This window comes from Coturnix japonica, chromosome Z, assembly GCF_054131305.1.
Source record: "Coturnix japonica strain WE chromosome Z, WE-NBRP24, whole genome shotgun sequence".
Classification (NCBI taxonomy): Eukaryota; Metazoa; Chordata; class Aves; order Galliformes; family Phasianidae; genus Coturnix; species Coturnix japonica.
Window position 1 is genome coordinate 11,763,416 of NC_140702.1, and position 144,179 is coordinate 11,907,594.

At 40.9% G+C, this 144,179-nt stretch overlaps 1 protein-coding gene and 2 long non-coding RNA genes across 25 annotated transcripts; 1 reads left to right on the forward strand and 2 right to left on the reverse strand.

The window, feature by feature from the left end:
• Window positions 1–17,000: 17,000 nt before the first annotated feature.
• On the reverse strand, window positions 17,001–30,589 carry LOC107306598 (uncharacterized). The gene is made up of 3 exons (XR_001552195.3): window positions 30,234–30,589; window positions 17,725–18,507; window positions 17,001–17,249 (listed from the first exon to the last, which is right to left on the reverse strand). It is a non-coding gene; the product is annotated as an uncharacterized LOC107306598 (long non-coding RNA).
• A 2,580-nt stretch (window positions 30,590–33,169) lies between these two features.
• ELAVL2 (ELAV like RNA binding protein 2) lies at window positions 33,170–119,424 on the forward strand. Of its 23 annotated transcripts, none has more exons than XM_015849887.3 (10): window positions 33,198–33,219; window positions 33,770–33,885; window positions 34,672–34,730; window positions 64,102–64,192; window positions 66,508–66,748; window positions 92,195–92,298; window positions 110,755–110,908; window positions 113,155–113,380; window positions 116,187–116,225; window positions 116,649–119,424. In XM_015849887.3, the coding sequence occupies exons 4-10, from the start codon at window positions 64,121–64,123 to the stop codon at window positions 116,977–116,979; spliced, it is 1,167 nt and encodes a 388-aa protein (XP_015705373.2). In that variant the 5' UTR covers window positions 33,198–33,219; window positions 33,770–33,885; window positions 34,672–34,730; window positions 64,102–64,120; the 3' UTR covers window positions 116,980–119,424. The 23 variants fall into 23 exon arrangements, with proteins under 23 accessions (XP_085385347.1, XP_032297231.2, XP_015705373.2 ...); XM_032441338.2 differs by having other exon boundaries at window positions 116,652–119,424; XM_032441337.2 differs by having other exon boundaries at window positions 66,511–66,748.
• On the reverse strand, window positions 33,727–34,528 carry LOC146753729 (uncharacterized). The gene is made up of 2 exons (XR_014939489.1): window positions 34,128–34,528; window positions 33,727–33,998 (listed from the first exon to the last, which is right to left on the reverse strand). It is a non-coding gene; the product is annotated as an uncharacterized LOC146753729 (long non-coding RNA).
• Window positions 119,425–144,179: the final 24,755 nt, after the last annotated feature.

A 144,179-nucleotide genomic window follows, 5' to 3' on the forward strand; every position in this document is an offset into this window, starting at 1 on the left:
CATTAACTGAGAAGCTGCAGGATATGAAACTGAGTATGAAGGAGTATGAAGGAGGCATTGGTCTCTCTGAGGGCTCCACTGATGTCTTTACAGCCCCTGCCTATGCTGCTCCCCCCCCACCACGTAGAAATCCTCCATCTTTGCATTGGTCCAGGGTTATTACAGATGTAATACTGGAGGGACAGTGGCAAGCTGAGGTTAATGGGATGAGGTTCAACAAGGCCAAGTGCCGGGTCCTGTACTTTGGCCACAATAACCCCATGCAGCGCTATAGGCTTGGAGCAGAGTGTCTGGATGACTGAGTAGAGGAAAGGGACCTGGGGGTGTTGGTCTATGCTCAGCTGAATAATGAGCCCACAGTGTGCCCAGGTGGCCAAGAAGGCCAACAGCATCCTGGCCTGTATAAGAAAGAGTGTGGCCGGCAGGTGCAAAGAGGTGATCACCCCTCTGTACTCTCGTGAGGCCGCATATTGAGTACTGTGTTCAGTTTTGGGCTCCTCACTACAAGAAAGACATCAAAGCCCTGGAATGTGTTCAGAGGAGGGCAACAAAACTTGTGAGGGGTCTGGAGCACAAGTCTTATGAGGAGCAGCTCAGGGAGCTGGGATTGTTTAGTCTGGAGAAGAGGAGGCTCAGGGGAGACCTCACTGCACTGTACAACTCTACAACCCCTCTATAGCACTGCTCTCTCTATTTGGTAAGATGCTGACTGGCTGCCACTCTGTGGATTGGAAATGGATACTGTAGATTACATCGAAGCCTACGGCATCAGCAATGAAATGGTAAGAGCAGCCATCTCCATCTTGGCTGTTCCTGCACCTCCAGACAGTCCCTCTGGCTCTGCCTTCAGACTGCATGAGGGCTGCTGGCCGGGCAGAGCTGCTGCTGTCCTGCAGCTGTCCTGTGCTGCTCCACACCCCACAACACCTGGTTCCTCTGGCCACCGCTCTCCCCACTCACATTCCTCGGTCTCTCTGTGCTTGCCAGGATCTGTTGCAGAAACTGCAGTTCCTGAACTGCATTTGCTCACTGTGCAGCACTGCTGGACAGAAAGGCTGGACAAAGAGCTTGCCTATCTTCTGCATTGTACAAGATCTGTCACAGAAGATTGAGGTGAGGGGACATGGCACCCAGGTGCCCCAAGTAGCGCAGATTGGGAATAGACATGATTCTCACTTCAGGGATGTAGTTAACAGCAACCATCTGGATCTTGAATTTGATGGATGTTGGGTTGAATTCTGGTTTGCTGAGGTTGTGTTCACATTTCCGACAGCGCAGTGAACGTTTGATCAGGAGGTGCTTATGACGTGGGTAGAGCTGGGAAGCACAGATTGGCTGGAAGTCAGGCTGCAGCAAGCGCTGATGCAGCGTCGTCACTTCAGTCAGATTGATTGGTCTTGTGTAGTAATCCTCAGGAAGGGGTTCTACAGGTTCTACAAGACAGGGGGAGACGGAGGCAGGGAAATCATGCACAGACACCAAAGTGCCCCAGATGGGACTCCAGGTCCTGCTGAGACCTCAGCAGTGGAGGCAGACAGCAGCACCAGTGTGCCAGTGTTTATCATGGGCCACTGGGGAGACTCAGGTCCTACCGGTCAGTGGCAGGTTTGCTGTTGCTGGGTGCTGGCAGCTGCCAGGTGCCATCCTGACTGTGCTTTGCAGGTTCTGTTGTGTGAGGAGCCCAGCGAGCAGCTGAGCACAGCACTCAGATACCACTGTATGAATGCGACTGCTGCCCTAAGGTACCTGCCCAATCCCTGGTTTTGCCAGCACATCCCCCGGGCACGATCCTGGTGGCCCTGACGCAGCCCCCCGCTAAGTCTTGGCCCTTGTCCTAAAGCTGCTGGCATCAGGACTGTCCTCTGACCCAGAGCAGCCCTGTGGGGGAGGAGGCGCCTCCTGGCAGGGCTCCCCATCCCTCTCAGGGAGCTTTGCCCAGGGGAGGACCTGATCCACCCCTGCCTCAGCACCAAGGCACTGCTCCTAGCATCTGTGTCTCTCTGTTTGCAGTGAAGTAAATGCAATTTCGGAGAAATAAATATTACATCTCTTCAGTGTGTGCTGCAGCGTCACCTTCTACGTTCCTCCAACCAGGGACCTGAACATTTGCCTATACAAAAACGTATGTACTGGGCAATGTGCTCTGTTTCCTTCTGTTGCAGCCCTTCATCCAAGCCAGCATTCATCATTCCTAAGAACCTAGTGGCCTTTCTTTAAGGTCTGTTAAGGCCGCTACCTCTGTGTACAAAATAAGACTAACCATGGCAGACACATATGTTGCTTTGAGCAGCATATATATATCATATGTATCACATATATCATAAATATATGATACCTGCTCATTTTGCTGGGCCTGTGACAGATACAAAGCAGGAAAGTAATGTTTCTCCTAGCTTCTTGCAAAGCTGAAGTGCTGGGAAGCAAAGCTCCTGCTTGGTCAGTAGTGCAGTGTGCCTGGGCATGAGTATCATGAGGAACAGGACAAATGAGTTTGTATTTCAACGGGAGAAAAACCCATATTTTCTTGTCCTATATCTTGGAAACCCAGAAATCCAGTCTCACATATTCAGTTTTGTGTTTGCATCTCAAGATATATTCCAAATAAATATGATATTGGAATACAAAGTGACATAATGTAATAAAATAGACTTGGAATGGAGGCCAGTAATCTCAACAAAAACAAGAGAGATTGTCCCAAATTGAAGGCCTTACTCTAAGTGAGGCCGCATCATGGTGAGGTCACATTTTGAGTGTTGTGTTCAGTTTTGGGCTCCTCACTACAAGAAAGACATTGAGGCCCTGGAATGTGTCCAGAGAAGGGCAACAAAACTTGCGAGGGGTCTGGAGCACAAGTGCTATGAGGAGTGGCTCAGGGAGTGGCTAAGTCGTTGACGTTAGAAAACTGCCAATAGGTAACAGGTTCTGTCTTTGTTAATTTCAGCTGCTTTTGACAAAGTGTAGGGAAATGCCTTATTGGACTTTATATTCTAGCTGGCTCAGCCTGAGAAAATATCCATAGACTCCCCAAAACTGAATTCCATTTATACTGAGTTTCTGCAGTAGCAGGCCCAAACCACAAATGACACCACTAGCTAAATCCTATAAGTAGGACACTTTAAATTTCTTCTAGTCAAAGCATTGGAACATCCTGGTTTCAGCATACAGACATTGGGGCCGTTGCTGGGACCATGCCCAAGCCCTGGCAAGGACTCCAGGCCCTGATGGAATCTCAGCTCACTTGTGGGGCAGTAAGTGCATGGTTGTGTGTTGTTATCTGCCTGGCAGGTTCTATCACAACATGGAGAAGGAACAGTTTAAATTACTTAGCAGAAATCTAAGCGACTCTTATGTAAATTCTTACTCTTAAGTAATATGGAGTGAAATGGTTTCACAGGTGGCAGCAGAATCACTTGGTAAAGTAATGAAATTACTTCAGGATCACCTGAGTATCATTTATGTGAAAACCAAATTCAAATCTTATTTCTAGTATTGATGGTAAGCAAGCCTATTTGAAATTTTAAAGTAACATGGGAAGTAAAGTGTAAAATAAAACAAAATCATTATAATTAAAACACATTACTAGTTGTGGGGGAAAAAATAATAATTAAAGCCCTTACTGTGCTATTAGTTCACTCTTTTGACAGTTTTTTAAAGTCTTCTTTAGATTGCTGTAATAACCTTCTACTCCTAATATATTGTCCAGCTCTTGCAAAATGCTCTTGCATTTTGCATGCTCTTGCTTAGAGCATGTCCTTAACGAAACAAAGTTCTGAGTCTGCTTTTGGAACCTGCACACCTTGACAGCCCTCACACATGGTAGCTCACAGTATCACAGCTGGGATCTCAAACCCTCCAGCAACAGCCTCCTTCAATTCTCACCACAATTAAAAAGTGGGACTTCCTACCTTTCTTTCAGATGGTTGGGAGAAGCAGCAGTAAATTACACAACAGTCTTTACCCATCACAGAGGACAGACACAACATCCCTGGTTATCTTTCAGTTTGATTTTGCTAAGTGTACAAAGAGACTATCAGTTTCAGTTTAGGGATATTAGAGAATGTTTGCTTCAGGCTTCTCAAAAAATATACACAGAGGTGCCTATTTTCTCCATGCTCAGGGTTTTTATGTATCTTTCTCACAAGCTGCTTCAGAATAATGCTTATGGTGGTTCATTTCTGCTTTTCATGGATCTCATCTATGGAGATAATAAGGGCATCTTTTTCACATGTGTATGTGGGGGGGAAATTCACAGGATGGTAGCGATCCCATGCAACTACTCATAGTTAGTTCATGTGGAGTCCAATTTCTTCATTCTTATTTTTAATGGGACACCAGACACACAGATATGCCATCCAACTCTGAGAACATGCTCATTTCAGTCAGATAGCTCCAGTCCTTACAATGACTAGCTGGGAAAATGTGATTATAAAAAAGCAGTAACACCTGAAAATAAATACAATAAAATAAAATAAATCCTAGGAGAATTTTAAAGAATGTTACAGCATAGTGCCTGTTAGAAAGATGAGTGCTCAAATTGAAGTCCCACAGAGGGTCTGAAGATGATTGAAACAAATAGAAATTTACTTGTATTTTGATTTTAAGTGTTACCAATGCCCTTATGTATCCTCACCCTTCCTATATTGGAATATCCATAAATGATTAAGAAGCTCCATTTGTTAAAAGCATCAAAACAATAACAAGAAGAAATCATTGTTTTGGAAGTTTCAAACTTAATTCAGAGTGCAGAAGTGTCATTAGGCCGTCGATCTGAGGTGGGAAAGGAACATCTGATCAAGAGGGAACAGTACAGCATTTATTTTTTATAATTGCAAAAATGTGAGTTAGTGAATGGGGCCTCCTGTGTATGCACGGCAAACTCACTGTCTTCCAAATTAAGCTACTTTCCCAACCTGCTGTGAAAAGTGCTTTCTGAGCCAATTATTTGTTAAGCATTTGTCCTTATGAAGAGATTCTTTTAGTCTACAGAGAAATAGGCTTTCTCTCCTTTCTGTTTTACCTGTGAATATGATTTTTGAATTAAATATAATCACAGATTCAGTGGGGGCTGAAGTCAGAGTGGAAATTAATAGCTCTTACTATTGAATCTTCACACTTTGCAACCACTCAGCAGATGATTCGCACATTATTGTCCCTTAAATAAAACCCAGCACCACCTGCCCAGTGCCTTAACCCCTCTGTACTTCCACACAACCTCTTCAAGCTCTCCCTAGTTTACTCAGCCTCAATAACCTGGTCAGCCAGTGCAAAGTATTCTCAAAAGCCTGGCTTAGCAAAGTGCCCTTGGTCAGATCAAGCCACTGAACTAAACTGAGTCACTAATTAATCACAGAATTGTTAGTACATTCGATGGTGTACTAGCACTGTCTGCAGAATGTGATCAGCCTTGAACTCTAGCGGCAATCCCTTATGATTCTACATCATCACAGCCTTCTACATAGTAATGAGAGACACCTCACACATAAATGTCTGCATAGGTATAGCTGCACATAGAGCCTGAGGATTGCCCTCAGCAGGTAGTTCTTGTGCAGTGGACTTAGCCACATTACTGTGGGTGTATACTGTGCACAATGACCAGCCCCACAGAGGCTAAAGGAATTCCAGAAGGTAAGACAATACCATTTGTCAAGCGGCCAGATTAAGAGGAGTAAACACCACACATATCTTTCTCATTAAGATGAAAATCATTCCCATAAGCTCTTTTCTTCTAACTGATGAGGTGTGGAAGGACAAAGAAACTAAGGCAAAGTGCTTTGTGCTCATTACTTCAATAGCCAAAAAATGTAGTCCTTCAGCTTCCACCCAACTTGGGTTTGTAGACAACTTCTCAGCCTCCTACCACAACTCTCAGGTCCATCCATTCACTTTCTGTGTGAAAGAAGAGCTTTTGAGCTCTTTGACTGTCAAGCTATATTTCTGTGTTGTTTCCTGTATTTTTGCATCTAATGGTGTCTGCCCTTCCTCTTTCCTAATTAAAAGCAAAGCCTATGAGGACAACTAATACAGAGCAGCAACTGGAAGGAACAAACTGGAAACTAACAGACTTCTTCCCATTTATGCGCTTCCCACATGAAAATACGAATGAACAACTTTCTGTAAGAGTCACTGGAATTCTTATCCCCTACACTTCATGGAATAGCTAACTCTTGAAGGAGTGGAAGCTCATGACAGTGACAATCATAACACTGTCCTGGGAGGACAGATGAGAAAGTTGGCATTCTTCTAATCACCACGAGGACATGAAGTGGGGTGAGTCACTTACTTTTACAAGTGGGCTTAAAGTGGAAGGAGTGGCAACTAAACGAAGTTGCCTCTATATCATTAAAAACTATAAGTGCACGGTGACAATGACTGATAATGCTGACGCATCATTAGACATGACACAAAAAATGTCACAAAGTAATGGTTTAGTGGCTCTCTGCAGTGCTGTTTGATGACAAGATGCATCTCCTACTGCTAAAGGCTGGGTACTTCTGTGTTCCGAATAAGACAGTACTCTATTAATAGACAACATTTTTCATACTTAATTCTGAATCTACTTTCCAGATGGTACCTAAATATCTCCAGGCCCCAGGGCAGAAGAGAAAATTGGAAACTGCTTATGCAGAATCTCAAAATGAAAAGCAGAAAGAAACAGACCAGTTCCTGTTTTCTTCAGTTAGGATATTCCCATCAATTTTTAGGAGCAGATGTGACCACCACTTAAGGGAGCAATTCAGCTACACTGGGGATGGTAGACCAGTCACCTTTGGTACCGGGAGAAGTATGGCCATCTCAACCTCACAAAAGGCCAAGCCCAAATATTTTATTACTATTTACTTTCCAGAATCCAAAATGAAAACAAAACGTTTTGATCCAAATCGACAGTAGACAATGAAGCCCATATTTGTCTTCATTTTGATAATGCTATGAATGGAATTAAATTCTAGAGTATTTATTTGCAGAACCAATAGATACTCATAAAGTTGTATCTATAAATAAAAAGAAAAATATTAGCCTTCATCCTGGAAGACATAATGAGAAAAAACCTAGCAAACACATTACATTCTGATTATATCTGCGTTGGCTGATTAAAATTTGAGGGCACGACATTTGCCTAGAAGCTAATGAGAAACTAATTGTTCTGTGTTTGTCATGTTACATAAATAACGTCAACCAAAAAACACAGATTGTAAGAGAATAAGATACTCTGAAGTGGTGAAGACAGATATCCCTATAGGAGATGTAATTATATTAAGAAAAATGCAGATTTATTAAAATAATTTTGACTTCAGAATATCTCATGATCAAGCATTGTAATGTCCCAACAGCTGAAACCTCGCATCTGCACCTTACTTGAGCTCATCTACTCAGTCTGCTATAAAATCCCCCAGAAAAGCAGGAAACAAAGAACAGGTTCCAGTATGAAGAATAAAAAAACACTCAGTAATAAAGTTTAGTCATCCATAATAAAGACTATGGTGGTATATTTTCTCATCAATTGTTATTTTCAAGCAAATATCTCAATACACCTGTTGGCTAAGCAAAGGGAAATCTTTATTATACAGTCAGCCTTTTTATGTTCATTGCATTTTTTTTTCTCATTTCAGAAGGACACAGACCTCAGTGTAATGGACTTTTTTCAGAGATGGGGTCACCTAAATCACCGTGAATTCCAGGTAATCTCGAGTAACTTCACTTACTCTCCAAATACTTCCAGTAACTTAAAAGTGAATTAACATAACAAGTAGGACAGAAATACATTGCAGGATCCAAAATGAAGCTAAAGACAAAAAGTTATACGCAGTCCAGTGCCGACTGTATAATATACACGATACCTTTGACTTTTAGCAAGACAAACCATCAAAGAAATAAAGTGCTTTTAAAAGATGGGGAGGAACTAGAGACATTATGAAATAAGCAGAAAATGGTGTGGCTTCCAGGAGTCGTTTCTCTTTGCACGTACTATGAGACTCTTGCTAGGCAGCGTTATGGAACAATCATAAGCACAATATACTTCCAAGTTAGACCCAACTTCCATCACAAGTCATTGTCTCTTCCTTCATCCATCCTTCATGCACAAACACTGAACAACAAGGGCTTTATAACTGCCAAATAATGCCTAAGGGCTTTACTAAGGGGTTTGTCCTGTCTAACATTTCATAACACAATATCATTTCCAGTCATTGTGCAGTGGGTCTCAAAAGAAACCATGATGGACGAGAAGAGCAACATTTCCATATTGTTTAAGCATGGAATAAGCCTAACTCAACACAGATCTCTGTTTTCGCTTGAAATTCATTTTCTGCAGAAGCCAGCATACTGATTTGTGGGTAGAACCTTAAGCCCTGGCAGAAGCACAGTCCCAAACTCAGGTTCTCAGATAAGACTGCCACAGTCAGCCAGTCGTATGTATTTTTATGCATCTGCTATTTTTTAAGCATATACTTTGTTTATATCATTTCAGGAAAGAAAACATCTCAGAATTTTTTGTGCATTCTGCTCTTCCTCTGAGGCACAGAGGAATGCAGTTAATGTGCAGTCTGTCCTTCAATACTCATCAGTAGATACAAGCATCTCAGCAATACTGATAGCAGTTTATTAGTGGCTTTCACCACATGTGGGGAAATGATACAGAGAAGATGAACTAAGGTGAGTAAAGCACCCCTGAGAATTCAAAAATATAAAGAACTGTATACAGCAGCATATGCCCTTTTAGCAGTGCAGCCATACACCTTCAGAACATAAACCCTGGGTTATACTGGGTCCCTAAACACACACACACACACAAAGTTCAGGAAAGTGATTTATCTATATTCCCAGAATAATCCTGAGCTTAGAGACCACACATAGCTTTTGTCCTACATGTACTAACAAGGGTATAGTTATGCTTTCCCTTCTTCCTTTTCTCTCTGCAATCTTTAAGTTCTTACAGCACACTGTCACAAAGAGATAGGCAGTTCCTACACTCAAAGATTTCCAGCCTCCATGAGAATTGGCAGGCCTGCCCTTGAGCATCCCAAGTCTAATAATCAATTCCAAAGTCTTTCCATTTCCTACTCACACTCTCCAATTGGTAAAGCATCGTGTATGAGGTGGGCAGCATCAGCAGCACCAATGCCAGCCCTGCAGCCGCTTGTTGTGAAGGACTGGGTCAAGAAGAGGCTGGATAAGTAATGAGCATGGCTAAAGAGCTGTCTGTCCTCTGCAGAGGGCTGATCAGAATAAGCCTCCAGAGTGCCCAAGGCACCTCTCTGCTGAGTAGCATTAGCCTGAAGGTTTTGGCAGTATTTATATATCTGGAAACATGAATCTATCACTTAGGAATTGTTCATTTCAGACAACAAAGAAAGTGAAGCTGAGCTCCCCCAGGCCACCTCAGAGTAAAGCAGGTTTTAGATGCAGCTTAGAAATTTGCAAACACTGTCTCTGGCATGCCCAGCTCCTTTTCATTTGACTCATCCTATGCGGCTCATAGTGAATTCCTGGAGAAAAACTGCACTGATTGAGTCATTGAAACCAATGATCTAATTGTTGACCCAACACCAAAGCCCTTCCTGAGGCTGTGCAGTCTGGTGGGAAGAACATTGTGCTGGCTGTTATGAGACAAGGTCAGTCTCACCAGCTCTGAATAAACTGAGATGTTGCTAAAATTGGAAAAGAAAAGCAAGAAAATGGAAAGAAAAATCAACAGAATTAAATTCAACAGCTCAGCCACTTTTATTTTTTATTATTATTTTGTAATACAAGCAATAGGTTATTTTGCATAGACAATATTCAGACATTCTATTTAATCATATTCCATCCTTCTTGAGAACTACAAATAAAGCTATTGATTTGCTTTAAGATCTGATGGCCTTCTGGGTTCCCTTCCTGCCTGGGTCCTGTGATTCTTTTTCTCTCTTCAAACTGGTATTGTGATCCAAAGGAACAGAGTACACCATAGTGCCAGGACACGGCTTAACCATGGGAAAGGAGATTAGATTTTTGTTGATCAGCCCTGGGGCATGAAGAGAAATTGCCAAGTGAAATACAAGAAGGAAACAGCAAGAGGGGGAAGGAAGGCTGCAGGAGAGGGCAGATGCCAGCTTCTGGGAAGGAAAGGAGCAGCAGCTTGAGGTGGGAATGCTGCACAGGGCATTCTGCAAACATAAGCCTTCTTGCATGGTTGTTCATGCTGGCCACCAGCACTCCACAGGACACGTGCCGACACGTCCACTCCAATGTGCATAAGCAATTATTGTCTTGGATAGTCACTTTGGGTAAGGTTCACTGAACTGACACTGTTATACCTCCCCACCTCCCACAGCAGGGGCTGAAGCATAAGACCCGTCTGCCGGCGCGGTTTTCCCTTTCTCATTCTATCTTTTCCATTATTACTTTTTTAACAGGCATTTCCTAACGCCGGGTGGCGGCCAGGTCCTCTCCTCTCTCCCCCGCCTCCATCCCACCAATGCTTCCCAGCCGGTTCCGGCTGCGGGCGGAGTGCCGCCCTGTCGGTGCGGTGATTTGGCGATGCACAGCGCCGGCAGTGCCTTCTCACCGCGCTCCCTCCGTGCCCCCAGCGCAGCGGGTCTGAAAACTCATAGACACGTGCGCGTGTGCCTGCCTTTCTCTAAGCCCGTGAGAAACCGCTGGGAGGGCAGAATGGTAAGTAATTTAATAATAATAATAATAATAATAATAATAATAATAATAATAATAATAATAATAATAATAATAATAATAATAATAAATCGCGATTTCTTTTAGAATCAAGAGGAGAACGGTCGGTGGGGCACGGAACCCACAAACCCCGTGTCCAGCTGCGGCTCGAGACGGGTCGGCTCCGGACTGTCCGCTGGGGGTGGGGGGTGGGGGGTGGGCGGAGGGAGGCGTCCCCGGCTCCTCCTCGTCGGGGCGGGGGGCTGAGGGCGGTGTCTGCGGCGTGATCGAGGTCTTGTATGGTCGGGGAGCTCGTCTGCTGATGGCGAGAAGAGCTGGTTCACCAAACCAGCCGTGCAATACATCCGTCGTTATATTTATTTCATTTCATTTCATTCCATTTCATTTCATTTACTGCATTTTATTTCAATCCACTACATATTTTTATCTCATTTTTATTTTACTACATTTAGCTTCATGATAAAATTTTACAATGTTGCTGTATTACTTTATCTTATTTTTTTGCTTTATTGTAACGTGCATGTTCTGTTTCATTCTTCTTTTAATTTTAATTTATTTATTTTAGGAGTTGGACATTTATATCTCCTTTAATCCAACCAGGGGAACAGTAAACTTCCTGACTTTGTGGCTCTGTAGGGTAACTTTCTGATTCTTAGCAATGGGTCTGGTTTTATTTCTATATTTAATATAATAATTAATATTAATATAAATATAATAATATTTAATATTTAAATATTTCTTAAATGTTTGTTTTATTTATGCAATAACTAACCAATGCTTACTCTGTTTTCTGTGGGTATCAGAATCCTTCCTGTAGAAAGCAGCTGTAAGTCAGTATTGCTTAACTTCACCATTAGAGAAGGCTGTTCAGGCCTTCTGTAATGATAAGTCTGTCTTACCACTGTTCAGGTAACACTTCTGGGCTATTGGCTATCACTGAAACTGATTAGATTCCATCTGATCTACAGTATATAAGCAGAAAACATCAAGAACCACCTTAATAAACAGATTTCGTTGGTTTTCTTTTCTTTTCTTTTTTTTTTTTTTTTTTTTTTTTCTGCCCGCCCAAAGGCAGTAACATGCAGGTTAACACTTCCCACAGGTACAGTTGGATGGGCACATGGATGCTTTTGATGAAAGCATGTTTTTGCTGTTAATGGGGTAGAAATAGGAAGGAAAGGAACTACATGTGTTTGTACATGTGTTTATGTACGTATGTAAGTATGCAGTAGATGAAACTTAACCTGAAATGCTGATACAAGGTTTTGGCTACCAAGGAAATGGGAAGATTTGTTGGTGCAAGACTTAGTGGCATTCTCTTGCATGGCAGTGGCTGCAGATGCAGCACTGTGGGTAGCTGGTGGCAGAGGGAAGGCCTTCTGCTCCCTGGTGACTGCAGGCACATGGATAGGAGTTGTGTGCCCTCACCCAAACATATTGTGTGTGTTACCTTGCCAGAGAGCATATGGCTGGGTGTTCTGATGGCAGCGTTACTGCAAACTGAAGCAGAAAACTGTGAGCAGAATGTACACAGATACTGCTGTGTGACATCTCAAGAAGTGGGGTGGGAAGCCCACTTACCGACCTTGCAGCAGGCTGGAAGTAAGGGAGTTTAAATTCTTCTGATCCGTGTGTATGACAGATGTTCTTGTCTCAAAACTGAGCCTTAATGTGCAAAGCAGAGTATCTCCCATATGAGGAAAGGGTGAGGGATCTGGGTCTGTTCAGCTTGGAGAAAAGAAGACTGAGGGGGAAGCTGATAAATGTTTATAAATATCTAAAGGGGGTGGAAGCAAATTGGGGAATCCAGGCTCTTCTCTATGCTGTCTGTCATTAAGACAAGGAGTAATGGCCTAAAACTTGTACATAGAAAGTTCTATACAAACATGTGGCAGATCTTCTATATGGTGTAGGTGACAAATTACTTGGACGAGTTGCCCAGAGGGGTTGTGAAGTCTCCTTCTATGGAGATATTTAAGGCTGGATTCCTGACTGTGCAACCTACTGTAGGGTACCTGCTTTAGCAGATGGGTTGGACTCGATGATCTCTTGAGATTTCTTCCAACCCCTGTGACTCTGTGATTCTGTGAAGTGGGAATCCAGATTAGAGAGCAATACCAAAAGTATCAGGATGGCACGAAATAGTGTGAAGTTTTTCTTGAAAATTGAAATGAAGGGAAATCTGATCATCTCCTGCATTCTGTGGGCTGAATTTTTAAATGATGCTTTGGGATGATTTCTTTAGAACTGTCTGAAAGTCCATGCTGGATGCTAGATATTAAGTACCAAACATGCACAGAGCATGGGATATTTAGTCTGTTAGAAGGAGAAGTCTCACTAAATAAGTTGTTTCACACTGAAGAGACTCAGCAAACACAGCCACAGGTAGCTCTCATTGGAGCACCTTAACACAGTTGTGTTAAAGTGATCAAATAGAGAGATATTCAAATCAAATAAGCACAGTCCAAATGCTTCCCTGTCTGCCAGAATATCTGTATGACTGTTTATGTTTTCCAGAAGGATAATCAAACTGTTCTCTAGTTCAACTAATACATTTCATTAGTAAGTGAACTTAGCTAATAAGTTTCTCCTAACTTGGAAAAGTGCTGAAAATTTTGTGAATCGAGGCTCTAAATGAGACTCCTTTGCCTGCCTCTGCAGAATCCATGGGAAAACAAGATCACAGCTGTTGCAGGGTTTCCATGTTTAAATAATGCAGATCTCGTTTAATCAGAAGTACGAGAAATGTTTAAAAATGTATCTTAGCCTAATTCAGGAAATCATTGCAGCATCTGACAAATTTTAAGCTTAGCTAATTGCGTGCTGAAGACTTTTGATTTACAAGGTTATATTTGTGGAGAAATAGAAACTAAAATAGCCATACTTAGAAACCACCTGTGTCTTTTTGGATAATATTAAGCCCAGTTAACATTCCTGAAATGAACACTAATTATTGAATGGAAGACTGTTGCCTGAAATATTGCACATAGTCATGCATGCCCGTAAAGTTAATAAAGCTTTAGGAATGTTGTTAGGGAAGTATAAATGCCTTTGTTGCTTCCACAATAGCGTTGGTACCCCTTGATTAGCATCAGTTCCTGCAGGTAACTGTCAGGTAATCCTGCACAGGTAAAGCGCCTTGTAGTCATTAAAGACAACTGAACATTTGTGATTTTGCCCTTGAGTTAAATTTAAGTATCATAGAAATGCGCTATATGTCAAAATTCCTAAGTGAAGAATTGCCCCTTAAGCTCCTAAGAGGTCTTTTAAAACCTGAATGCTTAAAACAAATATTCGCTTTCATATATAAGTCCGTGGTACTAAGGTTAGTACCTCAGATTTCACATGCTCAGAGACCTCTGCCCCTTGAAAAAACGTAGCTGCAAAGAAGAACTTGTGCTGAAATCAAATCACTTGGAGTGCAGAGTGCCATTCGTCAGAGCTCTGTTGTTCTTGAAAGTTGGCTTCACAAGTTGTCTGCTTGCCCTGCATGTTGTTTGGTAATTCGGTCATAAAAATGTCAGACCAGTCTACCATGGCAGAAATAGAGCTGCATTTGTTGGAAATTACAGGTATAAAACTGGGGGTTAACATGACCAGGGCGCTGCTCTATTCAGCAGTCAGTCAGTAAGCAGGGTTTACATCTAGACGAGGTGTTGCTATGCGCTGCACAAAGCCTTGCTGGGTTTGTTTTTATTGTGGTGCTGGTCCTTGGCTTCTCTCAAGGTTACGAGAAGATTCTCATCTCTTCTAGAATCACAGAATTCTGTGATTCTGTGACTCTATAGCTGATGCTTGTGTTCAGCCTGAGAGTTAACACTCATTTCTTTTCTCAGAATGAGATTTACAGCAGCCTTCTTTGGCCACAGAAGTGTAAAAAATGGGTATTTAAAACATATATTTAGAGAGAGTAGAAAATCTAAATACTTAATGCCATTAACAGTACCAAAATGTATGGCCACATTCAGCCTGAGTGCAGGGACTAATTTACAAATACTTCACCATTAAGCGCTTTCACCCCTCCAACAGCACAATCTAATGTAAATAAAGTGTTTCCATCCTCACCGAGTTCTTTTTCTACTTCGCTCCTGAGCTGCTGGGGTCAGCACAGAGTGGCCATTCCTTCTGGGCACAGCTCCACACTTTCTTGTTCCTGTAGCCCTGCTGACCCGTCAGACAATCTGCAGAAGTGATAGTTTATAAACAGAGCAGCAGGATCGGAGCACTGAGGTTCACCAAACACAGGAGGCTGAGTTTTAGCAGTTTATCAGTAAGTGAAGGTTTTGACTCCTCTAGGTTATATGATCCTATTGCCTGTTGAGCTTATTTTGTCTCACTAGTTATAACACGTTCGTAGAAGCAGGCTGGGGTACTAAGTGCATATGTTGTAAAGTTTTTGAACATATGTTTTGAAATATAGCATGTAAAATAAAAACTAAAAACAGGGACAAATAAATAATAAAAAAATACCACCCTTCCCCCCCCCCCCCCCCCAAAAAAAAAAAAAAAAAAAAAGAGAAACGGTTATCAGGGGAAATAAGAATTGAGCAAAACTGATTCTCCAAGTAGTGTCTCACTTTCTGTTATGATTTAAAAATGATTGTTTGAGTCCACGTTAAACTTAATGTGCTCTAGTTGGGTTTTACATCCCATGGTGTGCTGTGTTGTTCAGTGCATGCAGAATATGGAACAGATGGCTTGGGAAGGCTGTCAAAAAGACCTGCTGGGCCTTTTCTGGTGTTACCTTCAAGCAAGAGAAGGGATGAGTAAATGTGCTGCATTTTTTGGCCTTAGCACAGCATTCAGTAAGCCGAGTCTTCTGAAAGGATGCTTACTCAATCACAGTAACAGATATCAAAACAAATATCTATTTGGGAGCAATGAAACAATAAAATTATTTTAAATTGAGATGCGTAATGGAAAAAAGAAAAGGGAAAATTGCAGCGGAGGAGTAGGAAAGCGCAGAACGTTTGCTTGAAGGGGCTCATCAGAAGGGCTGAATAATGCAGAAAAATAAATCTATTCAGGAGTCTCACCATCCTTTAGATATTTTAAACACAGTGTAGTAGGAGCTAAATCTTGCAGTCTTTAATTTTGATACATATATTTTTTTAATGATGATTTCAGAGGTCTCCCTATGGAAATAGCAGCTGCGCCCTCAAGACCTGCTTTGTTTTGGCATCAAACACCCAGAGCACGTAGGATCTTCTAGCTACAATCAAACTATGTATTTTGCAGAGAGAATCTTAGGCATGAGAATCAGACCCCAGTGTATAAACCAGAGTTTACAAAATGCTGTGTACTTTTCGGAGATGTTTGATAAACTGAGAATATATGCGTGCACATTTCTGGTGTTAAAAGCAGTACACAACAAAAACTTCTCATTTGCTTGCCCACTGAGATTTGGATCTTGGAATCTCATTCCCACAGCTGCATACCGCCTTTTTAAACTTTGATTGAGTTAAGCAGACATCCTGTTTTAAGACAAATTGACTAAAAGTTCTACATATTAAAAAATGCATTCTGCCTTTAGGTTCCAAGCTTACAGAAATGGAGAAATATGAATGTTGCAGAGTAAGGAATACGGTTTTCTTTGCTGTTTGCTGAATTTCTCTTAACTCTAAAAATGTCCATGCAAAGTGTTCACTGAGAGCTGCATTTCTTGTGTTACGAGAGTGTCATGATTTACAACTTAACTGCTCTTGCTGGATTCCTTTACATGTTATCATTTTTCGCTCATCTGCTAAAGCTGAAATGTGCAGCAGTTATTTCATTTTCCATGGCTTTGCAATGCATTTATCTCAGAGCTCTGGGACATTAATGCCTGTTGAAGATGGTTCTACAGCACCTAAGTTGAAAATACACCTTTATGCTGTCTCCCCCAAGTCTCTGTCTTGGTGCTGGTTTTTCATTACCATGTTTTAGGAAAATCCTATAGATGTTGTCATGTTACCTCTATGGAAAGGAAAAAAAAAAAAGGGGGGGGGGGGGGGGGGGGGGGGGAGGGGAAGAAACATGTAAAATACTGTTGAACTCATTTTGCTTGTGGTTTTGAATAGCTTTCAAATTAGAATGATTTTCCCAGATTTTTTATAGGCTTGCCCAATCCAGCTGTATATTTTATATGCTAATCTGAGTTCTATTTTTGTTCCCCTTGGGATTTAAAGTGATTATAATTGTTGCTCTTCAAAAGCCAAACAGATGATGATTGCTGCTTCAGGAATATACCAAAAGAAACTGGCTTTCATTAAACCTGCTCATCCACTTCATAATTATCTCCATTTGATCTCACTAAGAAGCGGGAAAATGGCAACTACAGTTCACTGAAGCCAGCTCGCTTATTTAAACATCACTTTACTGAGATAACAGGAGGTGTTAAAGCAGGGGGCCTTTTTCTTTTCAGGCACTAAGACATAGACAGCACTATAATAGCATTGCCAGACTCCTCAAGTCAGCTTGAAATGCAGTACCAGAGGCCAGAGATGGCAGGAGATGCCATCTCCAGAGGGTGGCTGGGGCCGCTTCTGGAGGACACACATAAAGTAGGCTGACAGTGATGTTGCAGGGCGTCTGCTTGTCTGACCCCTCTGCAAGAAACAAGAAATCAGAATGAGCTCAAGCATGTGAACAGAGGAAAGGAGGTCAGGGCAGGCGTGTGGGCAGAGGCTGAAGGCAATAAATAGGTGAATGATAGATATTTTCATCAAGGATTCACGCCTAGATCTGGTGTTCACATGAGACCTAGTGGTGTTTGGAGTGGGCTGGGGGGAACAGAAGGTTTCTCCTGAACTTCAGCAGTAAGATTCAGGCTAATTTCATTGTAAGAATGGCACTGAATAAATTTTGCAGTGAATATATAGGTCAGAGAGGAGCAGGTCCATGTGATTTGCACCAAGATGCTGGCAGACCATGAGCACTGGCAGCAGAATACAGAGGTTTCCCAGCACCTGTAAACCTGTTCCCTACTCCACGTAGTCAGCTAAAAAACCTCACGTATTCAAATTTCTGCAAATCTCCGTCTCTTTTCTTTATCTTACAAACAGAAAATGGTTTTGTTTCTACCTGTTCCCTGAAGTGCAGCTCTTGCAGTTAGCTGGAAGAAGTCTGACCATATGCGTTGCCATTTGTCCTCCGTTGCTTGTTTTATGCTGGCAATCAGCGCAGTGCTTTTGCATAAATCACAGCTTACCACTCAAGGGGACCTGTAAAAAACTGGTACCATCAACAGTTTCTTCAAAGAGGGACTGCAGCAGCTGTCTGAAAAGCTGGTTCTTTCATCAGAGAGAGCAAGAGCTTTTCACAGCTTCAGTTTCCTGCACGGCATGTTTATGTCAAGCAGATGACCAGGAAGAAAAAGGACAAGGTAGGCGTACACAGTGAGGCTGATGTAGATTTTCATTTCTTAAATTTAAATGCCTGTATGAGAGCAGCAGATAAACTTTGCTGGGCCATCAGAAGCCTTTCTCTGTCAATCACAGGAGCAAAGCTTTTGTCAGTTGGCATCTTTCTTGCTGGAGCATTGCCAAAGTTTGGCCATAGAGCTGTAAGCAGAGGGACAAAAAATTGCAGGACCTGTAGACTGAAGGAAGAAAAACAGCTGCTCCAAATAGAGAGGATGGCATGGAGACATTTATCAGCTGCAGCGCTGGGGTGGGTTATTCTCCTGCAGACCACTGAGGCTCAGCAGAGAGACCGACCAAGAGATGAATCCCAGAGTGATGGCAACACAGTGCCAGGAACACCCCATGTGCAGTTCCAAGGAACAGTTCATACTGGGTTTTGGCTGCAGCACTCTCCTGGCACTGCATGCTGAATGCAGAACGGCAGCACTGAGGTCAGGCCAATCTGTAGAGCAAGCAAAGGATAGGTGGCAGATGATAAGAGCAGCCAAAGCACTGGTTTGTTAGAGCTATCACCTTCTTCTCATTCATTACCAAGGAAAGATTGATCGTGCATCTTCAGCTGGGAAAATCAGAGCTCTACCCACAGTTAACAGGGGTCAGGATCTCCTGAGATGCAAATCCTGTCTCAAAGTCTTACTTACTTGCTTTCCACCTTCCTTCATCTGATATGAAATTGTACTAAATTATCCTCCAGGAGTATTTAGGGTTCATTTTTTCTGCTTCTGGGAATGCAAATTTCTATCTGGAAAATGTCATGCACTTACTAAGGAAAGGAACAGTAGGTGGCTTTGGGAAAGCAGGTGGTACAAAGAGAATTTTTTAAGTTTTTTTTTGTTTGTTTTGTTTTGTATGTATAAATGGTTTATCAAACAAAATGCTATATTTTGTCCTAAGCTTATTATCTTTCTAAGGTAGCTCTTAGTTGCGTATCTGCTTCCTATTTGTGCTGTGTTTCTGCACCGGTTGGTTTATGGCATAATGATGTGCATTCTGTCATACCAGTCCCAAACCAAAGTCTTTGTAGACCCTGCATTTCCTCACTGGCAAATTGTGCTTTGTGGCCCTTGCTGCAAACTAGCTGTGCTATATACCTTTACTCACACAGAGTTCTCATATTCTACAGCTGGAGAATTGTTTATGCAGTTTCTTCAATCACTTGCTTACATTTACTTCTTCATACACTGTCATTCAGAGTGCAAGGAAGGTACTGAAAACATATGCAGAATTAGTATCAAAAGAAATCTGTCTAAAAGTAGAATGTTCAGTAATGAACTGCAAAATATAATTTGCTGTATTAGCAGTGCTCCACTATAATGGAAAACAACCATAGTTTTTGCTTCCTTTTTATTAGTTTGCAGGTTTTGCTTATTTATATTAGATACCTGACCTTAACTTTATATTTTCTGCTTCTTGTGTAATTACTTTGTTCAGGTCAGAGCTTAAATTTGCAGGGTTAAAAAATATTCTTACAGAATCTGTAAAATGTAATAAATTAGCTGTGGTATTACAAAGAAACCGAGGAAGATGATGCCCCAGTACTTTGAATTATACATGCAGACTGATCTGATATGTTGAGGAGGGATGCTTTTAAAAATATGGCATCTCCGTTCTCAAATATGGGTCCCAAAGTTCTACAAGCTATCAATAAATAAATAAATAAATAAATAAAAAATTAAAAGGAAAGTTCCATTCAGGTAGTGATAATAAAAACACTGCAAGGAAGAAGAAAAGACGTAGCAGAGAAATGCCAGCACAGTAGGATTTAAAGAATATAATACAAGGAGAGATATTTTTTTTCCTCAAAAATCTAAGGTAAGCAAAGTGAGAATAAAAATGGGTGTTTTTCACAGTATGGACTGTCAGAATAATTCATGAAAACATGTTGCTACTCAAACAGTTCAAAAGAGCCTTTATTACATTAGTTTTATGTAGTCTTATTCCCATTAAGGCATTTGATTTAAAATTACTAAAACAGGTCCAACAGAACAATGATAATATTTTATTTCTTGTGTCACAGTGAAGCTGCAAAATGAAGGAGGTAGCATTTTGGTATTCATCCCTGTTATATCTGGTAACAGCTTCTACATAAACTACAAAACCCATTTCCTGCAAAATGATACATGCACAGAGCTAAGAGTTGCAGATTCTTGGCAGTTAAGGAGATGAAGTGTTCTGCAGGCTTTACTTAACACACTGTAAATATTTCCATTGATCTCACAGAGATTACCATAACAAGGAGAGTTAAATATGTGGTGAAGTTTTCACTGTGTGGTGGCTTTACAGAGCTACTCCTAAGCCCTACAGCAAAAGAAATGACAGAAGTCATTCTGTGCAAGAATTGGAAGCAAGAGATGAAGCATTCTGTGCCCTCATTGGGCAAACATTTTCTGGATTGGTATGTTTGTTCTGTCAGGAAAAAGAATAGAAACACTTACAATCCGGTAGTTATTTCTTCCTTCTGTTCAAAGCATTCTGACTACTCAAAACAATACTTGGATATAGTTGAATGTGGAATTATGGGTTAAACTGGGAGGGAAAGTCTGAGAAGCAGAAAAGATGTGAAGAGCAGCCTCAATGCTGCTATTTCAAATAACACAATTTCCCCTTCTCTCAGCATTTCCAAGCACTGTGAAAACCATGGACCTACAGACTTACAAGAGACGTTAGAATTTGAAGAGTAGAACTTGGTCAGCATTCCTGTGTTCTCTGAAGGTGAAAGTTGGGCTGACTCTCCTTTCCTTCTTTGTTAGCTCAAGAATGACATTCCCAGGAAAAATAAAAATAAATAAATAATCAGTTCTTTAGAATGAGGAAGGTATGTTCCAAATAAAGCCTGCACTTCTCCACCTTCTCAGTATAAATCTCTCCCATCCAAAGCAAAAGTAGGGGAGCAGCTTCTAATTCTGCTTTCAGGTGCACAAAGGTAGTCTCTCCCTAAAATAACACATTCTAGCATACTTTCTTCACTTGTTAATCCAGGTGTGCTTTTAAATACTGAGATACACTTAAGAGGCATACTGTATTGAAGCTATGGTAAAACTACCCAAGTACAAGCTCAAAATACTTCATCTCCCTTCCACATCAAAGATGGAAAACTGAGTTATTCTGGGTACAGCGTATTCAGTGAGAATAAAAGACTGTTACATGTTACACAATATATTTCCATGACATAAAATGCTCATGTGCAGAGTTACTACATGGTAGGCTTTTCATATCTGAACCACCAAGTCAAAATAAGAAAATACAACAAAGTTTTTGCCTACTTGATAATGCTAAAGAAACAGAGGGATCTGAACACATACAAAGAAAGACACAAAGAATTAACAAGCTCCCATATGAAGACAAGTAGCTGTCACATATCTGGGAGGTAAGCCATGAAAAGATGGATATAACTTTCAGCATTAGTTACTATATACTTGTTTTGAACGCTCCATGACAGTAATAGGGATATTTTACAAGGATTAATGAGGGTCTTTAGCCAATAAGTATTAAATAATTATTTGTGGAGTGAACTAGCATTTATCTTTTGCTTTACAATAGCATCTAGGAGCAATGATTAAGTGCTAACTGGAATAAATACAGCTAGCTCTTTTCAACCTCAGGATTTGCCATATAGGGAAAACAAAAAACAAAAGCAAGAGGACTAGATAAAAATATTAAGTAAACCTTCTTATAGGACTTGTAGTAATTACATCTTGGGTATTTTAGGTATTTTTCTTCTTTGACCATCTTTTAAGCACACTGGAAACAAGGATCTCATGCCCTTCAGAAGAACGTGTTTTCAGAACATGAAGAAGCCATCCCATAATTCTGTCCCTCTGTTGCCTGTCAAATCAGGCTCTGTATGGTTAATGTAACTTGAAGGTTCAAAGCAGGTCTTAGGGCTGGAGTACAAACTTGAGTATTAAGAAAGATACTTCCGATCATTTGGCTATAAAAGCCAAAAAACAAAACAAAAGCAAAACCAAACCAAACAAACAAACAAAAAAACCACCCAAAAAACAATTTATTCATTCTGGTGGTGAATGGCGTAAAGCCCAAAGGAGCTTCAAGAGATCACAGAATCTGTCCTAGCTCAAAATAAAGTGTATATATAAGTTTGAACGTGTGATCCAGTACTTAATTACCCTTACAGAATATTTCCCAGGTGTTAATCTGGGTTTTACGTGCTGTGAATAAAGCCATTTTCCATTTTCTTCTCACCTTATGGTGCATTTGAAGACTCTTTGATCACAATCTGTCAATAGTGATACAGTCTAATAGATCCTTTGCCATTGTCCCAAATTTTAAACAAATTCGCTCTTAAAATATCTCTTTATCTCCATGTTTTGTACAACCTTGTGGCCTCTCCCCACTTTTCTTAAAGCCTGACTGGGTACAGTGTTCACTTTTGGACTCATCAGTGCCAAACGGGAAATGCATTCAGGTATCTCTCTATTTTCAGCACCACGTTCCCAGGACTCTGTGTGGTGAACCAGTGTCACACACCCTCTTCCTCAGTGCTGTTGTAATTCTGTTTAATTTTTTCACGTTTTATTATGTTCTTTCTTTCCTAATAACCACAGCCACTTGACACTTACCTTGCTGGTCTGTCTCTCTGTTTTGGAGAGATCATTTTGTATTCAGCACTTAAGCACCAAATGTTTATAACCTCCTCTGCTTTTGCTGCAGTTTACCGTTTTTGTACCCACTGTGTGTCCGTCCTTAAATCTCAGAAAGAAGTGCTCACTTTGCCCTGAAAGATATACTATAGTAAGAAGTTATTTGATGAGACCATCCTTTTTCCCAGTGAACTATAACAAAATATCCTCTGGATATATTTTTGTATACTGGCTTTATTGTAATCTAATTAATACTATCTTTTCTTGTTATCCCATGAGAACACAGTGCAGGTTGGCAATTAAAAGCTTTAAAATCAACATATTCTCTTTTATTCTCAATATATTCTCAACATATTCTTCTCTGCCTTGTGCAATGTGCTATGCTTGTAGAAGGAAGTAGGTTTTGTCTAACAATTTGTTCCTGGCACATTGAGTGTTTCTTATTGCTATAATTTTACAATCTTCTTTTGAATTAATAAACAGCACGTTTTGGCATGTTGAAATAAGTCTGAGTGGTGTCCCTTTTCCTGAAGCTCTTTTTACAAAAGGAAACAGCATAGTACCTTTGAATCCATTCTGAAGTGTGTACACATATTAGCTAATGAGCAGATACATGGGAGAATTTTCAGCCGTGGGTAAATATCCTTGTCAACATCAAAATAATTGGCTGTAATCTTATCACACATTTTATTTCAATAAATCATAATACTGCTCTGTACATTGCTATTAGTTGGAATAACCTTTTAGATATTTGCAGCTACATGATCATTTATGGTCTAGGTTTTGCTGATGACTCATATCCAGCAGAATCACAGTAGTAGAAAGCTCTGCAGAAACTGATGCAAGAAACTGAGTTGTATAAGCAGAAGAAACAAAACCTCCACCATTTAAAGGCAAGAAAACTAGGGCAACACTAGTGAAAGACAATAAAGTCATCCACAAGTGAGTAATCCTGATATTAAAGAGAAGATAATGTGATTATTTAGAATATTTTCAGCCTGGCCCATAAAAGTAAAATCTCGATGATCACTGTGAGATGCTCTTTGGAAGTGCGATCGGGTCTTCATAGCTAAGGAGGGCAAGGAGTGTTCAGAAAAGACTAATTCTACTACGTTTGAATATTGAATCACTGCCTTGTAAACTGACTGTAATATAGGTGATTTATATAATATCTGTAAAAGAAGAGTGTAAAGAACTGGGTATAATTTTGTCACAAGCATACAGGAGTACATATGAAGAAGGAGGCTTTTAGTGTAACATTAAGAAAAAGTGTTTCTAATATCCTTTCTCAAGCACGCTGCTCATCTGCTCTCCACCACCAAGCCATTAGAGTAGGTGTGCGCTAAAAAAAAGAGATGAACTCTGTTTGGAGGAGGAGGAAAATGTGCAACCTTCATATATCTTCAGAACCCATACGTGTTAGAGCACTCTGTGTGCAGAAACATAATTGCCAGCTGCTTTCTTATTAGCTTAACTGAAGGAAAAAAAGAAAGGAAGAAACTAAAGCTGATATTTAATATGATATGGAGCTTATTTCAGAATTGCGCTACAAGGTCAAAAAAAAAAATCTGTCTGCTATGCATGTGATCTGATTATCTGAAGATCATCTAATTACATACTGTGGAAACACTCTGGAATTTATTGGGACTTATTCGATAAAATATTGGTAGCAACATCCTCCCCTTTATTCCTCTGTGCTGTCAGCAGGAAATATGCTCGCAGACTAAAAAGCTCTATTTGTGTAATATGTGCTTTTCCCTCAACAAATGAAAACAGATGCATGCTTCCGAAAAAGCAAAATCTATCTCTCCAGTCAATATTGCTGTACCTTACTACCGTAATAGGATATACTAATTACTGTAAGTTTATAACTATGCCTCCCTTTCCTGGAGAAACTTGTTACAGTAGACAACTAATCTAACCGAACTGACAGCATTTGAGATGATTCACAGGAGAATTTAAAAGCACTTTTTATTTTTGGATAACAAACAGCATTAAAAGTATTGATCGCCTTCTTGCTTTCGATTGCCTCTTTTACGCAAGGTTATTTCTCTCCCATCTGCACAGCACTTTGCGGGCAGGGCTGTGACTTCAAGCCCTGGTTACGTACTACAGATTGGCAGAGGCAGGATGGCATTGCTAAAGCTGAGCTATTTCTCTCTGGTTTGTCACCTTCATTAGAATACCTATCTGTTCGTAAGCTACTGCGTTTCATCTGAAGTAAAACCATTTATTTTTGGCTTTTGCCATGGACACTTGATACTAATTTCCCTGTGTTAAGACTGCACAGTCCTCTCAAGTTCTTGTGTGTTTGACCTCTCAAGTTCTTGTGTGTTTGACCTTACCAATACAGTCTGCCACACTGTATTGTTAGAAGGGTCCCGAGATTTCAGAGACAAGCACAGAAATGTTTCCAGCAATCCAGCCTGAGTAACAAGCAGGAGGAACTGGAAACTGTGATGCACTCTGAAAATTATGACATTGTTGCTATCACAGAAACATGGTGGGATGACTCCCACAATTGGGATACTACCATCGATGGCTATAGGCTCTTTAGGAGAGATAGGCGAGGTAGGAAGGGTGGGGGAGTCGCCCTTTATGTCAGAGATTGGATAAACTGTGAGGAGCTCCCCATGAGAAACAGTCAAGAACAGGTTGAGAGCCTGTGGGTTAGGATTAGAGATGGGACTAATAAAGGTCAGCTGGTATTAGGGGTATACTACAGGCCACCTGATCAAGGGGAGGCTGCTGATGAGGCTTTCTTGCTCCAGATGCGTGAGGCGTCTGGCTCACGGGCTCTTGTCCTGGTGGGGGACTTCAACCATCCTGACATCTGTTGGGAAAACCACACGGCGAGCTGCAAGAGCTCCAGAAGGCTCTTGGAATCCATTGATGATAGCTTTCTGGTTCAGGTATTGGACAGACCGACCAGAGGTCAAGCGTTGCTGGACCTGCTGCTCACCAACGCTGAGGAGATCATCAAAGGCGTCAAGGTTGGAGGCTGCCTGGGCTCCAGCGATCATGCCCTGGTTGAGTTTGTGATCTCAAGCGATGTGGGCCTGGCAAAGAGCAGGACCAGGATGCTCAACTTTAGAAGAGCAGACTTCAAGCTACTCAATGGAATGCTGGCCAAGATCCCCTGGCGCGCTGCCCTCAAAGATAAGGACGTTGAGGAGAGCTGGCTACTGTTCAAGGATGCCCTCCTGGCAGCACAAGAGGTCTCCATTCCCCTGATTAAGAAAGTGGGCAGGAGAGGTAGAAAACCGGCATGGCTCAGCAAGGACCTGCTAAGAGAACTGAGGGTGAAGAAAGGGGTGTACAAGCTCTGGAAACAAGGCTGTGTCACCCGGGAAGAATACAGGGATGCCGTCCGAACTTGCAGATGTGGGATCAGGAAAGCCAAGGCGCAGGCAGAACTGAACTTGGCGAGGGATGTGAAAAACAATAAGAAAACCTTCTACAGGTACATTGGCCAGAAGAGACAGGCCAAAATGGGCGTACCTACTCTGGTAAATTCAAAAGGAGAAATGGCTTCAACAGATGAAGAGAAAGCTGAGGTGCTGAATGAGTTCTTCACCTCGGTCTTCACTGGTGGCCAGGATTCTAGTCTTTTTCACGTCCCTAAGTCTTGCACCCCCATCCCTCCATGTGGGGACCAAGGAGGTAAATCCCTCCCCACTGTAAGGGTAGAGCAAGTCCGAGAGTGCCTCCTTAGACTGAATGTGTATAAGTCTATGGGGCCAGATGGCGTGCATCCCAGGGTCCTGAAGGAGCTGGCTGAGGTGGTTGCTGAGCCGCTCTCCATCATATTTGAGAAGTCGTGGCTGTCAGGTGAGGTCCCGGATGATTGGAGGAAGGGTCACGTCACTCCCATTTACAAGAAGGGGAGCAGGGACGACCCGGGTAACTACAGGCCGGTGAGTCTCACCTCTGTGCCTGGGAAGATTATGGAACAGATCCTCCTGGACAACATGCTTGATCACATAAAGAACAAGCATGTGATCCGAGACAGCCAGCACGGCTTCACCAGGGGAAGGTCATGCTTAACTAATCTTGTGGCCTTCTATGATGGAGTGACGGCGTTGGTGGATGAAGGGAAGGCGACCGATGTCATTTACCTGGACCTGAGCAAGGCCTTTGACATGGTCCCCCATCACATCCTCATCTCCAAATTGGAGGGAGGTGGATTTGATGGGTGGACAACTAGATGGATAAGCAATTGGTTGAAAGGCCGCAGACAGAGGGTGGTGGTCAATGGCTCTATGTCCAGGTGGAGGCCGGTAACGAGCGGCGTCCCTCAAGAGTCTGTCTTGGGACCGGTGCTCTTTAACATCTTTATTAATGACATCGATGAGGGAATGGAGTGCACCCTCAGCAAGTTTGCTGATGACACCAAGCTGAGTGGTGCAGTTGATACGGTGGAGGGAACAGATGCCATTCAGAGGGACCTTGACAGGCTGGAAAGCTGGGCTCGGGTGAACCTAATGAGGTTCAACACGGCAAAGTGCAAGGTTTTGCACTTGGGCCGGAAGAACCCCAGGCACCTGTACAGGCTGGGAGGAGTTGTCCTTGAGAGCAGCTCAGCTGAAAAAGACCTAGGGGTCCTGATAGATGAGAAACTTAACATGAGCCAGCAGTGCGCTCTGGCAGCCCAGAAAGCAAATGGGATCCTGGGCTCCATCAGGAGAGGGGTGGTCAGCAGGGATAGGGAGGTGATCGTCCCTCTCTACTCTGCTCTTGTGAGGCCCCATCTGGAGTACTGTGTCCAGGTGTGGAGCCCTCAGTACAAAAAAGATATGGAAATTTTGGAAAGGGTCCAGAGGAGGGCCACAAAGATGATCAGGGGGCTGGAGCACCTCCCCTATGAGGACAGGCTGAGGGAGTTGGGTTTGTTCAGCCTGGAGAAGAGAAGGTTGCGGGGTGACCTCATTGCAGCCTTTCAGTACCTGAAGGGAACTTACATCCAGGAGGGGAGTAAACTCTTCGAAAGGGCTGATAATAGCAGGACTAGGGGAAATGGTTTTAAGTTGAAGGAGGGAAGATTTAGGTTGGATGTTAGGGGTAAGTTCTTTACTAGAAGGGTGGTTAGGTCCTGGAACAGGCTGCCCAGTGAGGTTGTGGATGCCCCGTCCTTGGAGGTGTTCAAGACCAGGTTGGACGGGGCCCTGGGCAACCTGATCTAGTAAATGTGTATGTTTGGTGGCCCTGCTAGGCAGGGGGGTTGGAACTACATGATCCTTGAGGTCCCTTCCAACCCAGGTAATTCTGTGATTCTGTGATTCTGTGAATCTGCAAGATCTCTCTCCCAACCCCTATTTGCTTCCATCTTTGCTGTTGATTCTGGTAATGCTTACAATCCTAAAGCAAGTGAGAAATTAGCAATTTCCTTCGTGATTCCTCCTTGGTAGTCCCCATGTGTCAGATATGTTTAATTGACAGGCAAATGCCAAGTGAATGTGGTTGGATTACTGGGAGGATAGCAGTGGTCTCACCTCTCTGCCCTCCATTTAACAAATCGAAGTGATAAGCATTTATGTTGCTGTTGAAGTTTCAAGTTTCTCTTGGCAGAAGTACCCGGCAACTTGTCTGTTGTTAAGAAGAAAAGCCTACCACAAGTCTTAAATTATTATCCAAAGAAAATGGATAGTTAGCTTTAATGGCTAAAATTAGATAACATAATGGCTTGTAAACCCATCTACTTACTCCAGCTCTTAAGGAATCAATCACAAGGAGTCAAGTGATTGTAGCTATTCCTCCTTCACAACATAATGTTGTTTGACATCAGGTTACATGCTCCATCTACATTCGTTTTAATTGCATTTTCCAGGAAGACCCCTTTAGAAAATAATTAATTAATTAGGGGGAAAAAAAAACAAACCCAAAACAAAACCCAAAGCGGGACTGAAGTCTGTTTACACTGAGTGAAGACACTACTGAAGAAAGGTGGAGCTACAGAAAAGTAATCTGCTGGCATTAGTCAATCAAAGTGCATGGTTTGAAACCAGATTTTCTGCTCCTGTAAGATGTCTCGGCATGAAATTTGGCTGATATTTTTTCAAGGGAATATGTTTAAAAGTGCCTATATATCCTTTACACATCAGCAGTTAGGTTTTGTTGTTGTTTGATTTTTTTTTTTTTTTTTTGCCTGTTGCTGAACTGAGCTTAAATGCTTTAATGTGAGTGTGGCTGTTGTTTATTAAAAATCACATTGCACTTCCTTCTCCTGTAGAGGAAATGGGGAATTGGAATAAAATACTCCATTTCCAGAGTGGGAGATTTTGTTCTTTGGACAGTTTGTGCCATGACTCACAGACGTTTCACAGCACGAAACAATGAGGAGCCCACCCCAGCTCAGGTGCTGCTAGGGTAGCAATTAGGGACGGGGGTGTTAGAGTATTTTATTAAAGCAGCATCAAGTAAGAGAAACCTATTTCTCTTTGCTGAAAACATCCTAATGACAGTTTACTTCAGTGGATTATCAGCAGCATGCTGGCTGTGCCACCTGAATTTCAATTTCTTAATTTACAGCACAGATAAAACTGAATGGAGCTGCATCTCTGCTGCTCTCTACACCGGGCTGGTCTTATCAAGCGTGAAGTTTGGTGCATTGGAAACCTATTCAAGCGATTATCTGTTGAGGACCTCTTGAGCCATCTCCATCTCTGCAGTGTGCTGATAAGACAGCTGTTTCTGTAGCTGCAGTGTCTCTCCGGGCCTCAGTCTTCTTTTGGTGCAAACTACAGCTTTGTCACTGTGCCGCGATGCTGTCACTTTGCCTGTTGTACAAGTGTTTGATCCAAGCACAAAAGAGGTCGATGGAAGTGATTGATTGGCAGCCAACACAGTCTTATTATTTCACAATTGAATGCGTATTACACACTGCTGGAAATAAAAATCCTTAATAAAAGAAGCTGCCTAAGCTGTGGTGTAGCAGAAATCTGCCTCTTGTCCAGTTGCATTGGGAAACAAGCAAAGGTACGGCCGTTTCAATAAATAGCATCTTTCAGGTGTTGTGTTTGAATCAAGGCAACACAGTGTTCTGCAGAACTCCCTGCAGCTGTGATAACCTTGTGTCAAACAGACTTTTGGGGTATCTTCTCAGTTTCAGACAAATAAAACACCTCCATTTCTTTGTGCAAGTGCTAACTCCTATTTGCAAAACAGGTTTTATTCGTATTCAGACACTGGTGCATAATAGGGAAAAGCAGAGCAGAGTCATTTATAGCAAAGTATACAAAAGTATATTCACACAATTCCCATATCTTATGACCACGGAGAGGCTGAGGAAAAAAGGAGGCCGAGCAATCACGCATCTATACCGAATTGCAGCCTCTGTGTGACTTTTGCAGCAGAAAGAGCTGCTCCAAAGCATTCTTCTGAAGCTTTCCAGCCCATTACTGTCCACGTATCGAATTCAGAGCAGTGTGCACTGTAAAAGCGAGCCATGGAGGCCCCAGGGTGTCCCCCCCGTCTACCCTCCCCTCCCCGTGCACGGCTTCACACATGATCACCACCATTTGGCTGAAGTGCCTTCGAGAGGGACCGAGCCCACAGCGACACCACGTACCTTAACCGGAGTAGCTCTGAGGGGAGGAAGGGCGAGATGAGGGTCAGGGTCCCCGTTGGGCGTCACGCTGCATCAGGATCCGAACGCTGCCCACGGCGGCCGAGCCGGGACGCTCCGTCGGGGCGCTGCTGTCCGTGGTGCTGGACCTGCGCCGCCCACCCGCGGCCGCGGCTCCTCTTCGCAACGGAGCGACTCTTCGTTGCTTAATTCCTCTTATTATTCTCTCTTCCCTCTCTCTCGCTCTCTCTCACACACACACACTTTTTGTTGTTGTTGTTGTTGACGTTGTTGTTTAATCTCTTTCCATCCCCCCCCCGCGCACTGCAGCTGCAGCTTTCTTCCCCTCCCTGTCCCAATCCGGGGCTCAGTGTGCCTGAACAAACAGCAGTGAGATCTCCTGCAGTTTTCCCTTGTGCAAAGAACATTTAATAAAGCTGTGCATGTTCTGGCTTTAGGCTGTGCTCAGCCAGGCAACTAACATCGATCTTAAGCACCTCTTTGCAAGACGCATCAACACAGCTTACCCTGAAGAAATGATGCGTCCCCAAGGAAGGACAGAGTTCAGCTTTACTTCTGCCACCACTGCATCCAAGCACTCTGAAAATGCACCAGGGCCAGGAATGGTAAATGACAAGACAGTTCACTTTAGCAGCTATTTTCTGGCTGATTTCATCTTAGCACCATGTATTGACAAACGTGATAAGCATGAGTGCATTATTGGTACAGATATTAAATCCTTAGAAGAAAATGACTCAAATCTGGCTTTTACTGCTACAAGCTGGTCACTAATTACAGGCAGGATATCATTCCCTGTGATGGAGAAGGGAGAGATGCCATTTAAACGCTGAGAATTGGACTTGACAGGGAGGCTGCTTAGAGTGGAGTTCTTTAATTTCCTCAAAGTTCAGAAAAGCCATGGTTCTGGTTTCTAGTGGTATACATTTTGGACTGCTCTTTAAACTAAGTTTCATTTCTCTTGAGAGCAGCTCAGAAGCTGTTTGATCTTAGAATTATTACTAATTTCCTCCCTTCCCTTCCCTTCCCTTCCCTTCCCTTCCCTTCCCTTCCCTTCCCTTCCCTTCCCTTCCCTTCCCTTCCCTTCCCTTCCCTTCCCTTCCCTTCCCTTCCCTTCCCTTCCCTTCCCTTCCCTTCCCTTCCCTCACACACTGCCAAATTTCCACAAAGGAAAGTGGCCATTTGCTAAAGTACAAAGACTAAATCAGTTGAGGAATCAACCAGCAACCAAACTCAGTAGTTCCTATAACCGCAACACAGTGCATTAATTTTATGTTTTCTTTTTGCTCCCTAAACCATGCAAACTAGAAGGAGATATCTGCACCTACAGTGCTAAATGGAGTGAGTTTGCTAATGGTGGCATCACTGGGAACCATTCACAAGCAGGTCTATGGTTCCAAGGTGTGAAAGTTGCCACAGGGAGGCAGAAGTTATCACTGCATGTATCACATGTACTGGGCATACATGACATGTGCTGAACTGCCTGAAATGCAGAATTAGGGCCTGTGCAACACAGAGCTACTGCCACAGAGACAGGATGCAGTGATTGCAAGAAATGACCGGTGAGCATCTTTCGTCCTTTGCATTAATCATTTATAAATGCTCAAGGACACTCACAGCAAACACTCCTTTATGCCTCTGTCTGTAACCGGTGTCTAACTCTGTGCCTTGCTGCACACCAATGCTAGAATATCCTAAACACATGCCCAAAGCATTTCCTTTCTGCAAGTTCTCTGCTCTTTGAAGTACATCACATGCACTTTGTCACTGTGTGAACTTAGATGTTGTGCATCATGGTGAGACCTACGCCCAAGGAGCTCTGCAGGCTGTGGGCAAAGCACAGTGCAGGAACAGCGCAGGAACATGAGACCTTGTGGCCTCACGCAGGTGTCTTCTTCCACACAGCTCCATCTCTTCAAACACAACTCATGGTCCATGGGAGACACAGGAGGCATTTCTTTTTTCCTTCCTGACCGCCTGTCTCTCTTCCTTTCTTTTCCATTCCTTTTTTTCATCATTCTTCCCCCCCCTCCCTTTCTTCCCTCCTCCATTTTGCCAGAAGCTTTATAACAAGGAATCACACTCTTTGCACTGGTTCTGCCCGCAGTCAAAGTGTGAGAACAGCCCTTGGGCAGTGGCATAAACTTTACATACATGCTGCTGACATGTCACTGGCAATAAGTGGTGTGAGGCAGGGGAAAGGAGGAGAGGAGAGGAGAGGAGAGGAGAGGAGAGGAGAGGAGAGGAGAGGAGAGGAGAGGAGAGGAGAGGAGAGGAGAGGAGAGGAGAGGAGAGGAGAGGAGAGGAGAGGAGAGGAGAGGAGAGGAGAGGGAAAGGGAACAAAAAGAAACAAAATAAGGGAAAAAGAAAATAAAAAATAGATAAGTGATAGAAACAGGGAAAATAAGGAAAAATGAAAAAATTGGGGAAAAAAAAAGAAAAAATGAAAAAGAGGGAAATGAATGAATGGGGGAAAGGGGAGGGAGGGGGGGGGGAGAAAAGGAAAATGAGAAAAATTGAGAAAGAGGGCAAAAGAAGAAAAAAAAGATAAGGAAAAAAAAGGGGGGGGGGGTGGACAAAGAGCGGGGGAAGGAAAAAAAGGGAAGCGGGGAAAATGAGGAAAAAAAAAAAAAAAAAGAATAACATGGAATAAGGGTGAAAAAAAAGAATAAAGAAAGAAAGGACGGAAGGAAGGGAAAGGAAGCAGAAGGGTAAAAAGGCGGACACAGAAGCATCGTCCCGGGGCTCCCGGCTGCAGGTGGAACCGCACCCGCTCCCAGCCCCGCGATCCGCACAGCGCCCTTCTCCGCGGCGCCATGGGGCCGGCCCGAGTGGCATCGCGCTGTGCCAATGGGCCGCAGCCGTCCAGCCGGCGGGCGGGCCGAGCGGCGGATGCTGCTCCAATGGCTGCACGCAGCTCCGGTAGCACGCTGCTGTGCGCCGGGCTGCGGGGCGGTGCGGCGGTTGCGGGGTGCGTGTGTGCGCTGGGGAGGGGGGTGCGGACAGCCGCCCCCGCGCCGTGCCGGCGGGCGCGGCACACGCAGCCGCACGCAGCCCGGCGGCGGGCAGGAGCCGGCGGCGCGGCCGCTATAAATCAGCGCGTTGGTCCGCCTCGGGCACGGCGCGGCGCGGCACGCGTCCTCCCCCCCGGCCCCGCACGCAGCCCGCGATGCGGCAGCGGGACCCGAGCCCGGCGGCGCGGTGCTAGGAGCGGAGGCAGCGCATCACATCGCCCCGCATCGCATCGCCCGCTGCTCTTTGTTCGCGGCTCTCTCCCTCCACCCCTTTTTGTGCAGCGGAGCACAGCGCTGTCACTGCCGCGCTGCTGGGTTCTCCCTGCTGATCTTATCATTTTTATTTTTTTTTTTAACCCCCTTTTTTATTTCTCCCCCCCCCCCCATCCTGCTCCCCCACTCCTCCCCCCCCCACCCCCCAGTGTTGGACTGCAGGGAGAGGGAGGGAAAGGATTTATGTCTGCTTGTTTTATTATTTTATTTTTACCCTTTTCCACGCCCTTTCAGAACTACCCGCGATTTCTCTCTTTGCGCCTTGTCCTGAGCAGACGCTGCCTCTGCCCCTCGCTCCTTACCCGGGAGAGCTGCGCCGTCACTTTTTGCTCTCAGACGAGTGGACGGAGGTAAGTCGTGCTTCGCTCCGGCCGTGCACGCACCGCGCCGCGCTCTGCCCGAGGGGGCGGCCCCGGCGGAGCTCAGACTCGGTGTGACCGCTCCGTCCGACTGCGATGCGGAGCTGCGGGAGGAGGGGGGCCAGAAGTTGTGGGCTGGGGGCCGTGCCCTTTTGTCGCCCCATCACGGAGGACCAGAGCCGGCCGCTGCCATTGTTGCTTAATGTATGCCCCGCACGTCGCTCCGCGCCCACCTTTTGCCGTAGGGAAGGTAGCGGCACAGAGCGGTTCCCGGCAACGGAGCGGCATTACGACGCTCTCCGTGTATTTTGCCGGGCGGAGGGGAAACGGAGCCACGCGTGTCCTATCTCGCAGGCACGGAGCCGCCGTCGGGCGTACGGTGCAGGTGTCCGGCGGCCGCCGCCCCGGTACTCCCTCCACAGCGGGGAGTGGGCTACGTGCGGATAGGGAAGGGGGCATCCCGGGGGCGCGGCCCCGCGGGCGCAGGGCTCCTTGAGTGGCCGCCGGTCGTGTCACTCAGGCGGGGGCGGGCGGTGGGTGCTTTTATCGGCCCGACGGCGGGGGTTCGCGCTTGTTCCAGCGGGGTGGTATTAGCGGGTGAGGGCAGCGGTGTTGGAGCTTGAGGGGCGAACGGCTGCGAGGCCCCACGGAGCGCCGCGATGCAACGCGGGTGTTGGGGCGGGGGGCGGCGGGACGGGGAGGGAGGGGGCGGCGGCGGTGCGTGGGCACTGAGCCGCGTGGGGCGGACGGAGACCTCACCCTGCGCTGTCGTCGTAGGTAACCTGCGGTTTTCCGGCAGCTTTGGATCCCTGCACTCCGAACTTGAGAGCTCCCAGGTATTTGCGGCGTGGCAACACGAGGGCTTACGGCCTCTGGCAGCCCATTCCCTGCGGACAGACCGCCCTTCCCCCCCTTCCCCACCCCCCGCCCATCCCTCCCCCCGCCTCGAGGTAGATGTTCTGCGGCGCTCCAGGATTTTTGCGAGCTGGACCCACCCTGTGTGCGGTGCCGACATCGCCCGACGACGGCGTTGTCCTTCTCCCCGCTTCGCTCTCCATCCGTGGCGGAGCTGTTCATTGCTTCGGTGCGCTGCGGGGCCGCGGGTGGGGCCGGGGCGCGGCTGCCGTCGCGGCTCATCTCTATCGCCCTCGCCGGCGCTGTGCGCACCGAAGTAGTATTTTAGGTCGTTTTTTTTCTTGTTGTTAGTTTGTTTTACCATAATTTTTGGCGAGGGTTTCGTCCTAAAGGAGCTTACTAATCAGATCTTTTGGTGCGGGGCTCAACGCGCCGTCTGTGCGCTCCGCGGAGCCGTAGAGCTGCGTTGTTCCACCCCTACCCCTGCGCTCTCAGCGCGGTCCGGGCGGCTCCACGGGCTTTTCTTTACGGGAAGAAAATTCATCTTGTTGTAGTTGTTTTAGTCGGAGTACAGAGCTATAAGGCGTTGCCGCAGTTGGGAGTTGGGAGGACAACTCTTGTTTGATGACTTGATGGAGAATTTGGGTGTCCGGATTTCTTATTAATGGCGTTTGCTACGGATTGTACGCGTCAGTATGTGCAAATGTATATCTCACGAAAGCGAGGTGTGCCGATGTTTGTACTAAAAGCAGCACGTCCGATTCCATTTGCCTTAGACTTCTGACTGCTTTCACTCCTGTGAAAGGGACGTTTGGGGCAGCAGGCAGCGGACATGTGGCTGTAGCGTCGGTTCGGTGCCTTTCCCATTTTCCTGGCTCTGGAAGTGGTGCTCAGCGCCTCTCCTTCCCTGCTGCTCTTCAGGGATTGTTGCACTGGGGGTGGTAGCTGAGCGCTGGACTGTGAATTGGGGTTAAATTACTCATAGATTATTTTTATTTTAAAGCATAGGATCGTCAGTCAGACTAGTTTTCTTTAGAAAGATGCTGTTCTTGAAGCCTTTTGGTGTGGTATATTGAGAGCATTCGTGATGCAGGCAACATACAAATGACCTTGAAAGTGCTGAGGAATCTTATCACGCTCATTAAAATCCAGCCAAGTGCAGCTTTGGTACCACATTAAATGTGTTCCAGCTGTACCTGAGCTCATGTTTTCCCTCAGCAATGCCTTAATTTCATCTCCTTATCTTGGCAGAGTGGCTCAGCCTTCCTGTGTGCAGCAGAGGTATTAATTGCTTGGATTTTAGCAAGCGATACCTCCCCAGCGTGTGTAAATCTCTCCTATTAGTGGCTTAATCACACTGATATGATATTTCTGATGTAAATTCAACTTTCTGTTCTGCTGCAAATACAAACTTCTGCTCATTTTCCTGACTTAGCCATAACGCTGCTCAGCAGGGAGGGGCAGGTCCTTAATGCCCTTCTTGTAATTTGTATCCTTGCTGCTGCTGCACAAACCCTGAGCAGCCACAGCTGAGCTCGGCATCAGGTACAGCGTGCTTAAATTACTCCAAGCAGCTGCTAACTTGGGAGTGTGTGCTTTTAAAAGAGGGCGGGGGGGGTGGGGGGAAGAAAAAAGCTTTTAGGCTATTTCTCAGATTTCTGTGTGGCTGAATGCAACCTGCGCTGGTGCTATGGACTCGTTCCTATTAAAACATTTGCAAATGTAAGAGGTATTTTTGGGAGAGTCAAGGCTAAGCTGCCTTTGTTTAGGGATGCAGCTGAAGATAGATGAGAATGGATCAAGCATTATATTTTTAAAAAGGGATACTTAGCCTTTTTTTGTTTCTTAAAATAAGTCGGTGCCATTGGAGAGGTGGACTGTGCAGTTAAAAATAGCACAGGGATGCATGCTGAGCTCCTTCCTGGTAGCAGTGATGTTAAAATGTGGCTTTTATGGGCAAAGTTCTTGCTGTCCTGCAGCGTAATGACTTCTGGTTCTATTGCTGAGGTTCTTCATGGCAATAAAACAGAATGCTTGCTAATGGAGAAATCCAGTTTGTGATGAATGTGTGTTTTAGTCTTACTTTAAGGCCATCTTTCCTTCTTATCTAATGCTTTCCTAATAAATGGTGCTATCTATAGAGGGCAGCAAATGTTACTGGCTGCCTCTGTGTGTTTAAAAGTAAGAACATAGTGTTATGCACAGTTTTATTGCCCTGCTAGAAATCAGTGCCATCAGCAAGATCAGCTGATGTTGCTTTGGGTTTTGCTGTCTGCATTTGCAGTCTTGAAGGAAGCAACTTTTGATCTCATCTGCTCAAATCTGTCTAGTTTCGCTTACTCAGAAGGATTAGCCTGGTGAAGACAGGATGATGGAGCTTTCAACTGCCCTACCCCTTGGGCTGGAGCAAGGTGTGTTGTTGTACAGCTTCTTGCTGAGTTTGAAGTCATTGTGAGTTTCAAATGGTGGAGTACCACAGAGAGGCAGATGTCTTGATGACTTCAGAAGCTCAGGGGAGGTGTGAGCACTGAGCAAGGGAAGAGCCAGTGCTAAGCAGTCTGCTTTTGCCCAGCAGGTTTGGTGCTGGTTTGTTGTGCTAACCTTGTCAGAGCTTGGTCATCGTTGTACTTAAGTTCTCACAGCTCAGCAGAGACTTTCTGTGCAGAAGGTGCACCTTAGGAGGAAGCCCTCATTGGAACACCAGGGTCTGGTGTGCTGTAGAAAGTTCAGTTCTTTAGTTCTGTAAACTTGGTGAAAGAGTTCTAAGCTTCTTACTTTAGGTATTTGGGGGGGAAAAAAACCAAAACCAAACTAAAACCTTTCTGAGAAGCTCTAGAAATTCTAAATGAACATCAATTTTAAGTCCTTGTTAAAATCTGTTTTTTTTGGGTTTTTTTTTGTTTTTTCCTGGCAAGATATGTGGAGTTTTAGGAACTGTTGGAGATAGGATAACAGGAATTGTAGTAGAAAGTCATTATTCTATATGTTTGAACATGTGAATTGGGAACAAGCCTAAGTGTTCCAGATGGAGCTTAAAATGAGTGTCACACTGTTTTCTGTTCTGTTTGAGCCACTGTTCTTTGTGGCATTCCTATAGTTAAGCATCAGGGGTCTTCATTTGTTTTGATAGTCACAGTGAGCCTGGACATACACAGGCTTGGAAGAAGCTATAGCTTCCTAACAAGAAATCTGCAAGAAGATAAGGAGTCTAAATGTGGCTTGGCACTGCCTTGATATGAAATGCACCAGCTTGGGATCACTGGGAATAATTCTAGAGAGTTCTAGACTTCACTTCATGAAATGTTCTGTGGTATCGCTGCCTTCTACAGCCCTGGGCTCACTGATGACTCAGATGCTGCACATACAAGTGGTTGGGACAGATGAAGATGTTGCAAAAATAATTGAGAATCTTGGTTTGTTGTGGTTAGCAAAAAGGGTGTGTTCTGGTAAAAACTGCAGTAGTTGACCACATGATGCAAGCTAGAAAGCAGTGGAGTGCTGTGGGCTCATGAAAAACCTATAAGGTGCATGGTGCTTTCTCTCTGGTCTTCATCAAGCATGGAGTAGATTGAGATAACATTGAGTTACTGAGCTGCTGGAAGGTGATTGAGAATAATACCCTGGTGTAATTTCTTGAGTGCTTAATAGCAGAGTACTGCTGAGATGAGAGGACGTGTCCATTCGCTTGCTGGTGTATTTATCAAGCAGCCTTTCTGCAGGTCTATGCTAGCTGCATTTGCTTTTGGACTCCTTGTAATGATTGTAATGTAAAGATTTATGGGGTGAAACTGCATTTATGTTCTTCTGCTGGTCAAATTTTAATGATGGCAATAAAATTAGTGGGATTTATTACACAGCACAGGTGAATAAAACTAATATTTGTGGATTTTATGGAAATCTGTAGGTGTCTTGGTTTGCATTCTAAGGAATGGAGATACACCTGTAGACAGGGATAAGTAATATGAATTTGACATTTTAGGGTCTGTTTCTTACATGGTTGATAATGGTTTAGCTTCATTTCTTGTGTAATTTTTTCAAAAGTAGAGTTATAGTCAATAAAGATGTATTTGGGGTCTGCCTCCTTGTGGGCTCTGTGCTCGTCTGTGGCATGCTGACCTGATTCTGAACTGTCTGGCCATGTTGTTGGGGTGAGTGGGGGTTGATGGGGCTGGGGAGGAGGGAGGGAGGGGAGGGTCTGCCAGCTGCACCTGGGCTGCGCGTCCGTACGTGAAGGGGCTTGCAAGGACTGCTCTGACTTCAGTTGGAGGGGAGCAGATGGTGTGCTTGCTAGAAAAAAAAGGTGTGGCTTTGAGTCCTGCAGCAAGAACTGTCTCTAGGACAGGGAAATGCAAAGTATGAATATGAGGTGCAGAGGGCTGCAGGGATTTTTCCTGTGTAACTGCTTAGGAAGCTTAGTATGAGCATGCATTCATATAGATAAAATCACATGTGGATTTCATGGTGATGTGTCATTGCTTTTTTGTTAATGTTGGAACTATGAAGTGGTATCAGGAAATAATTCTGTTGTAAGCTTGCTGTAGGAAATATCTGCAGTGAGAAATGAAGTATATAGGCACCATTAGAAGATCACGGATTTGCCTGTCTGTTGTTTAAACTGAACCTTGTGAATTTGGCCCTCTCTGGCATGCCCTTCCACTTTGAGTGCTGGTGCAGAGCTGTGCTTAACCTCGGTGCTCTGAGTGCACCTGTGAACACTTCCTTGCAGTTATAGTGTTCTCTCAGCAGAAACAGCTGCACCCGATCTGATGCGGTGCAGAAAAGGCTGAATGGTGAAGCAGCTTTTAATAATGTGTGGGGGCCAGTGGGGCAGGAGCAAATGCACTCAGCCACTCTACTGATATTTCTTGCAACTTAAGGTGACCTAGAATTGAGTGCATTTTGGGGAGGAGAAGTCCCTTGGGGCTGTGGTCTAGGAGCTTGTTTCTGATGGGTTTGGGAGGGAAGTAAGAAGGAGAGTGCTTGGACATCTATGTGATTGATTGTTTTATGCTCCAATGGGCAGAGTCATATCTCATAAGTAGGCAACAACTGCTACTCCAAACTGCTGCAATTAGTAGCTCCAGGACCTTCCTCCATGTTTTCTTTTTTGCAGTGGAGTCCTTGTTACTCTGCCCTCCATTTTGTTTGCCCACCTGAAACAGCAAAGATACCTAATGCTGTGACTTGTATTCATCCACTAGCATTGCATTTCATATATTTCAGTGCAGAACAAGATCTTGGAGTTCCTTTTTTCTATCACCCGTTTGTCTGTGGTCTTGAGCCAGCAAACGTAACTAGATAGAGGTATGTAGGAAATACTACTGCACATCAGTAGTTATATGAAGAGCTTTCAAAATCCTAATACCTGCTATAATTGTAATTAAAGGTATTATTTTTATCTCTAGTAACATGGTTACAAATCTTGTCAGACTTCCTACTGCAATTTCTTTCTTCCCAATATGCATTAGAAGCTGTTTTCTGTCTGTTTTCGAAACGGGGACAACTAAAGTCATAACTCTAAAACACCATATGCTTCTCATAACAAACTATGCGTGTACTGCCTGCATACATAGTGAAGTGAGTTTATTAACAAGCATAACTTTTTTTTTTATGTTTGTGCCTTTAGTTATATCCCAAAATACAATTACTGATAAAACAATGGTAATCTTAATCTGGCCTGTGCACCCATTACAGAGGGGACTAGAAAATTGCTGACAAAGTGAACTGCTTAAAATGAAGAGTTTAGAAGCTGCTTTTGCATTCAGATAGCTAAACTGTGAAACTTGGCATAGCAAGTTGTGTTGGAATGCATCCATGGTTGAGAAGTTGGTAGGCAAGATGAGAATTACAGCCTCATTAACCAACTGAGTAGCTGAATTTTTCTTTTCTATAATGATTGAACAAAATGAACTAAAAGTAAAAGGAGTCACACTTGTTTTTTAGTAAAGGCCCTTTTCATAAGGAAGCTCTTGTAGTGAAATTTCTCTGAGCCACTGCAACTCAGTGATAGAAAACTGGTTGTCATGTTGGAGATTAAATGATGGCTGGGAATATCTGTACTGAATTATAACTGAGTGTGGGGTTACTTTTCTTGTGTGAAAGGTTTTTTGCATAGCTAAACTCCTATGACATGGTTGTCTGCTTCCATAGCAAGGAATGTGTAACAAGCTACACGTGCAGAATCTCTGAAGGATTTTTCTGTGCAAGATAGCATGTTAATAAAAGTGTGGATTCTGTTAATACTTTTTAATAGACTGGTGGCTGAGGGCAGAGCAATGGGTAGTCTTCCTTGACTTCAGTAACTGGAGTGCCTGTCCAGTGCAGAAAGCCTGATACAACTGCTTGATCATGGTGGTTGTGCCAGGCCGTATTCCAGAGGTGCTTTCTTAACCATTCAATGCTTCTATAGTACCTCTTTTCATGGCTTTTTCACTTGAGAGGGCTGTGTTGCTTTTTTTCTATATACATCTGGAAAAATATGGCTGTTGGAATGTCAGGAAGGGCTGTAGCTGTATAATTTTTGATCACATTATTTTATTTTTTTTTTACTCTTAATTAAGATAACTGAGTCAAATTGCATTGCAGGTGTGCAAGACTTTGTGTTGAACTACCTAATGTGTGTGTAGCATAGAGGTGAAGAGGCGTTTCATGTTGGGATGGTGGATGACTAGTTTGAGCAGTATCTGACTTATGTTTGAGAGCTTATAAAGGTGGACTCTTGGGATATCTGTTCATATATGCTTGATTCCATCTGCCTTGCTCTGTCAGGAGGCTCTGTGAGGTCACTGTGTAAGTAGATTTGAGAAAGGGGTGAAATGATATGCAGGTGAAAGGAGAAAGGAGTACAAGAATGAGGAGAAAGGAGTGGTGAATAGGCCTGTGTGCACTGAGATCAGAGGATGAGGAGGTGTTCTGGGCCTGCTGTTTTCTCTGCAGCCTGTGGGGAGGCCATGGTGGAGCAGGTAAGCTGTATGATGAAGTACCTGTAAAAACCTGCTTGTCTTCCTCCCCTCATTCTGGGGAGGAGGTGAAGGAAGGGAGTGAATTTGAGCCTGAAAAGATGAGGATAAAAGGTGAGGAGAAACTACTGTTTAAGCCTAGTTCTGTTTAATACTAGCTAAATCTTTCAATTGGAAATACATTAATTTTCCTTAAGGTGAGAAGCCTGGCTTCCAAATGTAATTGTCTGCTCTGATATTTGTGTGCCTCTGAGATATAACTTGTGCATATAGTCTCCTGGCTAAGAAGGAGTAATTGGGCTTTAAAGTGGCCTAGGAATTCAAACTGTTAACTATTTGAAAGCCCTTCTTCCTTTGTAGTTTAGGCTTACAGGTGGGGATGGTTGCTGTGGGTGGGTGTTGTAGATCAACAGGCAGGATATCTTCTTGATACTCCTTTTGCATGAGTACCTGACCTGGTACCAGTTTTTTTGCTTCCAGCTATATTGGTTGGCATTTGGAGTTTTTAAATGTCAGTGGAACATGTGTTCTTGGCAGCCACAGATCCTGTCCTTCTCAAGAGGGAGTAAGGTGTTGGAATCTTTCTCAGTTTTTAGAAGGGAGTGTTTCCAAGGCATATGACTTGCTTCATTCTTTTATTGGTTAAATCAGCTGTCAGATTTGGTTCTATCTGTCTGTGGTTTAGGGAACTTTTCGATTTTGCTAGTGCTCACTGCCATAATTAAAGATTTGTAGTCATCCATCCTGAAAAGTGACAGACCTTAAAACTGCCTATGTCTGGTAGATCTCTGTTCTTTCTTTAGAGTGTGGGGAAAGTGTGAGATATTGGTGTGAGTGTTAGGTGGTGTGCCCAGCTGCATATTAATTGTAACATCGTTCTGTAGGGCAAGAGGGCACTGTCAAATATTTGCTATGTCAGAAAGGTTGGGAAGGTTCCTCCTTGTTGGGGCAAAGTCTTACTGCTGTTATGTGAATGCAGTAAGGGTACCTGAGGAGCCTTAACTGTGTCCATGAGTAACTCACTGATTTGTTGGAGTCATTTCTTTGGAAGTCAAGGAGAATCTGAATTGAAGTACCCAGCATTGATTTACCAAGAGTAAGTTGTGGAGGAATGCGTGTCTTTGAAGTGTAACTCTGTGGCTGAGGAGAGAGTGATAGATGTAATCTGCCTTGTGTCCAGCATGTCTGCAGTTTCCTGCAGAATCCTCATAACAACTTAAGGATGTTCACTTCTAGGTGAAGGGATGGCTAAGGGTGGAGAATTGGTGGGATTCTTGAGTTTAGTTGTTAATACCTCCATGATTTTCCTTACTATGAATGTAGGTCTTGTGTACTGTGTAGCACTGATTATATTTAGTATGGAGGAGCTTTTCTTCATCAGGTTTGTAGGTGGTACCTGTTTGGGTGATGTCATTCATATTCTGCAGGGCAGCTCTGCTTTCCAGAGGTTCTGGAACTGTGGAGAGAAAGGGGCTTTGGAGGACTGCCTTTCAAAGTGAAATCCAGTCTTTTACACTGTTCAATAATTGTAATTCTACTTAAGGTTCTCTGTCGTCTCATCCAGGATCTTGGTATTTGGGATGGCAGTTAGCTAGTATGGTGACGTACTATGTGGGCTGCAGCCATTCTGAGTGTTCTTTACGCTTTAATTATTAGTGAAGCCATGGGATAGTAGAACCAAATGTTTTCTGATCCTTAGGGGCTGCATGATGCAATTTTTTTGAGAGAAGAACTTAGAAGAAGAAAAGAACTTAGTTGTCTCTTCCTCATGTAAGTGACCTAATCAAAAGTAAATACTGCAATCTGAACTTGTTTTCCTGGTGGGGATTAGCTCAGAGGCAAACAGGCTCCACATTTAGATTTTACAGGTCTTCAGAGCACTGTTAAAGCTAAAACGATGTACCTCTTCATGAGATACTCTTGAGAGCAGTGACTGTCAGAAGCCTTTTCTGGAAGTCCCTAAGGGTAGATTTGGGCCACATACGGATCCTTTGACAGCTGGAATGTGAAGGTGTTAGTGCTGCACTGTGGGTAAGAGAACTGAAAGAGCTTACTGGCTGACACTGACACAATTTCTTTGTGATAAGGGGGGAGAGTTCAGAGGGCTCCGAGTTGTTACTTGCATATCAGTTTGCTTGGATTTTGGTTTTTTGTTTGTTTGTTTTCCTGGCATATTGGTACAGGTTTAGATGTAAGATTTTGGGTGTTCTTCTAGGAAGCCGAGTGTCAAAGTTTTGGTGAGGTTCAGGCTCTTTCAGAGGCAAGTCATGAAAAGTCTTCTGGATTAGAGTGTCTTAGTGTGGGCAGTATTTATCCTTCTAACAGTATTGAGCTCACTAAAAAGAATCACAGAATCCTAGAATGGCCTGGGTTGAGAAGGGCCATATTGATCATCTAGCTTCAACCTCTCTACTGTACGTGGTTGTCAACCACTAGACCAGGCTGCCCAGAGTAACATGTAGTTGAGTTACAGGACTGAAGGTATGGTTGTAGTGGTGATCAGGTGAAATCTTGTCATGCAGCAACTTAGTGTGGTTTGTTCTATGCCACATGGGTCTTAAATTTATATTGCTCCCTGACTTTACCATTTAACACATGGAACTGATTGTAATATTGTAAAGCTAACACTTAACTTAAAGGAGGCAAAGATCTAGCTGATCTTCTGTGCTTCTAAACAACAGAGATGCTTTTGTATGGTAAATAAAATACGTAAAAGTTTGGTCTATAGCCATTAATTTTTGACAGTTACGCTGCTGTTGTGTCCTTCTGTTTCTAGTTAGGAGATGGTAATACTGCAGTGGAGGCATGCCCTTCACCAGTATGTGACTGAACTGGTCACAGTCTGTTTGTATTAACATTACCTTACTTGCTCTTCATTTTTATTATACAATACAGGATAATCTAGGAGGATTAGGGCTAGGCACGAAAACCAGATAACTACCTGAAGGATTATGGAAAATTTGAAAACTTGACTGTTCTATGGTAAATGACTAATGGTTGTGTGTCAGCTTCTTAGCCTTGGCCACAGACTCACAGAATCTTTCGAGTTGGAAGGGATCCTTAATGGTTGACCAGTCCAACTCTCGTGCAAAGAATGAGGTCATCAGGTTGCTCAGAACCTGGTACAGCTTGATACTGAATGTCTCCAAAGATGGGGCTTCCATCATCTCCCTGGACAACCTGTGCCTCACTTTATATCCAGTCTAACCATTGAACCATTGACCACCTTTCTCAAGGTACAGTTTCGCAGCCAGTTATTTGTTCATTGAACAGTTGACCGGTCAAATTGGTATCTTTCCAATTTGGAGAGAAGAATATTATGAAAGATTGTGTTGATATTTGTCTTTAATGCCTGCAGACCTTCGAGTGCAGTGCTTACTTCATGTGAATAGATGCTAAAGGCACTTATTGTGGACCCTCAAGTATGCTACTGGTGTGTTCTAATTCACGGTCAGTGATTCCAGTTTTTGGGATTATGCAGATCAAAGCCAAGGTGATAGCTGTCTTCTACAGTTGTGTCACTTCAGAACCAAGAGATCTTGAAAAAGGAGAGAGAAACTGATCTACAGCTGATCATGTCAGACTCTCGGTAGGTAGCTATTGTGTTGAAATGTATTGTCTTTTGTTTCGAGTTTGGATTCACAGAACTGGAATATTAACTAAAGCTAATATTTGTCTAAGAAAATGGGAGTTAGGGAGGGTCTTACACTTTTCTCTCTTTTTCTCTGTAACAAGCCCTTTGCTTGTTACATAATCCTGAAAAATTTAGTTTACTGGAGTTGAGTGAGCTAGTAATGGGCCTGTCATATAATCTAGATATGGTAGTGATGATTTGGGGAACCTTGTTCTGCCAGAGCTGCTGGATCTAGTCATGTGAACTGCTACAGAGGGAGCCTGAGAAGCTTGGGAATAGACTGATATAATGGAGAACAGTTGGAAAAAAAAAATTATATATATATATATATATAAACACACACATTGCTTCATACTTTTTCTCATGGTTTCTTCTGCCACATTAGCTTTTAAATTACCTAGTCAAGATCTGCAAGTGCATACTTTGCCAACTGATGTCAAGAGGGCATCATATGGAAGAAACGCTCTCACACATTCTTCTAAAGATACCTGCTTGGATTTTAAATATATTTTCTGTCTGGCGAATTACAAATTTTCAAGTTATGAATAAACAATAGCTTTCTTTTGAGGTCTGTTTCTGGAGTGAACCAGTGTGTTGTCATCTGTTTTTTAACAAGATTAGCATTTGGAATACCTCTCTTAACAGTGAGCAGCTGGTTGTCTCTCTGACTCCCCTTCTAAACGCACACTTTACAATAGATATCAGCAGTATAATTTCCTTGAACTACTTCACTGTTCCTTGATTAGGAAGTACTTATGACTTATTGTGCTGTGTGGGTGTATAGATAGCACAGTGTCTTGCTGGCTAAATCAACATTTCCCTGTTTCTTTTGCTTTCCAAAACTAATCTTTCTCAATCTAAGTTTGGCCACTTTTAAAACTTGTGTCACTTCTGCTGTATATTAGTAAAACACCTCTGGAGGTGCTGTCTGAACTTGGACCTATACTGTTTTAGTCCTTTATTAATCCTCAACCCTGTGTTTTGATAGGTAAAGGATCCTGTAACATACAGATTGTGACTTGATTTTTCAAGCATCTTCAGCTTTATTGCATAAGTAGTAGTGTGTAGACGTGTATGAAGTTGTGTACTTCTCACAGTAACACTGTGGTTTGGAGAAGGTGAGTGGTTGCTGTGAGGGCTTAGTGCAGGGTAGCTCTGTTCATTGCTTGTCCTGCTGTCAGTGAGCAAGCAATTGAGTTTGTGTTCCTTTTCAGTCCAGTAAAAACAAGTGACTTTTCTGCTTGTTGTATTTTATATGTAAATAAGTTTAAATCAGCTATTTTCTAAATCTTAATGCTATGCTTCTGTGAGATGAGTCAAGAAGTACAAGCAAAATGTGGACTAGTGCTGGAGTTCTTGTCTGATTCTGCACGGAGTTCCTGAAAGCTAAGTGTCCACTTGTGAGTAGTTGTGGCTGATTGTAGTACATTATGTTTCTAATGACAGTTTTCTCCCTCAGCACTAGCAGAGACACTGAGAAAGTTAAGACTACTGGTTATGCAACACCTGGGTTGTTAGCAGTTTAGTGTTTCCATTCTACTCTTAGTCCCTAGGTATAATGTGTGTGACACTTGAAAACTGTTCTAAATGGAAAGAAGCAATCATAAGTTGATTTAAGAATATGGCATCTTGTCTGTGGCAAAAGAGTTGGTATGCTTGTACTTCAGTGCCTTACTTTTCCATCATCTCTCTTATCTTGTGCAAAACAGTAGTGTATCTTGCTCAGCTTCAGCTAATTATTGGCGGTTATGGATCTACTAAAGGGTCAGGCTTTTGTGTATTGAAGCAAGCAGTGGTGACAAGTTGAGTGTAGGTGCTGAACTGGAAGTGATTTGGTAGCTAACTGGTATGATTGAACTGTTGCCCAATTGCTGTGTTGTCCAGCATTTTGAAAAAGTGTACTTAAATTTCTCATTGTGGCATCTATATATTTCAGAATGCAGGGTGACAGGAAAGCGAAAGCACTGTGACTCTGTACTGAAGTTGGAGGTGCTTGATTGATTTGGCACTGCAGGGTTTGCTGTAAGAGGAAAACCTGGGTGGGCTCAGTCTAACAAGTGCTCTGAATTATTTCATGGAGCTGTAGAATAATCTGGTTTGCGAGGGTTCTTAAAGACAATCCAGTTCCAACCTCTCTGCTATGGGATCAGGTTACCTAAAGCCCCATCCACCCTGGCCTTGCATTCAGTGTAACACAACTGTAAAATTCATTGCTTTTTGCGAGATGTCATCTGAGACTGCTGGGTGAAGAATTTTGTAGGCAGTGTTTGATATTTGGAATGAAGAAATCCCAGAAAACCAGAACAGTGATAAACTTGCACAATGGATTAAGCAACAGTTGCTGTTCAAGGCAATTTCCTTCTGCTTCAATTCATTCCCAAGTGTGCTTTTTTCTTTCTTTTTATAGCTCATGTACAGCTGTTCCTTAAAAGTGAAGGACTCCGTTCTGAAGCCTCCGTAAAGGCATGACACATTTTGTCTGTCTCTAGTTGATAATGAAGCTGTCACAAACAGCCTCGAGGAGGTAGACTGTGCATTAGTAATGTCAGAACAGAATTTTGGAGATACGGCTTCAGAAACATCAAATGGGTATGTTTTATTCAAAAAATTTGAAGCCTGAAGGTTTTTCTCAAACTTCCTTGCTAAGTTTGTTAACTTGTTCAGCAAAGTGACTTCCCGAGAAGTTTCAAATAGTATTGGCAGGACTTCCTTTTTCTTATGATTAAATAAGGTCAACGTAGAACTCCCTGCCCAGTGCAAAAGTTTCTCCTGATCTGTCCAGGCATCATCTCTGTAATTTTCACCATGTGGAGAAGTCTTGTGTTTAAGAGCTGCCTGTTCCTGAGTTGAAGAAAATCTCTAGCAGTACTGGTAAGTTGAAATAACTTCCGCAGTTTGATAACGTGTGTTGTTTAGTGGACTAACATGTTAGCATCTAAGGGGGGGAAATAACATCAATGTTTTTATCTCCTTCTGTGTTAGGGTGCAAGATATTTTTTTTTTTCAGTCTGCTTTTAGTTCTGCTTTATGCTTAATCTTTGTTGATCTCAGAATCATAGGGCTTGGAAGGGACCTCCAGAGATCATCAGGTCCAACCCCCCTGCCAAAGCAGGTTCCTTACACCAGGTCACGCAGCTCAGCATCCAGGTGGGTGTTGAATATCTCCAGAGAAGGAGACTCCACAACCCCCCTGGGCAGCCTGTTCCAGTGCTCCGTCACCCTCACCATAAAGAAGTTTGTGTGCACATTCATGTGGAACTTCCTATGCTCCAGTTTCTGGCTGTTTTCCCTTGTCCTGTCTCCACACACTGCTGAATAGAGCCTGGCCTCATCACTTTGCTCCCCGCACCTCAGATATGTATAGACCTGGATCGGGTCCCCTCTTAGGCTTCTTTTCTCAAAGCTAAAGAGACCCAGTTCACTTTGCCTTTCTTCATAGGGGAGATGCTCCAGATCCTTCACAGTCTTTGTGGCCCTCCACTGGACTCCTTCCAAGAGATCCCTGTCATTTTTGTACTGGGGAGCCATGATAGTAAAGATCTCCAAACTGCATTATGTAGACATTACTGAGACGTTGTTAAGAGCAGTCAATATCCCTGCTGTTCAAAAGTGCAACTCTTGAGTAGTAATTCAGAAGTATCTTGAAACTAGACCTACTTTGTGCTCAGAAACACTGTAGTTAACCGTGTGTGTGTCTTTTTCTCTGCAAGTTGTGAGGCTGCAGTTAAAGATTGTCTGTGGTGTAGAATGCCTGTTGGGCTATTCTTTTTGAAGTTACAGTTTTATTCATAATGACTTTCCATATAATGAGCTGCATTGGAGGGAAGCACTACATAATGGATATGTTTTGTAGTGGACCCTGCATTTTTAGTGTGGCATTGGACAAGGGCTTGCTTGAAGATTTAATTCAAAGGATGTTGCTGCTGGGAGGTCTGCAAGGTGGAGCTAGGCACTGCAGTTGTCTCTTCACTCTCTGCAAGAAGACTGAAAGAGGGTTAGGGATAGATCTGCCTTCTGCAGCTTCTGAGATTATAGCAAAATCTGATGGTACAGTAGTTCCTTCTTTAGAAGAGGGAAAGATGTCTGATTTGGTAAGCTTGCATTTCATTTGAGAGCTATGGAAGAAATTATTTGCATTGTTCCTTGGAAACTGATTGGATGTTGATACTTAGCTTTGTTTTTTTCTTTTTGCTCTTTTGTTTCCATCCAGGCTTCATCACAGTAGCTTTCTGTTCATGAACTGAGTTTCATGCAGAGCACAGATATTAATGGCAAAGATCATTTGCTTGTTAAAAAGTAGTTTAAAATCGTGGTTATTTTTCTGTTGAGTTCTCTAACTTAATAACTCATTTTTTAGCACCCTGAAGTATTTTTTGCCATTCTAATTTGAATACTGATTCCTAATTAGGGGGGAAAAGATACTAAGGATTGTGCTGGAAACAAAACATTGTAGCATAGGAAGTCTTTGAGGTCCACAAGGTTATATAGGACTTCTCAAAGCCTTGACTATGTAAGAGTGCTGGTTTTGCCAAGTTTGTATCTGATGAGATCTGTAGGGTGGAATGGTATAGTGTACCAAAGACACTATGATTGGATTTACCACTGTGCCAAGACTTAAAGAAGGATATGTAGATCTGGAACAGAGGAAAAAAGATCCAGGAGTTTGAAATCCTAGGAATGTAAAACAAGCAACAACCCAAGAAACACAAAACAAATCCCCCACAATTTTAGTGGCATAGTTAGAGCTGTCTGTATGATTTGAGCAAGAGTAAAGTACCTTTGACAGAAGCTCTTGTGTCAGTTGTCTGAATGGATGTGATAATGTCCTGTGCTTTAACTTCATTACTTCTAAGTCGGAGGAGCAACAGATGTTAGATGAGAAGCTGAATCAGTGTAGGGTGGTCTTTCAGAATAACTGTAGGCTTATAGATTTGGGTTCTCTAATTTCCCTAGCTTATCAGAAAAATAGGCCTAGTGAGCACATCCAGACTTGCATGAATCTTAACTCCTAAACTCACAGGAGCACAAGCCATCTGTTTTGGGTTGTGTATAACTATCAGTGTTGAAATAACTTTGTTGGGTGCCAAAACTTTGTGTCCTGTGCACCAGTTGAGCTGAGCTGGTGCAAAGAATAGAAAATGGATTTAAAAGCACTTCAGCAGTCTGTACAAACAAGAAGTGTTATGAGATGAGGAAAAGTTACTATTTTGGGCCTCGCGTCCATCGGCACTTTTAATAAGCTTGAAAATGGTCTATTATATGAGATTTCCTGGTTGTGAGACAGTACTACCCCTCCATGACAGATTGTGCTGAGTAGGAAGGTAAGGGCTTGATTCGTTGAGTTCACACTGATTTTCTTTCAATATGTTAACAAATATAAATGGCAGAAGAGCACTTTAAAGACTTAAGTAAAAAGGGTTTGGATAGGGTGGCACTGAATGGTTTGGGATTTTGCTCTAAAACTTGAGGTATGAAGAAATCTGCCTTTTTAATGAGTTTGAAGTTTCAAGTGTGACTTCAGCAGTTACTGATATGAGAAGGCAGAAAAGGAAACTGAAGAAGTGTTGAGTATTCCACCTGATACTGTCCTGTGTAGTCAACCATAGTACTTTGTTTTGTTTTGTCTTTCTGATTTATCTTTGTTTACTGCTCAAAGATGCGAGGGGTTGTTGCAAGGCTGTGAGACTTAGCGCAGTGTTCTTAGGTACAAATGAATCCCTTGAGTAGCATCAGTGATAGAAGTGTCATTACAGTATCAAAGAAGTGGGATGAAATAAGATGTTGATGAGTGTCTTAACAAATTCAAACGTTATCTCCTGGGTAATAGTATCTAGAGTTTGAATCATTAGCAGTTAAAGTCAGATGTTTGTATTCTGCTCATCTTCCATGGGAACAATTCATAGAGAAGACTAATTGCCTTCTCTTGAATGAGGCCTTCTGGATTTTTTTTGGTTCCTTGTCAATGCATTGAAACTGAAAATAGCTACCAGGGCAGGTACTATAAGGAGCAGTGTGTATGATGCTTTACTGAGCTGGATTTCAACTTCATATAACTTACAGGAAACAGAAGATGTTAACATTAGAGGTTGAAAAATGCAGCGTCTGTGAAATGGGGGCTTTTGGTCTGGTCCTTAAATTTCACCCAGTGAATTTCTTTTGGAGCCTTTTGTAAAGTCTGATCTAACAATCCAAACTCATTTAACTTGTTTGGCTTTGATTTTGTTGAACTCTGCTTCTTGCGGGTGACCATACCTTTGATGAACCCTGGGATTAACTCTTTCTCGCTAGGACCTTAGTCTTCTTTCATTTAAGTAATATAACAATTTCCCTAAGTTTAGAAAGCTCCAAAAGTCTTCCACCTAGAAAAATAGTATTGTGTACAGAACTGAGATATAATTTCCAGATTAGCTGAAGGCTTTTTTTTAGTCCAGCACCAGTGATTTGATTGTTCTCTCGGTCATCACAAGATTGTTAATTGTAGTATAGTATATGTAAAAGTCACTTCTGAAAAAGCTGTTGACTAACTGACTATAAGAGGCTGTAAGGACTGATGGCAGCCTTTTAGTTAGGATAGGAAGTGATCAATGTTACTTCAGTTCTCTGCAGTCCTGTCAAGCTCCAGTGTTTGCGATTGCACCTTGGTGGGGTGAAGGAATTTGTTTTAAGGAGGTGGTAGGAAAATATTCTTAGTATGTTTCTCTGATCATGTCTGACTGAATAATTTGCAAAGCCAGGAGGAAGAAGGATTCCCATGAGCAGACTGCACGTAGAGGTGAATAAAATCACTGAATCGGTTTGTGGGGTTGCAGTTAGTTCTGGGTCAAGAGAAGCCATTGTAATATTCTTGTGAACAGCTGATAGTACTTTTTTCCTTGTCAAGTAGGCTCTCTCAGCCAGCTGAATCATGTCTGCCACTTACTCCCTGCTGAGGTCTGTAGAGAGATTCCTGCTGCTGCTTCTCAGGCACCTGTCTTCAATAAATGCTGAACTCCACCCCCAAAGTCATACCTCTTCTCAGTGCTTCAGAGGAAAGTCTTGCTAATAATGGTAGTCTCTGTAGTTAATCCACTTACTGTAGTGAATTTGGTAGAAAACTATAACAATTTGTACTTTGCATAAGCAAATTAGAATGTTAACAGACTGGTGTGACAGCTGGGAGACTACACCATTAACTTTTTTGTTTGTTTTTAAAAAAGAAAAATAGCATTAGGATTGAGGATGGCTTTTTCTCCTTTACTTTTTTATTGAGATTTCACGGATTGCCTTGTAGCTGTACTGATTAGTTAGGAGTCTTGCTGGAGACCAGAGAGGTCCCATAAGACTGTAAAAATGCTTGTAAATAGGAGATAGTGAACTTTATAATACAATCCCAGTCTTAAACAGTAACCTTCATAATGAGGTATCAGTATGTCAAAGGCAGCCAGATGACTTTTGGTGTCTGCCAACAAACTACTTAGGTTTGAAGTTCTTTGTGTGTAAAACTGACCATGTTCTAAAGTCTTGAGTTCAGTCACAGACTTACTGTACTGCCCACTTGTTTTTAAATGAACAGTTCTGTGTCAAGAATCCCAATGTGATTTTTGCATTCACCAAAGAGTCATCATGACTGATGTTTTCAGATTGACAATATTCTCTCCTCTTGGAAAGGTTTGTATGATAGTCATGTAGGCAGCTCAGTTTGTTCACCCTGTTTCATTGTGGCTGATCATAGGCTCCTGTGTTGATATTTGTGTGTGAATTATCTTTTCCTTATTGTATAAAGTGGATCAGTTATTGTGGGTTTGAGGAATCGAGAGACATGATCTTCTAGCAGCACTGATCATATAAAGGCTGCTTACCTGGTCTGATAACATGGCAGTAATATATCCAAAGAGGTTGTAAAAGAGGGTAGTATTTTCAGTGTTGCGCTTGTTTAGCTACAGTACAGAGATGTGCCTAAGGGTAAGAACAGTCAACCAAGGGTTGCTGGTTACTTGCATGCTGGTTACTGGTGAGTATGCAGCCACTGAGCTCCGAGCTGTGTTGCTTGTATTGCAGCAGAAAGTTTTTCTTTGTGATTCATTAGATGTGGCTGCAGTGAATTAAAACCATCTTAAATGTGACTTGGCTGATCAACTGTGGGTGTTCCCGGTATTTTTGCCAAAGGTTATCATGCTCGTTTTTCCTCTAATTCCTTATGAGGAATGCTGATAAGTTATGGAAGCTGAATGTACTTTGAAGGAGATGTATAGTTCTTGAATCAGAGTTCTTTCAGATCCAAAAATTATTCCAGTTTGCTTTTTCTTTATATGAAAGATTAAAAAAAAATCAGCTGAGGAGCTGGTAGTTGGGAGACATTTGTGATTTCTCTAACCTCTGATGCTTAACAGGATAAAAATAGTTACCATATGGAATGTCTTTTTTTTTTTTTTTTTTTTTTTTTGGTGAGGACAGTCTCTGCTACTTGAGAAACTTTGTGTTTAAGCACTTTCTGTACCTAAACATTTTTAGCAGTTTCATCAGCTAGATGAGATGCAGCTTTGAGAGCTGCTGTCATTGTCTGTAGATCTAGGGAGGAAAGAAGCTTTCTCTGAAGTATATATGGTCTTGATGTTGAAGCATTCTGCTTTTGCATTTCCGTTAACAACAAGGTGCAAGAACCCCTTTACCTTACACTAGTGAAAAATAAATAGCAATCTTGGGTCATCTGTTTTTCAAGCCTCTGTAACAATTCTTTAAGATTTTAGCAACATTCCTACAATTTTCTTTTAAGTCACTGGAGCAGTGTTAATGACACTTCATCCTAGTAGTAGGAGCTTGAAACCATGAGCTTATGAGGAAAGAGGAAGATCTGGTACTTGTATGTGCTGAGCCCATTCTCCAGTAAGCTGTTCACAAGTAATATCATGCTTTAAGAACAGTTCCTTTGAGTGACTGTGAGGAAGGAAAAACCTAAGCCTACATGTGCTTGTGTGACACAGAACATAAGTGTGTGCTGTTTACTTAGTGATTTTCTTTTGACAGTCTGTGGTAGTTCTGAGAAAAAGATTGGGAGATGTTACCTCTAGTCTGCATCTTAGAGACTAGAAGTTGTTCTACAAGCCTGTTTGCTGATGGAATGTCTTCAGTGTCTGGAGGCTGGTTCTCAGCTTTGACTTCTACTGCGTCCTTACGTCATCCTCCTTTTGTCCATGTCTGTCTTGACAGAAAGTCTCTTTAAAATGACTTCTAACTCTTGGCTTCAGGTTAACACCTTTAATTTTTCCAGCCTTCCCATGCATTGGCCTTTGCAAGTGTTTTCAGTGTCAGTCATTATAGTTCATGTGGTTAAATGACCTGCAGTCATGAGACTCAAACTGATGTTCTTAATATTTTTTTCCTGTAAATTAGCTAGCATATAGCTGTCGATGGAGCTGCTGCTAGCCCTATGCAGCTAGTCCTGGTGTGTGCTCTCTGCCAAGAGTAAAACAGTTGTAAACATTTTTGCATTACTTTTTGTATTACACATAAGCTGAGCACTTTCAGATCCTTCATCCTAAGTGCTGTCTTGTATGATGGCCTGGAGGTAACTTGTAGTACCCACACATTTCATACAGCTGTTAATCCGAATTTGCAGTAAGAGATTTGAACTGTCCTTAATGCTTTTATTGGTAAGCATATTTGAACTTGGTTTTCTACTCCTTTTCCCACAAAACATTGCAAAGCAATAGATGAATAACCTACTCCTAGTTATCCACAATGTGAGAGAAAATCCTCGCTCTCTGTCACACAGTGCAGTGCATTGCATTTACTGGCATCTATGGATTTCTTTAAATTTTGGCTATCCTTACTTCTGCTTATTTGACTGATTTGTCTATAGTTTTAGATACACTGTTCTTTTTAAAAATGCACACTTACAGCTTAGGGAGCAGAGCTTAAATGAGCTGATGTCCTTATGAAGTGTGGAGTAAATGGTGTTCTTCCAGACATGTCTTTTTTTTGAGCTATCCTGTGCTGACAACAAAAGAAACTTGCTTTTTTCAAACCTGGAGCTGCTGCTATTACAGTTTATTGAAGAACCTGTTCTGTTGAAGTCTGGATGGCATTTCCTTGAAACAGCAATCTGTTATGGTTTTTTTTTTCCTTTCTCTTCATAAAATTTTAAACTAAGTAGTGCAGATGCTGCCTTTCTGTTTTCAGAATCTAGTGTCTGATGGTAGGGTGGGATCATATAGGACAATATAAGAACCCGTGCCTGATACCAAGGTCTGTGAATGATCCAGATTTGCCAGCTGTGACTGGTTGCAGCCTGGAAGGCCAGCTGTATCCTGGACTGTATTAAAAAAAGAGGGTGGCCAGCGGGGAGAGGGGGATGATTGTGCCCCTCTAGTCAGCTCTTGTGAGGTCCCACCTGCAGTACTGTGTTCTGGGGCCTCCAGCACAGGAAGAAAGTGGAGGTCTTGGAATGGGTCCAGAGGACGGCCACTAAGATGATCAGAGATGGATCAGCTCTCTTATGAGGAAAAGTTAAGGGGGAACAGGGCTTATTTAGCTTGGACGAGAGAAGGCTCTGGGGAGACTCTATTGTGGCCTTCCAGTAGGGAAAGGAGCATATAAACAGGGAGAGCAGCTGTTTACGAGAGTGGATAGTGATAAGACAAGGGGGAATGGTCTTAAACTGAGACAGGGGAGGTTTATGTTAGAGATTAGGAGGATGGATATGGCTCTGGGCAGCCTGGTCTGGTGGTTGGCGACCCTGCACATAGCAGGGGGGATTGAAATCAGATGATCATTGTGGTCCTTTTCAACCCAGGCCATTCTATGATTGGGTTTTCAGGGTGTTCCATTTCTCCCAGCCCTTTCAGGTTGTTATTCTTCTCCCCTAGGTTCATTGTTCATCCTGTGAAAGTGGGCTTGATGCTGTTTGTAAGTACTTCATGATGAATCAAACAGCAAAGCTTCAAAATGTAGATTTCTGTTTCCATGTCAGAGGAGTGCCATGCTGAGAAATCTGCTGTGTGATGTACTGAGGTATTCAGTGCTTGACAGAGGTCAGCCTTTGGGTGTCATGGCACAGTAATATGATTTGACGGGTCTGTTATAATGGGTGTTAGGTAAGAGCAATGTCTTAGCTTCCTTGTCTCAAACACAGGTGCTGGGTGAAAGTACCTTACCTTAGAATTGTCCATGGCCGTTGTAAAATTCTAAGTAGAAACACATGGATTATCTCATGCTAGAGACAAGGGCATCTTGAGTCAGATAACATTAGTATCTCTTTTTCAACCTGTTGAAATTCTTTAAGCAAAACTTTTTTTGCTGCATGTTGTAGTTCTCTAGCCAGGCTCATTTTCATCCTGTGGAACGTGTTAGAGTTTTTGGGGCTGTGTAGGAGACTTCCTAGAACTTAATGTGCATTCATATAAAGGCAGGGAAGTATGAAATTATTCAGGGCCGTGTGCTGTTGAATTGACTTTATTCTTGCTTTCATGCTATCCTGAGACTTCTCGGCAACTTTGCTAGGAGTTATCTAGCCTGTCCTTTAATATCAAAGTTGGAAGATCTGCAGAGACTGTTGTAAACTGAAGGTAGAACTCTTATGTACTTGGGAGATCTCTCACAGCATTGTACTTTCATGATGGCTGTTTGTTTCATTACTGAATTATACATAATGTTACTGTGGATTGGAATACTACTTAAGGCTTTTGATGCGGTGAGAAAGATTTAATACAGCTTGAGTCAGCCTTTCAAAACAAATTGAAAATATGAAATTTGCTGTAAAAACATCTGTATCTCATGCTTAATAGATAGGAGATATATAGAAATGTGTAAATATATTGGATGGAAATTGTAATAGGCTTGGCTATAGCATCTACTACAAGGTCCTTCATTAAATGATATTAAAAAAATTTAGTCTAGCCCATAAAGAAAAAGGGGAATTTTTATTCAATTTAGTGGCATTAAGTGTCAAATGGAGTACTGGGAAACACTAGAGATGGAATAAAATTAGTTGCATCTCAGTCAGCAGAAAGTTAAGCAGAAGTGCCAGTGTATGAAGACTATGTGGTCCTGGAAACCTATTTTATGAAGACAATTATAAGGTGTCTGTATTAATAACGATGTATTGGTTTCTTAGGTTTTACAAGCAGTTCTGGCAACTTGACTTACATTATTGTTCTTAAATTTCTGTTTTTGCAGCAGTTCCATCCACAGAGGTCAAAACTTCAGACCAGATAGATTTTTGTGCTGATTCTGGTCAAGTATGGGTTTACTTTACAGCAGGAAAGTACTTAAGTCTCTCTACGTTTTTAGTTGGATTATATAAATCAGCACATAAGACATTTCTGTACAGCATATGGATCTGTCGTGTTCTATCTGTGTTGCATTATTCATTACTTGTATAGCTGGATGAGGAAATGAAGTTCTCATCATCTGCTACTGTGAAAGTCTGCTACATTCATGGGACTGCAGTGACTTCCTGCTCCTGGTAGAACAGGCAGGGTAGAGTGTTGCAGCTGTGTTCAATCTTGTATTTTCAAGAGCAAGTGACTATTAGCTTCAGGTGGCTAAGAGTGTTCCTTAAGCCACATAGCTTTAATCTGTAAGAGGTGTGAAAAGTCTGGTTTTGGTCATACTTTTAATACTTAGTGATTAACCTGGCCATGATTTATTGATGTATTTACTCGTACCTCTGTATGTTTTCAGTGAAAATATTAAGAAGTAATGCAAGCTTCACACATCTGTAAGCAGCATTTGAGCATCTCTTGGCTCTTAAGAAGATGGAAAATGCTGACTGAGAAGTTTGATTTGTGTCCCTTCTGATTTGATTCTTTCCCTTACGCCCATTTTAGTGAGGGAGGAGAAGGCAGCTCAAGTTGGTACCACATCTCTTTTTTTTTTTTTTTTTTTTCTTCTCAATTTCTAGGCCTTTCATGAGGGAGAAGTGAGGATTCATATTTGAAATACATCAAGCAGCTTAAAATGCGCTGAATTGATTCTACCAGGAGTTAACTAACTTCGCTGTTTTGCTTTCACTGTTATGGAATCCAAATGGAGAATACTTTCTGTTTTTCAGCTTGGGAAGGACAATCTTTATTCTACTTACTTTTCCCTTGTTAGTGTTGTTCTCAAAATGGAAATGTGGTTCTTCATCCTCTTCAAGTTGTCTGTCAGGAAGTAAGAAACCTGGAAAACTATACCTCCTGCGACTTTACCTTTTTAGTTTCAATTTATACCTGTATTTTAGCTATCTGTGGGCTTGTTGTACATATTTTAGATTTGTTTGAATGTTTCTTCTTGCACATGTTTTGCTTGTTAACAGTTCTAGAGCTGAGAAGAGTGCTGTCTGCAGCCTGTAATGTGGCTCTCATAAATGTCCTGGGTGATGAGGGCTCATGCGGGTATACGGGTTCATATGCTTACTGTTGCTGTGTCAGTCGGACACTGCTTTGAGAAAATATGTGGAGAATAAAACTGTGTGGAAGCTGCTTTTTACTTTCAGCAGTGTGCTTTTTTTCCTCTGTTTGTGGGATTGAGTAATTGCTGTGCATGGAAGGATTATAGGAAGTGGGGATATTAACTGCCAAACTTCTCCCTGCTTATCTTCATTTATGATTTTAGTCTGGAAATCAGACTAAAATATTATTTTAGAAAATTAGACTAAAATATTTTGCCTTTTCCTGGCTATTGATATACGTAAATAGTTCTTATGACGCCAGGGGGTCAGCACTGGGTCTGTTCTTGTTCAGCATCTTCATCAATGGTCTGGGGTGAGGGGAGTGGATAGGGTCTGCCTTCAGAAGTTTTCTGGTGGTGTAAACCTGGGAGGAGTGGCTGATGCACCAGAAGGTTGTGCTGTTATTCATTGAGACTAGACAAGCTGGAGAGCTGAGGCAGATGGAACCTGATGAGAGTTCAGGCCTGAACTCTGAGCTAGTGATGACTGTCATGGGACTTGCACACTCATATCCGCAAAATTGTCTGTTTTCACACGTGCCTAATGTGACATGTGGTGAGGAATCAGAATATAACAAATGTAGCTTTGTCCTCAGCTGGCATAAAATTTTTAAATGAATGAAGGCTGTGAAAAGAAGTACAGTTTTAGGTTGGGTTCTTTCATCTTGTGTGTGAGCTAATATTGATGAGTTCTTGTGCTGGAAGTAAGTAGTTATGTTGGTAAAAGTGCTCTGATTCTAAATTGACCTGAATAATTGCAAATAGTTAGAATTGCATCACTGAAATCTCACTTGGACTAATCATTTAACAACATGCTGGTGCTGCAGGTAACTACTAGTGTTGCACTTAAGCTACTTTTTCAGACCTGCTTTTAAGTCTTTGTGTTGACCTCTTGACGCAGTAGCAGTGTTAGTGGGGCAGTGTTGTTAAGAGCATCTTGCAGGTTAAGTGGTCTTTGGTGGACTGCTGAGTTTTCAGCAACATTACTTTTGTCTGGAGGCATTCCTTCTGATTCAGATATGCATTTCTAGTGTTCCCTATATATTTCTATTTGCTCTTTTTTGTCTTTTTGGTTTGGGTAGTGAAGCTGTTAAGCTGTTGGTAGAGTGTGCCTGTACTGATGACAGTGTCCTGTTCAACCATCCAGAACTGCTTACTCATTACCTACCTGAAACAAGCAAGTCTGGCTGTTTTTCTTCTTGCCAAAGGCTCCTGCAGATTATTTTCTTCAACATTAATCACAAGGATTAATTTGTCTTTTTGCTTACATCCCATGTGCCCTTTCAATATCTATCTACTATCCATTTCATTGCCTTTTCTCTTGCCTCTGGGGACAAGGGCTAACAGTACTCCTTGTTTTCTGATTTGTGTCAGAGTGATTGCCAGAAGGTTTTCCTTATAATATGGTTGACTTTGAGAGGCTGCACGGCAAGCTGTTGTTGTCTAGTGACTGCTGCTCTTTTTGCTCTTAACACTGACCATGTTCAAATTAACAGAGTCAAGCTGAAACCTTCGAGAGTCTCTTTTTCAGAAACTTAATTCTATGTTTTCCTGGAGCTGTGACGGACTTCAATTAATACTATATCCTATGGTCTCCATATTGTGCATAAATCAAAAGATTCTCTGCTGTTAGTTTTCTCTTAAGCTGAGTGAACTTTCTGTTGGAGCAGAAACTGCCAGTTTTTGCTGCAAATTTTTTTTTTTTTTTTTAATGGTATGATGAAAGAAAGGACAGACGTGAACAGATGTGCTACTGGGAGGTTGGGAAGGTGTTTGGAAAAGAAATGCTGCTTTGTGGTTCTTTTAAAATAAGTGACAGTGCTGTACTTCTTTGGGCAAACTCTCCAAGCAGTTTGTCCTTGTGGACACAGGGTAACTATCAGTGTACAAATAGCAGTGTGCTTGGATATTTTTGAAAGAAATAAATTTTAGTTGTTTTTAAAGCAGAATTGGCTGTGCACATTTTGTCAGGGCTATTGCTTGTCCACGAGCCTTCAAATAATCCATAGCTTTTCTGTTTTAAGGTGTTTAGGGATATTCCTTAGGCAAATCACTTACTCTTGCTAAGAGACTTTTGTTGCTGGTGCATGTCAAAGTAGGTAATGTACTGAGGACCAGATGTTAAAAGAAATTACAAGCAGGGGCTAAGTAAAATTCTGGTTTGATTTTCATGTTTGAAGATAAAAAGGGCATTGTTCTCATCCATGTGTTCTTGTTCTGCTGCTTGATGCCCTGAAATCAAAGTCTGTTGTGCTTATCCAAACAGCAGTGTGTGATGCCTCACTTCCATTGCACTGTTTGTACCCAAAGGCAAAAAAACACATTCTGAAAGTCTTCTGCTCTTTAGCTTCTTAAGTGGATCTTCATAAGTATGGGTAGGATCTCTTAGGACTTCAGGAGCGTTGTGTCAGTTGTGACCCTTCTTGAGGTTGGAGGCATTTATCTCATGGTGCAGTTTTAGTTGCCTCGTATAAGTAGTAACCTGTTTGAGGAGGCAAGGCAGGTGTTTAGTATGTAGTGACTGGTCCCTTGGATTCAAGGTGCTGATTTTCTGTGATCACCTTTATCTCAATACCATTTATAAGTATACAGCTGAATTGGGACAGGTATATATGCAGTGATTTTGATGTGGTATCTCAAAGTAGGAGTAATTTAAGTGTATGAAGCCCGTATGAAACGTATTTCCTTCTTGATGACAAAGATGCACAGGAGTGGATGAGAGAATAAAAATGATTAGTAGAGGATCTCCACCAGAAAGTATGATGCACTGAAAGCTTCTCTACTCTGCACATCTGAGGTGGTAGCAGCAGTCTCTTTCTTTTGTCACCTCACCTTGTTTACCAGAGCTGCCAGGGTGCAGACTTAGCTTCTCTTTCCTTCCGAGTGTAAGCAATTGAATGTGTTCCATACCAAAATACCTATTTTTCAAGGGAAAGGAGTAGTAGACCACTGAATATTGTATTGCTGATCTTCATCTCAGTAGCTTCGCTTTAATTTTCTTAAGCCCTCATTAAAAACAAAAACTATAATCTGAAGTGTTCCATGGTAAATAGTACTGATCACTTATAATATGTTCCTTAACTCCTGTTGTGTTTAAACCTTAATTATTAAAAATAAATCAGGAAAAAAAACTAGTCCCTTTTCTGTCATGCAGGCAACTTACATAAATTAAATAACAGCTAATTAGAATTAGCTAATAAGAAACTGAGTTTCAGTCAGTGCCACAGACAGTTTTTAAGACTGTTTGGATTTAAGACTGTGCTTGATAAATGAGAAGTGAATTTAGTTAAAGATGCATGACACGGTGCAGTGTATTATCAATGGGAACCAGTCACTGTTTGCTGGACTGCAGAACTTTCTTTGTTTTTTCTTTTAGGACTTAGAAACATCAGAACTCCTTTTCCAGCTTACTTATTATCAATCTCTATATATTTGACAAACTTGCATTTCTTTAATAAAAGGTCTGCTGATTTTTGCCCAGTTATTGAATGCAGTTACTGCTAAGCTGTTGTAGTCATTTGAAGAGCAGTATTCTGAGGGCGGAAATGCAAAAAACTGTTACAGTACCAAGTCTAGTTCTCTAATTAGGGTTTTCTTTAACTTGGGAAACTTGTTAAAATTCTACCATTTTAATCTTCTAATAATGCTGTTCCGTTTGGAAATAGTTTTTTGAAAAAGTCATGACTTTCTTTGGCGAAGTTGGCCATGTTCCTTATTTTTCAGGTCAGGTGGAAGTTGTATTGAAAGGGTAAGAATTGTTTTTTCTAAATTAGATATAAAAAGACTCTTTAACTTCGACGCTGTGAAGCAGTGTTAAGCATTCTTGGAAGTACTTGAAATGAGTTACTTTCACTTTTGAGAAGTGTTGTGATTCTCTTAGGGTCTCAGTGATGCCTGCAGTGAGTGCACCTTAAGTTAACACGGATGATAGGAGTTCTCAGTCTGTAGCTGTGGTGTGCAGGAAGCAAGTACCAGTTACTGCTGTTTTGCTGGGAAGTGTTGAGGTAGGACAGGTTCATAGATCTGACATTTTAATGCAGTCTCTCCTTAATAAAACTTGCATAGATGTAGCAGAGCTCCCCTGATAAGCAGTTTGCCAAACATGCTTGGGTACCATGGAGTGAGTGCTTCAGAAATGCATGTCTGTGTATTGTTCTTGGTTTGAGGCCGTAGAGGATGTGGCTGATAACAAAGTATTTTTGCATGAACAGTTGTGGTTATGATTAAAAGTCCTAATATCAACCTAAGATAGAAAATAAAGTGTAAAGCCAGTTAACCACAAAGGTTTTGGTAACCAACCAACAAGAGGGCAGGTTCTAAAAGCGTTTAACAGAAAAACAACTTTGTCTGTTGTGTGTTTGTAAAATGTGGGTGTGGTGTTCTTACAAAATCTTTTTTTTTTTCTTTAAATCAAGTTAGATTTACTGTCTATTTTTTTTTATCTGCTAACCAGGGGCGTAGAAGGAATCAAGCTCAAGCTTATCAGCCTCAAGCTATGGCAATGCTCTTACTATTCCTTTTAAGTATTGCTGTATTTAAGATCTGGACCAGCTGTAATTGGCTGCAAACGGTCAATTAGCTTTTGTGATATCCTCCTAGTACTGCTCAGTCAAAATCCAGCTAGACTTGTAGTATTTTTTTTTTGTTTGTTTTAAAGCAAATAAGATGCCATTACGAAGAGCTGCTCCATTGATGATTTTTTTTTTCTGGGTATTCCACTTGAGAAACTCTCAACTCTTCTGCAACTTGCATATCTGCAGACGCTCCTTTTGGATGCACCTGCTGCAGGAGCCTTTCTGAATGTCTTCTGTGCAATGTTTTAATTCTAAAAAACTTAGGGTTTTGGTAATGGACTGGATCCTGTCAGGTAGCATGTTCTGTGTTTTTGTGGACTGGGGAAGGCACGTAAGAGATGTTCTTCAGTGGTACACTTTACATGTTAATTGAAAATCGACTTATTTGTTCTGTTTTGAAGACTGGGATGTGTGGGGGGAGGAACACACAGCTAAAAGAAAAAAAATATAAAAATAAAAACAAAATCACCAACTGTGATGTGTTAAGGTTCATTCTGGGTGTGGAGTGGTTTCTTACAGTAGTTTCCAGGGTAGATGGAATGATGGCAGAGGTAATGATCTTTTAAATCTTCTCTTAAAAATAATCATCCTAATTCATGTAAGAAAAAAAAACAATGAATTCGGAAAGATTAGATTGGAATTGCCTCAAATTCAATTAAGCCACACTGCGTGGACGTGCTGGGAATATAAATGCAATTACTGTAAATTTGTACAAACTGATTTGTTGCATTATCTTGCTAATCTAACATACAGTCCTTTTGTGTCCATATTGCAGACGGCAACTCCAAACTAACATGGCAGTCAGACTGTGTGATGTGGCTTCTCTGCTTAGAAGTGGTTCGTGGGCAGCAGAGCCTTGGACTGGGGTCTGTGGGATTTTTCTTAAATTCTGTAGGCTACTTTTTTTTTTTACGTGTTAATATTGCTGAGGCCATACCAAACTCCAATATCATTCGGAATGCTAACGCTGTTCTATGTTTCATTATAGGCTGTAGGCTGTGTCCCTATTCTGTCAGGGTCTAGAGCACACTGGTGTACTATGATAACTTACCTATTATATGGTGATCTCCTGTAGAAATTATACTGCAGTGGCTTGCCTTTTTTCTAATGAGATTTTAGTGATAATTCAAAATATCTGGTGGATAATTGGAGAGTAGTATTACATTAATGTTGCTTTGGTATGGTCTGAATACTAAGTTGCAGTAACTTTAAAAACCTGTATGCTATGTATTTATGATTACTAATTTTAAAGTGTGTTTAAAAACCTTATTCTAATAAATTGTTAAAAAAAAAAAGTAACTTGGGTCTATTTGGGTAGGAAATACTTAGTAATTTCTGAAGGTGTGGCTTGTGTTTTATGAACAGTTGTATCCAACCTATCAATGGAATATGCATTAATTGTAAAACATGAGTATCACTTCCATCAGAGCAGATGGTTCTATAGCTGGGAAATGCTGTAATTTCAGCACACACGGGCTACTGCAGCTGTTCACTTGAATGTTGGCTTAAATAGCATTTTTGCCACCTGAACGTGAAAATAAATGCGCAATTAAGTGAGGACTTATTGTCCTTGCTAACTCTTTCTAATTTTGGTCAGTGAACACTTAAAAATTGATTGGAGGGGGAAAAAGGAAGCAGCCATGGTTATGGTATGAAAAGAAGGCATTGGAGGCTATCAGCTCTGCTAAATACACTGGAGTTCTGAAAAACAGTTCATCTTGGGATCATCTACGTTCTCATCTCTTCAGCAGACTTTCCCTCACAGTGCCAGTAGTAATTCACCCCCTCCCTGGTGGTTAGTCATGAGGGAATCAAATGCTTCTGATCCAGTGGTAGCTCCTCAGGAAAACCAGAACCCATTTCTACATTAAATGTTCTGAATAGATGGATCTTCCTTTTCTTTCTCTGTGCTGAAGTAACGTCTTGGAAAATATGCTCGTATGCAAAACAGAAATGTCTTCCTGGGTGTGTCTGAATTTCATTCAGGCACTCTTAAACTCTTTTCATGTTTGCAGGAAATTAAGATTTGCCTTCCCTGACCTAGTCAGTTCTTCAGATATGTGCTGACTGGATATACTGCTTAGAAGTGGGGAGTTAGGACAAATTCCAGCCTGATCCTACTCTACAACTTTACAAAACGTTTTCCTGTGTGAGAACTCCTAGAAATTTTAATATTAGATTGGATTTCAATGATTACTGAATTTTCAGTGAAATGAGTCTTGCTTCTTTGTTAAATGATCTGTAAATGGATAACTTCTATAGAATTCTCTGCTGACAGTTGTCCTCAGTAGGCTACCCAACCTTTGTGTATTAGACTGCCGTTTAGAAAACACGTTGTCTTTACCAATTGTTATTAGTTGGTGACTGTCAGAGAGGCAGAAAGCCTTTGTATGTGTGGATTCCTTCTGCCAATCATAGAAACTAGCCACATTGAGGTGGAACACAGTTTCTGAAGTAGCAGTTGCTCAATTATTTGATACCTAAGGGTAGGTTGAGTTTTAATATCAAACAGCTGCTTTTAGGGTGCAGATGAGAGGAGTAGTAAGAACCCCACGTTGTGAATTTAATCCAAATAGATTTAGAAACCTAATTCCAGCCTGTGGTGGCAGAAGAATGATCTAGAAGTTTTGAAGGAAAAGTTTGTTTTCCATTTTAGCACATTCATGTGCATCTCTAGGCATCTCCTTTTAAAATATGAATCTTCCTTGTGCTCTTAGATATAGGGTCGAGACACAGTTATTTACCCACCTATCTTGAAAGTAACATCTCCAAATAATAAAACAAACAAATGATTACTTTAAGGACTATGTACCTCACTTGTCACTTGCAAGTTGATAGCATCGATGGCTCTTGAAAAAGGACAACTCTTGGTTACTTCTGTACTAGGAAGTCTGTGATGCCCTAAATGAATTGGAGAAGGGACAGGGGGAACTAAGTTTTTGTGTATTAACTTAATTGAGGTACATCTTCATATTTTTAGTGATTACTTAATTTGCTTGTAAGTTTGAAATTGTTAATCAAGGCAACACTTAATCTTCAGTAGTGTTTTTGCATGTAGAAGCATTGTCTGGCTGTCACAGTGCCACTTGTGCCTAGTAGCGGTTCTTATAGATTTTTGTCTGGATTTTCCATAAGGGGGTGAAATATGAATTTTGATGTTTTTTGTTTTCTGTATTTTTAGCAGGTAATTGCTGCCATGGAAACACAACTGTCTAATGGACCAACTTGCAATAACACAGCCCATGGTTCAAACACTATAAACAATTGCTCTTCACCGATTGATTCTGGAAACACAGAAGACAGCAAGACTAATTTAATAGTCAACTACCTTCCACAGAGCATGACACAAGAAGAGCTGAAGAGTCTGTTTGGCAGCATTGGTGAGATAGAGTCCTGCAAGCTTGTCAGGGACAAAATAACAGGTATGTTGGTTTCATCTTTTCACTGTCCTATGGTCTATGCTGTCAGACAATATCTTGCAATTCTGTTCGGTTACAGAATAAATTCAGGGAAACCAGTGAAGACATTGTTGGTCTGAAGGAACTAGTCTATCATCTAGATTCCGAACAGTAAATATAAATGCTTGTCTTTCATCCAGTTTTGTATGTGAGTACTATAAATGCTAACAAGACTTAGAAATTTTCTGCGCTTTCTCATTTGTTGGAAAGAAGATTTTAGTTAGCAGCTTTAAACTGGAAGAGAGTAGACTGAGACTAAACATTGAAAATTCTGTACTGTGAGGATAGTGAGGCACTGGAACAGGGTGCTCAAAGAGGCTATGAGTACCCCCTCCCTGAAGGCATTTTAAGACTGAGATGGATGGGGCTGTGAGAAACCTGGTCTAGAGGGAGGTGTCCCTGCCTATAGAAATGGGTTGGAACTAGGTGATCTTAAAGGACCCTTCCAACCCAAACCATTCTGTGATACTGAAAAGCAGATAAAAACTCAAGCCTTATATAATTATTCAGCTCTATTATTAGAGCTGTGCCTGATAGCTATAGCTGATTCAAAACTTCCTTTCTGAAAGATGTAGGGATTTAAACTTCTACCTTGGGAGAAGGGTGGACTAATTAATTTAGCTTTTGTGTTGCAGCATTTAAACCAGTTTCTTTAGGCTATGCTCTTGAATTGACATGTGCAGGCTTAGGATATGCAAGTATGAAGTGCTGAGTGATGCTGTCGATGAGTACTTCATTTTACCAACAGCTGTTGCTCAGTGTGCATGTATTTAGACCAGTTGTTTAATTTTGAAAGAACTACCAGATGGATGCCTACACTTTAATAACCAAATGAAAGGATCATTGGCAATGTTCAGTTTGCATCATTTCCATTTGTGAACTCCAAACTCTGTCAAATTAAAAAACATTGATATACAGTTTATGTTGACATTTCATTATTTTTATTCAGAAAAAATGACTTTGGCACTCTACTTCTTGGCATCTTTTTTTATTTTGCAGAGCTGTTCAATACCTGATTTTCAAAAACATACCTGAACTTAGATGCAGCTCTTGAATATACTGTGTTTAAAGCTACTCCTTTCCTGGTTTGGGAGTTTGAAACCATCACTAATGGAAGGTAGCGGCAGAATATTAGCGTTTCCCTCATATGGCATAGACTTCCTTTTGACTGAGTATTCCTAGGGCAGCAGTGGTAGATAAAGGCCTTAGGTGATGAAGGTTGTATGTAGCTTCAATCCATTCTCTGCATGTTGACACCTTGGCTGTGCTGGGGAAGTGTTCCCCAGCTGTATACATGACTTGCGGTGACTGAGGCTAAAACCTTCTGGCAGCTCTGACACCAGGACTTGTCTTTGTGGAGTAGGCTAAGCTGATCTTCTCCTATATTTTGTCTAGTATGCTGCTCAGACAACAGTGAAGTCCTCATGTTCTGCTAACATGCAGTAGTGAAAATATTAATATGACATTTGCATAATTTCTGGACAACTTTTGTTGCTTTTTGAGAATGCTTTTGTCATTATTCATTACATGCTAGAGATAACACTTGTGAAAGGGTCTGACAAGTTTTAGTTGTGCACCATGTGAGAATGACTTGTGAACACAGAGTTGTATTCTCAGCTTTGTTTAGCGATGAATATAGGTGGTGCCTATTGTTCTTAACCGTAGATGGTTTTGTTGATGAGATACACTTATTTCAAGAAAGTGAGGTTTGAAAATCTACCTTGTGACACAGGAGTGTATCTAGGCTTAAAAGTGTAAGCCTAGAGATGTGTTGTATTTTGAAGATGGCAAAAATGGAGTTCTCTTGAAGTCATGGTTTTTTTTGGTTTTTTTTGGTTTTTTTTTGGTTTTTTCCTGCTGACTATAATACATGTAGTTTATATGTAAAAATTTGGAAGCAAATTTTCCACAAAAGAAGGCAGTCCTTCCTGAAGATTGTGGCTTTTTTTAAAGACTGCCGGAAAGGATCCATGTTGGTGAATTCGCAAGTTTTGTACTCATGGTGATTCGTTCCAGTTGGCATTTGACAATTTAGCCTGACTGAGAGCTCTGCACTTGCTTTCTTCCTAGGTAGTCTAACTAGATTTTGTGTATTTGAATTAGGATAGTTTTTTTACCCACTGAATCTTAATGATCAGCACAAATCCATAGCAGATGACTTGCTCTTAAGACAGTGTAGCAACATTATTAAATTGGAGATTCATGCTCTACCATTGTGGGTTAGGCTACAGAAACTATTTTCAGTCCTATTTATTTGACTTTGCTACCAAATCATGCTCCAGTGTCTTGACTGTAGTTAGTACCAGAAGTGCTTGGGGTGTCAAAGAAACCAGAGATGATGCCACATATTGCTGTCTTCAGCTGTAGGTTGGCTGGTCCAGAAAGCAAACTGATCTTCTCTATAGGTACTGACTTCAGGGCCTCAGAATAGAAAGCTCCTTTTCTTAGGACGAGTGGGAATGGTTTCAAGCTACGGCAGGGGAGGTTCAAGCTGGACATTAGGAAGTGTTACTTCTCAGAAAGGGTGGTCAGGCCCTGGAATGGACTGCCCAGGGAGGTGGTGGAGTCACCGACCCTGGGGGTGTTCAAGGAACAACTGGATGTTGTGTTGAGAGACATGGTTTAGTGGGAACTATTGGTAATAGGTGAACGGTTGGACTGAATGATCTTTCAGGTCTTTCCCAACCCTGGGGACTCTATGATTAGCTACTTCCTGACTTTTTGTTCTAAAAGTAGAAAAATATAAGTGGTACTTCACTTTTTTTATGGGATGGCTTTTCATGCTGTTTACCCATATTGCAGTTGGGAGTTAACATTTAGCATTCTTTGTTAAATTTGCTTAGGGATTAGTGCTTGTCCCAATTATGAGGCTGCTGCAGGCCAACAGAAATGAGCCTTTGGATCTTACTGGTCGATGTGCAAACAATCCTTCCTTAAGCAATGGTTTTGATGCTTTTTGTGCTAGAATGCTACTACTTAGTGTCAGGTGACTCCTTGTCTGGGAAGAGAACAGGAAAACTTAATTGCAGGCTTTGTTTGAAAGCCTGATGCCTTCTGTATAGCACAAAGTGGTACCTAAGAAAGATCATTAATTTAAATGCAGTCTGTAGTGGGGGCTAAATGAGGTGATGAGTCTTACTGTTTGCAACTGTTAGGAGAAAGACATCATATTTGCCCTTATCCGAGGGCAGCTCCTCAGCTTTGAGGCATGTATTTAACTGACAGCAAAAGCATGAGGTTAATCTTGTTCCAAAAGTTATTACTAACAGATGAGAAACTGTATTTCTAACCTGCACAGGGAGCAGTACTTCTTATTTAAGCAGTGTAGCAAGGTAACCTTGTGTTAGTGGATGCTTGGTTGAGAGCACTGCTTTGAGATCTGTTCTCATTCATCTTCAGGTTTTACGCAGTCTGCTTAGAGATAATTTTCCATTTGTTTATTCAGTTCAGGTGAGGGATTATTAGAGTCTTCTCACGGATTTCAGAATTACTCTAATTCTTGTATTTAAAGAGTTGATCATAAATAAGCTGCCATGAGCGCTAAGTACTTGGTGAATACCTTAAAATGATGAGAAGTTTGTGAGTATGGAAATTTAAATACATTTTCATACAGACGGAACAGCAAGTGAGAATTGATAAAGGAACAAAGCACTGATCTGCCTTCAGATGTCTAATGCAAGTTGGTCCACATGAGTGTTGGATGCATACTTGGGAAGTGAAACTTGACACATTATGTGTTAGGACTGAGATCTGTTTACCAAGCCAGTATGACATTTTCAGTATAGGAATACTAAGAAATCTTGTATAAATGGATAATCAATACAAATGCAGAGAAAACTTTCTGCAGCAGTGTTGATCTTCCTCTGTGTATTGGCAGATAATACCAGAGTGGCGGATATGTTTAGTTTAAGTTCTTATGCATTTTTAAGAGCAGCAGGTAACTTTTTACCCAGTTGCACATAATTAACATTAAATGGTTTTAAAAAGCTGAAGGTGGTATAAAACTATAGAGTCTCTGCTTCCTCAAATGAGCAGCTGCTGAGGAAATGTAAGATAAAGTAGTAGCTGCCACTTAAAATAAATACTTAAGTTAAAAAATTTTAGTTTGCTATTCTGCCACTTTCTGAAACTTGAACATAGATGAAAAATCACAATCTTTAAAAACAAAAGCTTTTTTTTTTTTTATGTATTCACTGTAAGTTAGGTTGTGCAGAAGATAAATTTTTAGCTTTTGCTTCAGGGTAGAATATTTGATTTCAGACCTTTACTTTTTAGTCTTTTGCCAATAATAGTAACCTACAGGAAAAAAATCTGAAATTCAGTCTCATGTAAGGAGCGGCTGAAATCAGCGTCACAGATTAGGGAGAATTTCTTAGTTTTCTTGTCTGCAAAGCACGTGTAGTGTTCTCATTGTACTAATCATGGGCTCATAAAATTCACTTTTTTCTCTAAAGAAATCCTATTGCTGACAAGTCTGTTTTTCTCATCCTCTTTAAAGTATCTTGTGTAAGCTACAAATAATGTGTGTATATTGACCTTACATTTGTGATGTAATATACCAGCCTGTATTGCCTAGAAGCTGAGATAGGATGCATCTAGTGTAGAGCAGTATCTCACAGCAGTTGACTTGCGTAGTTCACAGAATCATAGGGTTGGAAGGGACCTCCAGAGATTGAGTCCAACCCCCCTGCCAAAGCAGGTTCCCTACATCAGGTCACACGGGTCGGAGTCCAGGTGGGTCTTGAATATCTCCAAAGAAGGAGACTCCACAGCCCCCTGGGCAGCCCATCCCAGTGCTCCGTCACCCTCACTGTAAAGAAGTTCTTGCACACATTTGTGTGGAACTTCCTATGCTCCAGTTTCTGTCCGTTTCCCTTTGTCCTGTCTCCACACAATGCTGAAAAGAGTCTGGCCTTGCCACTTTGCCCTCCACACCTTGGATATTTGTAGACCTGGATCAGGTCCCCTCTTACGCTTCTTTTCTCAAGGCTAAACAGACCCAGTTCACTCAGCCTTTCTTCACAGGGGAGATGCTTCAGGCCCTTCGCCATCTTAGTGGTCCTCTGCTGGACTCTTTCCAAGAGATCCCTGTCATTTTGTACTGGGGAGCCCAGAACTGGACACAGTACTCCAGATGAGGCCTCACCAGGGCAGAGTCGAGGGGGAGGATCACCTCCCTTGATCTTCTGGACACGCTCTTTTTAATACACCCCAGTATGCCATTGGGCACATTGCTGGCTCATGGCCCACCTGCTGTCCATGAGGAAACCCAGGTTTCCTCTGCAGAGCTCCTCTCCAGCAGGTCATCCCCCAACATCTACTGGTGCATACAATTATTCCTTCCTAGGTGCAAGACTCTACACTTGCTTTTGTTAAACCTTATTTGGTTTCTTACTGCCCAGCTCTGCAGCCTGTCCAGGTCTTGCTGAATGGCAGCACAGCCTTCAGGTGTGTCAGCTAATCCTCCCACCTTGTATCATCAGCAAAATTGCTCAGTGTGGCCACAGTCCCCTCACCAAGGCCATGAATTAAGATGTTGAACAAGGCTGGACCCAGCAATGACCTCTGAGGAACACCACTAGTTAGATGTCTCCAACTGGACTCTGCACTGCCAATGATGACTCTGTTCTCTACCAGTAATTGAAATTGTCTAGTTAATAGACTGTTCCATTCAATAGAAGGAGACAGGTGTTCCCCGCCCCCCCCCCCCCCCCCCTTATTTTACTGCGTAGTTTTCTGCTGACAAGTTTCCTGCCTTCTGAACTTGATGACAATTCTCTTTTTTTTCAGGTCATTGTTAGCCATTATTATATGGACCTGTTTTTCAAATTCAATCCAACTGTCCTATTATCAAATTCTCAAAAACACAATCTTCTAAAAACTTTCTCACTTGCTTCACATCCAGTAAATATTTGTAGTTTAATAGTGAGGTTTCTTAGTGCAGGATCACATAATTTGTGGGTCAGTTTTAAACATATTTCATTTTGCTTTCTGCAGACTCTGATTTCCTAGGTATTTAGAAGTGTTGTCTCATTATCATTTGGTTATAGATAGTACAGATAACAAATGCAGCACATAGCTCAACAGATTTCTGGAACTGTAGTTCTGAAATAATTGAATATATCTAGAAAACATCGATGAAGCTCTAGTTAATGCTTGCTGTTAATGTTTGTATGTAAACAGTTTCTAGTAGTAAAATCTTGCGCATTTTTTAATATTGCTTTTGTTGAAGAGCTGTGGTAATGAATTCAAAGGGTTCTGGTCTGATCGCAACTGAAAATGGAAAACATAAAAGGAATTGCATATGTAATGATCAAAGTTGTAAATTGGATGTGTCATCTTCGAAGCTGAGCTTTTGTGTTAGGTGTTATCCATAGTAGTATTTCTTATCGCACTGTTTATAATTCAGTGTACTTCTGTATACAGTCACTGGGGTGTTAAGGGAAATAGAAGTCATCAGCTGCTTGTTCATTGCTCTCTGGCTGTACAGTGTCTAAGAGGAGATACGTGGTGACAGTGCTGCATTGTTATGTACCCAAATAATTGTTAGATTCAGTGAGGTAAAGGATTTTCTCTTAAGGTAAGCCCAGTATCTCTTCAGAGCAGGGATGAAACATTGATCTCTTAGTGTTAAGTCGCATGGTTGTTCAACTGTAACTGCAGTCCTTTGGTAATAAACCCAAAGATCTTGTTTTAGCAGTAAAAAGTTCCTTGTCTGTCTGGCTTCTTGGCTCTAAATTACTAGAACCTGTGAAACTTGCTAAACTCTTTGTATTGTGTCTGTGCAAGAGCTGTGATTCACTTGGGGTTCTGGGTAAGAGTAGAGCTGTTCAATTGGAAGCCTTTTTTGTCAGTGCTACTGCAGAACTCTAGATTTCCTACATATGAACTCTTTGTTTCCAGGTAGTCTCTTGGTTTGCTTGAACCTGGTCTGCTAATTTGAGTCTTGTCACCAGTTTGAAGTGTTGGCTTACTTTCCAGCTGTAAATCTTTCTCTTACTTTCTTACTGCTTGGTTAATTCCAGGACATCTAAACTAACATGGGAGAACAGGAAGAGAATAGTCATAGTTATTACTTCAGACTAAGACTCTACACGTGTTGCCCTCTTGAAGTACTCTGTGTGAAGATGAGATAGAAGATGAACTAAGCAAGTTCTTTTCCTTTGTTTTCACGTGTCAGGGAAGCAAGAGAAGAATAATACTATGGTGTTCCTATGGAATGGCGTAGTATGGAAAGTGACTGCTTAGTTCATTCACAGGATAGGAAATCTCATATGTCCCTGTCAAAATTAAAATCTCCCTGGGTAAAAAAAAAAAACAACAAACAAAACAACTGAGGATGGTAAGACCAAACAGCTGAAATTCCCAGTATTTGCTTTATGGTGCTGATACCTCATACAGGGAGCATCGCAAGAGCAGATGCCAAAAGTTTCTTACTGTTTTTTGTAAAGCTCTCCACTTCTTTTTGCCTTCTCAGCCTTCACTCCCAGTGTGTGTGGTGTTGAGAGTCCTATGGCAGTCTGGCCTGCCACATATTTCCTCAGGGTTTTGAGCAGGCTTGAGGTGGATGAATAGTTTGGCAGGTGGAGAAGCAGCCAGATGAAGGTTGCTGCAGTTCTGTGTTGTGCTGACTTAGTGTCAGTGGTTCTTTGTAGCTGCTGACAGCCTGACAGTAACTGGTTGGGACAGGGATATGGACAAAAGTATTTCATGACAAGATATTTTGCAAGCAGGATGCCTAGAACAGACTATAACTAAAGCATACATTGAAAACTAATGGGACTGCAGACTGATTTTTATGTGAACTTAGTTTCTTTCTGGAGTTTCTTTTTCTTCTTAGTTTCTTATGCAACCGTAAAACACTGGATTTTTTTTCTCCTTTTTCTTTGTTTCTACAAGGGTGGATGAGAAAGAGCTGTTCTGAGTATTAGCTTTTTAATTTTTAAGGTAAGTTTGTATTGTAAACTGTACTGCTATTAGATTGTGGACTCTGGGGCCTGGGGACCCAGTGTGTAGTAGCAGAAGGGCAGTAATGATCATTTTAAACATTGTGGTTGCAAGTTCATTCCGCAAGCACAGAGAAATCGGTCTACTTAGCTGGTGATTGAAATACTGTCCTATTGTCTGGAGTGCAGGAATTAATCCTGTAGAAGCTTTCAAACAAGCATTATGAGCACTGTTAATGGAGACTTTCTTTAAGCCTGTCAGTGTAGTATATTTTATAAGTGTCTTTTCTCTGTTTCTGCATACTTATTGTTTGATGGTACTGGAAAGAACTTAATGACATTAACTGTTCTTTTCCATTATGAACCACATGATTGATTGCATAGCATGCACTCCCAAAAGTAACTCATACTTGCAGATGAAGTAATTTGTTTTACTTATATTACTCAGTAGCATTTGATTCTTCATGTTTTGACTTCACTTTTCACTGCTTTGCAGGAGTAACATTGTTTTTTGTCTGTTAAAATTTTTGAAGTTTCACTTTTATAGATAAGGTAACAAAAAAGTTCGATTTTTACATGTGTAGATGTTGTTTTTTCAGGAATTCAATTAAATTTCCTGCTTGGTCAGCTCTTAGTACTGACGTTGTCAGAACAAAGTATTTTTTTAGGGGTTAGATGGTTATTGTTCACTCATATGCCAACCCCCTAGGACTGACCTCAATATGCAGCATGGGAAGTTGATGTTTAATGGTAATTCTTCTTTTAACATTAAATATGGATGAGTATATATAGTGAATCATAATGTCACCTTCATAAAACTGTTGCGTTCAGCAGTTGCCTTTTATGATTGTGATAAATGTAGTATACACTTCCTTTACACTTCTCTGTAAGCAAATTCAAACTTACTCTTGTCAGAGATCGCAGTAATGTACGAGAAACCCATGAAAATGTTGGGTCTTGGATTGTGTCTCTTTACAGTGACATCAGACATGCTTGTGTGTTTCTGGCAGGGGCAGGGCTCTGCTTCCCTCCTGGCACCATCCCAGCTGCCTGTTACATGTCTTATCACTCACTGATTATTTGCTCTTCCTTAGCTGCCTGTAGATAATGCAGTTTTCTACTGATTTTTAGACAAACCTGGAATAAATGTTAGTTCCTGTGCAAAGTGGTGTCTATTAAAAGAGACCCTGAAATTTTTGTAGGCCAGTGCTGTCTTCCAGGGTAGCTGTGCTGTGAGATTAGTGCCAAGTATTTATAGCAGTTGTGATTTATTTCAGAGAACTCTAGCTCAGTTTGGGCACCAGTGTTACTGTATTGCTCGCCCTGAATCCCTCTGTTTGAAATTATATCGTGAGGATTGTATAGTCCTTGTATAACCAGGGATAGTATTTGGCTTCATAGAGGTTCCATTATATACTGAAGTAGACAGCATACAGTGTTAATACAGGCAGAATAACAAGAGTGTAAATTTCATTTGAACAAGTGATTATTTTAACAAACTATATGGTATGTTTTCACCTTAACATAGTAAGGAGCTTCTACTTACTCCTTCTTGGAACTGTTTTGGGCCAGGATTTCCTGTTTGGACATTCAATTACTGTACATTCCTGACCTACCGTGCTTAGTTGCTAAGGTTTCTTCCTACCTGTGACTTTCTCTGCCTGCTGTGGAAGAACCAGAGCTGCACTTCTGTGTTTGAATATGACATCAACAAACAATGAAGTCCCCAGGAATAGTGGCTTGTGTTGAATAGCAGTATTCTTCATGTATGGGAAAAACTGCATGAGATGTAAGGCAAGAAGATGTAATTAAGTTAATGAAAACGGAGTACTGAACCTGTCTAGAGTGAAACTTTGCATCTGTTGCTGAAAGAAGTCTGTTTTTAGAGTAACTTAAAGCTCTGGTGATGGCTGTTTAATCAGACATAGTTGTCTTACTATATGGCAGAATAAACTGTCAAGTGTGTTGATTGGTATTTGATAATCAGTTTGACTTCCTTTTGATTCGGAGCAGTAGCTGAGGGTCCAGATGCCTCAGAAAGAGGTGGCATAGTATCAGAAAGAGGTATCTAATAGTGATCACACGTTACAAGTGTTTCCTTGATGGCTTGCCAGCACAGTGTACAAGCTGTGAATGTTCAGTAAATACAATCCATCTACAAGTACAAATTCCTATTAAATTAGGAATTGCTTAGTGGCTCCTGCAGATTTTTCTCATTTTGCTGAAGCTGATTATAAAACACAGTTCAAACTTTAATATTAACTTGAAAGGACTGTGGAACTTGAACAGTGATTTCTATTGAAGGAAAATGGTGAGAAGGGAACAGTGCTGCTATTCAGTACTTACCGTTAGTTTTTCTCAATAGAGGAGTACAGCTTTAGGTACAGAATTATGGCTGAGTGACTGGCATCGTCACCAGGTGTGTGCTCCCTAGACTTATTCATTGTCAGAATACTGACGCTGGCTTTTAATGTTGTCCTTGGCTTTTCTTCTAATAGAGTTCTTACACTAGTGTTTATAGCTTCAGGCTTTCTTCTGTTGTTCATCACGTCCAGTGTTAAGTTTCTGTGAACTTCACTTGATACTGTTAGAAAGGTTAAGATACTAGCTTGTTTTAGCAGTACTTCAGGGAATCTTGACTGCTTAGCTTTGAACACAGAAGAACTGTGGATTTAAACAAAGTTATTCTTAGTTAAGCATCTTTGGCACAAAATGAACGTTTGTGAGTGTTAGCATAAAAATATTTATCTGTATGGAAGGTAAATGCATGAGGGTATTTTAAAAAGATTTATATGTTATCTTCATCTGAAAATGAATTATAATTTCAGGTTTTTTGTTCTAACAGCTTTTAAAGTTCACTTGTGGAGGTACTTCATATGTTATTTGTAAAGTGAAATGGACGAGAGGTGGAACTCTTAAACTTAACTCTTTCTCCTTAAACCACTTTATTCCATAGAACTCACTAGGTTACACATTTGAGTCCATACTGAGAAGGCTTGCAGTATTCGTTATTGAGCACTATGAAACTCAGAATTATTATTATTGTTGTGGAAAAAGAGATTACCTGTGTTACAGGTTACCTAGATTTACCTGTGCCCGTGACAGGGGGGAGCCACCCCATAGGGCCGCCCCCAACCTGGAAAGGAAGGGAAAAGGGGAATGGGATAAAAACAGCAGCAATCTAAGGAGGAAAACTTATTTTACTAAGTATGATATCGGAATACAAGATAACACAATATAATATAATTGAGGCTAATAAATCAAAAGAAACAGAGGGAGAGAGTCCCCGAAAACAGAGAGGCCTAGTGTGAACTCTAGGTGACACGGCTGGAACACTTCCCACTCCATGAGAAGTGTGAGAGAGAGCACTCCAGCCTGGGAACGAGATTAAATAGTGTCCTGGTCCCGTGACTTATCCCTGACTGTGATGTACTGTTATGTTGTGGAATACTGATAGCACAATTACAAAATTACAAAACCATGACATTCCACCCCTTATTCTACATTATTATATAATGGTTAATATATACATATATACATGTATGTAAAACCATGATAGCTAAATAGTAGAATTACATGTAACATAACTAAATGTATAACTATAATAACTAAAATATACTACACATGCAAATATATACATAGATACATAAAATTATTGACTGCACTCCCCCAGCATCAAATTCCCTTGTGGTACACATTGAACATCCCCATCCTTCTGCATTACCCACTAAGTGCACCCAGGTCCCTGGGCAAAAACAGTTCCATGGACAGGTTTGCCCTTTCCAGAGGCTGAAAGGACCAAAACAGCTTTTCCCCAACATGTTCTTTACATGTACAACAGGGACCTTATCTCCTTCTATAGTGTGTAAGGGGCTAGATTGACTAGGACCATCACGATTGACAGATCCTCTAGTATTGACCAACCAAGTGGCTTCTGCCAGATTCTTCTCCCAGTGCTTAAATGTTCCACCACCCATTGCTTTCAACATAGTTTTCAACAACCCATTATATCGTTCAATTTTACCAGAAGCTGGTGCATGGTAGGGAATATGGTAAATCCACTCAATGCCATGACTTTGGCCCAAGTATTTATAAGAGAATTTTTGAAATGTGTCCCGTTATCAGATTCAATTCTTTCTGGGGTGCCATGTCGCCATAGGACTTGTTTCTCAAGAACCAATATGGTTTATCGGGCGGTAGCATGGGGTACTGCGTATGTTTCAAGCCACCCAGTGGTTGCCTCTACCATGGTAGGCACATAGCATTTACCACTGCGAGATCGTGGCAAGGTGATATAATCATCCTGCCACACCTTCCCATTTTTATACTTGTGCTATCGCCCTTCCTCCCAGAGAGGTTTCATCCTTTTGGCTTGTTTAATTATGGCACATGTTTCACAGTCATGAATAATCTGCGCAATAGCGTCCATAGTTAAGTCCACCCCTCGGTCTCTGGCCCACTTATATGTTGTGTCTCTTCCTTGATGGCCTGAGGTCTCATGGGCCTATTGAGCTAGAAGTAGTTCGCCCTTATTCTGCCAGTCCAAGTCGATTTGAGCCACCTCAATTCTGGCAGCTTTATCTACCTGATGGTTGTTTTGTTGTTCTTCAGTAGCCCGACTTTTGGGCACATGTGCATCCACCTGACACACCTTTAGGACCATATTCTTTGTTCGGGCAGCAATGTCCTTCCATAGTTCAGTGGCCCAAACAGATTTACCTTTCCGTTGCCAGTTATTTTGTTCCCACTGCTGTAACCACCCCCATAAGGCATTTGCCACCCTCCATGAGTCAGTATAAAGATACAGCATTGGCCACCTCTCCCGTTCAGCAACATCTAAGGCCGGCTGGACAGCTTTTATCTCTGCAAACTGACTTGATTCTCCCTTACCTTCAGTGGCCTCTAGAACCTGTCGTGTGGGGCCCCACACAGCAGCTTACCATTTGTGATGCTTCCCTAAAATGCGACATGATCCGTCAGTGAACATGGCATATTTCTTTTCATTTTCTGGTAATTCGTTGTATGGTGGGGCCTCTTTAGCACGTGACATCTCTTTGCTGGTGATGTTCCAAACTTTTTATCTTCAGGCCAGTCCATGATCACCTGATCACACTGGATTGAACATGGTGGTGTTTGTAAAATTGCCTATTTCATGTGGGATACGAGTGTTTGTAAAATTAGCTATTCCATCTGGGATGTAGATGCCAAAATTCGGACCATACCACATCGCATATAAGTACCAGGCAGGTGTCTCCATCAGTGCTCTTATTAGGTTGTATGCATACATGATTCCACAACACCAAAGCATGGTATTAATAGTTGATCAATACTTTGAGAAGATCATAATTGCTTTCAATCCCTTATACAGAGCAACTGGGATGGAGAGTGGATTCATAGCTGGCAGGCTCTGTAAAAGTCAGAACTAGCTAGCTTTGCTCTGAGGGAGAAAGAAATCCCTTTGTTTTCTTTACAAAAGTGAGATAGCAATGTTAAGAGTGTGCAGCTACCCCTGAATGTTGACAGTTCGCCTGGAATTTCAAGGTCGCGTTCTCAGTGAGCAGCTATGAAAAGATAACACTCCCGTAACAAAGCAAATGAAGCTCTTTGAGAGCAAAGAGAGAGTTGTTCTAAAAGCTAAAAAAGCAGAAGCTCTTTGCCCGCATTCTCCACCAAAATCTGTCATGGGTTACCTAGATTTACCTATGCCCATGATGGGGGACCCCACCCCGTGGACCCCCCCCTCCTGGCCCGGAAAGGAAGGTAAAAAAGGAGAATGGGATAAAAACATCAGCAATCTAAGGAGGAAAACTTATTTTACTGATTATGATATTGGAATACAAGATAACACAATATAATATAATTGAGGCTAATAAATCGAACGAAACAGAGAGAGAGAGTGAGTCCCTCCAGCCTGGAAATGACATTATATAGTGTCCTGGTCCCGTGACTTATCCCTGACCGTGATGTTCTCTGGGATATGTAGTCTTCTTCTGTAAACTGCACATTGGGCAAAATCGTCCATGCTTTACATGATGTTATGATGTGGAATACTGATAGCAAAATTACAAAACTATGTCAACCTGCAATTGTGTTACCTATTTTACTTGGTCAGCAAACCCTGCTGATGAATGTTTAAAGCTTAGCAGGATAAGCTGGATGCTGTGGCAGCACATCACTGCAGGGATAGGAAAGGTAGCTTGTTCAGCCCTTATGTTAGCTGATCCGTAGCTCTGAAACAGCGTGGCCAAGGACTCCCTCGTGTGGTGGGTGTGCCAAGATTCAGAGGCATCTGTCTGAATTTTTGTTAGGAGTCTCTTTCTCTCCGGAGTGTGGAGAGTGCTTGACAAAGTAACACAAGTGATAGACTCCAATAAGAAATGCAGCAGTGGAAGCTCTTTTTTAGTACTGTAGCTGCTGTTTTTGGCATGTGTTAGTCATCTGGTTAAGCTAAGAGTGTATGCTAATTAAGTAGTCCTGGAAAAACACAGTGTTTGCTGAAGCAAAAATGCTTAGTTCTACAGCACTGGTTCTGGGTTTTATCTGGGGTATAAATAAGAAAATAATTTTCATCAGAGGCTATCTTAGGTAAACAGTTATGAGTAATTTGATTTAGGAGACAGCAGGAGAATTCAAGGCTGAGAGATAAGCAAGCTTGGTGCTGGCAGAAATTTCTGGGGGAGAACTTGATGGTTTTCCAAAACAAGGCAAAGAAATAAGTTCAGAAAACCTTATAATTTACCAGGATGTTTTAGTCAGTCATGATCAGTTTGATGCTTAGATTTCAACTGCTCTCCAGTCACTCTGTCATGCAGTATACATCCTTTTATGTAAAAGTAGTGCTAACAGTTGAAAATGCAACACTTGAGTTCACTTTATACCTGTGACCTCTTGAGGACTTTTGTGTGATACAGCCATAACCGTATTTTAGAAGTAGTTTTAAAAGTGGCTTGCATGGCAGCTATTATATCAAAGCTCACACTTGTCAATGTTTCAAGCTATTCTCTTGTAATACAACAGACTGTAAATGACACTTGAACACTTTCAGTCAAACTCTTATTAACAGGACTGTGTAGTTCAGATGGCTGAGCTTCCTCTTACTGCACATCCAGTTCAGCAGCATTGAGTATAAAGCTGTTGAAGATGCTGCTTTTGGCGCTTGTCTGAAATAGTATTTCTTATTGGTTCTGAGTTGCCTACAGGGTTCAGAAGTGGTAGCTCTTGGGCTGAAAATGTAAGAGAAACATTTTTTTCTGCTGTCTTAAACTTATTTTATAAAATACTGTCATCTTTTGCCCACTGTAGAAGGGAGTAGCTATCCAGACATCTGTCTCCTTAGAGGTTTTCGTTTGTAGTATTTGCTTGTGTTGGTATTCCAGTTACAGAAGTTGCTGTAGTTTAAATAAATAAATGCATTTTAAGTAAACCTCTTGTTTTTCAAGACAATTATCTGATATGGGGGCTCTTCTCCTTTCTGTGCATCTGTGGAAATCCAGCAAGGAGAAATTTAGCTATTACGTGGCAGCTCTAGTAAAGCTTTAGAAGAGCATGCATTAGCTGTGGATGCTGTAGCCATTTCCAAAAAAACAAACAAGGAAGTGCAAGTGTACTTTTTCTCATTGTCAGCAGTCCAGTTCCTAGAAGAGGCTATAAAAAGTGTCTTCACTGCTGTCCTGCTGTGGTTGGGCTGAGTGCTGGGGTTTAGCTGGTTGCACAACTCTAGCATAAGTGAAGGAGCACTTTATTCGAATCTAAATAAACTCTGCTTCATCTTATAGTTAGAATATGTTCTCTACATTGATAGCAAGTCAGAAGGGTGTGCCTATACAAATGAGAACCTGTAGGAGGTGGTACAAGAAGAAAGTGATGTTAGGTTTCCACTTCAGTTGGAAATGAACTGTATATACAGCAGTAGTGGACTTAAAGTGAAACTTGACAGGAAGGGGAGGGTGGAGAGGTATTACTCTGTTGTCCTTGAATGTATGCTCCTAGTTTTCTCACCTAAAGCAAATTTTGAGACAAATCACACTAGCTAATGTCTCCTAACATTGAACTGGGATGTGCTTCAGGTTGCAACAGATGTTTATGCCTGAAGTACTCAACTGCATGAAACATTTTTTCTAGGTAATATTTGGACAGCACTAGGCCTTGTTTTTTTCTTTCATGTCCCCCACTATTTCTTACTTAAAACTTACTTATGAGAAACTTGCATAGTAGTGAGGGAAAATGACCTTGTCCTTCCCCAGTCTCTTGAGAAAACTTTACATGGGTAGTTAAGTACGGCCAAGTGAAATGAGGTAACTTGTAGTGGATTACAAGGGTTTGTTAACCCAGCAGCAAGCTCTTAAATATTGTACGTACTTCTGCTTCAAGGAAATGCATGATGCTGTTTAGTGATGTGCAGTAAGAAATTGAGGGAAGACGAAACTTGACTTGCATTTGACTAGGCAGACAGTTAAGTTGCTCAGTCATCTTGTCATTCCTTCTCTCTGGAAGAATAGCGTGAGGGTCTTCCTCATGGTCTTTGGTTCTAACATTCTGTTCTTGAGAATGGGACTGTGGTATAAGCAACCTCGCAAGTTGCTGAAAATAACCAAGAAGTTCTTCAGCAGAAGTTACAAAGAGATAGACAGTCCGATTATTCTTATTCAGAAACTTGAGCATTTTTGTTGTTAGGTGGAGGGAAATGGCTTTCCAGCAGTTATATTAAAAATATGCTATTGTGCTTTAAGGAATATTGCTGCTACTTTAAAAGCAAGATGTTAAGAAGGTTCAACAAATATGAGTTCTCTGACATCTGTTTTGTATGACAGTTTTCTCTGTTACCAAGCAGAGGATTTTCTTTGAATTTTTGCTGCTGTATGTAGTACTTCAATAGGCTTTCTTTTTTGTAGGCATTTTTAAAGCAGCGTGTTCAAGGTAGAGCTAATTAGTTACTGAATCTTCCCCTTACCGCTATCGTGAATTAGAGCGTGTGCATTTTTAAAGCCAAAAACCATGTGATGCTTCCAAAGGCACAATTCACAGGCACTGTGGCCATAGTTGTGCCTTCTCCCTGTTTCTTGTCTCCTTGTGACTTCAAACTTGAGCTGCCCACAGAGTGATACAAGTTAATGTACTGCTTTTTCCTAAATAAGAAATTAGTGTTCATCTCTTGCATCTTAGTGAACTTTGAAATACTTAATGTACACTTGTCTAGAGTTTACATGGATCTCCACTCAGTCTTTCAAAGGCTTATTAGGGTTGTTTATAATGACTTCTTAACTCCAGTTCTCTTAGAATCCATTCCAGCTTCTGATTGTAGTGCCAGAAAGTAACTTTGCATTCTCTTAAGATGCAAATTAAAGAACAATGTATACATGGTGATCAGTAGAGATTTATGAAGCTCAAAAGCTTGAAACAGGAAGGGAGTAGTTTCCCATATCAAGTGGTGCTTCCCTGTTAAGTTTTTTCTAGGTTGCATGCTTGGAAGCTGTATATTTCGCAGTGACTGACAGCATACCTAAGTTTAGAGAAATGCTAAAATCCCTAGAGATTTTTTTTTACCACTTACCCATGAATTTGGCTTTGTTGCAAGCTCCAGCTATGTAGAACATAGGATGTAGTTACTGTGAATTTTCAAATGTTAATATTGGTTCAAGTTAATCAGAGTTCCTTGAAGGAAGGCTCAAATGAAACAGCTTTCCTTCTTTTTCATGATGTAATGAAAGAATAGTTTATCTTCCTGTTCATTAGCATTGCTGTGATGCTTTAATAGTGCGTGACTGTGATTGTAGGGCTTTAGTAATCCATGGTGGCAGTTATCTTTTATATAGTGAGCAGCATCAAGGACCACGGGAGTTACTTCCACACCTGTTCTGTTTCTCTGAAAGTGAAGAGGAGGTAATGTTCTGTACAGCTTTGCTGCCCATTCCTGTGGATTTTTTTCTGTGTTTTTTGGTAGTACGTGAAAAGATATCTTAGTGTACACCAAAGGCTACTGTTTATACTGTCTCTGTGTCCAAACCAAAGCACAAAATCCAGAACAAATTATACGGAAACAGATTTTTAAATCCTAATGAGCTGTGAAATAACAGCAAGAGCTGTTGAGGTGGTACTGTACTTCTCAGTTGATGCAGTTGAGCATGTAGCATGTCATGTGTTATACACTTGCAGAAATGAGCAAAGTAACCTTCTCAAAGGTGTAAGTTTTCCTTTATGGGAGTATTAGTAATTCATAATAAGAAACAAGGTAGCCCCTAGAGGTACTGGTGACTTTTCAAATTGCTGGCTGTGCCATTATGCACAAATTGGGAAGAAACACTCCTGAGGTTAAGATCTAGATGCTGATGACCCTATTCTAAAGTGGCAGCTCAAGCTACTTTTTGATTGTTTAAATCCAAGGATTAATTAAATTAGGGAGAACTGTAGCTTTACCGTTCCTTCTCTTACCCACTTGGAGACTTCAACAAATGTACTTATTAGGCATGGAAACATATGTAAGATGATTTGCAGATGACTTCTAACTTGGTGTATTATATTGTTATATGTTATTTCTATTATACTTGCTAGATAATTCCATTTTAAGGAAAGTGAAATGTGTGTGCAGTATATACGCTGTTCTTCCTGCACAATCAGATGGGATTTCTTGTATGCTTTTTACAGAGATAGCATTAGTGCTAGCCATGCTTAAAATGGAAGTTTTTATGGCTATGAAACACTTAACTGAATTCCCAAGTCCTTATCTTTCTAACTCACCTTATATTTTCTAAAAAGAGGGAAAACAACCAGCAGATGTTGGACATACTTTGCAATAATTGGGAAACCCATGGATTGCTTGAATTAGATATTTCTGGTTTGTGTGGACTGTTTGCCGGGATTTTCTACAACTGAGCCACCCGTATATGAACTGAAGAACTCCTTACGCATTTTCCCTTAACAAAAGCTGGAGAAGCAAAAAGCAGCCCTGGAAGAGATGCTGTTCAACTTCCAGCTTTGTATTGCTTCTTGCTATCCAGAATTCATCTTCCTGTGGGCTTCTGTCTGGGCTTCTGTGTTTGTTTGACACAAAATTGTTAATTCAGGAATTGCTGTGACATCCACAGTTCTTCTGGGGAATCTTTGCCAGTGCTTTAGTGCCGTGTAAGTAATATCTGTTTAATATAGTCTAAATCTTCCCTATTTTAGTTTGAAATAATTCTTCCCCCTTGTCATATTGCTACCATACTGTGAAACAAACAAACAAAAAAAAAATTGGAAGGCTGAAATGGAACTTTCCTTACAGCCTTCTGTTTACCAGGCTGAACAAGCCCAACTCAGTTGGCCTTCCTTCATTGGAGAGGTGCTCCAGCCCTTTGATAATCTTTGTGGTCCTTCTTTGCACCTTCTCCAACAGCTTTGCGTCATTCTTATGCTGGGGGCCCCAGACCTGTACAGTACTAGAAATGGGACCTTACAAGGGCAGAGCAGAGGGAGATTATTCCCTCTCCCTGCTTCTACTCCACTTTTGATGCAGCCCAGCATAATATTGGCCTTCCAGACTTCATGAGCATGCTCTGTTCATATCCAACTTTTTGTCCCTCAGGGCCCCCAGGTCCGTCTCTACAGGGCTGCTGTCAGTATCTCTGTCTGTACACATGCAATTGCTCTTGCCCAAGTGCAGCAGCTTGCACTAGACCTTGCTGAGTGTCATTAGGTTCTACATGCCTGCTTTTCAGTCTTGTCCACATCCCTCTGGATGACATTTCTTCCTTCTGTTGTGACTGCTGCACCACTGAGTGTGGTGTCACCAGCAAGCTTGCAGAGGGTACACTGTATATTCCAATGTTGATGTCACTGATAAAGATGCTGAAGAATGCTGGTCCCAAAACAGACCCCTGGGGGAAACCACTAATCAGCAGCTCTCTTAATGAATGGCAACTTTGACTGCAGCCATTCAGCCAGTTCTTTGTAGACCACTGAGTAGTCTATCCATTGCATCTATCTATATTTTTGAGATAAGGGTGTGGTGCAGGACTGTGTCAAAGACCTTGCAGGAGTTCAGGTAGATGACAGAAGCTGCCCTCTCTTTGTCCACTGTTGCAGTCATTCCTCCATAGAAGACCACAAGACTTGTCAGACATGACCTGCCCTTGAAGCTATGCTGGCTGTCTTGGATCACCTGCTCATCCCTCATGTGCCTTAACATGGTTTCCAAGATAATCTCCTCCATGATCTTCACAAGCACAGGCATAAGGCTCATTCACCTGTAGTTTTCTCGGGTCTTTTTTCCTTTTCTTAAAAATGGGAATGTTTCCCTTTTTTCTGTCTATGAAGAATATGACAACCATGGCTCCTCAGATTTGGTCTTTGCTTGGTCTAGATTTTTTTGTGTAAAAAAAAAAAAAAAGACGAAACTCACGTGCAGAAGTTATTTCTGTTCCTCTGTTCACCTTCTATATTCTAGAAATAAGAATATATTCGGAGCATCTTACATGAAGTAGCTTTGTCTTAGATTTGACTTTCTTACAAAGTTGTGGCTTAGATGAGTTTTATCCTAGACCATGACTAAGAATACCAAAATTAGCATTTCTGCTTTAGGAAGTAAGACATTCATCAAAGTTGCTTATTTTATTTATTTATTTTTTTTTTTGAAACTGTGCTTGGGAGAGTTTCTGCAGACAGTGGGAGTGATGGAGGTGACAGGTGTAGAAATTGCTCTACTGTAATCAAACTAATATGGAAAAAAAGTAACTTAAACTCAGTTCTAGTTATCTAGGTAGACTCATAAATGAGCACAGATCATACTTCCATGGGTTGCCATAGTGTTTGTTACACAACCACTGATACTGAATGCTATTACAGAAATCATAAAGTAGAATTCCCCGCTTGGAGCAAGGCTGTGTAGAGCAGACTGCTCAGGGCATTGTCCAGTTGAGTACTGATGTTCTTTTTGTTAATGACTTGGCACTTTGTCTGTGTGCATCTGTTCACAGCTGCCGCTAGCCATTTTTTTTCTTGTGCTTCTTGGTATTATTTTAGACAAGTTGGAGAAAAATGGTCACATTGCAGAAGTGTAGCTTGTCTGCTAAACTTTTGGTGCTACCAGAGAATGACCCGGGTTGGAAGGGACCTCAAGGATCATGTAGTTCCAGCCCCCCTGCCTAGCAGGGCCACCAAACATACACCTTTACTAGATCAGGTTGCCCAGGGCCCTGTCCAACCTGGTCTTGAACACCTCCAAGGACGGGGCATCCACAGCCTCCCTGGGCAGCCTGTTCCAGGGCCTAACCACTCTCCTAGTGAAGAACTTCCCTCTAAGATCCAACCTAAATCTTCCCTCTTTCAACTTAAAACCATTTCCTCATTTCCTGCTATTGTCAGCCCTTTCGAAGAGTTTACTCCCCTCCTGGGTGTAGGTTCCCTTCAGGTATTGAAAGGCTGCAGTGAGGTCACCCCGCAACTTTCTCTTCTCTAGGCTGAACAAACCCAACTCCCTCAGCCTGTCTTCATCTCTTCCTTCCATTGTATCGACCGCACCACTCAGCTTGGTGTCATCAGCAAACTTGCTGAGGGTGCACTCCATTCCCTCATCGATGTCATTAATAAAGATGTTAAAGAGCATAGGTCCCAAGACAGACCCTTGAGGGACACCACTCGTTACCGGCCTCCACCTGGACACAGAGCCATTGCCCACCACCCTCTGTCTGCGGCCTTTCAACCAATTGCTTATCCATCTAGTTGTCCACCCATCAAATCCACCTCCCTCCAATTTGGATATGAGGATGTGGTGGGGGACCATGTCAGAGGCCTTGCTCAGATCCAGGTCAATGACGTCGGTCACCTTCCCTTCGTCCATCAATGCCGTCACTCCATCATAGAAGGCCACAAGATTAGTTAAGCATGACCTTCCCCTGGTGAAGCCATGCTGGCTGTCTCGGATCACATACTCATTCTTTATGTCATCGAGGATGTTGTCCAGGAGGATCTGTTCCACAATCTTCCCAGGCACGGAGGTGAGACTCACCGGCCTGTAGTTCCCCGGGACCTCCCTGCTCCCCTTCTTGTATATGGGAGTGATGTGGCCCTTCCTCCAATCGTCCAGGACCTCACCTGACAGCCACGACTTCTCAAATATGATGGAGAGCGGCTCAGCAACCTCCTCAGCCAGCTCCTTCAGGACCCTGGGATGCACGCCATCTGGCCCCATAGACTTGTACTCATTCAGTCTAAGGAGGCACTCTCGGACTTGCTCTACCCTTACAGTGGGGAGGGATTTACCACCTTGGTCCCCACATAGAGGTTTGGGGATGCAGGGCTTAGGGACGTGAAAAAGACTAGAATCCTGGCCACCAGTGAAGACCGAGGTGAAGAACTCATTCAGCACCTCAGCTTTCTCTTCATCTGTTGAAGCCAGTTCTTTTTCTAGACTTGCCAAAGTAGGTACACCCGTTTTGGCCTGTCTCTTCTGGCCAATGTACCTGTAGAAGGTTTTCTTATTGTTTTTCACGTCCCTTGCCAAGTTCAGTTCTGCCTGCGCCGTGGCTTCCCTGATCCCACGTCTGCAAGTCCGGACGGCATCCCTGTATTCTTCCCAGGTGACACAGCCTTGTTTCCAGAGCTTGTACACCCCTTTCTTCACCCTCAGTTCTCTCAGCAGATACTTGCTGAGCCATGCCGGTTTTCTACCTCACCTGCCCACTTTCTTATTCAGGGGAATGGAGAACTCTTGTGCTGCCAGGAGGACATCCTTGAAGAGCAGCCAGCTCTCCTCAACATCCTTGTCTTTGAGGGCAGCGCGCCAGGGGATCTTGGCCAGCATTCCATTGAGTAGCTTGAAGTCTGCTCTTCTAAAGTTCAGCGTCCTGGTCCTGCTCTTTGCCAGGCCCACATCGCTTGAGATAACAAACTCAACCAGGGCATGGTCACTGGAGCCCAGGCAGCCTCCAACCTTGACGCCTTTGATGATCTCCTCAGCGTTGGTGAGCAGCAGGTTCAGCAACGTTTCACCTCTGGTCGGTCTGTCCAATACCTGAACCAGAAAGCTATCATCAATGGATTCCAGGAGCCTTCTGGAGCTCTTGCAGCTCGACGTGTGGTTTTTCCAACAAATGTCCGGATGGTTGAAGTCCCCCACCAGGACAAGAGCCCGGGAGCCAGACGCCTCACACATCTGGAGCAAGAAAGCCTTGTCAACAGCCTCCCCTTGATCAGGTGGCCTGTAGTATACCCCTAATACCAGCTGACCTTTATTAGTCCCATCTCTATTCCTAACCCACAGGCTCTCAACCTGTTCCTGACTCTTTCTCATAGAGAACTCCTCACAGTTTATCCAATCCCTGACATAGAGAGCAACTCGCCCACCCTTCTACCTTGCTTATCTCTCCTAAAGAGTCTATAGTCGTCGATGGCAGTATCCCAATTGTTGGAGTCATCTCACCATGTTTCTGTGATAGCAACAATGTCATAACTTTCCGAGTGCATCACAGTTTCCATTCTTCCTGCTTGTTACTCAGTCTATGTGCATTAGTATAAAGGCACTTCAGCCGGGCTGTCCGTCTCGCCACCTTTATAAGGGATCCAGGATCCACTAGAACAGCAGCATCCCCAGCATCCCCCTGCCCTACTCCATCCCTTTGCACTCTGCCGTCATTACCCATGGAGTTTGGTACAAGCCTTCGAATGACTCGTTCAACTCCAGTAGCCCTTATTTTTCCCCCTTCCCCCTTTGTTCCTAGTTCAAAGACCTGTCAATGAGTCTCGCCAGTTCTTCAGCTAATATCCTCTTACCCCTCAGGGACAGGCTGCTTGCATCAGCAGCCATCATGCTGAGTGCAGTGTAGATTGTCCCGTGGTCAAAAAAGCCAAAATTCATGTGTCTGCACCAGCTCTTAAGCCATGGATTTAAGAGTTGTGTTTTTTGGATCCTCCCTGTACCTTTCCCTGACACCACGGGTGTAGAAGAAAAGACCACCTGCACCCCAGCTCCTTCAAGTAATCGCCCCATTCGCCTGAAGTCTTCCTTTATAGACCTCAGGATTTCCTTATCACCTTCCTTGCCGCCAGCCTGAATTATTAAAAGTGGGTAGTAATCTGAAGGCTGAATCAACCCAGGAATTATCTTTGAAATGTCCCTGACCTGTGCCCCAGGAAGGCAGCACACCTCTCTGCGGGTAGGGTCGGGCCGGCATATAGGGCCCTCTGTTCCTTGCGGAAGGGAGTCACGACAGTCACCCTTCTGTCCTTATGGTGCTATGTTAGTTGTACAAAATACTACCAACAGTGGTGGGCTTATTACTGAAACCTCCGGTCTCTATCCATCAGGTATTTTTCTTGTGTATGTTCTGCTATCTAAATAGCATATAGCAACTTCATACATCATGGATGCTTTTAGATCTTTCCTGCGATAAATGGATTTGCCACTTGTGCATTATGTAATACGGTTTATCCCTTTATCAGTACATTGCCAGGTAACATCTCATACTGGCATTCTGTGAGTGGGCTGTACTGGATGCTTCCCATGGCTTTGACTTGTTGACTCAGGTTTTTGAATTAGATTTTTTCAGGTTCTTAAAATAATCTTGAAAGACTGTGGGACTCTGTATTAAAATCTGTGCTAATGAAGGGTATGTTTACTAGATAGCATCCTGTTGCTATGTTACGTTTTAGTAGCTGTCTGTTCTTGTGTGCTGAAAGTCTTTTTAAAAAAAAAAATAGGCTGAAGGCAGCTGCTTAAGGATGTTACATGCTTGGTTTTGTGATTTTCAAGAGATAAACCCCTAAGTACTTACTAGGTGCTTAGACACAGTACACTGATTGAAATGGGCTGTGGCTTAGTAGGAGTTAAAAGTGCTCTGTAGCCATCTGTGATCTGGACTGGTAGTGCTAGAAGAATCTGATGATGTGGCATCTTTGTTCTAATGATATATAATTGATGTCTGGTCATTTGTATGAGTTGGTACGAATATAGCAACAAAATGGTCTTTTAAAACCTCTTGCTACCAGGAGGCTGTATTCTGTGTGAGTAGTGTCTGTGGAAGCGATCATCTTCAGAGATCTCATGGCTCAAATTCTGATACTGAAATGCCTTTGAAATTCCCTCATTTTGAAGTATTGTTATGGAATCTTACCATTATGCTTTCTGTACTCAATTAAAAAGTTGAATAGTGGATTTTTTGATGTTTTGACTTGGAAAATTTTGTGTTACTTCTTGTTTCCAACAGTTCATAACCAATTACTGAACTATTTCATACAATTTTTTTTCAAGCCTTTTGTTAAATGTATGGTAGCCATTTCTTCAGTGCATTTTGGGCAGTCTATGGGAAAAGAGAAAGCTAATGAAATTTATTAGCCTTACTGGAAAAACAAAGCATTGTGAACTTCTGATTATTGCAGATGTCTGTTTCTCAATGTAGTTATTTTGTTGTATGTCCATTTAAGGTTTTTTAAGTACATTTAGTTATAAGACAGTGTAGGAATACTAATGATCACTTTTCCTTTCTTTAACCAGGGCAGAGCTTGGGTTATGGTTTTGTGAACTATGTTGAACCGAAGGATGCTGAAAAAGCTATCAACACACTGAATGGATTGAGACTTCAAACTAAAACAATAAAAGTATGTATTTCTTTCTATGACTAAATTGTTTTTGACTTTTTAGTCTTCACTATTTATGACTTGTGTTCTTCCAAATAATATTCAGGCATTCTGCTGTTGGCAATATAATAGTGTAGGACATCATTGTGATTAGTCCTTTGTAGTCTAGTTAGACTTAAAGCTAGATTGTAATTAAATATAGAAAATCGAGAATTGCTAAGTTCTTTGCACCTGCATGTAACTGTGATCTAACTGAGAAATCAGATTAAATTGTTGTTTGCTTGAGTTACAGAAGTGCAGTATTTCCTGTCGTCTCAAGGCTACACTATGTGCTTCCTACCTACCCTTTCAAATAATAACGTATAACTCACTTAGTAAACCAGGCAATCACTGCCTGAAAGTATTCTCCTTTATGAATATCCTTAAAATGAAATGATATAACTGTTGCGGCTACAAAGATCCATGAATTACTGGTCTTGCAAGTTTGTTCTCTAGTTAGTGTATCTATGGTTGTTTATTTGGAATTTGTGTTTTTGTTTTAACTCGATCATGGGTGAAGCTGTACAGTGCTCTTGTAAGAGAGCAGCAGCAATACATTTATTGTTATAAAATAGTGGTTTAGCAAAACTTAATTGTAAGTAAGACAACTTCACAAGATTTTAGATGGCAGGGTACCCAAGATTAACAAGATTCATAGGATTAAACAGACTTCTCAAGGAGACCCTCCCACTGTGTCACAAGGTTTAGAAGAGACTCTTGTTTTCTAAACTCTTACTTGATCTAAATGTGTTTGAATCTACCCTGAGTTTCAAACTTGCCAATTGTTTGTGTCTAAGGGATTTCATGTACACAGTCAACCTAAGATACAATCTTAGCTTTTAGGATTTGTGAGCTTTGCTGTTAGTCACTTACTGCAGATCTGTAGCAATACAGTCTCTTGATGCCAAGGTGTATGGTGCCCCTGCAGTGCATGTAGGCATCCCTACTCAGAGGGACATCCTGTTGTTCAGTCTGCTGTCATACAGGAAAACTTGAAGGGCTCCTGGGCTGTTTATTATTTATGGGGTGAGATGACTGACTCATAGCCAGGTGCTGAATACAATTTTGAGCTTGATGTTAGTTCTTCCAAAACTTAAGCCAGAGGCTTCAGCACTGTGGCTAAGATTGTCACTGGCTCATCTAGTCCTTAGCTGTGAAGCAAGATGCCTGTTTGTTGATCTGTTAGCCTGGGCCAGAAAGTAACCAGTGCTGTATTCACCACTCATCTGAGTAAAGTTGATGTTAAGTCAGTCTGGAAAGAGGAGAGCAAGGGATGTGCACGCCACCCTCCTGTATCTTCTGTTTATTAAATTCAGCTTACTGAAATTCCAAAAGTACAGATACTTGGCTCAGCAATTGTTTTTTCTTGTTTCATTCTCCTGATGGCATCACTTACTTATAAAATGGTTTTCTCCAAATGTATGTAGGCAGGGTTATGGTGATGAGGAAATAACTTTATAATAAGCATGTTTTTTTTATCTGTTTTTTTATGTTACTAATACTTCTAAAATGTAGCTTTACACAGTTATTCCATCATCAGAAGAAGATGCTCATTCAAACAATCATTTGGGTTCTGAAATGTGGGCATTGGAGATTAGATAAATAAATCTGTCAGAAAATGGAGACTTCCAAATCTGTTTCACAGGTGTTGGTGCCTGTGGGCAACATGTGTCAGCCAGTTTCTTCTTCATTAAAGAGCAAGGTTTGCTTGCTGATCTCTTACCTAGTGATGGCTCTCAAACTTACAACAAAATGCGCTCCTGTTAACATGTTTGAAGTTTAATTGAAGTTAGAAGCATTACTAAGCCAGTTAAGCATAACTGAAATAAATACAAGGTGCCTGTGACTACAGTTAGAATTCCCTACCCGTTCCATATTGATGAAGTTTAATAAGTATGTGACACTATTTGAAACGTACATACACTGCTGTTTGACAGACTCTGAGTCATGGAAAGATCTGGGTAGGTGTTTGGCTGTGCAGCTCTGCCATGTTATTTGCTGTGGGGAAATGGAAGGAAGTCATTCGGTGCTCCAAAAGCTTGTGCAGATTTTGAAGGAGTTTTCAAAAGGGAATAAATTTGTACTCAGTAATGTTGCAAGTATATGCACCTTAGCAGTGACTGGGATAAAATATCTTGGTTTGTAAGAATAAGAAATGCATTTGCTCAATTCTGTGGACTGTGTTAGAAGACAAGTAACTGAGTGGTGGCTTTTTTTATGGGGCAGGGTGGCAAGTTCTGACTTTTCTTGCCTATGCTCAGTTCTGTTCAACTTCAGCACATTCTTTCAGGTTTAATGTACAGTAGCTGGGAAAAGACTGCTTTACTCCCTTACCCTCTCTTATTAAGTGTAAGCTGGGTTTCAGGGCAAGTTTTCAGGATTGTAGACACTCAACATGCTGTTTAAAGTGTTTGGCTTTACCTGCTTCAACACTGTGGGGGAGAACATTGATTAGGGGTGTTTCTAATGTGTTTCAGGACTTAGGGTATTTGTACACTAGAAGGTTGCTTCTGTTAGAATAGTTGAGATGACTGTGTAGTTGAGAACTGTCAAGGATATCTGCCTTTATCTCTGAAGCAATACAAATTCTCATTCACCTGGGAAGCAAGCTGTATTTCATATTCCCCTCATCAGTCCAGAGACTAACCTGAAGAGAGCTGAAATTGATAACAGAGCTCTTTGTGCAGGAACATTTGAAGGGAGCAGTCATTTCTGAGCAATCAGCAGGAGGACCTTGGTGGAGCCTGCAGTATTCCTGCTTATCTGGAGCTGGCAGCCCAGCTGAAATGTATATATATATATATATATATAAAAGCAAACTCAAAATCCAGCTCTTGGTTGAATTTTATTTGAAGCTAGATTTGAAACTTAAAACATGGATATCAGACAGGTTTTAATATGCAGTCCTAAAAAATGATGGAATAGTGTCTTCAATGGATAACTTTACTTCAGAAGAAAAGATGATTAGATTTGTATTCTCCCTGCATTCTTGAGGTTTCTGTAAAATTTTCTCAGTTTACTAGATTAATTGTTGACAGTGCTTGTTTCCTTACTGGTATGCAGTTGTGGAGGGAATTTGTTTAGGTAATGGAACTTCACGTCATGCCTGAACTCTACAGAGCCACTGTTGATTTGTGTGTGTATGGTGATTATCTTTGATTACCTGCATGCTTGCACATTATTTTTTTCATTTCTGTCCTGAAAAGGTAATTCCCAAGCGTGGAAAGCTTAGAGGCGCAAACAACATGCAAGTATCTCATCCCTCCACGTAGCAATAGGTGAACTCAGCCCATGTTTTGCTAGGTAGGTTTTCTGCATGGGGGAAAGGAGTGAATTCCTCAGTGAATTGTCCTTCACCTCACTACAGGGAAAACTCCTTCAGAAAGATAGATTAAATCACAAGATGATCTGAATGGCGATATCTTTTGGTATGTTGTGATTTCTGCACAGACAAGATCCTTTCTCTTAAAAGGAACAGAACAATCAATGGCCTATTTTTGAACTGGTACAAAACCGTGTCAGGAGGCAGATGTTTTGTTGATTAAGGCTAGTAGAAGGACACAAATCTCAGAGTTTGGTTTTACTTCTTACGGATGCCAGGGTGATTGAGTGGTGCATGCGGGCTTGAGTGGGTTGGAGCTCCCAAGGGGTGTAGCTGATGTCAGTAACATGATGCTTGTTTCTGTCTCAGAAGGTGAGATGGGGCTTTGGAATATCCTTCAGTTCTCCATGTGGCAGAGCTTCTCCATGAAGGGAGTAGCAGATGGTTTTCTAAAGCAGGTGATGTGTGATGTAGTCACATATGCAAATATGAATTGGAAATGGGAATGAAAATGATTTGTCAGAGCTACAGGCCTATCATTTAACCTTATGTGAAAGATAGAAGGCAGTTAGATAATCAGTGCTACCTACATTTTAAAAATCAGATTTAATAAGGTTTTTTCTTCTTTGAAGTTTTGTACTTGACTATTAGTGTTTCCCTGTCAAGGAAATATGGATTTAATGCTTTATCTAAAATATTTCTTAAATCTATAGGTTTTCTTCCCACTCCTTCATAGCTCTGCATACATTCAAAGAGATAATTGTCAGACTTGTATGTAATATCATTTCCAAAAGGAAGTTAGAAATGTCACTGATTTTCTGGCTGCGTGCAGAGAAGTCCCACTTAGCCATCAATTTTTGCTTGTTCACTACCTTATTGTGGAAAGATGCACAATTAGAACAGTGAGCTGTTGGTTGACTATGGGAAATACAGCAAGGGGAGACTTGAAGGCATGTGCAGCAACCTTGTTCATGTCATCTGAGATAGCATGTCCTTAAGCTCTTGGTATTATACTCTGCAGTTTCACTGATTTCCCCATTATCTAGAACCATCCTTCAGGGGTCCTTTCCAACCTAAACCATTCTGATTCTAAATACACAGGGTCAATTCTGCTGTGTGGGTGAAATAAACCCACCTTGCTGCCTCAGTTCTGCTCTTAAAATAGTAAGGAACATTGATGTGCTGAGTGGCAAAAGAGGATTCTGCTTAGTGGTTTAGTTAAAGCTAGTGAATTTTATTGATGCTGCCAATCTGCAAAGATAGTGGTGGTATGGTGCTAGACAGTTTAGTGGTCATGACAGGGTAATTAAGTACCTCAGGACTATATTCTTGAGGTAAAATTGAAACTCCAGTAAACCTGAGGCAGTAGAACAGTTTATCTTGGAACGAAGGTAATGATGTTTTTTTGCCATAAATTTCTTCAGGAGTTACATAAATGGTAATTATACAACTTTCTAGCTGTGCTATGGAAATGCTGTCAAAGCTTTAACTATTTTAAGCCCTTTCCTTACCCTACATGTACCTTTTCACCTCCTAGTAAAACTTGTTCTTCGCTGAAGTTAAAATCCCTTCAGACTATCAGATGATGGATGTTATTTAACTGGCTTACCTGAATGCTTACTCATTGTTTTAAGAGGAGAACGGTAGAATCATAAGATTCACTTGTGAATGCATATTGCTGTCATCTCCTGTAAACATAGCTTTTTTCCTATTTGGACCAGCTGGTTTGTTCCTGCAGGAGTCTGCTGCAGTTTTCCCAGAATCAGAGGTCCCTCACATCACTGCAGCTTGCCCTGAGACTGCTGAGCAGGTTTGTGGCCAAAAAACTCTGTGGTGCAGACTTTCTCTGAGCCTGCACAATAGGTATCCAGCACAAATAGATGTGTTAGGGCAAACCAGGACTGAAGGAAGATGGTAAATGTTTCCAAAGAGCTTAGTTATAAGAATGCAATAAAATAATCAAAAGTAAAATACTGGGACCAATATTACACTTTTTTGTCTCAGCCCTCTCCATGCTATGGAAAGTCTGAGTAGGATGTGACTTTTCTGCAGATGTCCAAAAAGCTACAAATGTCAAGTGTGAACATCTGTTTGGGCTTATTAAAAACCAATTTTTTTTTTTTTTTTCTCACCAAGGGTACTTTTATTACTCTGAAAAGTAGATACTTCGGCAGTTACAGAAGTACTGAGAATCTGTTTGACCTCTACTAAATAACAGGCTTTCCAGGCTACTTGACATTGTAAATAGTGACGGCAGGCATCTTTCATTCTTAAAATAAGACTTTTTTCCTGAAAAGCTTCATAGCTATTTGTAAATGATAGCATATAGTAAATGATAACTGGATATTTAATTTTCTTTAACATTTGTAGTAGGTGTGTGGAGTGATTAATGAAGGGCAGACCCAATGACGTGCTTGTCAGTGTTTCTATGCTTGGAGAGCTGCTGAGGAATGGGACGTGGAGAACTTGAGGTGCACTTCCTTTTATTCACCTCAGCTTCTAAAATGAGCAGAATTGAGGCTTCTTTGTATATTCCTTTAAAGGGCTGGACATTACACTTCATAGTCTTGTCCTATTAATTATATATATATATTTTAACTGGAGGTGTTTGAAGTGTGTAATGCTGTTAAAGCTGTTGGGTATGAGTGAGGAGGAGAGTATGCATATATCAGGAATAATAAGGACAGGAAAGGTCTCAGGACCGTCAAGAAGTAGGAAAGCCTTTTCTCCAGGTGCAAAGAGGGAAGTTTGGAGAATGTCTCCTTTTATTTATTGCTCTTCATTTGCACATAAATTAGGTGTTGTAAATAATTCTTCTTAAAAAGACAATAATTGACTGCAGATTTTGAAGTCTTCTGTGCTACAAATCCTTTAAAGGGTAAAGCGGTCAGAATTGTTATCCTGGAATTACCATAGAATCCGTAAAGTTAGGAAGGACCTCTGAGGACCATCTAGTCCAGCTGCCCTGCAGTGTACAGGGACACCACAGCTTGATCAGGTTGCCCAGGATCTGATCCATCCTGGCCTTGAAAGTCTCCAGGGATGGAACATCAACCATATCTCCAGTGCCTTACCACCCTCACTGTAAAATATGAATTCCTTATATTTTAAATTCTACTATCCTTTTATCCACTGGAGTGCACAATCTTCATTTTATTGTAAAAAGACATCAATGATCTTAATTGCTTTTTCTCTTGTAGTACAATAGATTTCTGATAGTACTTTTACCTATGTTATCTCAAACACTTTTATGAAAAACTGAGTCTGTTAGTTTTTAACATGGTTTCCATTTGGTTCCTGTTAACTTAGATGTTTCTGCATGTATCATTTGGTAGATGGAAGCAACTTGAATCACAGAATTGTAGGTGCTGGGAAGGGACCTTTGGAGATCAGTGAGTCCACCCCCCCCCCCTTACTTAGGCAGGTTCTTTACAGTAGGAACTTCTTGTGTCCACTTCAGACCAGGTCTTCTGAAAGCCTGTTCTTGGTGTTCCTTTGTGGTAGGTAGTTTTGTGAAGTGTTCCTCTTAAAGAAATACACCGTACTTCATCAGTTATATTCTAAGAAGTGTTCCTAGTTACCTTCTTCTTTATCGTATTAAGACTGATCTGAAGAAAAGGCAACACAGCATAGGGGCCCGGAAATACAGCTGCCAACAGATTAAATGTGAGGTCAAGTGAGTTAGAGAAGAGCTGACTTTCTTCATTTGTTAAACTCTGTATTTCAGTTCTCTTTCCCCTTCCACTCTTTTCGTAATGTAGAATACGCATTTAGGATTACAGAAGGAATAAAAAAAAAATAAGAACTGTGCAGTGCGGTTTGGGGCTCTGTCAAACCCAAAGTACCATATCTGTCCCTTCTCATTCCCTTGTTTGAAGCTAATGGCCCCTTTAGTTTTCAGCAGTACTAATAGCAAGAAACAGAAGAAAAACTGGTTTACCCTTGTCAAGGGCAACCGCTCTGGACACTTAGTTTAAAATGCCTTTATCCATCCTTGCAGAAATTAGTACCCAGAGGTACTCAGAGGTTTCCATCAGCTTGTTTATCCTTTTTCTCCATCTTTCTGAGACCACCAGTGTGTCTTTAACTTAAACTGACCATGTTCTTAAATAGGTGGTGCTACTTATATACACCAAGCTGCTACTTTAAACAAGGCCAAAGACAAATTACTGTAATGTTTGAAAGTCTCTGCTTGATACTATGATATGCTGCATAGAGATTCTCTAGCTGACTATTTTCAAATCCAATTGAGGTTGTGAAAAATGTTAATAACTTCAGGGTTATGTTAGGACACTTATAACACACATTCCTAATATGTTGGTTAATGTTTCCAAGGATTTTTTGAGGGGTATCCTGACTGTATAAGCATACAGAACACCAGAATGAGTTTAAGCGCAGTACCAGCTTGATCTGTCTTTGCTTATGGGGTCATGTTTTAATCACTTTTGCGTAAAGGAGATTCAGATACCTTTGACATAGTTGCTTGCAGAGAATTCTGTTACGAATGGGAAGTTTTTTTCCTAAAGTATGTTTCTCGTGAGAATTGTAGAACAGAAGATAGGGTTTTTTGGTAGCTGCTGGAAGTTATATCAGACTTTCTAGTTGAAGCATCTCCTCTGTCCAGAGAAACCAGTGAACTGTAGTTGTGTTTCCAAATGAAACATGGTTCTTAGGTGACTCAGTGCTATCCAGGGATGTGGAACTGAGTGAGAATCAAAGCTGGTTACTAAGTAGGGTGCGTTCATCTATCTGTGAACCCTGAATGGGTATTGGGACAGAAGGGCCACTTAAAGTATTTCATGAAAAAGAAGCTCTTATTCCAGTGTGCTGTTGCTATGCACTGAGTAAAATACTACTATTGATCAGTAGGACTCCTGACAAATGATGAAGATAGGCCATATTCTGTTTGAAAACCCACAGCTTAATGACTGGCTAGATAGTGGACAGGTAAGAGTTGATGACTTAGTGATGTAAGACCAGGTGTTGATCTTACCCATGTTGAGGTGACTGTTCAGCTGCTGCATACGGTATGTCTTTGGCAATTGAAAAAATGTCTTGTTTTCATAAGGAGATATTGCTGTATTTTATTTCTAGATACCCTTGGGAATTGTACTGGGAAGAAACACTTTCTTTTCTGTCTAGAGAACCCTACACTTTACACCATGCAAGATGTTTTTATTTCAAGGGATTGCTTGCATGCTTTCTCAGTTTCTCAGACTGGTTGTCTCATTCCTCTCTTTTACCTTTCTTCTCATCCAAATAGCATCAGTTCATGGTCTGTGACCATTGTAAAGCTTGCATCTCGTACTCTGCTTGCTGGTACATCTGCTTTCATAATGATTAAATTATGCTAAATTTTGGGGAAATTGCAAAGAAAAGACTAACCTGATTTCATTCTATGACAAGGTGACCTGCTTGGTAGATGAAGGTAAGGCTGTTAGTGTGGTCTACCTGGACTTCTGTAAGGCCTTTGACACTGTCCCCCATAACATTCTGGTAGAGAAACTGGCGGCCCATGGTTTTAATGGGCACACGCTCTGCTGGGTGAAGCACTAGCTGGATGGCAGGGCCCAGAGAGTTGTGGTCAATGGAGTGGAATCCAGTTGGCGGCCAGTCACGAGCGGCTTGGGCCACTTCTGTTTAACATCTTCATTGATGATCTGGATGAGGGGATTGAGTGCACCCTCAGTAAGTTCACAGACGACACTAAGTTGGGAGGGAGTGTTGATCTGCCTGAGGGGAGAAAGGCCCTACAGAGGGACTTAGACTCAATTGATGGGCCAAGTTTAATGGCATGAGTTTCAATAGGACCAAGTGTTGGGTCCTACATTTTGGTCACAACAACTCCAGGCAACCCTACAGGCTTGGGGAGTTGTGGCTGGAAAGCTGCCTGATGGAAAGGGACCTTGGTGTGCTGATGGACAGCCAGCTGAATATGAGCCAGCAGTGTGCCCAGGTGGCCAAGAAGGCCAATGGCATCCTGGCTTGTATCAGGAATGGTGTGGTGAGCAGGACTAGGGAAGTCATCTTGCCCCTGTTCTCGGCATTGGTGAGGCCTCACCTCAAGTACTGTGTTCAGTTTTGGGCACCTCAGTAAAGAAAGAACATGGACGTACTGGAGCAGGTCCAGAGAAGGGCAGTGAGGCTTGTGAAGAGCCTGGAGAATTGACCCTATGAGGAGAAGCTGAGGGAGCTGGGGCTGTTTAATGTCTGGGGAAAAGGAGGCTGAGGAGAGACCTTATCGCCCTCTTCCAGTATCTGAAAGGTACTTACAGTGAGAGTGGGGTGAGTCTCTTCTCACTGGTGACAAGTGACAGGACAAGGGGAAATGACCTCAAGTTACTCCAAGGTAAGTTTAGGTTGGATGTTAGGAAACACTTCTTTACAGAAAGGGTAGTCAAGTACTGGAATAGGCTCCCCAGGGAGTTGATTGAATTGCCATCCCTGGATGTGTTTAAGACCTGTTTGGATGTTGTGCTCAGAGACATGATTTAGCAGACGGTTGTTAGAGTTAGGGTACTATGGTTAGGCTGTGGTTAAACTTGATGATCTTTGAGGTCTTTTCCAACCTGGATAATTCCATGATTCTGTGAAGATGCTAAAAATGCAAAGGGGAAGTGAGCAGCTGCAGGAAGCTCCATCTATAAGGAGACTTCACCATTTTTACTTACTCAGATTTTTTTCAGGGAATGTCAAAGTTCAAAGGAAGTTTTTAACAATATATGTCCTTTTTGTTTTTGTAAGCTACTGTGCCTGTCAGTAATCACTTTTAACATCTTACTTCAGGCTTGCTTGTAAAAGAGCTGGAGCTTCTGTGTTCCAGCAGAGCTGTTGATGTGAACATGCAAGAGCTGTGCCAGTCAGCGTAGCTGTCCTTGTGTGCTGTTGTGTGGGATCCATTGTCAAGAGTGTGTAGAAACTGATACTGCTGTGATGCAATGTCCTGAGACAATTAGTATCTTTGCATGTCAGGGTTCTGATGAGCCTAATGTCTGCGTGATTCATAGATTCAGGATTTTGTACAGGTGACCACTTTGTGTCCAGTTGTGGTTCTGACTGTGCCTGTTTTTCTGGATGGATAAACTTGCAGGTTGATCTGTTCATTGGCTCTGTGCTGGGCATGGAATAGACAGGTACTCCATGACTAGCCTGCAATTCTGGCACTGGGTTTAGCTGGCATTCTTCATAGGATGAGGGCTAGAATAGCAAAACATCCTTTAATTAAAGTACTGAAAAGGCATTTCTGTTCTATAACAGCACGAGTTGTGAAAGCACAACCTGTTACCAGTCTTTATTAATTTAGGCACATATTTCCAGTTTGCGTTTGTCACAAACGTTTTTGTACAAGATTTTACCACCTACATAATCTCGGTATAGCGTGAATGTGTTAACCTAACAGTCTTGCATATACTGGCAAAACCAGCCTTCAAGCTTTCTTTGGAATGCGTCCATCTTTAATTTGAATAGAGGCAGAAAGTAGACTTGATAAATGCACACTCTTCTGTTTCTGGCAACCTTTTCCTGGCTAGTGAGAGCTGAGACCAAGCTCGCTGTTCTGCTTCATCATTCTATTGGAAATAACATGAAGAAGAGTTCTTGAGTCATGGCATCTCGTATATTGACCTAAGTGCAGGTTAAGACACTTGCCTTCTACAGTCACCTCTGAAAACATTGCCCAAGCAGAAACAATATTTCTGTATTTTAATTGTGCTTGTCAAGAGTGCTTATATTCCTAATGTCTTCCCTTTCCCAATATACACCTGTCTGCTTTGCAGAAATCTTTAACCCACTTTGTGGATGTCTCTTTTTCTCTACTAAAAGAAGCATTTAAAAAGAAAGTAGTATCCATAAGACAAAGCAAGATAAGCTGAAAATCTACACTGGAAGCTATTGAATATAAACATATATTGAAATCCTGACTTCTGAAACTCTAATATCCAGATATCTTAAGCAGAGGGTTTTAAATTTTACACTTTCTCCTAAAGTTCTTGCAGGCAACATAGGTTCCCTCTTGCTCTCTAGACTATTAAGTAGCTTAGCAGTTGTTTTTTTTTTTAAAAAAAAGGTAGAAGTACAGTGTTTGAGGTATCAAAAGGTAGTAGCAGATGGTAAGAAACTGAGACATTCTATTTTAAAGGCGTGATTTTTGCATTCTCTTTTGGCAACTTCATTGCTGAACCTGCTAGCTTTCACAGTTGTGAGCTGAAAGCGGTAAATCAGTTCATCTCAATGCTGAGAGAAGAAATGTTAAAGCAGTGAAAATACTTGGATTTTGTATTATTTGAAATTCTAGAAGCAGGTCTTTCCTATTAACGGCAGTGGAAAATTCCAGGAGAACAGTTTTTAAATTGGTTCCTGCAGAGCAAATACGTTCTGTTTGCTGTCATTAAATATTTAAAAATCAGACTTTCCAGCTGCTTCTCAACTTGCTCTGTGTTAAATAGTTGTGATATTGTGAACTCCAGTGTTTACTGATAAAATGTTCACTGGTTGAAATATCTGCAAAAGTAATACCTTACCACAGCTGTTGATTTAGTGTATGTATATTATGTAAAGGAATGATTCTCGAAGGATCAGGGAGTAACTGAACTAGCAAACTGACAAAAAAGGAGATGAATCAGAGGAGTCTTGCTTTAAATCTTATAAATGAAATAGTTGGACTCTGGCATCAACAACAAATAGAAACTAAGTGTCCTGTACTCCATACACGTTTTGCATGGGCATTGGTTCTCCTGTACCAATAATGTTTTCATTATTTTTCTCTTAATACTGACTTGCAGTAGTCAGAGGAAAAAGTCCCAGAGGAAGAAGTAAAATCTTCAGTTATACTAGGTGCTTGAACCTGTTATTCTTCTGATTTTTCCTGCCTGGTCAGAATTTCTGGTGCTTAGCAAGGTGCTTAGAGGTAGTTTTTAGTTATTGAGCCTGATGTGCTGATTTCTGTTCTATATTCTTAATGTGGCTGAACTGTGTAAATACCAGTATGTATGAATCAGGAGGCAGAAGTACCTCTTAGAGGTTTCCCTGCATGGATAAGTATGTTCCTAGATATGAAAAATACTTGAATACCTTGAAGAATTGAAAGAGAATTACACTGAAATTGGAGTTACAGTACTATTTACTAGTTAGAGGTTATTGCATTCATTTGTTGCTTTCTTAAAAGCATTCAGTATAGGCCTTGACTGTTATGTCAAACTATTCCAAATAGCACTTATCAGCCTTGGCAGTAGACATCAGTGGATCACCGAGAATGAACATTCTCATCATTACTGCAAGTTCAGCAGTGGGTCTATTTTTCCTGGTTATCTGCTGTTGATGCATTTGCTCATATTCTCATCTTCAGCTGTTCAGACAACTTCTGTATTCCTCCTTTGTCATCTGCCCTTGCTTTCACATTCAGCATGCTTCAAGTTTAATGTCTTGTACATGCTAGCAGTTACCTGGTCACTTTGGGTTGATTTGCTGTTTTAGACTTGGAGGAAAATGAAGTTTAAAAAGTGTTGATAGGTAAAAATCACTCCCAAGCCCAAGTCTGCTCTTCTATGGTCATGCCATTTGTACTACTCCATCCTTACAGTGTCCTAAAGTCCTCCAGCTGATGATCACTTCAGCCAAAATGAACACAAGCTTTGCATCCCCAGCCAACTCTGCTGTTTGGAGGTACTATGTCCAGGAGTGTGTCCTGCTTTTGGTTCTGTAAGGAACTTGTCATCAGTGCATATCTGAAAATTCCTGGACTGCTTGATTCTTATGTTCCTCATCAGATACCGGTGTGTCTCAAGTTACCTGCATCTTGTCCTCTTTGCATTTCTAACTTGAAGCTCTCAATTGCAGATTGGTCAGTGTTTAAGCATGTTTACCCTGCTCGTGAAGAAGAAACCTATCCCTTTCTGACTGTACTTGACTGTAAAGGAGTTTTGTGGCCAAAAGCCATTTAGATCTCATTTTGTTGACAACAGTTGCTCAGCCTCTTCATAACCCACAGTACCAACCTCTGATTTTCAAGCACTCTCTCCTTACTTGCAGAACTTGAGATGACACCTCTTGGAACACCAACCTCTCAGAGCCTCATATTCTTCAGGTTTCTAGGATTGTTGGTGTCTGCAAAGGGGGTTACAATTTGGGAGCTCTACATGCACCAGCAGCATCTCTGTGAAGTATCAGATGCAAGCTTCCACAGAGCAGCAGTCTCCTTGAGCCAGCAGATCAGTCAGTGTATGGGAACCTTTATCTCACACAGTTGTTTCTCACTCCTTTTTCTCCTAGCACTGCTACAGGGCTCCAGCTTCTGACAGTCCTGATCCCCATTTTTCTCCAAAAGCCTTGCTACTGGAGCCTGAAATGTATATAGAGAACTAAGCCTTCTGCCTAAAGTCACTAGTACTCAGGCCCCTCCTAGTGAGAGTTCTTGCGCTGTGAATGTGACTGGCTTCCTGGGTGCTCATTCTTTGATAGAACATCAGCTGCAAAGAACAACAGATGCTTCTCATCATTCCTGGAATACGCATCGTGCCCTAACTGTGGGAATATTTTGCAGCATGTCCTGTTGTACAGCAAAATGTAGAATTAAAGCAGCAGAGAGATAAAGGGTTAGGCACAGGCAATTATGTTATGTGATACTGCTACATGCTCATGCTGGAGATGTTGAGCTGGAAATCAGGTGTAGTTGACATGATCATGCTTCCAGACCTAGAAAATCTGTTCCAGCAGCTTTATTTGTGAGAACTGTTGCTGGGTTGTCTCATCAACAGGGTGAAGTGTCAGGCCATTGTAGAGTAAGAAAGGTGAATTTTCATTCTCTGCAATGCTGTACTTGAGGTGCTAATCTGGCAGAGCTTTTTGGGACGGCAGTTTGGTTCTAGCCCACTTTATTATGGCTGAGCAAGAGGAAAACAGATACTAAATAGTGCCTCATAGGTCAGTGAACTGACTTAAGGTTTTTCTTTGAGAGGGCTTCTTGCACATCTTTCTCTTTTCATAACAAACAGCGCTCTCATTTCTGCTTGTGTCGTTTTACTCTGTCTCATGTGTTGAATCAGAATGATTTGGACAGTGGGCAGCTGGATGGAGAGTTCAATTACTACATTAGATTGTGTAGAAAATGGAGTTATTTAATCTGTCAACAGCTATATAACTTCACAAAGTCAAGGCAGCCTGGGAAAACTGCGGCAGCCTGTATATCATAGGCAAGCTTTTGGGTATCTTCTGTTCACATAGGCTTTTTTCCTGTTAGAAGAAGTTTGCAAAATCTATGCTTTGCAGCCGCTGTTCTGTAAACTTAGAAAAATGCACGCTTCGAAAGCTGTTGGGTAATGTGTTTATCTGAGTTCAAAGCCAGACGCAGTAATTCTTCAGAAAACTTAATCTTGAGCAAACGATGGGTTGTTTTTGCTAGTGGTTTTTTATTTTTTATTTTTTTTCTCTTTATGTCTCTCAGCAGAGAAATGTTTGGTCAGACAGCTTTCTTCTTAACATACAAAGATAAGTCACTGTTTTTCTTCTTTTTCCAGCCAGTGCTCACTCCTGGAATGCTGACTGTTCTCTAGAGGATGTGAACAAACGTATATAGAAAACAAAACTTGTCTGACAGCTTAATTCAGACTGGATAAAGCTGTTTTCAGCCTATCTCGATTGCAGAGAATGAAAAACAGTCCAGTAAAATTGAGATATGCCAATGATCCATGCAGCTATGTAACTTCATCTACTTTTAAGTAAAGTAGAACCTGTCTGTTCCTGCTTCCTTTGGCATCAGTTTTAACTTGGAAAGTTCACTGTGTTCCATTAACAAATGGGTTTTGCTGTGCCCCCTTATGTGCTAATGGTGTTGAATTCTGAGGAGCTCAGGGGTTCATTTTGAAAACAGACATGAACTCAGCTGTTCAGAGCTACTCGTTTTTAAGTGGAGATTTTATTTTGCCCAGGCTGCTGCCCAAGCAGTCTGTCTGCACTTTGGCCTGGATCCCCTCAAGGTATTTCTGCCAAATATAACATAGTTTTATTACTTAAAGAAGCTCACAGCAGCTTTGTCAGTACCTTTTTCCTTAGCTGTTATGTTTTTTGTACCTCTTGGGCATCCAGCACTATCTGTCTTTCAGATGAATGCAGAAAACTTCATTCTCTGTATGTTTTCTTGTCTCTGGTTCAGTTTACCTCAGTGCACCTGGGAATATTAAAGGTGTGTGCTTTTTGTACATGAAAGAGTAAGGGAAAACGCAGGGTATAGCAGAAGTTCTTGGAAGTACAGGCATTAGTTAGAAAGGGGGTTGAATTTACAGGAGGAAAAAAAAAAGAACTTGGTGTCAAACATCTTACAAGTTTTGGGTCTTGGCTGCATAACTCTATGGTGGTAGATCTGCCATGTGAAAAAAAGTATTACTGAACATGTGTCAAATAGTTGAGCCCAGAGCTCACAGAGTCAGTTATTTGATGTAGCTGTGCCAGGAAACGTGGTGTCTGATTTAGCTGAATTCTGATTCCTCTTCTGTTTACTTGAATTTCAGTGCCATGCTTTCCCCCTTGTTTTCGTTTCTATAGTTGTGCTCATCATGTTTAACTCTGCAAATGCTCATCTGAAAACGATCATGCAGCTGGGTAATAAGAAAGAGCCAAGAGACATAATAGGTCTCTCCATTCCTGTCTTCCTGTGAAAGAGCTAATGTCAATGTCTTGGACTTAATAATACAAAAGTAGGAAGTTTTCAGAAATTGAGAGTTGTTTGCCCCTCTGTGGAAGGACCTGATAAACTTATGATTTGTCTTGCGAAAAGCTCTCTGGTTTTTTTTTGCACAGGAATGCAACTGCTGTTCTCATTAACATCTGTTACCTGTTGCCTTCTTTCATGAGCTTCCATGTAAATCTTGATGATAAAATCTCTGTATAGTATATGAAAAAAAATATACCTGGTGCTGCAAAACAACCATAATCAGACATTTAAGTGTTTTGGTGCTATGAGTGTAATAAATTAGACACTTCTTATGCCAGGTTAGGATCACTTAATGCCTTTGAACACTCCTGCTGTGTTTATCTTACTCTAGCTCTTATGTCATGTAATCTTCCAGGAATAATCCTCAGATGTCTTTTTATGGAGTGCTCCCTGTTTAAGTTCTTAGTTAGCAAAAACTGATTGTAGTAGAAACTTTCTCTGTTCCCAGCCGTTGTGCATAATCTTCAGGATGAACTAACTTAGTTTACAGTGTATTTTAAAAAGTTACAAAACACAAAAATTTTTGAAGGAAAGAAAAAGTATAATTGAAAATAATACCCGTCATTGTATACTACTGGATGACAGAACAACTCTGAAATTGGAAGCTGAGAAAATAACAGAATTTTTTGGGTTGGAAGGGACCTTTAAGATCACCTAGTTCCTTCCCTCTAGACCAGATTGCTCACAACCCCATCCAGCCTGGCCTTGAATGCTCCCAGGGATGGGGCATCCACAGCCTCTCTGGGCAGCCTGTTCCAGTGACTCACCACTCTCACAGTAAAGAATTGATTCCTAGTATCTAGTCTACATCGAGCCTCCTACAGTTTTAACCCATTTGCCCTTGGTCCCTCCCCATCTTTCCTCCTTTAGGCCCTCTTCAGGTACTGAGAGACTGCTGTAAGATCCCCCCAAAGTTTTCTCCAGGCTGGATAGTTCCAACTCTTCCAGCCTGTCCTCAGAGGGAAGTTTGATTTAGAGTTGTCCAAAAAGCTGATATTTACCCAGAAATCACATAGCAAATTCCAATTCCCAGTATTTTGTGGGGTGGTTTTGTTTCATTCACTCTTAGCACTATAGAATCCTAATCTGTTTTTCCTGAGAAAGGATCTTTGGCTGCCTAACATCTTGATGGTGGTATCTTCCATCAGTCCTTTTGTGGACAGTTCCTTAGTGCATATTTCTAGAACTTGAAAGAGGAGAGAAAATGGCATCTAGAGGAAATTAGGCTCAGCTCCAGTGAAGAAAGTTCTAGTGTGAAGGATTGAAACTGTGTGTAAACTGGGAACTTTTTTCATTCTTGCTTTGTGAAACTGGGAACTGACAGCTTTTCTCTTTGAAAAATTGAAATTGAACCATCTCGATTAAGACAATCAGAGTAAATGAGAGAAGACTGCTGTTATTCCCAGCTGCCTGTGCTATAAAACAAGGGCATGCTTGTTCTTGTGTCTCTTCCATTTTAAAAAGAAAGGTGGTGCTGCTCACAGGGTTCTGTGTTGGAGCTTGTCTTGCATTGGACAGATAGAATTTTAGTAGGTCAGCCACTTTCAGCAACACAGTGTTTTGTAAAGCCTCTCTGGAAGGTCAGATGATAAAAGCAGCATTGAGGATACTGCTTGTTCAGTTACTGGGGCTCTCAGTCTTAATTCCTTTTTGTTTTGCTTTCACCTTATGCAGGAGTCTTACAGTTCACTGACTTATATGTGAATTAGATGTGAAGCATTTGAAAATAGATGCCAAAGGTTTAGGCAAAAGATAGATTTACAGAGTTGAATTCCCTGCCCAGCAGCTGCATCCTGAATTATGGAGGAGAAAGGAGATAAATCTGACTAATCCTTGAGAATCCTTTTACCTTTATATTTTGTACAAGGAAAAGCCCTAAGTGTTTTCTATCCTGTTCCACTAGTGTGGGTGCCCAATTGTTATCCTTTTTGTAACACAGATAAAATTTGTCAGGACTTCATTGGGAGATACTGAACCCTTCAACTGAGTTGAACATAATTGATTTTACAGAATTTCTAGCTGGCAGGTGCTTTGAGGCACTGAGTAAAATTTGGAGCTGGGTGTGCTTTGAGGTCCTTTCCAGTTTAGGCTGTTCCCTGTTGCATTCTGCTGCATGTTCTTAGTGATGTGACTGTTTATTTTCACATTCTGGGTGGCATATATATGCCTAGCTTGTCTCCTTTATTAAGAATACTGCTTAAGTTACAGTTCACATGTAAATGAGTTTATGTGGTTAACTTCTGATCTGTGTTGCATTCCCTTCTTACAGCTGTCGGCACCAAAGACGACTCAGTTGTCATTGTGAAGTAAGCTGGCTGTCCTTAAAAACATTTCAGTATCTTAGAACAGTGTGGTTTGTTCTATTCCAAGTATTTCGGAAGTGTTCATTTTTATTACTTTCTGTTCTTTTTAGGTTTCCTATGCGCGACCAAGTTCAGCTTCTATCAGAGATGCAAACTTGTATGTTAGTGGACTTCCCAAATCAATGACTCAGAAAGAACTGGAACAACTCTTTTCCCAGTATGGACGCATTATTACTTCTCGTATTCTAGTTGACCAAGTCACTGGTAAGTGGGCAGCTTTACGCACTCTCATATAGCAATTTGAATAGTATTTCACCTTTCAGTACAGTAGTCTTATCTCTAGAATGCAGAAAAGCTGTATAGGGGCTAAAAAATGATAATTTCTGCTGGAGTTGTTCATAAATATGCATGGTCAAAAATAGGTTGCTGTGTAAAATAAGCCATCTTGAGTCATTTCCACCCTAAAGGTGTAGGTTTGTAGTCTCATGTATTGTAGTAAATCCACAGCTGCTGTCATCTTCTTTTCCAAGCTTCTATGTGGAAGTTGTCCCCATGCCCTTATGAAATGCTACTAAACACTTTCTCTAAAAAATCAAATTTTATGCAGAAATGCACAGGTGGTTCTTTGAGTCTAGGATTACAAAAGATCTGAACTATTAATTGCTATTCATTGCTATTTAGACTGTCTTTGTGGTTGCCTCAGTCACTTGAGGCACTCTGAAAAGCATGAACTTTTAAGTTTCGCAGGAGCAGTTAAATTCAGCATTTAGCAGTGCCTTAAAGAAACACAGAATTATTTGGATTGGTAAGGACACTGAAGATCACAAAGTCCAGCTGTCAGCATAACAGTAGCAAGCCCACCACTAAACCATGTGTCTAGGAGCCACATTCACCCACCTTATAAATGTCTTCAGAGATTACATGTGTAAGTAAAGGTAAATTCTAGTAGGTCAGGTACAGTCTAGGTTGTGTTTCAATATAAGTAAATGAATGTCAGTGATGCTTGTGGTTACTCTTCAGACTAGGTCTATAACACATCTATGCTGTGCTTTCATGCTGGCTTGAAGTTTTCAAATGACGTTACTTCAAAAATATTACATGTATGTGTATTGTCTGACAGTTGGCTGACCTATAATTGACTGCCAACTCTTTTTTCTTGTTGTAGTTCTCTTAACAGAAATCTCAGTATTGACCCTTAGAGTATGGAGAAGCAGGAAAAAGAACAGTAGATGCAAAGTAGAATATGCGGGCATATTTGTAATCATTGTTCAACAGATAACTGCTTACAGAGTGCTTTTGTATATTATTGCACAGAATGGGTGGCATTTGATATGGGCCAATAAGTACTTGTGAACTTCTGAAACTGTGTACTGTAGTTCTAAGTAGTCGTACTCATCCTACTATGAATACTGTGGTTCTCGGCATGGATTGTTGTCGAGCTTTTTTCAAAGTTGCTAAGAAGGAGAATGGAAGAGAGACTCAAAATGTTATGAATAATAAGGTTGTGACAAAAACTGATGTACAAAAACTGTAAAATTGAGGCTGTGACACTTGCCTCTAATACTTCCTTATGCCTGTTCATTGTCACTTTCATTTAAATTATCATTGTTTATAAACAATATTTCTCCTAGTTAATGCCTTTCTAAAGTGAGGGCAAACTTCTAACTTGTCTACTTATTCACAAGCAGAAATGTAAGAGGTTTCTAAACGGATTCAGGAGTGTTAAACCAAGCACACAACAGTGTAGTAACAGACATAGAACAGTGTTTGGTGCAAGTATTAACACCTCAGTATGTTTATATTCAAGCAACAGAATGAGGTTTTGAGTTAGTATTTCCTTAAGACCTTCTATAAATACTTGCCAATCTCCTTGCCTGTTATCTTTAACTTGCCTATACTAGTGAGTCTGTGATCTGAAAAAATCTGTTTCCTTCAAAACCATCCCAACAAAAACATGTTCGTATGCTGAAAAGGGAGTGTTTTACTTACAGGAATAAACTCGCCCTGTAATTCCTGTTACTGCAACCTAGAACACTCTGTATTCATCTACCATATTTGCTCCAAAGGGAACTTAAAGGCATGCTACAAGAGAGCATAAGGCATTTGTCCCTTCTAGGGAGTAGAAGACTATATTCATGGGGTCTCTGTAAATTGTTTAGATACTACAGAGTAGCACCAAATGAACAGAAGTTACAGTGCAAATGAGTTCTGCAATTCTGAGTTGACTTCCATCCCTCTAAAATGACTATTTCAGTGTATACTTTGACTCTTTAAGCTGCCTTGACAGTATTATTCAGCCTTCAAAGATTTCTTTCAAAGCAGCTTGCCTTGTTTAATTTAAAACAAGCCAAAACAACCCAAAAAAATGATTTTCTAAAAGTCTTACTTCTACCAGTATGTGATCAGTTCCAGTAAGGTAAAAAATCAGTGACTGTTTATAGCACTTATTGAGAGAATCAAATATTGTCAAATGTGCCTCTGAATTTATTAGTGTCCTTCACTGTATGCAGGTATGTCAAGAGGTGTGGGGTTTATCCGATTTGACAAACGTATTGAGGCAGAAGAAGCTATCAAAGGCTTGAATGGCCAGAAGCCCCCAGCTGCCACAGAGCCCATTACTGTGAAGTTTGCTAACAATCCAAGCCAAAAAACCAATCAGGCCATCCTTTCCCAGCTGTACCATTCTCCAAACAGAAGGTATCCAGCACCTCTAGCTCAGCAGGCTCAACGTTTTAGGTAAGTCAGATACTTCTGTTTAACTGAGCTGGAAAATATGTCTTCCCAGAGGCCTGTTGGTTTCCCTGCACAATTTGATTTCTCCTCTGTCCTCTTTCTGTCCTCTGTGATTTGTATGAAGGAAACCCATGGAAACGTGGAGTTTCTGCAGCTATGCTTCAAGAATATAGCTAAAGAGAAAAATGTGTTCTAGCCTACTGACAGCAGGAAAACATCTAGTAAGCCTATTCAGAGTTAAAATCAAGATAACATTCTTTTTATTCTACACTGTCAGTAAAAAATACAAATCACTTAAGGTTGCTTTTAATTTAGTGCTTTCTTGATTAATGTGAAAGCTGATACAGTCAACAGTGGCATGGGTAGTTAAATTTATGTCTTAGCCATGCAATATGCCACAGCCATCCTTTGCTTCCCAGCCCTTGTACTTCCTCCCCATTCTGGCTTTCAGATTTTATCCTGGCTTGTTTTCTGAGTGTAGGCTACTGTTTCCCTTACTCCAAATTTCAGATATCTTCTGTATCTGTTTTTCTGTGGTTATATGTTCTGATTATGTGGAAAGTACAGCACCTAGCTCCCTGTGATAATTCAGTGTCTTTAACAGGACAAATGGCAAGGACAGAGTGTAGCAAAATCTATTATCTACATTCCTGAGTGTCTTGCTGTTTTCAGTGACTTTGATAGTTTCTTTCCAGCCTCAGACCACATTACTGGAATGTGCTGTATGTTAGTACTCTCCAAGATGTGCTGTTGGATTTTTCAAGCAACAAAATCAGCTTGTCTGCTTAGAAAGAAGAGAACATAACAGCCTTGAAAAGCTCCGTGTGGGCCACCCTTGCTTTTAGATCCTGGTGCTCAGAGCTCATGGACAGGCTTCTGGCAAAGCATCCAGACTGTTTACAGCTTGTCAGCCTTTGTACCACAAGTGCCCAACAGCAGTGTAGATCAGCACTGAAGGGAGGGATACCCAATTGTATTCAGTGTTTGGGGAATATTCATACTGCTTCTTAGGGAGGCAAAATGATGTGAAAGAAGTACAAGGTTGAGCTGGTGGAGAACCAAGTGGTCAGACAGTGAAAGTGGAATAGCAGACATTAATTCTTTATTTTTCTTCTGTCTTCCAGCTTTTGTTTGCTGGAAGAGGCAGCCTTGATAAAATTTAAGTGTTGGTAGCTGTCAAGGGAGATGTCTTACATTTGGGCTTTGCTTATGTGCCATTGTTGCAGTGTTTCAGCTGCTGCTAATAGTGTAGTTCAGATTGTACTGACAGCTCAGGTCTTCTGTGTCTTTCTCATTCAAAAAAAAAAATAATCCTGGTTGTTGAAATTTCAGATGTTAGCAGGATGACCTGATGCAGTTGTACAGTCTGCAGTTAAACTTATTGAGGCCTGAAAATGTACAGGCAGCAAATACTTGGTGAGGAACTAAATGCTTTTCTCAATATGTTGGTTTGGGCTTTAGAAAGCAGCTCTATCTATAGTTGCTCCTTGGTTGCTATAAGCTGTGTAACTGAACGCATCCTTAGAAATTGCCAGGTGAATTCCATCTCTCCCAGATCTCTTAAGGCCACCCAGTAACCAGTGGAAACAGTTGGGTTGGAACCATTACTGTATGAAGTTCTCAGACCCTTGTGCAACAAAGGGGTGGTGATATTTCTGGAACTCATCTTTTTCTCACCTCCAGATCATAAATGAGAGTAGACCTATGTAGTCCACAAGCCTGCTGATTGATGGCAGGCAGCTGTCTTTTCCCCTTATGCTCTTGTAGGCAATCAGTGCGTTACTGTCTTATCCATACATCCTTCAAACCCCATGCACTGCAAAATCAAGATATTTTGTAGTTTGACCCTTACTTACCTGCAAGTAAGACCAAATCATTTTTCATTTCCTTTTTTTTTTTTTTTTTTTTTTTTTTTTTTTGTGCATGAATTACACAGTTAACTGCCTTTGACTTTGGATTCCTTATGTTACCAGTGGCTCTTAAATCTTAGAGCTCATTACTGTAGAAAAATAACAGTGAGGTACAGATCTGCAAGATAGCTGTAAGCTAAAAACCACATTGTATAAGTCTTCATTCTCTTAATTTTGTGGCATCCTGGAGGTAACCTTTCAGCAAAAGGTGTTCTCTTCACATCTAAGCTTTGCTGGGAAGAAACGAACTGCTTTAGGGATTGTATTTTTCTTGAAGAAGCAGATTCTATCTTAGCACTGTTAAAATACGAACAGAAGGTGCTGCTTGCTTCAGATATTGGCTCAGTAGCTTCATAGGGCCTAGAGATATACTGTATACTGAGAGAAGATGGAGGAGGAAATAACTTGGAGAAAGTTCACAGCCTGTAATGTATATGTCAATATTCTGAGGAAGTTTATTCTAGAAAAGAGAGAGAAAATAGTTAAAAATAATACATATTTTTAAAATGCTTGGTCTAATACTTGCCGATGTTCCAGAGCCTTATGTCTATTTAGATATTCATGTCAGCATATTGAGAGAAGTCTCAGTAAAGTCTTCATCAGAAACAAATTTATAATCTGGAAGGTTTTGCTGAAGTGTACACACTGCAGCTTTATGCTGCTGGTATTACTTGTCTTACCATAAGTTCAGCTTTTCTGAACTGAACTAGTTGAGATTGTGGATGCTGAAAAAGAACATCTGTTTAGTGTTACATTAACTGTGTAGTAAGGTGCTGCAGCTTTAGTATTGGTGGTATTCTAGCTGTGGAAACAGTGCAGAGGAGCTGGTAATAATATACCTGATTTCCTTGAGACTTTTCCAGGCATCTTAATCTTAAGACAGTTTTGCTGTTTTTCAGGTTGGACAATCTGCTAAACATGGCTTATGGAGTAAAGAGGTAATAAAGAACCACTCAATTCATAATAACCAATTCATTAAGAGTAAATATTTTGATTATCATTACTTTTTCTGTAAGACTTATTTTTGCTTGTTGAGACTAGAGCTGAAGTTACCCATCGTGCATGAAAGACAAACCTTTTGTAGTAGTGCCATGTTCCAAACAACTTAATCCTCTCTGTTGTTGTAGCATGCTTTTATTTTATTCTTCCGTGTTACTTATTCTCACACTTTGTGTTGTCCCGTGCATTGTATTTTGTACAGATGAAAAAAATGATAAAAATCCCAAATTACTGTTCCAGCCGATGAGTCCCAGCCACCTGTGGGAAAAGCTCCCCATCCTTTTCTCTTTTTGAAACTTCTTTGCTTTTGATTTTCTTAAAGTTGCTGCTGTGTTTTTATTTTGTTTCCCCTCATTCTTCAGTAGGTTTCCCCCCATGACCATTGATGGAATGACCAGTTTGGCTGGAATTAACATCCCTGGACATGCAGGGACTGGATGGTGCATTTTTGTGTACAATTTGGCCCCTGATGCTGATGAGAGTATCCTCTGGCAGATGTTTGGACCCTTCGGAGCAGTAACCAACGTGAAGGTCATCCGTGACTTTAACACCAATAAGTGCAAAGGCTTTGGGTTTGTGACTATGACAAACTACGATGAGGCAGCTATGGCTATAGCTAGCCTGAATGGATACCGCCTTGGGGACAGAGTACTGCAGGTCTCCTTTAAAACAAACAAGATGCACAAAGCCTAACAAGTTATTCTCAGTGCATTATCATTTGAAATCTATACAACAAAGGCAATTTATGGGAAGCTTTCCGCTAGTAAATGCCTTTGTTGTATATCAGTGTGGATATGGGGATAAAATGACTACTTAGCATCCTAAGAGTATGTGAGATTTTTTTATTGCTAATATTTGAATTAGAACTTCTTAAATACCTTTTGTGTTTGAATATTGAAAAGAGGTACAGGGTTTTTACCTGTCACAGTGCATTCTATTGCCTTCTTTGAAGAAGGTGGACCTTTTAAAATGTTTCATCTAAGGGAAGAAGTTTCTATTTTGTTTTGTGTTTTATTTTTTTTTTAATTACACAATTTGCCATTAAACTATGAGTAAAAATTTGAGGCTTTGTGTTAGACTACTGAAGTTCGTTTTGTAATATTACGATTCACCTTGTGTTTAATTTACAACTTGATGAGTTGCTGTTGTTGTTGTTGTTGAGAAGTATTTGAAGTTTACATTTTATTTATAAAATTATGAGCAGTATTTATTTTCTAGTTAGTGTTTGGGTTGGGGAAGGGGAGCACATTATAAAAGCTTATTGTAAGAATACTGGAGAACTTTTCATAAAGCAGTACCTTGCCAAAGAGATAAGAGCCTCTTTGATGTGGGTTTAAAAAAAACAAAACAAAAACAAAAAAAAAAAAAAACCAAAACATCTATTTTTATATAAAAAAAAAGATTTAAAAAAAAAAAATTTGGAGAAACTTTTTACTGGTCCTGGAACAAATATTTTGACTTGAATACTTTGAGAAATCTCTTCGTATGACACCTTGTGAGCTTTTAGAACTTACCAGGAAATTTGCAGCTGCTGGGGGAAAATTTAGGAAGATTTATGATGTAGAAGTAAATTTGAGACATTTGTGTTAACAAGTAGAGTTGATGGGATGCGCTGTTGGTTTCGTTTTTGTAATCATCAGTGGAGTTTTTGATCATCCTGGTTATGTAAGCGGCTCACATTAACTTGTGATTTTGAAACAAGAGAAAACTTAAATAATAATAATAAAAAAAAACTATATAAGAGCAAGCAGGAAACTTAAATACTAAGAGACGGGGGAAAAAAAAAATCTGTTCTTCCTAAAGAATTCCCTTCAGATAGAGCTCATGGTGTTTAGTGATGTACTCGCTATTGTTTGAAGAATTGTTTTGTCTTAGGAAAAGACATGTGCATGGTTTGCACAGCAGATGGATATGTTTGGAGGTATTTTGGAAGTTATGTTCAAGGCTAACACCTGAGCTTTGTGTAATGTAAATAAGACCTTGAGTTATGAACCTTTCAGCTAATTTTGATTATTTTGTTTATTTTTCAACTTACATGCCAAGTGATGGTCAATTCTGAATGTTTTTGTATGAGTTTTTTCTTTGTAAATGGCATTAACATTGTTACTTGAGGTCTGCTTATTCATTTTTGTTGTCCTGAGGACTTGAATTTACAGTGCATCAGATCTGTTGCTATTTTTGTCTGTAGATAGTCTAGCTTCAGCTGTTTATAGTGATGCTACATTTTGGGTTATAAATATGTTTGTGGTTAAAAACGAGTATAGTCATAAGTTTCGATCAAATTTCCTTACATTTTTCATACAAATTCCATAAATGCCTGTATGCTACTGAAATTTAACTTTGTATAATGCTTAAATCACTATTTGGGGACATAGAAAGTCTTTACCATGTATTGAGGAAATTAAAGAATTACAGAATATTTTCTGATTAGCATCTAGCTTATATTAAATTTTTGAGGAGAAAAAAAAAAATAAGCTGAGGGTTTTGATGCCTTCGCCAGGATGCACTGACAACTATATAGTTACGTCCTGCTTTTTGTATTAACTGAGATGCTCATATGCTTCCCCTTAGATGAAAGCAATGTTCTATGCATAAACATAGTTGTACACTATCTTTGCAGTTGCGTTTGGTTCTTATTCTTTTAAATTGTAGTTATAAATTTTTCAGTATAGTACAGTACATATACTGTGAAGCGCGTGCTAAAGTGAATAAGCAAGTTTTCATGCTGACCCACTCAATGCTATTCAAAAATCAATTGGCTTCCTGAGCACTTTATCATTCTTAGGTGCATTTAGATTGTTAAAGCTCTTCTGCATTAAATTGTATATACTGTAGGAAACACAATCTTTCCAATATAGGGAAAACAGTAGCAACATGCTTCTTTCCTGATACTACTCTAGCAAACAACAGCATTGATGAGAAGGCATGTAAATTGGGCTTCACTTTACAGTGTTATCAGAGCACTTAGTAAAATGTAAGGTTGGTATTTATTTGAAGATGTATAGTTAATTCACATCTGTTGGAATAGAAAATATATTCTGTTGAGTATTTAAAGAGGTTGTACATGTTTACTTTTGTGTTTGGATTCTTTGTACTTTTTCATGTTCAGTACATCAATAAACAAAGTTGAAGGGAAAACAGTCTCATGAGCATGTTTTATTGTATTGTCTGCCTTCACAGGTGAGCAGCCTGAGCTGAAGGTGTTTGCAAAGCTTGTTTTAGCTTAGGTTGCTAGTTGCCTACAAGGCAGTGCAGTGGAGATCCTACCAGTTCTGTTATGTTAGGATTTGTTTCCAATGTTTTCAGTTTGGCTTCTCAGTAGTGAGGCAGGTATAATAAATGAGGACTGTTAAACACATTGCATTAAAAATGAATTTACTGTCTGTCTAGCCACCTGCTATCCGGCACAGCTAAACTAATGCTCTGTTGTGTTGAGAAAGTGCAAAGAAGGGAGAAGGATTTACTCTTCATTGCAGTGTTCTTTAGCTGAAAATCACAGAATTTTCTCCATTCTTTGAGTACTTGTCTAGCAGATATCCAGTTACCTCATTCCTTCACCTTCTCAGCACTTGACGGATGCTTAAATTTATTACTAACTTTTAAAGTACATATTTTCCCAAGTTCACTGACCTTTCTTAAATGAGAATGAATTTTAATCAGTGATAATTAAACTCCAGTAGTAGCATACAGTTTTCTTTCACTCTTTTGTTTACATTTCCAATGCGATAGGGCTTGCATTGATAACTGTGTAGTATATGTTGCACTATGGAGCATCTCCCATCAGTGCACTGCATGGGGTTAGTCAGAGCTGGTGAATAAGGGAACCTGTTGGGATTTCTTAAAGAAGAGGGCACTTTTCTCACTATGTTTAAATTTTTTGGTGAATCCGTGGAAGAAAATGTGAAATCCATATATCAGGTTGTGCTGGTGGTGTGTTGTAAGTAATTATAAGAGCTCCAGGAACCTCTGCTAAAGCTAGAGATGGGCAGTGGCAGATTAGATAAGCAGGAAACAGCCCTAGCATTGTTTTGTTTGTTTGTTTTTTATTGTATTGTATTAATTGTATTAATTAAGCTTTGCAGTAGGTGGCATCTTTCTTAAAGCAGCGCTGCACTTGATGACTAATGCTTTGGGGCAGCAGATATTGTTAGTACATAGGAGGTCATCAGAGTGAAGCAGCTTGAAAGTGGTTTGAGGTATTTTGGTGGGAGAAGATGGAATGGGGAATTTAATAATATCTAAGAAGAGTCTGTTGTGGGGGGAAGTGCAGCCTGGATCTGAAAGGCTTGACTTCTGTTGCTGCTAGAAGTGCTCTCCCAGTGTAGATTATAAACGTATGCTTAACAAAGACCCCAGAAAAGCTGCTTTTTCAATTTGAGGCAACTTGTACAGTTAAATTATCCTTATTTAGGCAGTAGACCCTTACAGAACTTGCTTTGAGTGCAGTGATTTAGTTACTTAATGCTCTGCCGATACGAGCTTCTGCAGGTCATCCAGCTGCTGGTACAACAGGATTACTTATCAATACCTCTGGAAGATGACAGCCTCAAAGATATACACAGCCCTGAAAATTAGTTCCTTATATTTTTTTTATGCCCACCTGTCTGCAAAGTCTGGTGATATCTTTTAGAAATGCAGCGTGTTCCCAGCAGCCTGTTCTCTCAGAAGGAAGGGGATTTGTCAAGGTGAAATGTTTTTTTTCTCCTGCTGCTGTCTGTCCTTTGTGTAGTGGCAGACTTTATTTTTTATTCTTGGTGTTAGTGGGAGCGCTACTATGACAAAATAAACTACCATTCTGCCTTCCAGTTCCACCTGCCTGTCTTCTATGTTAAATAGTTGACATTTTATGAGGAATTTACTCCAGAGACATTATATTCAGTCATTTTCTGTCTTGGACTGATGTGCTGCATATCCACTGCAAACAGCTGCAGTATTGGTATTTATTTACCAGAAACAAGATTGTTGCAGGTCTGAATTTTGATTTACTGTTTTTGAAATAAACGTAGGCAGAAGATTGCTTACATGTAAAACAACAGCTGAAAATACCGATGGTGGACTTTCTTTAACCTTCTGTATAAACAAAAGATTCTCTTAAGTGTGGTGCACTTCTTGGAGACTTCACTTGACCGTATTCAATCTGTAGAGACCAAGAGACCGCAGTTTAAAAACTGTTCAAATTCCTTAGCCATTATTAGGAAAAGGAAAATATGTGAGCAAGTGATGAACAAATTTCCTTCCTCATGAATTTAAGGTGATTACTGTATGCATCAAAATATGTTCTCTTTTCCACAGGGATGTTTCTCATTGGTAGGAGCACTAGAGGACTCTCTCTGTAGGTCAATAATGGAAGTCCTGCCTAGCATATAAAGGTCAGGTTACAATTCCTGGGGGAGAAGGAGTTGGCATCTCTGACCACTTTAGTTCCTGATGATGATACTGCAAAGTCTTTTAGGACTAATGGGTACTTTCTTCCATTGAAGTAGATCAATCCTTTACAATATTTCTTTCTACTTAAATGGACTAAGGCTGAGATCATCTTAAAGCATTGTCTGGTTTATAATCTTTTGTTTTTGTAGACTTTGAGCATGAAGCAAGTCTTGCAAGATCTAATACAAGGAATAGACATAAGATTTTGGGGGGATTTTTCCCGGCATTATGTGATGAGTATTCCTCCATCCAGAGGAGGTCAGTAGAGTGCCAATAACAAATCAGATGAAACAAGCAACTGAGCCTGACTGTAGGAGTTAAATGAGCTTATTTAATGAAACAAAATGCATTCCAGCTTCTTCAGCAGGTCACCCTGGCTGTGGGAGAGAGTCTGATAGATGCATCCAATGTGAATGTCCCATCAGACTTGCTGGTGTTCTTTCAGTGGATGAACCCACCTGTATACCAGAGCTACCTCATGGCAGCATATTGATGCTCACATCTCTGCTTGAGTAACTTAAGCCTGACTATCAACCTGGTTTAATTCTGTCTGTCTGCTCTGGTTCAAGCTCCTTTGCCTAACAATCAGAAATTGTCATATTCACGTTAAACGGTCTTTAAAGGTTGTAAAGATTTTCTTTATCATTATGGCCACTTAAATGCCTTCAGATATTGGCAAGTCTTATAGATTCTAGATATCTAAATCTAGGCAGCTGCTCACCAGCTGAGCTGTCAGCTCTCTGAGGACTGTTAAGCCAGCAAAGTTGGTTTAGGGGAGGTGTGTACTTCTTGCATCTCAGCTGTAGCTGGCTGCATGTTGTTGCTTCTGGCTTCAGCCTGCTGCTTTGTGCAGAATGCACAATGGAAGGAACATTGCTTCAAATTCAGTTTTTTTACTATGTCAGTATGATGTCTATGAAGTTTTCAGGATCCAGTGCGAAGAGGTGAGCAGAAAGATAAAAGTTTCATTTTATGTTGAATAGCTGCTATGTTTTCTGTCCTCCTGGCTGTATTCTTCTCTATTGTGTGGACTGAAATGCAGTGTTCAGCTTAAGTCTATGTTCCTAATAGCTTTGTCTTTAAAATTACGAGAATCTCCTACTTCATGTGTTAAGATCATATGTTCCCACTACTCCATATTAATTTATGGAAGAAATCAGTGCTCTGGAACTACAGCAGTGTCAGTAGATTTGCAAAACAAAAAATTTTACCAAGCATGATGGAGTGATGCTCAGGAAGGAATGAGAGCTACTTTGATGTGTAAATACCATCTCATTTTTTCCTTTGTTTTAGGCTTTATGTGCTTTTTTCAATTCCTGCAGGATGTATGAGTGCAGTCGACAAGATGCATCTTTTCGAGGTGCTGGTCGAGAGAAGATTACAGAAAAGATGATCCAGCCCGTGTCATTGATTGCTGAGAGTGGAAGAGGCTTTCTTAAATAAAGGAAAGCTCATCTGGATTTCTGTGCCAGAGGAGGTCTTTACAGGTGAGAAAAGTTGTTCATAACTTTAGCATCATCATTTACTGAGCAGTTAAGCACAATCTTCTCTTTTCTCCAGAGCTGGAAGATTTGAGAGGAGTGTAGGACCAGGAACCCAAGAGATTTCAAGCATCAAACACTGCACTGAACCTTTTGCATGTTTAGCTTCCAGAGGCAGAGTTCCCTCAAGACATAGGCAGATTAATCACAAACTTTTTACACATGATAGTGTTAATATTCCTGTGTAAGGGTAGTGTTTTCATACAGTTTTTTCCACTATTTTTGGTGTTTCCACTCTTGGAAATAATACAGTGATTTTTTTTCTTAATGAGAGTAGGTTCCAAACATGCTAAACAGCTCCTTGAAAGCATACACTGGGAATTCATCAACTGTCTTAGTGTGAGAAAGAGTTACAATATTAGCTATATGGAAGGAGGAAAACAATCTCATTTTTGTGTAACGAGAGTTTGGGTGCTGTGATGGTTGTATGGTCCTTGTCCTGGGAGCTGAAGGTGGGGAAGACAAAATGTGACCTCAGATGTAGCACCAGAAGTACAAACACTGATCCTTCAGTCAGAACAGTCACCAGTTCTTCTGTTATTTGGGTTGCAAATCTGTATATTCCTTTTACTTCCAGTATAGTCAAGGAAAAATACATTTTGACCCTGTCTGCTGCAGGAAACAAAACTGCCCAAAACCATTATTTATTTTGAGATAAATGGGAACTTGTGGGAACCTTTTGATGCAGCTGCTATGAAATAATGCTGTTATGGATCATGCATGGATAAGACAGGGCAATAAGCAGGATTGCAGCCCTAGAGTCCAGGAGAGCCAAGTTTGACCTCTTCAGGGACAACCATGGGAGTTAACCCATGGGTGGGGGAAGGTAAGAAGGCCTGAGAGTGCTAGCTGACATTCAAGCACCACTTCCTTCAAGCTCACGATCAGTACATCCCTAAGAGTAAGAAATCAGAAAAATGTGGATGAGAAGGATCTCATGGAAAAACTCAGGTGGAAGGAGAAAGTCTATGGAATATAGAAAAGGGGTCTGGTCACTTGGGAGGAATATAAGTGCATGTATGCAGGGGTGCAGCAAGGAATGCTGAGGCCCATTGGGAATTAAATATGGTGAGGACTGTCAGGGACAAGAAGGGCTTCTTTAAGTATATCAGTAGAAAAAGGACTATGGAGAATGTGGGCCTGCAGCTGAATGATGTGGATGCACTGGTAATGGAGGGCACTGAAAAGGCAGAATTATGGAATGCCAACTTTGCTTCAGCCTTCACTGCTAGGACTGCCCCTTAGGAATCCCAGACTGTGGAGATAAGAGAGTCTGGGGAAAGGGCGAACGGTCTTTTGTTGAGAAGTATCTGTTCAGAGATCATCAAGGTGAATTGACACACACAGATCCACGGGCCACAACAGGATGCATCCACAAAGTGCTGAGGGAGCTGGCAGAAGTGACTACTGAACTCTGTCATCTCTGAAAGTGAATGGAGAATGGGAGAAGTGTCTGAGGACTGCAGAAAATCCAGTGTCAGTCCAACCTTCACAAAGAGCAGAATGGAGATGCTGTGAAACTACATGCCAGCCAGCATCACCTCCATTGCTGGCAAGGTGATGGACCAATTTAGTCTGGATGTCATTTACAAACAAGTGGAATAAAACAGTAAACTTCCTTGATGAGGAAAGGCTGGGACCATTCAGCCTGGAGAAATCTGAGAGAAGGTCTTATTGGCACTTATAAATATCTAAAGCCAAGAAGATGGGGCCAGGCTCTTTTCATTGATGTCCAGTGATAGAACACTGAAACACTGGACCACAGGAAGTACCATCTGAAAAAGAGGGAGAACTTATTTGAGAGTGAGAAAACACCGGCACGTGCTGTCCTGAGAATTCATGGAGTCTCCTCTGAATGCTTTCCTGGGCAACCTACTGTAGGGAGCCTGCTTTAGGAGATCACCAGCAATGTCTTCCATCTGTTATGATCCTGTGATTCCATTTGCCTTTTGTTGATGACCGTGACCAAGAAAGCCTCCATGCCTCGAAGTGTAGCATTGGTAAGCTGATCCCAAACGCATACTGTGTCTCCACAGCTGTGAGTGGATTGATGCTGTTTCTTCCTTTCATGGGAGATTGTGAAGTCCTCACACGTGTGCAGAGCAGGAATGCTCCCCTAGTACTACACAAAACATGAGCCAAAGGAAAAATGTTTTTGAAGAATTTATTTCTGCTGGTGGGAATAAGCTCTACTTTAAAAGTTCTGAATGTCAGAACTAATTTAGTAAGGTTGCACAAAGAAGTAGTGCCTCAAACTGGATTTAGACACTTTGTCCAGATTGTGAATGGTTTCCGTAGGTCTCTCACCAATCATCTAGAACATTGTATTTACTTAGCTGGAGATGCACAATGATGTGCAAATTCCTGCTCAATCATGTGCTATTCTTCATGGTTTATGTTACAAAACCTGCAGGGAGCATCTTTGCTAGTACATCAGACTGCTGCACCAGTTTGCTTCATGCTAGACCCTTCTGTTTCTGAATGCCTCATCAGTGACTGCTAAACAGCAAATCTGCACTAAAGAATTTCTAAAGCAGCTGCATTCATTTGGAGTAAGGCACAGTGATGTCCTGGAAAATGTGCTAATAAGCTCAGTGAAAAGCATTCTCTAAAGCAAGGAAAACAAAGCTAATATCTGTGCTGAACGTTGACTGTCAGATATGAACTGCCAAAAACTTCTTTGAATCTTTTCTAGACCACGCTTCTTTTCTTGGTCATCTGTACGAATTCTGTACGGGAAGAACAGTTTTAAAATAAACCTTTAACCGAAATTTAGCACAGACAACAGCAACCTAAAACTGCATTAACATCTAACTGGCAGATTGTCTTCTTCCCATCGTGATTGTTTATCCTCTTTGTCACAAGGAGTAATTAGCCAGTGCATTCACTTGCAGCTGTTAGATTCTTTGAGGATCAGCAGAGAACACTGAGGCTTTGTGTACATGTAGCTTGAGCATGGAATGCAGTGAGTATCTGGAGTGATCTACATCAGGGGATGCTTGTGGCCATCAGTGGGTCCACACAGAAATAAGATGAGCTTAGTGTGATCCTAGCTCTGCTTGTTTTAATTTGCAGCCTCGTGGTTTTGTTTAGAAGGCATCTTCTTGACCTGGGTTGGTTAACAGCAACAGACTCAGCAGTTTGCTCAGTAATAGGTTACTCTATTTAGTTTTCAACTGAGCAACCGTGTGTTACTGAATAACCCAGTTTGTTGTGTGTAAACATACAGGTTGACCTGTGTGAGTCTCACAGGTGTTACTGCGTGCATATCTGTAGGTCACTTCCAACTGCATAGTCTATGATTGTAAATGCTGGGGTGGTTGTAAGTCACAAACATTGAGGAAGAAGTAAAGAGAAGTTCACACAGTGGTTAACTTCCCATGTCCTAGATTTGAAATGTGTAATTCTTTATATAGGCATAGAAAGGTAATGGGTGATGTTCTTTCGTCTTTTCAAAAGTCTGGTTACAAAACCATTGCTTTGCTCAGTCATCGCATGCACAGTAATGTGCTTTAATTCATCTCATTACTGCCTTGATGTTGTGACAGTTGTAGCAGCTAAATGTTTAAAAATTTAAAAGGTGTGGTTTTAATAAGCTCTGGAAATATGAATATATACTTTAAAAAGGTCTGCAGTCTCAGAAGTGGTTTGTCTTCATTTAAGAACCATTTGGAAGATGATGTGTAGAAACTATCTTCACTCAGCCTGTAAGTGTTTATACATGTCTGCTTGCTGTACATAGCAAACCAAGCACGATGTAAATGAAGTACAGATTATACTAGAAAGCAGCATTATAATTTGTCAGTACTTTGGGCTATTCTGTAAAATACAGAGTCAACTTTACTGTGCTTTGAAGCAGGGCTGTTTTTACAGGTTTACAGGGTAACATCCTGGCATCAAGGTGAAGAAAGCGACATCCTTTACATCTGTGCTAGCATTTCATGACGCACAATGAAAAGACAGCATGATTAAATATGACTAAATACTTCAAAATGGATCACATTCTGATTTTTTTGGATGTGATATTCTTTCCAGATACATGTTGATGATAAAGTATCCCTGAAAGGAATTGTGATTCCAGAGTTTGCAATCCCCTTTTGATCAGAGCAGTTATGTGTTCCCAGTCATTAGCCAGTGAGCATGTGTGGACTACTGATGAAAGGAGAATAGATATGAAAGAAATCTTCTCCCAGTAAGCCACTTTTTGTCACTGAATTGTTTGAGTTGGAAGGAGTCCCTTAAAGGCAATCTATTCCAACTCCTTGCAATGAACTGGGATACCTACAGGGGCATCAGGTTGCTCAGAGCTTGGTCCTGCCTGGCCTTTAATGTCTCTGGAGATGGGGCATCCTCTCTTTGCAAGATGTGCCAGTGCCTCACTGCTATCATTGTAATGACTTTCTTCCTTATATCCAGTCTGAATCTCCCCTCTTTTGGTTTGAAGTTATTTCCCTTATTTTGTCACTCAAATGTCTGTCCTTTTTTCTGTCTCCCCTTTAGATGCTAAAAGAATGCTGTTCAGGTCTCCGCAGACCCTTCTCCAGGCTGAACAGCCCCAGCTCTCTCAGCCTGTTCTCATAGGAGAGGTGTTCCATCTCTTGGATCATTTTTGTGACCCTTCTGGATGCCAGCAGCTGCACATCTTTCCTGTACTGAGTGCTCTACATCTGGATGCAGACGAGATCTAGAGGAGTGTATTCACTAGTAACTAGCAGGTAATGTTTCGGGTGTTTAAGGCTAAGACTGTAGGACATCTGCTTTTGAGATCTGAAGTCCAAGGAATGTACTTACATTTTTGATCAGAGATCCTGCTTGACAAGACACCGATTCCAGATGACAATTTGTTCTTTATTTCCTTTTCATTCAAATGTAACTCTTCAGTGCTTTCATTTTCTTTAAATTTTCCTTTTAGCATTAAATCTTTTCTTAAATAAAGGCAGTTTCATTTATCTCAGATTTCTTCTTTGAGGTTTCTGTGGCCACACTTGTATGTCCACCTGTCCTCTGTGCTTAACTGAAGTTCCATAAACATTCTGGCAAATAATAATCCACACTCATACAGTACTAACGCTGGCATGGCTCCTACTGTTCTGCATTAAATATCTCTAAAGAGAAGGCAATTAGTGACTGTGAAATACTTGTCTCTGCATGGTGAAATAAAATACAATCATGATATCTGGTTTTATACAAGCTATGTTGGAAAATATTTGCAACAAAGCATGACTGAAGTCTTAGAAGTATTGAGCAATCAGTACAATCTAAATGTAAATGTATTCACTGGTAAACTTTATCCCTTTAATGTTAAGTCTAATGCTGTAGTAGATGTGATTATTACAAGACCAAACTCAAATGCAAAGACTCTGTGAACTGGATTAAAAGTAGGTGTTCTGTGGACTAAATGAGCCCTTAAAAGTTAACTATGATAAATAACAACATTTGACTTGATCTCTTATGTCTGAGTGTTTTTTCCTGATTTTTTTTTTAACCTCACTAGATTCAATTCATCAGAAGCTGAATCTACTCTTCTGTAATCAGTAGTTTCTTGGATTGTAGCAGAACTTAAATAAGCTGTTAGAAATACTGCTAACAGAGCCTGCAGCAACACAGTCTCACTCCCCTACACACACACACCCCGATGTCCCTCATGATAGAAGTGAGAGAAGGGGTCTTAAAGAATAGTACTGAACCCAGAAACATAGCAGAGCTCAGGCTTATCCCCTTTTTTCCCCTCCTGTGCATGAGCATCTTGTCTCTTACAGGATAGCCTGAAACTCATTTATTATGTTGTGACTGATCTCTATTGCAAGCATTAACCATGGCTACTTGCCACAAGCAGACAAGTGAGACCGTGTTGTTCATGAAGACAAGAAGTGCTACGCAGTGAGACAGGAAGGTGTGACTGCAATTTGCACCTCCACTTCATTCACCCAAAGGATCTGCGTTTTCTTTGTTGGAGTTTCAGACAAGTGACAAGGTGACACGAACCATTGGCAGCGCTAACAGATATAGCGGTACGCTCAGGGTCTATCATTCACACTTAACAGCTTCCTTGGTAAACATATGCATTGCAGGGGGGCTGCTGCCAACAGAAAGTATTTCCTTACTGTCAGCCAAATGCTGCGTTGTGTCACTTCCTATGGCACTGTTCTTGAAATGGAGCTTCTGTGTTGTGAGGGAAGGATTAGGATTTATCCCCAGCAGTCTAATAGCAGAGATCCTGGGTGCCACGCGGGGTGATAGTATCAGTCCTTGCTGAACAGCAGAGCTAATTTTGCTAATGAGCCTCTCTCATTAATACATCAGTCAGCTTTTGTTGAACTGACATCATAACCTCTGCCTCAACGAGTGTCTATGTTTAGTAGAGATATTTAAGTGGGAGCCTATTAATGGCACTGTCGCTATTCATCACTGTAACTGCTGATTTTGCTCACATTAAAACAGTCACATTTTAAACATGGAAGATGAACTGTGGCTGAAATGAGGGACAGATCCGCATCCCTTTGCTTTATTCTTCTATGACAGAGCAAATGCAGAGAGGGATATTCTGGCCGCTGGCATTTTTTAATCACATGCATTATTAAGGCAAGAAGGCTTCTGTTTTATTACTTCAAAGGAATCTGGTCTTTAACGTAATTCAGAAAAAGGAACCTTTGGTCTTTTACGTAACTCAGAGTTACTCTGATGTGGATTGGTTACATTTTTCCAGCTATTACTTTACAGCCACTGAAGTCTTCATGGAAGACAGCATCCAAGTAGCGCATTGTTCTCCTCTAACCAGTGTCCCAGAAGCTGTAGCTGCTTGTCTCCCTCATGGCCTGTGTGCTGACTGGTGTGCCCATAAGCCATGCAGAGTGCTGTTTTTCTCACAGTTGCCTGGTTGTGTGAAAGATGTAAATTATGCAGACTCCTGGAGTGAGAAAAGAAACCTGCTTCTTAATGCAACCAATGCTCTGTACGCATGCTGCTGTAGAATTTATGCTAACCAAGGTAACTTCTACAACCTGTACTTATCTGTGCAGGTGATGTTTCACATCCCCTTGTTTTGATGTTGAATTAAGGCTCATAGCTAAGTTGCCAAGTGATACCTGAAAGTAGGACTACCTCTCATCTTTCTCAGATTAAAAGGACACAGTGTTCCAATGAGCAATCAGACTCAGCCACGTGCATTATCCTGCAATCTGTCTTATGCTGATTTGTGCATCCCACAGAAGCTTGCCTTCATGCGATCATCTAAGAGAATTTTTGTAATTGCACTAAATGCATCTTTAGTTCTGTAACAGCAAAAGTTTCTTGTGTGCAGCTGAAATGATCTGTGTGATATTTTAGCTGTAAGTATGGAGAAGTGTAGAACATATCTGAACATTGCAAGAGGATGAATCAATCCACCAGCAGAGCTTTCTCTTGTGGTCCTGAAATGCTTCCTTCTGCATGTTGGTACCTGAGAAAATACCTGAGTTCAGGACATCTATTTCTTAATGAAGCAGTCGATGTGTGTGTTTGGGTTACAATAGGAAGAGAAACAATTCCCATCATCACTGTTTATTGTTCCCACTGAGGTATATTTGAAACACACGCTTAAACCAAAATCCATATGTTCATAAAGATGTTTTGCTGTTCAGAAATAGGTGAACAGGATTCCCTTCAGTATGTTATGTACTTCTTGTACTAGATGTAATGAGTAGAGTTTTGCAGGTCCTTTTGGTTACCTTCTATAAGAGGTTGTGTATTTATTTGGTGACTGAAGTATCATTTGAAACTATGGAAATGATTTAGATAAAATCATAATTAGGATAAGAATGACCAAAAAACACTGATACTTTGTGTAGTAAGAAACTATTTTTGCAGTATTCATTAAACATTGGTATTGCTGGAGACCAAAGTCATGACTTCAGTGAGCTTTATCCTGTGCCTGCCATTGCACTAATGGATGAGCACAATATTGTTCTTGGCCTTCAGTTCTTCTGCCAAAGGAATCCAGCTGCCAAAAAACACATTATGGTGGATTTCAGTGTGTAGTACGGAAGACTTCTGGTTTGGTTTTTCTCTTATTTAATTTTATTAATAAAAATGACCTGGGAATATGAGGCACTGAGTGTGATGCTCACAGAGACCTCATCACAGCAGATGCCTGCAAGCAAAACTAATTCCTAGGAAAAAATCCATTTGACAGACTGGTTTGACAGCCCTGGCGTTTAACACTTCATAAATCAGAGCAGTGTTCTAAGTCCTCCAGGTTATGCATATATAGCCAGAAAAACAGTTGCTTTTTGAGCATTTTGTGCATTTTCCATGATTGTCAGTGCAGGTCAGAGTATTGATGCTAATTTCCAAACTACTCATCTTCAAGCATGAATTTTTATTTCTATATTTGAGGAAGCTGTTTTGGGGCTATTTTAAGAAAAATGCATACTTTGTGCTTTTGCCTTAAAATAATATGTATATGTATATATATAAAAATATGTACATAATATATACACATGTGTGGGTATATATACTTTCGATACCTTTAAAATAATTTAACTGAAAGTATAAAATTTATCTAGAAGCCAGCCAGTTGTTGTACATGCTACTTAAAGAAGAAAGTCGTCATACTACAGTACACACTGCTTTCTGAAGCTTTGCTTTGATCCAGACAGTAGTTGACTTGAGATGAGATATAAATTAGTGCATATGAGTTTGAAATATGTGAATGTATTTAAGCAATCTATGTCTTGATGACCTCCAGATACAAGTGTTTTAGGAAGTCATGAGCCCAAGTTCTAGATTTCTAGCAGCAACATTTACGAAGCAATTGCAGTTCTCTTGCCAGGGGGTTTGTTTTCACTTGTTCAATCAAAACAAGAAATCTTGCTAGTTCTTGTTAAAGGCTGAACTGCAAAAAGTGAGGGAAAAATTGTGTAAACAAATGTTTTAGCCAAACTCATAGTCTCTGCTGTCTGGCTATTATATTACTCAGTGGAAAATTGATCTTAATGTGATAGTGAATGAAAAAAAGCCAGCCACCAAGCCGCTATTCTTTTCCTGAGTTTGTCAAGCTTTGCCTTAAGAAGGAGAGAAGAGAGAACAACACAACACTGACAAATGCAACTTGATATCTCAGTTACTGTGATTTCCACCACAGGCACTGGCAACCCAAAGGTACAGCCCATTACTCAGTTGAAGTCCGTAACCCTGATTATGATTTGAGGCTCTTTTAAACGTCTATCCGCAGCAGTGTTTTTGCTGTTTCCCAGATTTTTCTGTACAACACTCAAAGCAGGTGTTACAGGCTTTTAATTTCAGGACTTTTTATTATAGAAAAATGAATTTTCTGTAGTGCTCAGTAATCAGCATCAGAGGACATACAGAGGGCATGGGATAGGTGTGGTAGGATCGATGGGGGTTTCTTGGGAGCAGTTCCACGCATGCAGAGTTGTCATCAACACAGGGATCTCACTCACCCACTCTTAGTGTGTAGTCTATTTGCCAGTGTTCCCTGTAGGGTAGAAACTAGAGAAGCACCGTTGGTCAGGAGCAATCACAGACTTTTAAATATATATATATGCATAATATATATATATGCAGAAATTTGTTTTGCACGTAAACAAACCAAGGCTTTGGAAATGTTACAAGGGATGCTCCAGATAGTGGTGGTGTGGCAGTAGAGGCTGAGCTTTCCCATTGATATCCCATTTCATGTTGTTGCTTGGACAGATGGCAGCCTGACTGAATAGTGTCTGACATGGGAGCATGGATGAAGCAAAGGGGTGAAACTGAATTCCTCCATGTGGAAAAAACAAACTGATGTATCTAGACCCCTGCATTTCTGATAACTTTCAAATATGAATTACAAATAAGGTTAAATTATTGCATAGGGCAATAGGGGATGCGGGAGTAAAAAGGGTGAAAGAAAACAGGAAAAGTCATCAGCTTTTTTTTTTTTTTTTTCTCCCCAAGATAACTGTGAAATAACTTTTGTCTTTAAAAAAAAAAAACACTAATTTGAGGTACTGTAATATCGAAATGTTTTACAGAAAGCGAGACAGTGGCATTATAGTTTCTGCATTCTTTTCCCCCTCCCTTCCGTGGTCAACAGGTGTTGGCTGTTGAGATGGAGAGAAATACCACCCTGCACAATAGCTTTTGCTGATCTTCTTTTTCCTCCTGTGTCTACACAAGCCAAGGGGCTGTCATCCAGGTACTTACAGGTAATGTTCAAGTCAGTGTCTTATAACAGCATATGATAGTCAGCGTGTGATGAAATTTATCACGTGGGCATCCATTTTGTATTGATTAAAAGCCTCTCTTTGGGAAGACATTGTATATTTGAGTGACCAGAGAAGAAACTGCATTGGAGGAGAGTGCATATGCAGTTGATAGGTGGTTAAACAGCAGTGGATGTTACAGTTGGTGTGTGGAGGACCTAACTTCTTTACTTTCTTCTGTACTTATGTTCTTCTATACTGGGGATTTCTCAGGAGGAGGTCAGCATCCATGATGGAATGGACTTAGTGAGCAATTAAATATCTTTGCCTAAACAAAACTGACAAAATGAATCACTTCGGTCATGCACTTTGTTAATGACTGAATGTGAAATAGACTACCCTAAGAAAAGGCAAGGCAGAATATTTCCATTACATTGCTGGCTTACCAGGAACAGTTTCCATTCAGTGTCTCAGTTCAGCATGTAGAAGTTTTAATTCATTTCATGTGCAACAGAGAAGTGAGTCGTGGATAGGCTTGGAACAGTTGTTCAAGGTGTTGCAGGGAAACAAACCATTCATCTTACAGTGCCGCAGCCATTGGAATGCCTGAGAATCATCCAAGAAGAAAAACTGAGAACTGAAAGTGACAATTTATAACCATTTTCTTTCTACTCCATTGCTCTGCTCTACAGAGCAGTTTATTTCCTTTGCTGTAAATGTAAGATCTGGGAAGGAGTATGCAGATGAAACTTCCTTTATTTCAGTTGGCTTTTAAGTGTGAGGCTGTTGATCCTTATGATTTAACTAATATACATCCTCTGCCAACATTATACATGAAGTAGATCGATAAATTAGCAGTGCATGGAATTTCTGCTTTTAATTTCCAGAGAAGAGATCGTGTTTGTGCCATTGCTGCAGTACCCTGCAGAGGAGATACCAAAAAGACAGATCAGAATGTGAGTAATGCTTTTCTTTAATGATGGTGTAGGATTAGCTGCAAGATACCTGCAAAGCTCTGTGCTGTCTGCAAATGGACAGCGAACTTGTATGGGTTTTTGAGCATCAGAGCTGTCCTTAATGTTGTGTCAGAGGGGGTAGGCGCTCCCATCCCAAATCTTTCTGCTGTTTTCTGATTCGTGTGCATACCTCCTGAACTAAACAGCTGTTTGATTTCTTTTTTCACCTTTCTCCAGTCAGATATGCTCCTTAGGGCGCACAGAGAGGAGGCTCCCACTGTTTTGCATTCATTCTGCAGATGTGACAACGCATCTGCAGTTCAGGCTTTGTTCTTTATATCAGCTAGGCTGATCTGTCCCAGTTTGCTGTAAAGAAAATTGTTTATTCATAAATTTAGAAGCCCACAGCTTCCATTACTTGTCATACTGTGCTTTGTAATAGCAGAAGACAGTTCTATTGTTAGCCATAACAATAATTACTTATTCACCAAGATATTTATAGCTGTTTATTCAGTAATTAAGGAATAAATAATAGTGTTCCCTTTAAAAAAGGATGCACATAGATGTGTTTTACTACAGAGTAAGTGAATAACATTTCAGTTTGTGGGTTTTTTGTTTTTTGTTTGCTTTTACCCATGTTTGAAAGGAATAGCAGGGTGTTGAAGGCTGAGACTTGATCTTTGCATGTAAGAATAATCAATATTGGCTAGAAGACCATGAAAATTCAAGTGTAGGTAACATAGCTTCCCTTTCAAACAAGAGGGAATTGGATAAATTAGGAACTAGGAAATGTTGACTGTCTCCTGCATAGGATCTCATGATTTCAGTATATAAATAGGTTGCTAGCTTGGCAGAGGTGAAACTTGTGGTTCCCTCTTCCTATATTGAAGGTACTCCTTGGCAGCCGGCTTTTTAAAATTGATGTACTGAGATATCCTAAATTTGTAAACCACGGTGGGGAGAAAGTTGGGATGGTATGTAATATCTTGCCCCAAGGTTTTTGTCTTATTGTAGTTACAAGGATAATGCTAGTTTGAACGGTGAATTTGAAGGCTATCCAATTAGAATTCCCTCTGTGTATCTTGTGGTTTAATACTGAGTCATTATACCATTTCCTCCTGCTGACACTCTTGCATTCAGCCTTGTCCTCTCAGTGCTCTCGAGATCGCTTGTACCATGTTTTTGAGGAAAATAAAGGATGTCATTTTGCATTGCATGAGATATTTAAGTCATCTTTCTCCAGCTCCTGAAGGAACTGTATTTAGATGGGCTTCCAGTTGGAAACACAGTAGAGCAGCGTGCAAGAAACATGCAATGCAAACCAGTTTCAGATCTGAAGCCTACAGTAGCATTTTTATGCATTCATTTTAGCTGTACAAGACTCAAAAATATCTCAGAAGATTGCAGTTTTCCCAGACTGTAGGAATGTGTAGAATCAACTTGTGCAGTTCATACTTCTGCTGCTAAAATCAGTTGTGTGGTGGTTGTCAGTCTACAGTCAATCAGGAGGATAACGTGAAAGTTGAATGGTTATATGTGTTCATGTGTAATATATGCTTATAAATTTCTATGTTTTGCATTCTTAATTTTCAGCTTGGATAGAGTTAGGGTTTCTCCCTGTCTGAGAAGCAAGTAGTTTTCTTCTCAATAACTTGATGAAACAAATAAAGGAATGTGATTCCTGTCACTGTATCTTTGGAAAGTAAAATCTGCACACGTTTCATTCAGATAGCCTGAATGAAACCCTCACCCTGTTCTCACTGTAAGACTTCCTTAGCATCAAATCACCCTGATTTCAGATGGTGGAGTAGTTCAAGCAGCTGTATGGAGCTTGTTGAGATAGAAATCTGTTCTAAAAGCAATAGAAAATGTGACATTTCAATTCCATTGTATACGGAGCTGGAATTTAAGAAGTCAGATGCCACTGAATTCATTAAGATCTCTTCATAATTCAGATCTCTCTGGGAATGGGTGCTGCCAGTTTCAGGCTCATTTTTATACCTGAGAGAGTATAACATCACTGTAACCTGTGTGATCTCAGCAGGGGTGACTTTAGCTTAGAATGAAGCTGTCTACATTAACCAAAGGACACTTGCACTTGTCCCAGATTGGGAGGATATTGTTAAAACAGTGTTAGCTGCTTCTCGCTGTGAAAAAGTTGTAGAAATTAGGTCAGTTCTGATTATGGAAACTATTTTCTCCAAATTTTCACTGCCATCCTCCAGAAAACATTCAAGACGCAGCTGGGAGAGAGGTTTGGCTTACCCTTGTTTTTCCAAAGACATTGCACAGAAAAAAAAAAAAGAGAAAAAGTAAGAGTGGAGCCAGAAGACAGCCTGGTTCTGAAGAACAGGCATATCGTTACCATGTCTTGTTTAAGCATTTCTAAATTTCACAGTTGCCTTGTTCCCACATTAGTGCGGCCCAAACCACAGCTGTGTGCACCTCTGACTTAATTACCTGCTACTGAGCTTAGTAAGATAACAAGAATTGAATTCTTGAATACGTGTTTAAAACCTGGAGATCAGTTCCTGTCAGAAATAACTTCTTAAATGGGAGTAATTAGCATTTCCTTTTTCTTGCATATAAATATCTCAATCATCAGAATGTTTCCTAAGCACTTATGAGTTACAGTATTTGTACTACTAAAGAAGATGTTTAATCTAAATTCACTCTCAAATTCCACCTGAACTGCACAAAGGGAAATGGCAGAATATTCTGTGAATTTAATCCCCCAAATAGCCTAATGTTGAATCTTTTAGACTCAGAGAAAAAGTCATTGTTTTGATAAATCTGTGAGACAGCACAAGAGGAGAAATAGCGTAGTTCAGCACATTGGTTGTTTTGCTGATGATGTGATTTTAGATTATTGTAGCATAGGCATGTGTTTGGTCTTGAGTAGTAGTTAAAGCAGGCGTAGTTTGGATAAAGGGACCCTGTAAAACTGCTGTGATCGAGGACTGTTATTTGTAAAGAGAATATTACAAAATCCTGTTTTTCAAAGAAATGCCAACAGTGTCCATATTAATGATGTTGGTCCATAAGGACTCACAGATTTAGTCTCTTTATGTCAGTGACTACACATGTAAGCTGGCACTTTTATCATGAATATTTAATCCTCAATATTGCAATTAACCATAACATTTAACAATACATTGGCTACATGGCCTGATAACTCGTTCTTCTTGCAGGGTCAGTGATGTGTTTTAATGGATGTAGGACTATCAGAATTTACTGGATATGTTCCAGAGCTGCTCTGTGACAGAAATATAGTGAGCTAAATACACTATGATATAAAATATATAGAGCACTGGTTTCATCTAGCCAGTGGTTTTCAATGTTTTGATAATTTATTGAGGGCAGTGTGAACCCTTCAGAAAGCTCAACCTTGTGCACTACTGTGTAAAATATGCAGGTTTGTTTTTATAAATCATCTTTCAGTTGGCACCCTTATACTGGATCATGAAAACTGAAGGATTCTGAAGAATACAACCTGAAGTTCTACTTATACTGGTGAGTTGTTTGCATGGATAACTTTTCACATCTCTGAAGTTTTGATGAAGTAGTATTAACCCACTGTAGAAAGCACGGGTATGTAGTTGCTTCTGTTTATTTAACAGAACCAAAGGGCTACATGAAGACCACTAGCTTTCATAAAGTTGTGTTTGGTTGCCTTCCGCCCCTTTAATACACCTGGAAAATGGCATCACGGGTTTCTCACAGGGTAGGAAGGTTATTATGAACTGGTAGTTTTGAAGGTGAAAAGAATACAGGAAACATGCATGCAGGAGTGAGAAAATTTGTTTTGCCTCAGAATGTTTGGAAAATCCCTTTGGAGCATTACATCTGAAGCACAGTTTCAATTATACATAGTAAGTAGGGCATTTTCTAATAGTTCTTTAGCATGTATTATTAAGTTCAGGTGAGCTACAAACGTCACATTTAAAAATAACTAAGGGATCTATTGTTGCTTTATTTGATGTGCATAATGTGTGTTGTGTATGTAACATAAACTTCAAATTAAGAATTCCCTTGATCTTTTTCAGTGTGTGAGTGGAATTTCGGAATTTCTGTGCAACATACAAAGTAGTGTTTTTTCTACACAGATCTTTTTCTGAATATAAAAGGATAATGACTTGCTAATATAGTAGTCATTGTAGCCCTTTATGTCCCTCTTCTACCTCCTCTCAGACAACGCGAGGAAAAGTTCTTAGTCTGTATTGCACATATAACTCAGAAGATGTCTGGTGTGCCGTAAACAGTGAAAGAAAATCACAGATCTGATGGATTCTAAATTTTCTTCAGAAGCATCAGATTGTTTTTTCTTTTAATCAGCACTGAACCTTCATTAGAATGCAGTGCTTAATCCTGTTCCAGCTGGCTGTGTTTTCCTAAAAGATGTGAGCTTTGGCACTCCATAGCAAAACCTCCTTTAACAGCACAGAAAAATGAATGAGCACAAATGAAGGTTGAAGTAGGAGGATGATGCTATTTTACTATATTTTTTTCCCAGTTAAGTTTCTGTGTGTGCACAGTAAATGGAGTGAAACTCAGTTGGCTGCAAAGCATGTGGGCGAGCTGGCTGACCTTTCCTCCCCGAGTGGGGGACTGAGTGCTTTCAGCTGAAACTGGAATGGCCATTTAAGCAGGTCCTTCCGTAAGCCACTCAAAATGCCAGGAAAACACCAAGTAACTCTTCTTGTCCCCGAGCAGTGACAGAACTCTCAGTTTAATTTTGAGCCATTACTACTGCAGTGTTTTTGAATGCTTGCTGCAAGAAAATCACCATCATGTAACAGTGGCTCTCATAGTAGCTTTAGGGATTGCACCTAGCAATAGTTACTGACTTTGTATCTGCACTGATCACCCCCCTGAACTGAGCCCTGGTGAGTCCACATCCAGTACTGTGTTCAGTTTTGAGCCCCTCACTTGAAAAAAAGACATTAAGGCCCCAGAATGTGTTCAGAGAAGGGCATCAAAGCTGGCGAGGGGTCTGGAGGACAAGTCTTATGAGGAGGGAATTGGAATTGTTTAGACTGTAGAAGGGGCAGCTCAAGAGCTGCTCAACAGATGTGGATTTGTGGCACTGAGGGGCATAGTGGGAATGGGTTGATGGTTGGACTTGGTGATCTTAGAGGTCTTTTCCAACTGTGATGATTCTATGATTCTGTGCATGTTAAGCTCGGCTGTAAGACAGCGATAGCAGACGTAAGAACAAACAACTAAAGTCCTAAAAGTTCGTCTTCTATGTCTCCATTAAAAAAATAAAATAAAAAAAGAAATCTGAGATCTGGTGATCTGAGAAAAGCTGAAAGGAAAAAAGGACTCTATAATAGAGTCTATTCCAATGAGGATTCTTAAAGCCTCAGGAAAAGGAGGATATGTCTTGTTGACTTGTTTTTCGTCTTTGACTGCTGTTTGTAGCTGTGTTACTCCCATGGGTTGAATTTTGAAGGTTTAAAAACTATATATATTTAAAACCACTTTTGTGATATTATTTATGCAGTAGTGGGAAGGATTGAAAGGAAACCTACTAACAAGCAAGAGCAAATTTTTCTTTTACAGAGTGGAATGTCATGGTTTTGTAATTTTTGCTATTGGTATTCCACATCATAACATCATGTGGAGCACAGAGAGGAACTACGTGTCCCAGAGGACCTCACAGTCAGAGATGGAAATACATCATGGAAGTGAAGCTGGCTCTCTCTCACTGCCTGGCAGCGGGTGTGGGTGTGCTTCCAAGCCGTGGCACCTTCAATTTCAAAGTAGGTTTCTTGGTCTTCAGAAAACTCTCTCTCTCTCTCTTATTTTACTTGATTTATTAGCCTCAATTTCAATTAGATTGTATTATATTGCGTTATCTTGCATTCTGACATCATAGTTAGTAAAATATGTTTTCCTCCTTAGATCTTTGCTGCTGCTCTGTTTGTTTCCTTGAGCCCAGCTCCCATCTCCCTACTCCTTTTCCTTTTCCTTTCCCATTTTTGCGGTCAGGGGGCCCATGGGCCTACTGCCCCCCATCACGGACATAGATTGATCTAGATAACTCCATGGGTTTGGCTGACTTGTTATTTAGCTTTTGGTGGTTCTGTACATCAAAATACTTTATAAGGAAGTAGGAGGCTTGCAGACTGTTTTGGATATACTGCTGAGTGCATAATAGTACCATGACAAAAGATGCTGCTTATCTGAACTCACCAGGAACATACAAACAGTGAAGTATGTTTGCAAATACAAGCTCATGCTGTGTTCTGACATCACGCCTCCTTTGCAGTGCCATGACTATCCAGAGAAGCCTGTGATCTGGTCTGTAAAATCTGTAGATTCAGACATCTCTTGTAGTATGTGTAGCAGTTACCATAAGCAGATCATTATCTCAACGTGTCTCTCTAACTACTGCTTTAAAACAAGCAATTAAGAATGAAATACCATTTACAGAGTTAGAAGAAAGTTTATTACTAGGCTAGAACAGATAATTATAGAAGGAAGTGAACACATAACTGGATTTAAAGGTAAGAGAGGCTGTAAGTTCATAGAGGGTTCTTTACTGCTAAATGAGAGTTAATTTCTCTCACAGGGATGGCTAGATTCATGCTTTTGTTCAGCAGTGCTATATGTTCTGCTTCCTCTGTGTATTAATAGTATTCATTAAAATCTTCTGTCAGTAAAGTGATTCTGCAAGAACAGATAGAATTGTATATGCTATGTTTAAATACATTAATTTTAACGTTTTCAGAAGTGCAGACATGCATCTCTCTCTTCATGATATGCAATTTCCTTAAACCTAAAAAGTTCATTTAAAGGGGATTTAAGTTAGGTATACCTCCTTGCTATTAAGTTAGAATGAAATGTCTCCCACAGCTGTAATGCTCCCTATGGGCATAAAATAACATGATTTGTTTTGTAATCAAATGACCTCTGTTAGATGATGGACACTATGAGAGAAGCAGCATTCTATTAAAATCTGAATCTGTGCATCTTCTACTTGTTTTATTTAATCAGAGTATTCATTTTGCAGCAACCTAGAGACTGGAGTTAAACTTTCCTGCTTTCATGTACATTCAGCACTTCCAACTTTCAGCTGCAAAAGTATATTTTGTATTCCTGTTGCTGCTGTGTGAGAGAATAAGGAAGAAAAAGCAGAAGGGTGTGTGGCAATAGGCTGTTCAGCAGCTGTACTGCCTCAGGCAGAGATCCAAGGAGCTAAACTGACGCTGGGAGGCTGCCCGGAGTAGCACCTGCGAAGGAGGTGGGTGGTGAAGAGGAAGAAGAGTAATGCATGGATGCTGCTCTCAGGAAGGGGTGTTGTCTGTGAGAATTTCTATAAAGGTTAAGGGTTGCAAATTGCATTTGTGATGGCCTTTAAGAGCAGGAATAAGATTCTCACCTTTGTGCTGTGTTCAGGATGAAACCGTTTTGTCTCCAATACAGTGAAATAGTTTTAAATAGCTTTGTTTTCCAAACCTATTGGAAAAATTATTCTGTGACCTTTACTGCAAATAGCCCAGCTCTTTAATTCTGAATAATGCTGATAACGATCATATCAGGTGCTCTCCAGTTTTGCATGAGTTGCATATCCACATTTTAAACCTTATCACAGGACAATTAAGGTTGGAAAAGACCATTAAGATCATCAAGTCTGTCTGTCAACCCATCACCATCATAGTAGGATTCAGCTGTGATTAGATTTCTAGTCTCTTTGGCCAGTCATCTGTCTGTATCTCCTTGCTGACTCCATTAAAGCCTTCTACATCATGTAGGTTGCTGCCTTCCAATGGTGAATACGCTGAGACACAAATAAACCCAGGGGCAACTGGTAGTGATTTATCTATTTGTTTCCTGACACATTGTGCTATAGAAGGGAAAGAAGACGCAATAAAAATGTGTAGTGACTACTTTATGAAATTCCACTGATTGCAGGAAAATTTAAGTCTGTTAAGTCCAGTTTGTAGTGGTGGGGGAAAAGAATCCCTTAGGTGTACTGAATCCTTGCATGCTCTTTAACTCTGCTGTCACGTTGCACTTATAAATTCTCAGTGCCGCAGTACTCAGATGCACACACAGATACATACAGGATGATAATTGGCATTTATATTTGTGAAACACAAACTGTTTCCCAATTTTAAGTAAATGTTCCTGCACAATTTTAAATCCTTACACATGGATTTCTTGTCCAGTCATGAAACCCGTATATGGAGATACCACAATGTAGGTATCATATTCAGGTACCCAAGCTTCCTTCTTCAGGCACCCAAGAAAAGAAATAAATAAACGCACGTATAATCTGTAGGTTTATATGCACCAGTTCAGTAAAATCAGGCTATTGGGTTTAACTGAGTAAATTTTACTTGTCTGGAGGAGTTACCTGTACACCTGTCCTCTGCTGTTTACCAGGTCTCCTTAAAAAAAGGTTCGTTTCAGACAAGAAGAAAAGGATTGCTTTTATAGAACTGGTAATTAGCTGACTGTGTATTTATTAGTGGAAGTACTAGGTATTGCTCCTGCCCTCAGACCGGTGCATGACTTGTACTGAATTTTCCTATACCTTACAGTAATGAGAACTGACAAGGAACAAAAGAATAAAAATAAATTAAGTCTGATTAAAATTAATGTAACAGTGCGGGGTGTGAAGGGGAACTTGGGACCTCCATACACACAAACAAGGCAGCTAAGCTAAACGCGTTTCCATACAGAGCACGGGCCAAACAAAGCAACTAAATTATGCTATTTGGAAGTGCAGAGCCCACAGTGCCTATCGTTTGATTTCCTCTTTTCCCCTGTGCTTCCAAGCACCTTTGTGCACACTCACGTTGCTAATCATCATTTTATTTCAGCTCAATACTTCCTATAAATTGACTGTTGTAGGAGCGGAGACTTTTAGATACCATTGAGCTAATCAGATTAGGGACACGAATACTGCTGTGAATAACTACTGTGTGTGTGAAAAGACAAATGGAAAAGTGCTCCCTTAACAGTTCCTGTAATGAGCTGTTGTTGCAAATGCGAGGCTTGTCAGGACTCTGGCAAGAGACTGATCTTTATTTCTGGTCTCCAGCCACTCACCATGGTTCAGGGTTACAAAAGGCTCCATCTGTCATGTGGTAGGAATCACTGTTTTGGGGGCTACTACAAAAGCTGTATGTATAAAATACCTTGTGTGCTTGTGTGATGGCTCACTGGAGGGGGGTTTTATTAGGAAAACTTAACAAAAGGGCATCATAAGAGCAAAACATATTTAAATCCTATGTGTTCTGTTTCTTGAAAAATCGATTAATTTAACAAAAGTGCTCCTGCAACTACCAGATAAACCAGCTCATTTTGTAAAATGAACTTTTATAGCACTAATGAATTAAACTGGATGGACTGTTGGACAGCAGGTGAGTGAGGCGGCAGTTTCCTTGCTGGAAACAGTCACTTTTGTACAGATGTATGGTGTAGATCACATCAGCTGTTCAGATTTTATTTTTCTAGGCTTCCTTGTCTTCTAAAATAATATTACTGTGATTACCCTGGGACCTTAAATCTAGGTTGATACAGAATGTAGACCCTACCTGTTCTGACATTGCTGTATTTGTAGTATTTAGTTTATTTGAAAGGCATTCCCTGCCGTTATCTTGGTCAGATATACACTTGATATGCTGACGCTGTTACTACTAATGGTCCAGGAATTCAGACTAAAAATATATCAACTGTAAAGCACTATATTATTTACATCAGTGTTATCTGTATTTACAGCATAGTATCTTAGCATCTCATCAAAACTACTGTACCAATCTAAGGCAACT

What these genes read in the sequence shown, in the direction of transcription:
- ELAVL2 (XM_015849882.3), top strand. Translation starts at nt 33,719, where the DNA reads ATGTCTGCTTGTTTTATTATTTTATTTTTACCCTTTTCCACGCCCTTT. An exon ending in TCTCAGACGAGTGGACGGAG is followed by an intron (nt 33,886 to 64,101) that starts GTAAGTCGTGCT and finishes TCCATATTGCAG; the next exon opens with ACGGCAACTCCAAACTAACA. An exon ending in TGTCAGGGACAAAATAACAG is followed by an intron (nt 66,749 to 92,194) that starts GTATGTTGGTTT and finishes TTCTTTAACCAG; the next exon opens with GGCAGAGCTTGGGTTATGGT.